The sequence below is a fragment of the Calypte anna genome, chromosome Z, assembly GCF_003957555.1.
Source record: "Calypte anna isolate BGI_N300 chromosome Z, bCalAnn1_v1.p, whole genome shotgun sequence".
NCBI lineage: Eukaryota > Metazoa > Chordata > Aves > Apodiformes > Trochilidae > Calypte > Calypte anna.
This window is the reverse complement of record NC_044274.1, coordinates 4,490,740-4,634,918: the sequence shown is the minus strand read 5'-3', so window position 1 is coordinate 4,634,918 and position 144,179 is coordinate 4,490,740. Positions and strand designations below refer to the sequence as shown.

The 144,179-nt window shown below is 43.4% G+C and overlaps 4 protein-coding genes across 5 annotated transcripts; 3 read left to right on the top strand and 1 right to left on the bottom strand.

Moving 5' to 3' along the window:
- Positions 1-10,541: 10,541 nt before the first annotated feature.
- LOC103525189 (urea transporter 2) lies at positions 10,542-21,356 on the top strand. Its single transcript, XM_030467148.1, has 8 exons — positions 10,542-10,707; positions 12,952-13,141; positions 13,865-13,993; positions 15,291-15,483; positions 16,252-16,399; positions 18,235-18,369; positions 19,578-19,627; positions 21,087-21,356. Exons 1-8 carry the CDS (start codon positions 10,542-10,544, stop codon positions 21,354-21,356), a joined length of 1,281 nt encoding a protein of 426 aa, XP_030323008.1.
- A 20,282-nt stretch (positions 21,357-41,638) lies between these two features.
- LOC115599887 (urea transporter 2-like) lies at positions 41,639-48,746 on the top strand. Its single transcript, XM_030467149.1, has 8 exons — positions 41,639-41,786; positions 42,526-42,715; positions 43,037-43,165; positions 44,486-44,678; positions 46,045-46,192; positions 46,811-46,945; positions 47,812-47,861; positions 48,570-48,746. The coding sequence occupies exons 1-8, from the start codon at positions 41,639-41,641 to the stop codon at positions 48,744-48,746; spliced, it is 1,170 nt and encodes a 389-aa protein (XP_030323009.1).
- Positions 48,747-66,196: 17,450 nt separating this feature from the next.
- SIGLEC15 (sialic acid binding Ig like lectin 15) lies at positions 66,197-75,493 on the top strand. The gene is made up of 5 exons (XM_030466838.1): positions 66,197-66,248; positions 68,897-69,280; positions 72,520-72,879; positions 74,105-74,135; positions 75,397-75,493. Exons 1-5 carry the CDS (start codon positions 66,197-66,199, stop codon positions 75,491-75,493), a joined length of 924 nt encoding a protein of 307 aa, XP_030322698.1.
- A 3,440-nt stretch (positions 75,494-78,933) lies between these two features.
- On the bottom strand, positions 78,934-143,530 carry EPG5 (ectopic P-granules autophagy protein 5 homolog). Of its 2 annotated transcripts, none has more exons than XM_030467337.1 (44): positions 143,440-143,530; positions 137,316-138,248; positions 135,369-135,612; positions 133,625-133,761; positions 133,025-133,132; positions 131,856-131,929; positions 130,056-130,164; positions 129,455-129,569; positions 128,673-128,823; positions 127,612-127,767; positions 127,089-127,246; positions 122,957-123,111; positions 122,283-122,423; positions 121,910-122,074; positions 120,636-120,758; positions 118,928-119,187; positions 117,306-117,446; positions 115,639-115,783; positions 114,579-114,776; positions 113,270-113,380; positions 112,345-112,464; positions 110,522-110,688; positions 110,107-110,331; positions 105,946-106,069; positions 104,920-105,061; positions 103,576-103,747; positions 102,514-102,676; positions 101,785-101,927; positions 100,013-100,169; positions 98,475-98,669; positions 97,176-97,389; positions 96,249-96,409; positions 95,923-96,130; positions 95,207-95,282; positions 94,240-94,343; positions 93,188-93,363; positions 92,325-92,510; positions 88,952-89,161; positions 88,624-88,768; positions 85,841-86,083; positions 84,809-85,028; positions 83,142-83,357; positions 82,059-82,173; positions 78,934-80,842 (listed from the first exon to the last, which is right to left on the bottom strand). In XM_030467337.1, the coding sequence occupies exons 1-44, from the start codon at positions 143,491-143,493 to the stop codon at positions 80,660-80,662; spliced, it is 7,743 nt and encodes a 2,580-aa protein (XP_030323197.1). In that variant the 5' UTR covers positions 143,494-143,530; the 3' UTR covers positions 78,934-80,659. The 2 variants fall into 2 exon arrangements, with proteins under 2 accessions (XP_030323197.1, XP_030323198.1); XM_030467338.1 differs by having other exon boundaries at positions 120,636-120,755.
- Positions 143,531-144,179: the final 649 nt, after the last annotated feature.

Here is a 144,179-nt window from a genome sequence, read left to right as displayed (position 1 = left end):
GATCTTCTAATACCAACCCCCCTGCCTTGGGCAGGGACACCTCCCACTAGCCCAGGTTGCTCCAAGCCCCATCCAACCTGACCTGAGACACTGCCAGGGATGGGGCAGCCACAGCTTCTCTGGGAAACCTGGCACAGGGGCTCAGCACCCTCAAAGTGAAGAGTTTATTCCTAATGTCTCATCTAAATCTCCATTTTTTTGTGTAAAGACATCACTCCTTGTCCCATCACTCCATGCCCTTGTCCAATGCCTCTCCCCAGCTTTCAGAACCCTAGAAGGTGTTCTAAGGTCTCCCTGCAGACTTCTCTTCTCCAGACTGAAAAACCCCAGCTCTCTCAGCCTGGCTCCAGAGCTTCTCCAGCCTTCCCAGCATCTCCAGGGCATCCTCTGGGCTTGCTCCAGCAGCTCCATCTCCTTCTGGTGTTGGGGACCCCAGAACTGGACCCAGCACTGCAGAGTGAGTCTCACAAGGCCAGGGTAGAGGTGGACAATCACTTCCATTGACTTCCTGGCCACACTTCTCATGATGCAGCCCAGGATATTGTCTGCATTTATATCCTAAGTTCACTATCAGAACTCCATTTGACACCTACAGATAATACAATCTGCATCCATGGAAAAGGTGAACCTCAGACAACACCTGACACAACCCAAAGTGACCTTGGCATTAGCCAACAATATCTTCATTGGCCACAGAGCACAAGGCAGGTGTACATCATGGTGTCCAGGATGGATCACTTGGTTTTCCATTTCGAAACCACTTTTTTTTTTTTCTTGATATTGCAGATATATGATATGGCATTCTTTTTAAATATTAAAATGAAATTGAATGTTTCAAAACAGATACATTTTAAAAATAAAGTTTTTTTCTTCTTAGAGATATTTTTGAAGGAGAGGGGGTTCTTAAGCAGATCCTTTCGAAACCCATCACAAAACAGGACTCCAGTCTTCCATCAGTCTCTCAGGCTATAAATAGATATGCTTTGTAAAACAGATATAAGGTGGAGTTGCAGCCACCAGAGGAAGGTGGTGCAGACCTGCACTCACAAACCTTGCTTGCTCCTGCAGCAAACAACCCCTCACTTGCATGCAGCACCAGAAAATGCTTTCACAGACAGCAGCACACACCCAGGGCAGCCCCTCTGAGGCTGGCAGATATGACAGTCCTCTCCCTCATATTAATGCTATTCTATTGACTACAGAGGGATAAAATCTGGGATGATAACCAGACCCCACCAAGTAAACTCTGGGATTGAGCTGCTGCAAGAAAACAAACTCCAGGGCCATGGAGAGGTGCCAGGGTCTGCCAGGAACCTCAGAAGCCACAAAGTTATCTGCAGGTCTCACTCCTCTCCACTTTTTTCACTACAGGGCATGATGAAAAGTTCATTAACATTAAGGGAGATCCCTCCATTGCCTTCCTGAAATGCCTAAGGCCATTTCTGCAGTGCATAAATGCCACATGAGCAGTGAGACTGGGACCTGGGTGTGGATGCAACACCCTTCATCCTACAGTGTGCCCTATTTTTTTCACTTTATTCCAGTCCCTGCCAAGTCCCAGGGCTGTCAGCAGCTTGGGAAATTTGGTCTGTCATCTGTAATCTTTGAAGTGCAAACTTCAGACTCGAGCAGAACAGAGAGCAGAAGTGATGTCTGTGTTTTCAGGTGAGCAAAGCTGCAGACTTCAAAGATTTGGTATTAGTCTGTGAAGCTTCTTAAAGATTGTCACCTGAGCTTCTCAAATGTTGGCTGAAAATGCACTCGTATATCCAGATAAATTTGCTCTTTGATCTGGGTGATAAAAACAACTGTTTTTCTACATGTAAACTCCTTTTTTGTAAATGTTTATGAACTGTGGGAAATTATGTCTCTGCCAGAATTTAAAATAAAATGATTCAATGGGTTTGCTTCACATTTACCATTCATTATGCTCACTAACATTGCAGGAATCCCAACAGAGTTTTCAAGGAAGGTTCATGGTGTTATAGTTACCAGGGAAACACACTATAAATTGTTGCTATCTAAAAAAGAAAATCCCCATTAACTTCCTATTAAAGAGCATGTGATGTGAACTATATGGAGAAATGCCTTTACTGTTACCCTATTAAAATGTTGTATGTTTTGTTTCAAGATTTAACCAAATATTGGCCAACCTCTGACATTTATTCATTGTGAACAGCACCTAGCACTTTACAGTCTGTGGCTTACCACGCATTGTTAAAGACAGCCCAGTATTCAGCTAGGCCAGCTCAGGAATAGCAAACACTGTGTGAGTGTTGCTGCACTTTTAAAGCATTTAAAGCCAAAGCTTTGCTGGGGAGAGGTTTGATTCGTTCGCACAAAGCTAGCAAAATTGGCAGCATATTTCACACCAAAATGAAGGCTTTTTGCCAAACCCCCATGGCTTGTACAGGGTATTTAGTCCCAGAAGAAGATCTTACAGGCTGAGCAGCCAAATAAATCTGCATAGCATGAGACACAGCTTCTTGGTGTATGTCTGCACCTGTTTTTGGACTTGGAACACACAAGTTGCAGGTCACAGATCAGCTTGGCCCTACAGATCAGTGATGGAGACACTGATGGAGACTGGATGCTCCAGTCCTATCTTGCCCTTGGTCCTTCAGGGAGAGAACCTAAGCAGCCGTACAGATAAAAAAGTTAAAAATCTCCCTTATTCAAAGCCCTCTTTCACTTCTTGGAGACCAGATGGGAAGTTTTTCCTCTCAAAGTCCCCATTCTCTTTTGGTCATCTTCTGGGACTAACCACAAGAAATGTTCCAACCTTACTGTAACACAAACAGGTTTCCTGAAAACACCTTCAGGAGAAGCTAAATTAAATCTGGCTTCTTCCACACTAAAATGTACTAAAAGGACATTTACTTCCCCATCCTCCATTTCACACCCATCAGTTGTGGTATCTCAGCCAGACAGAAGGTACCTTCCAATAAAGAACAGCAATTTCTCTAGCTGCTTCAACCTGATTCACATTTGGCTGCCCACGTTTGTCATGCTCAAGCCAGCCAGAGTAAGTCCCCAAATCACCATAGTAATAAAAAGGATTATTTTCATTTAAGACACCACCTCTGAATTGAGGAGAGACACTCAGTAGCTGACTTCCCCAAGTTACCACTGTGAATTAACAAGGAAGCACAGATACCTTCCAGTTTCCTGGTGTATTATTCCTACCTTGCAACTCTGTGGATTAAAGAAGGAATGAATGTCCTATCAGGACACCTGAGCTTTGTACCACAGGAGAAGATCTTGAGAAACCTTTGTGTCCAATGGAGGCAGTCTTATGGGTCAGGTGAATGTAGAAATTAATTCTTCCCTGCTATGAGACAGAACCATGACTGGCTCTGAACAGACAGCACGCAGATCATGGTCAGTGTGAAGGGGAAAGACAGGGTCAAAGTGGGGCAGATGGAAAGCATGGGTGTCAAGATCAGGAAGACAGATGTTGTGCTGTGCTGTAGAAGAAGTGACATGACAAGAGCTTAGATGATAGTTTAACTTCTTGGATGAATAAGTAAATTAGGTTTCAAAATACATCATGCAGAAAGAATCTCTGAGACATAGGCACAGCCTGGCCTTGAGGCTCTGGACCAACCTGAAAGAGCAGCAAGAGCTGCAGGAAGGGTGGTGGTGATGACAGAGTAACAGGATAGAAGGTGGGAAAGGGAACACACAGTGAGCCCAGAACCCCTGCTGGTAGTCTTCAGGTCCCACCTCCATTCTCAGCTCTCAGGTCAACCTTGGTGGTTTTTCTGAACACCCAACACCCAGGTCATTGAAATGGAGATGAGGCACCACTTCAGCTAAGACTTCAGTTAAGATGTTCCACATCATGCAGCTTCACACTGTGGATTTATCCTGAGCTTTAAATTAGTATCACCAAGGTGTGTAATAATGGAACAGAAGTCTCATTTTAGTCAGCTGGACTAAGAAGCTGACCTGTTTTCTTTTTCTTCTCCTTATTTTTGACATTACTCCTCTATTTCTTAAATCCATTCCTAAAAGAAGTAAACCTTTTTTGTTTCCATCTGAAAAGGATTTTAAAGAAAAAAATGTGTGTGAGAGAGACACAGACACCCAAAGCCAAAAAGAAATAGAGAATCCAAGTAGAGAGGTATGTGTTATTGGACAAGTGTTTAATTTATGGAACTTGGCCGGCAGAACAAGGGTTTGAATTGTACTTCAATAAGTGGAGCTCTTAGAATAAATGTGGCTTGTAAAGTTGTTTTACATCTGCTTTGCTGAGCAGCCAACACCTCATGGAAACCTTTGAAAAACATTCTGTTTAGAAGCTACGGTTTTTATATTTCATATTTTCTCTATTTGTTTTCCCCTCTGGTTTTATAACTGAAACCATATGCAGGCAAACAAGATTTTTGTGTCTTAAAATATCTACCTGGTCTGAGTACTTTTATTATTTAGAAAACAGCTAGCATTTTGAAAAATTTTCAAGTAGTAGGCACTTGGTTCAAACATCAGCATGTCCTTGTCTGATACCCTATTCAGCTACAGCTTTCTCAAATGACCTTGGGACAGTCACTTATCTGAGATTCATCATCCCTATCCCCATGTATATGTGGTGCAGCTGTGTGCTTCTGAGCTGTCTTTCCTTCCCTTTATAGACAGCAAAAGCAGCAGAGTTTAAAGCATGATTCATCTGTGTGGGATGGAGGGGGTGAATCATACTCTAGATCCACATATTGACCAGCTCTTCACTGGAGATCAGGGTGAGCTGCTCAGATACAGACAGACACAATGGAGATACCCATGGTTAGCTTCATAAACCCCATATTAACATCTCTGTGCCACTAAAGGAATGAGAAAGAATTCTCGGGAAGGAATTTTATCCCATCCCAAGGATGAGGTATCTTGTTTCCTAAGGATGATGTTCCTTCCAGTATCTGAAGGAGGCCTACAAGAAGGATGGAGAGGGACTTTTTACAAGGGTCTGGACTGATAATATGAAGGGAAATGGTTTTAAATTAGAGAAGAACAGATTTAGGTTGGATGTTGGGAACAAGTTCTGTACCATGAAGGCAATGGAAAAATGGCACAAGTTGCTCAGGGAGGTGGTTGAGGCCTCATCCCTGGAGATATTCAACCTCATCCCTGGGGATGTTCAAGATGAGGCTTGGGGAGGCTCTGAGCACCCTGATCTAGGTGAGGGTGTCCCTGCTGACTGCAGGAGGTTGGACTGGGTGACCTTTGGGGGTTCCTTCCAACCAAAACATTCTATGATGTCTGACAGATCTGTGTGAACTGCCCAGGGGTGATATCAGTCACTCTATGTTGACCACAGGGAGAGGCAAAACTAAAAGCCTTTATATGGCTACAGGGAGTCAAGAGGACAAACTACAAAGATCTACAAACTCTACAAACATCATTCAGGGGATCCATGGTAAGGAAGAAGTCAAACCCTTTTTCTGCACAGTTACACATGTACACATATGTATGTGTGTATGTACAACCCATACATAAATGCTATCAGCACAACTTCAATTCAAGACACTAGGACAACTTTTTTAATTAACTGCATGCCTCCCTTTGACAGATTGGGAGATGTTGCAATAGAGGGAGAAGAAGAAGGAGAAAAGAAACTCATCACCTTGGAGCAAAGCAGCATATTGCATTACAAAGTACACAGGCTTGGGAAGCAAGACACAGAAAGACTCCAAGTGTACATTGAAAAAGCCAAGTGTCTAAATAAGGATGTAAGAGTCATATTCAGCCCCATATGCTAAACTATCCTCATTGCTAACTATTGCATGATAGTTGTGTTTGTACAAATAGTACAGAGATGCTCTGGACTGTGGCTTCATTTAATGCCTGTGGTAGGGAACAAGTGTACTTGAGTTTGTTTTTTTCCCTTTGTGGTGGATTTTGTTCTTTTAGAATTATTATTACTTTTTGATATAAAGGTCTGTGGCTAAGGGTTTCATACTGATTCTGTGCACTTGTGTTGCATTCAACCTCAACAACTGTTCTGAAGTGCCCTGCTGTGTTTGTTTTCTGTGTCATGGGTTGATCCCTGATAGATCCTTGCTTGGTAAAGTCATTATGAACCAGCCAAGCATTCTGTCATCATACAGAATTTTTGCCCTCTAGCTGTACACAACATTTCTTTTGTATTTCTTTAAAATTTCTTATGAGAGCAATGTGCTTTTACTATCTGCTTCTTTTCAAGTGTTTATTCCAGGAGGTTTAAAAAACATGGAATCATGGAATGCTCTTGGCTGGGAGGGACAATCTGGTTCTAACCATCCCTATCATGGCTGGGGACAATTCCCACTGAACCAGGTTACTCCAAACCCAATCCCATCTCTTCTTGAAAACTCCCAGAGAGGAAACCATAAAAGTCTCTGTGCTACAAGCATCCTACACCTGAAAAGCATGTTACAACAGCTGTCTTTTTGGGAATGGGCTGGTACTGGTAGGTCTAGAGATAAGCCCTAACCACCAGGCATTTCCCTGCTGTCTGATAAATGTTCACAAGCAGCATGACAGCTCAATACCCCCCACTGATGAATCAGTGTTTGCTGACAAAAAGCCCTTTTCTCAAGGAATTCCCCATCAGCCCTAGGTGTGCCACAAGTGATTCAGCCTCTCATTAGCCCTAATTAGCAAATTGCTCAGATGATTTCTCTATTATTCATGGAGCCTGTATCACTGAGTACAATTCTATTCACTTAGAAGTGCTTGATGTAAAAAATGCTGTGTTTTTTCCAGGGTGATGCTCCTGCAGGGATCAGTGTATCCATAACAGCCGTCCAGGATCTTCCTTGTGCAGACACTCAGGCTCCTCTGCTGCAAAGCCCCATGGTTCACTGCTGTGGCAGTACAGAGTATTTCAGTATCCCCATGCCCCATACTTGCACTATTGCCCCCAAAACTGGTAATTTTTCAGCTAGTCATGTCCCAGGTTGCCTTCTCATCTGAGGTGGGTGAGTGCCTTCCCTTCCAAGCAGAGGTCTAGTTTCCTTGTGATCCACAGGGAGACAGCAAACAGGAGCCATAAGAAGGGACTGTAATTTTTTTCCTTTGCACCAGAGCTTTGATGCCCTTCTTAATGCAGACTGCAGCCCTCTGTGATTTAAATCACTAGCCTGGGACTCCAGGTCACACTTCCACTAACTTTGGGGCTGACCTTGGCAAAATCTCTTAGGCTGGAATTTCTCTTGCCTGAAAATACCCCTCTAAAAAGCTCAGCAGCCAGGCTCCCTCTGCAGCTGGTGGAAAGAGACAGATACTCTCTTTTTTCACATCTCATATAGGTATGTAAGAAAAGGAACATGAATCACTCTCTGGAGATACCAGCTTCTCTCTGCATTGGCTGCAAAGGGCTCTCACATGATTGCTTTGCACTTGACCCCTAGCAGTTATATTATGTGAACAAGGACAAGAATTTGAAAAATATACAGGTCCCACATCTCAATTTCAGGGAAAACAGAGAACTGCAGCCTTGTAAATACAGGCTTTAGGAGCTCTGCAGTGATGCTTCTGCTTTGTAAAACCCAGCAGTAATTTTTTCCTGGTGAGCTTTAAAATGAGAGTGGGATTTTCAAATGTTATGAAGATGGAGACACAGCCACTCATATTTATTGTCCCTGCTGGTAACAGCTGCACTACATTTCTGGTTGTGGACATAGCAAAGGGGCCACTAATCTTTCTTCACTGATGCATCCCTGGAACTTCAAGGTTATAAGAGATGTCTCAGTCTCCTTTGTGTGGATAATCACAGCTGCCTGAACCCACTTCAACTCTTGATACTCTTTGGAGAAGTCTTCTAGAAGGAATATGGGCAAATAGACAAATAGGCAACACTGAATAACTCTATTACCAACCACACCTGCTAAATATGATTATCAGGCTCTGCAGGGAAACAACCATTGTTACATCCAGATTCTAGCCTAGCATTGCTCTGGAGTCTCATCTCCTCTTGTACTGCTTGTCCATAAAAGAAAAAAAAACCAAACAATATTTGCCTGAAGCACCTAGATTGAGCTGTCAAAGAGAAGAACAGGAATTTTTGAAGGGCTATTCATGCTGAAATTGAATAATCTGAAGGTGCCCTGGGCTACACTGACCAGCACAGAGCCCAGGTCAAGGACACATCTTGCAGAGTGAAGTGTTTGTGTGATCAATTCAGGCACAAATACCTTGTTTTCCAGTAGAACCTCAACCTCTTCCTAACTGAGAGGGATGTAAGTTCACAGTATCTGACCATAGAAAGTTCCCTCAACCTGGAGAACACATAGGAAGAGAGAGGGTACTCCTCTTCTCCCATCCCATCTTCCTTGGGAGCAGAGCCCGACCCCCCCTGGCTCCAACCTCCTCTCAGGGGGTTGCAGAGAGCCAGAAGGTCTCCCCTCAGCCTCCTTTGCTCCAGGATCAACACCCCCAGCTCCCTCAGCTGCTCCTGGGCAGACTTCTGCTCCAGACCCTTCCCCAGCTCCATTCCCTTCTCTGGACACACTACAACCCCTCAATCTCCTTCTTGTCCTCAGGAGCCCAGAACTGACCCCAGGATTCCAGGTGCAGCCTCACAGAGGGACAATCCCTGCCCTGCTCCTGCTGCCCACACAGTGCTGACACAAGCCAGGATGCTGGTGCCCTTCTTGGCCACCTGGGCACACCCTGGCTCCTGTTCAGCTGAATCAACCAACACCCCCAGGTCCTTTCCCTCTGGGCACTACCCAGCCCCAAGCCTGGAGCATTGCCTGGGGTTGGGGTCACCCAAGTGCAGGAGCTGATACTTGGTCTTGTTGAACCTCATACAATTGGCCTCAGCCAATCAATCCAGCCTGTCCATGTTCCTCTGCAGAGCCTCAGGCAGATCATCACTCCCACCCAGCCTGGTGGTTCTGTCATTTAGACCTCACTCATTCCTGTACTTGGTCCAGCTGGGCAGAACCTGGGAACCTTGTTCATGACTCCGTGAGGCACTCAAAAGCAAACTTTTTTGGGAGTGTCTCCCCCTTGCACAGCCCCACTTGTTGCTTTGCACCACTCAGTACCTTTTACAATCCTTCTCCCCCTTAGCATCAAGCAACCTGAGAACTGGTCAGGTTTACTTCTTACACTCAAGGCATAAGAACATCTCTTGCCCGTACATCCAGCCCCAGGCTGCTGCTCATGGAGCTCCAAGGGCATCACCAAAGCTCTGTCTGCTGCGGGACGAGCTGCCGGCAGGGAGAGTCCCTGCACCAGGCATCCAGCACTGCAAGGAGCATCTCCAGGGATGCGCTGCCAGGGGCGGGGAAAAAGCATCTTTTGATGCTCAGGAACCCTCTTCTTAGGGCATGAAGAGGCACAGGGATTTTTACCATCCTCCTGTTAGTGTTTCCCCTGCAAGACAGCCTTCCTTTCAGCCAGGCAGCCCTTCCCACCCTGTCTTTTTGTTGCTGCTGCTGCTGCTGCTACTTACAGGATTTATTTTTGCGCTACCGAAAAAACAAGCTCCCACCAGAAGGTGGTGCCCATATCCCACCGAACGCGCTCCGGAACGCAGCCCGGTCCAAGGCAGCACCTCGGAAACCAGACACAGTTTTCCTAAACCACTGGAGCAGAACCACTGGAGCAGAACCACCGAGCAGCCGATGCCAGGCTCGCTCAGAAATCGGGGTGGCCTTTTTGCAGGTGTGAGCCTGCGTGTAGCTCACTGCGGTGCAGTGTGTTTTCTGTCAAGGGTTTATCTCTTAAGGGACTTTTTGTTTTTTAATGAATGGAGCCCTGCAGCTCTTATCAGGAGTTTGTTAAATACATGAGCCTGTCTGGACATCCACCTATTAACTGAAGAGCACACAGCCCGAACCAAGGTGCTTGTCGTTGGCTGAAGCCACATGAGGCTCAAAGAAATAATTTCTTTGAGACATTTTGATGCTTACCCTTCTTTGCTCTTCACTAACAAGTAGCATGACAAGCACTGATAGACTGTAAGATTCCCTGTGCTATATATGAATGCAGAAGATCAAAACACCAAAATGGACACAAGCTTCAGCCTCTCCTCCAGTTTGGTTTTTTCCCCTGCTACCTGCTAATCTATTAGCAATCTTCATCTCTTTCCCTCCAGCTGGCTGCTAGCCCACCATCAGCAAATTCCCTCCTTGATAGCTGCAACAGCACACAGGTACCACTCAATCACTTGGCAAATCTTGTGTCCCTCATCCAGCCAGCAGTTTGTCACATTCTGCATCAGGATGGGATGAAGTGAGTGAGGGTGGGATGATGCAGGGCACGAATGTCACATCCCTCTTTACCCCTGCAGCTCTGTGCCACAGCTCCATCACAGCAGTGGGTCATTCCCTGGTCCTCATCGCCAAGAGAGTACGTGCCCATCTCAGGCAGCAGTACACATCACTCTCAGGAGTGGGTCAGGCAGGTGTTTTCTGCATTAAACATCCCACAACTGAAAATTAATATCACCATGGGACTCTAAAGTAGAGCAGAACATTGCCAGGGCACAACCCAGAAAGTTTTCTAACACCTGAGCTTTGTGACTTACAGTTACCTCTTCTCGCCACCCAAAAGAGATGGAACGTGGAGAGATCATTGTGGTTGAACATCCTGGTGAGAGACAACTGCACACAAAGCAGAAGCCAAGAGCCCAGGACCTGCTGTGGAGAAGCAGAAATTGGATCCACCAAGTTTTTGGGTATCTCACAGGAGAAATGAAAGAATACGGAGAGTGGATGAAAAGTAAGCAGCAAGGGTGTGCTTGGGGCTCTCTGCCTAACATCTTTATTGCCAACAGAACTTCCAGTGCTGGGACACAACACAAGGGCCCATTCCAAGTTCTGAGACTAAGCAGAGGCAGTGTGGTCCGACCTCACTGCAAACTCCTGACCTTTTAACCCAAAACATTTTACTCTCAGGAGTGGGGTCTTACTGCATCCTCTTGCCATTGTGACGGCTGCAGGCATAACTCTGCACAGGCACTTAATCAGTTATGTGTCTCCAGCATCACGTTCCTTATAGCTGTGCCCAGAATCACACGTCAGGGCTGGGGATTTGGTCTGGCTTGTAAGTGCTTTGGATCAGCAACCATCTCCTCATCTGTGTGTGGGCTGACAGAAGGGGCTTGACTCCTGATTGTGTGGGCAAAGGCTCTTGTATTACCACCCTTGGGGGAACAACTGTGGCTGTTATGTTGCTATAAAATACAAAGCAAGTACTGATCTCAAGGGTTTACTGCCCAGACAGGAACAATACATGAGCAGATGGTCTGTGTTACCCAGAATTACCAGAGATTAGGAGCTTTGAGAAGCTATGTGAGACTGTGAGTCTTCTGTCAAGGCAAGGTTCATTAGCAGTACAGCTCCAGCAGTGGGAGGGAAATAAGAGACAGAGAGGTACAGCCAGGCTCAGCAGCAGCTATAAGTAGTGGAGGACATGGGCTGAGATGCCTCCAGGCAGGGAAGCCATCAGGAACCCTTCTGCTTTCTCTTCATTCTAGTGGTCAATGTTCCACAGACATCTTGCCTTACTCCATGTCCTAAAAAGCTCTGGGCTATGGCCTACTGTTAATTTTAATACTTACAGGTAATACTTGAATTCAAAACCCAGAGCACTGCTGATATATTTCATAGCTCAACAGCAAATATGAGTAGTAATTATTCCAGACAAGCTTGATTATCTTTCTATAAGGAGCTCTTTTCTCCCAGGTGTAGCTGCCTGGATCCCAAACAATGCATAGCCTAAGGTATGCTTGTGAAGACATCTCTCAGATTTCACTCCATCCTCTCAATAGAGCTCCCCCAGGGATGCTGAGGACATGCAGAGTGATAAACAACCTTTCAAAGATCCTCTACTTAAGCTAACCTCATCAGAAGGCAAAACTTGAGTGCTGACCATAAATACAACACAAAGAAGTGGAAGAGAGTAGTTTTTAGGAATAAGTCTTTGCCCAGGTTCAAAAAATAGCCTGGCACTTCATGATGTGTCTAATTAACAGCCTAAGCTGATTGACTTATTTAAAATATTTAAGAAAATGAGAGGTATGTATACATATTGAATGAACATATTTTACACGTAAGCAGGCCCTTTTTCTCATTTTTTCTCCTTGCATTATGTTTAACCATGTACAGCAGTACAGAAATGGTCATACCTCTTCCAGAAGTGTGGCAGAAAAAGACTTGAAGTCAAATTGTAGTGGAAGAACCACCAGCTAAATGTTACTGTGGTGCTACAGGACCCTCCTCTGCCCTTGGAGAACCTCTGTCCATGGGGCTCATTAGGAGGACTGCACATGGTTGCCCTCAGACAAGCTGCTCTCAGCCTCACATGCATTCTACTCCCCTGCATTCACCTTTAGGTACTCGAGTTTTGTGCCCATTTGCTTTGCCTGGGTTTAGTAGTCTTCTCTGAAGAGCAATGGCTCTCTGTCCTTTGGAGATGCCTCTTTCCCCTGAATACAGAACCAGCTGTAAAAATCGTTATCTCAGTTTGAGTTCCTTAGTTCCCAAAGTACTTTTTTTTAGACACATTTGACAGTTTGACCCCATTCCCTATAAAAAGTGTACCTCTGTGTTCTAGGTCCCTAAAACAAGAAAAGTCTTTCCTTTTCATCTTTTCCTATTCAGGTACAAAGTAGTTTCAATCTTTTCCTAAGTCTCTCTGCATCTGAATTACACAGACAAAAAATGGGACTCTTTCCTCATTAAATTTATAGCAGAACCTTCAGCAATCTGCCAGGCAAAAGGACAGTTCTTTGACCATCATAAATAAACCACTTTTTAATGAGACCCTCCATGAACTTTACAGCAATGCCCAGCCCATCCCTATCAGCTTTGCAGATGCAAAATATGCTCAGGCAGCAATAAGCCAGTGATGGGATTTACATTCCTGGTGATGCACCTGCTCTGGTCTGTGACCAGAAAGTGACTGTAGAGATGAATGTGCTTTGAGGAAGCCTCATCACCAGCTTTTTTGTACCTCCTCCAGATAAGCCCCTAATGGTTCAGCTGGTGGACTGGATCTTGCGAGGGACCTCCCAGGTGATGTTTGTCAACAACCCTTTTAGTGGGCTGATCATTTTAGTGGGGATCTTCATCCAGAGTCCTTGGTGGATGCTGACAGGCTGTACTGGGACAACTGTGTCTACATTGACTGCTCTGGTCCTCAGTCAGGACAGGTAGGTGGTACCTCACATCCATTCACTTAATTAAAAATTGACCCTTATGGTATCAGGAACCCACTGGAGGGTTATAGCCCCACTTTTAAGTATGTTGGAGGCAGCAGACCAGCTTTCCTTACTTATGGCTTGGAAAGAGTTAGGTCAGGTCTGAACCATAGAACAGGAAGAGCTGTCCTGTCCTCGTAGCTGAGGGAGCTGGGGGTGTTGATCCTGGAGCAAAGGAGGCTGAGGGGAGACCTTCTGGCTCTCTGCAACCCCCTGAGAGGAGGTTGGAGCCAGGGGGGGTTGGGCTCTGCTCCCAAGGAAGAAGGGATGGGAGAAGAGGAATTGAGCTGGAGGTTTAGATTGGAGCTTGGGAAGAATTTCTCCCTGGCAAGGGTTGTCAGGGCCTGGCCCAGGCTGCCCAGGGCAGGGCTGGAGTCCCCATCATTCCTGGAGGGATTTCCAAGACCTGGAGATGTGGTGCTGAGGGCCATGGGGCAGTGGTGACCTTGGCAGTGATGGGTTACTGTTTGGCCTCAATGTTTTAAAAGATCTTTCCAAAAAGAAAACATTTCTGTGATTCTTTGAATATGGCAGCAACCTCATGGCTTTTTGATCTCCCCTCCTACACGTCCTTCAGAAGATTAGGACACTTATAAATTGCATTTCACTGTGTCTCTGTGACAGCTCACTTTCAGCCCAGCTTGCTACCTTTAAAAAGAGTTTTTTCCATCACAGGTCTGTCATTGCAGCTGGGCTGCATGGCTGTAATGGGATCTTGGTGGGACTGCTCACGGCTGTTTTCTCTGACAAAGGGGATTACTACTGGTGGCTTCTTCTTCCTGTGGCAGTTATATCAATGGCCTGGTAAGTGTCACTCCTCCTCCTAAGGTTAGATCTCATAGGATGGAGAGTCCTGATTTATACAACTTAAATGCATTGGAAGGGTCCTCTTCCCATCTCCATGCACCAGGAGCTCCAGGAACGGTGGAACTGGGAAGAGTCACCCAGTGATGCACAGAGATGGTGAGGAATATTGGTAGGAGGTTGAGTGCACAGACAACACTGATTACAGCACATGGACAAAGCAGAGGACCTCTCATCACCAGGACAGAGTCAGGGTGGATGTCATCATATCCAAGACCACAAACAGCTCTTCCTCATCCAGTCACTGAACTGACCCAGCACTCACCTTTGGGATGAATTCAGTCTCCCTCCTCTCAGATGTGTAGCCAGTCATGAGCAAAATTAATTCCTCCATGTAACTCCAAATGCCAGAAAATGTCCCTTCAGGGTTAAATTTACTATTTCTTTGTATGGGCCCTAGTAGCACTGCAGAAACTACTTAGCAGCCTTAACTGAAATTAATTCAGGAGCCACCTCAATCACTGTTAGGGTTAACATACAAGTCACTATTACATTTCACTGCCTTTAAAATCATTGCTTTTTTTGTATTTTGCTTCTCTAGTCACTCTCAGCAAAGGTCATTTTATAACAACCTTTGAAAGACCAGAACATGTAGTAAGGATGTTTAGTTTGCCATGTCTGCCAGAATTCCTTGAGGCCTTTTGTTCAAACATTTTTTCATGCTTTTAGTTCACAAGACTCGATGCTAGAGCCAAAAGATTTTTCAATTAGTCATGTTGGTGATTTTTTTCAACTGATACTTTGAATTTCATTTTCAGAAGCAAGCATTTCTCTAATTGTTTCTTTTTGTCTTTCCCTGAGAAGATGTATGAAGTTCTCTACAGTCATTCATGTGGCATTCCCAAAATTCACTCTCCTGTTTCTTGTTAGATTTTTCTACTGAATAAGAAGCCAGATTTCTCCAACTGTGCCCCAGTGCTGCACTGGATGCATCTATTCACAGGGTCCCTCAGCTTAGCATGGCTAGCAGAGGCCTTGCACCCTACCCAGCTGTCCTGGGAGAAGGATGTAGAGTTCATATCATTAATGAATGAATAAGATAATTATTGCAAAAAGACAAATGGCTTTCTGTAACTATTTTTCTGATGCAGAATAAAGTATAAGAGGTGTTCATTTTATGATGTTTCCAGAAGGAATGGCATCAGCTTGCATTTACCAGAGCTTACAGCTGAAGTGGAAAGGTGTTTTACCATTGTAATGGCTATGAACAAGGTGTTTTTCTTCTTTTTTCTCTCAGTCCAATCCTGTCAAGTGCTTTGGGATCCATCTTCAGTAAATGGGACCTTCCTGTTTTCACTCTGCCCTTCAATATTGCAGTGACTCTGTATTTGGCAGCCACAGGTCACTACAATCCCTTCTTCCCTACAACCCTCATCCAGCCTGTGGCATCAGTGCCCAATATCACCTGGTCTGCAATCAGTGTGCCACTGGTAAGCTCCACTTTAACAAGTCCATGCTCTTTCATCAGCATGGTGAGCATGAGAGCATTCACCTGGGGGTAACTGTTCCACATGGGTCAGAAAAAGTGATGGAATATGAGGGAACAGCAAAGCTGGACCTTTTACTCCATCTAGAATAGCACTGCCTCAAAGAGAGGTTTTGAGTGCTACTAAAGCAGAAACACATCTGGATACATTCTCCCACTGTCTAGATGTGGTTAAAAGAACATCACCAAGATAGTCGTGACAATACAGAAAGGCAAAAGAAACATCAGGATTCTGAAGGGACAGAAACTCACACCCAGTTCTCTCATTTCTAGACCTGACTCTGGAAGACAAACTTATCAAGGCAGCATAAAGATATCTGATATCTGATGCCTGATATATATTCACAAAACATATAATGAACTCCAGCCAGCCAGGCCCACCAGAGTATTATGACCTAGGAAGGCTTTTTCCCTCTCATGAAAGTAAACTAAAAAAACCAAAATAAGTCCACTACCACTCCCTTATCCACCATATCACCATCCCAGAAGAACTGATGAAGTAGGACTGATGAAGTCCAAATCCAACATTGAACTAACTCTAGTTAAAAAAGGCACAAGTGCCCACGTTTACACATCAGCCCCACTAAGAGCCAGGGCTGCTTCCTTCCTTTCTAACCAATAGCTTGAAAAAAATACCTGCTGAGTCTTTTCTGAGGACAGAGATACAATAACATAACCTTTTCTACATGCCTTTTTCTACTGGCTGCTGCAGCTCTTGCAATCCATCCCAGCTGGTGTTGGTCAAGTGTATGGTTGCGAAAACCCCTGGACTGGAGGCATCTTCCTTGTTGCTTTACTTATCTCCTCCCCACTCATTTGTTTACATGCTGCTATAGGATCAACAGTGGGGATGTTTGCAGGTAAGAAATGTTCACCAAAGGTATTTTTTACCTAGTGAGCCTTGATCCTACACATTATATGACTTTCTCCAGACTTTAGAGTTGCCTTGGACTTGGACACTCATTTCTGAACTTGACCCTACATTTGGAAAGTCTCACTGAAGGTTACACAATTTGGTGAAGGGAAAAACAGAAGCCAATTTTCTTTAATCTTTGTGCTATTAGATTTGTAACTCAAGCAGGTGGTTTGTTCTACCTTGCTTAATCCTCCTGCCATTGGATGTGATGAACCCCACAGAGAAGATGATAAAGAAACACAGGGAAACAATTTCAGAACTGATATCTTGCCACCACAAGTGTTTTAAATTACTGCCACATGCAGAGGTCTACCTCAGAGCTGATATGTCATTGAAAAGAAACAGACTTGTCTGGGACACAGTTGGTTCTATCCTGTTGCAGATATGCAAAATTAGCTAAAGGAATGCCACTCAAAACGGCCTGTCTCTTCACTAATGGGAGAAACAATCTTAAGATTAAAGTTAGACCCTTAAAGTTAGACAAGATTCATGCCACTTATGTGTCTAATAGTAATTTTAAAAATGTTGTAATTAAGTATAGTCTGAGACAACAACCTTGGAAAAGTCACAGTCATCCAACAGTAAGTACTCTTCTGTGAAGCATTTTTCACAAGCCATGAGATGCCTTATATCTGCGTTTTTAAACAAAAATATCCACAATTTGTATGGTTAGGAGCATTTTGCAAGTTTTGAACAGGTCTGACATTTAATCTAGAAAGAGAAGGTTTGGGGGAAGTATCTGGGGATAAGCATGATGATGAAACAGAAGATAAATGAGAACACTGTAGCAGGAAATGTATTCATCTGAAAAGTGACATGAAGGTGGCCTGTGCACTGCATATCGTGCTCTTCTTTTTATTGGTACACTTCAAACTTTTGAGAAACCCTATGAGGTCAGGTTTGGAGCAGATCCTCAGCTCCAAACCCAGTGGGGAATTTTGACAGCAGTGATGGAGTTACCACACCTAGTATCAAGACCACTTCTAGCAAAGGTCAGTGGGAGGAGATGGAAAACCCTTCTTACTCCCACAGAAGACACTCAGTGATGTCTCTGGTATTCAAGATCAGGATACATATGAAATGTAAGCAGTACATATGAGCACAGCTCTCTTCAAGGACACCCAGGTGAGTAGGTACTCCTGCACTCTGGCTGGATCCTTCACCTGGTCATCTGGAGGACCCACTACAACACACTCAGTGCATACACAGGAAGTTTTGCCAGAAATAAAGCTTTGAGACTGGACCAAATTCCAACCCTGGGGACAGTATCAGAGCTCCCAAATAATGAACCTCATTTGAATCATAGAATCAACTGGGTTGGAAGGGACCTCAGAGATCATCAAGTCCAACCCTTGATCCACTACCGTTGCAGTTAGTAGACCATGGCACAGAGTGCAACATCCAGGCTCTTTTGAAATATCTCCAGGGATGGAGAATCCACCCCTTCCCTGGGCAACCCATTCCAATGCCTGACCACCTTTTCGGTAAAGAAATTCTTTCTAATATCCAACCGAAACCTCCCCTGGCACAACTTGAGACCATGTCCTCTTGTCTTGCTGGGAGTTGCCAGACCAACACCCCCTGGCTCCAACCTCCTTTCAGGGAGTTGTAGAGAGTTGCTTTCATTCTTTTTCTGCATGTGGATGTTATGCAAGTGGGAGCTCGGATAAATTCATCTAGATGTCAAGAGGGAAAAGAGAATGGATTTCCAGCAAGTGACAGATCCTCCTGCAGATCCATCTCATACCTGACCTCACAGCCTTGCCTTTTGTCTTGCAGCACTGAGCCTTGCATCACCCTTTGACAGCATCTACCTTGGCTTGCACAACTACAACTGTGTGTTGGCATGCATTGCCATCGGGGGCATGTTCTATGCTCTGACCTGGCAGACTCACCTGCTGGCACTTGCTTGTGGTATGTACCTTTTAGATTAAAAATTTCTTCATGCAGCCAGGCAGGCTACGAGTAGTGCAGGTTTAGAGTCAACTGTGTGCCACCACTCTGCTGCAAAACTCAGTGCTGCACCAGAGCTACTTCTGGGATGTGCAGACTGCAAGGGCAGAGAGAAGGCCCTGTAAGACCCTAATAACCTGAAAACATCCAGAAAGGGTGACAGTATTGCTTGAAAAAGGAGCACAAGCTATTGCACCAGCAGAAGTTTAACAAATTAGCAACTCAACAATTTCACAGAATCAGCTTTTTCCTGACTCTAAATATCATTAGAGGAAATGTGTCATAAGAAGGCACCTGTGGCACAAGGGCAGCTTAAAATCCATCTGCCCAAAATCTCCACCTCCAAACAGACAGAATATAGGCTCTTGGGGAAGAGGATAACATATATAAATTCCCATGCAGATTCACCCAGGCTCCAACCATTTCATCAACCTTGACACTACACATTACATGGCTCTCTCCAGAATTCAGAGGTGCCTTGGGCTTGGACATACTTGGAACAATACTTACATTTTTTAAACTGTTTCTACATTGGGAAGGTCTCACTGAAGGTCACACAACATGGTGAAGGCAAGACTAGAGGCAGGTTTTTTTGCTTTGAATTTATTATTAGATTTTTAACTCAGGCAGGTGGGCTTTTTCACCTTGCTGCCAATGTCTGTGATGAATCCCATGGAGATGATGATAAAGAAACTTAGTGAAAAAGTATCAGAACTGATCTCTTGCCACCACTAGTGTTTTAAATTACTGCATTTCATATTTTCTCTCTTGAGCACAGTTTTTCATTGCTCAGCATCTTTCCCTTCCTTGACTTTGTCCTCAAGTGCCCTACTACCTTTTTGGCCACCTCTGACATCCTGGGCCAAGGAGGGCCACTGCCACCTGCTTGTGACTTAAAGACACAAGACAGACACTGTTGGAGAATTTCTGCAGTCTCCCACTGCACACAGGTAAAGCTGTGCCAATTGATAAAATAAACACCAATATCACACGCTCTTGACAAAGCCACAATCTCATTCAGCAGCCATCTCTACACAGCAGATGGAACAAAATGTTGTTCAAGTGGACAGATGATTTTAACTACTTGTTGAATTCCAACATTTTTCCACATTTCTTTGGAGAGATGAGCATGACTTTCCTCACCTTGAGCTTTGGCCTTCTTTTTCCAGCATTATTTTGTGCCTACTCTGGAGCAGCTCTTGCCAATGCCCTATCTGTGGTAAGTCTGGAGGTGGTTTTTTTGGTGGGATTGTTTGTTTCTTTTAATTGCATTTTTATTGATTATGTTACAATGCTAAAGAAGTGTCCCCAAATGGCCCGTGTCAGTTTTGTCAGCACTAAAAGTAGAACCTGCAGATGGGGGCAGTTCTTGTACAAATTCTGTGCCAGCTGAACCATGCACTTCCAGACTCTACAGCAGAAAATAAGGTTTCAAAGACCTGTGAAGCCTGCTAACCACAGTGGGTTTGTGTATGTCTATGTGAAGTCCAGAAACAGTGCATGGTCAGAGATGCAAAATTCAGTTTTGCTGGCAATACTTTTGAAGTCCCAATTACATGCTTCTTCCAAGGTCTTTCTACCACCCTGCCCAAAGATCTTATTTAACCTTGATGTGGATATGAGAAGGAAAATGAGAGGAAAATTGTTCTCTTAGGTACAAAATTGTCATACCTGGACAGCCCAGGAAAGAGATGAAGCTTTCCAAGCTGTGGGGTTTTGTGGGTTTGTTTCATTTTTTAAGATCTGAGAGATTAAAGTAAAACCATATTTTAATAAAATTGATTTATTAACTTAAAAGGAAAAAAAATAGAACTAGAAGCTTTATACATTAAATATATTCATCTGGCATCCACTCAGTACCATGTACATCTTTGCAGATGGTTGCTTTAAGCACACCTGTTTTGGGGATGTATCAGAAAAAAAGAAAACATCTACTTTTTCTTCCTTGTGATTTTCTTTCTTTGCAGACCTCAAGTCAGGTCAAGAGGTGGGTTCACAGAGCAGTACTGAGGGCCAGGGACATGATGCCAGTAACACATGGTGGGCACTGCAGATGGTGAAATACAGAGACAATGCTCTCAGTGCATGGCATTTTGCTGGACACTTAGGGTAGGATTTGGCCCTTTTAGTAAAGACTTTAAATGTCTGTGTGTGAGTTGGGTATCCTGGTTTTCATTAATCAGCAGAGGTCAGGAGCCTGATTCAGTTGCATCAGTATTGGTACCTGGACTGGGGTCTCCGGTGCAGGATGTCTTAAGTAGTTCCCTACATTCCAGATAAACCAGATACCCCTGTGCCAACAGCTGAATTGGCATTTGGTTGCAGAGGAGCCTCCCAGACCTCCAGACACCAGCAGAAACCTCGTTCACATGCAGGCCCTGCCATGTAGCCACCTGCATGTGGGCAAACTCCTCTGGATCCCAGTGGAGGATCCTGCATGGGGATTTCAGAAAAGCATGTCCTATGTCACACTGTCCAGAGAGCTTTCCTGGCTCTCCCAGCTTCTCAAATGCAAGAATTCAACCACAGGCAGAAGTAAACATGGAAGCACAGAATTGTGTTGGCTGTAAAATCCCATTAAGATCATCAATTCCAACCATTAAGCCAGCACTAAGCAAAGGGAACGTGCAAAAAAAGGTACCAAAATGTACTTATCTCTCTGTCTCTTTCCTTCCCAGCTCGGGCTGCCACTCTGCACCTGGCCTTTCTGCTTGTCTGCACTTCTCTTTTTGCTGGTAAATTCAGACAACCCAGCCATCTACAAAATCCCCCTCTGCAAAGTCACCTACCCAGAAGCCAACAGGGTCTGCTACCTGAGAATGAAGAGAAGAGCATCGGAGAGTCGGAGAGAAGAGCAGAAAAGAAAGGAGCAGAAACTCCCTGGCGACTCACAAATAAGCACAGGAGGTACCCCACTGTGCAGCCCCAAAATCTGCCACCCTTACTGATCTCTAAATAGCCCCCACTGCACATTTTGGAGGCTCTTTTTCAGAGGCTAGCCAAGGTCTACAGGCTGGGGATTCAGCAGCCCACACTAGAGAGGAAACGTGATTTGCCCTTGAGCCAAGCTTCCTCAAAAGCCTCCAGAAAATATAATAGCTGTTTTATCAGTCCATGTGCTCCTAACTTGAAAGTCACCTCTTATCTGTCATAATCATAAGAATAGGCAGAAGAATACTGACAAGAGGCCGTGCTTAATTCCAGATGTGTAATTTAACAAAATAAATATGCCAAGGAGGGCTTGGTATCTAATAATAATAAATAATGTAAGAAGTACGTAAAGAACAGCACTTCAAACTAAGTACATATGTATCTGAAAGTGGAATAAACAGACTGATCTCTTCCTTTCATGTGTCCCATCAATGTCTAACCCTTTTAATCCCTTTTGACAGCCCTAACATACCCAGGTAAATATTGTTACAGAGCACATATTACTTCTGGTGCCATCTCCTGTCTCCTCATTAAGTAAGGACAATGAAGGTATAAATATATGTGCTTTAATCAGACTAGAAAAGTGACTAGCTAGCAATGATCAAACATTTTTCTTTTCCTCGCATAATTTTCTGTCTTACAAATTGAGTATCTCTCTCCTGCTAAATGCAGGATAGCAGGTCTGAGTCTCTTTATCCATCCAGTGGGAAATAGGACCTCATGAGAAAAATGTGATAAAAATTTACTGCTGGTGCCAGTTCTTTCCTCCTCCTCAGGGAACAGTTCCTTTGCATTAAGCCACAAGCAATGAACAAGTCAAAGGCTCCCCTTGATGTTTGTTGGGTGTCAGATTGGGATCCCTGCATGGGTCTTTAGTGTCCTGCCTGAAGAAACTTCATGAGACACCATCAGAATTAATCATGGGACACTTGATGCCCTTCTCCACAGGGGGCTGTTTTTTAACAGACATAAGTTGCAAGAATGTCACAGCCACTTTATGTTTTCTCCAAGTCCTTTCAGGAGGAAAGGGCCAATTGCCCTAAAGAGGATTTCCTTGGGAACCTTTTCTAAAACCTCTGCAAAAGAGGCTTGACAGAAAGGTGTCTTCATTCTAAAGCCATCTAGCATGGTCAGTTTAAAATTACAGACCTAAAGGACTCAGAGATTTAAAATGCAAAGGAACTGTGCAACCATAGATGTTCAGATTAGATACTACCCTTTCTTCCTCCTGATGCAAAGCTGTTTTGCAGATTCATCTGAGGTTTTTTGAGAAGGTAGAAGCCCAGGTCCTACCTGGAACAAGGACCTTTTTTTTAAAAAAATAAGCCTGGGCACTGCTCATGGAGCCATCTGTGCCTTTATAAGCAAAAGGCCAGCAGCATCACCCACTGCCAGCTCCTAAACAGCTCCTCTAAACATCCTAAATTGAAGTCAGGCTAAGAGACAAAAATCTGGTGCCATGTAAGTACATTGAGATGCTCTTTAAACATGTTTGGCAATTCCAGGGACTCTGGAAAATTTAGATCCTATTTCCCTCCTTATCTGGATGACCACAGATTCGAAATTCCAGTTGGCAGGACAGCCTCACACATGCAGCAAAGTCCCCATTTCAGTAGCCAAGATAACACTGTCATTGAAAATTTAGGAATCCAGTGTAGCCATTATCACCCAGCCCACCCTCAGACTTGAGCACCTGTGTTACATCTCTCTTCCACCTTTGTCCATCAGGCCAACCTCTGAACCTGGCCTTACAAATGCCCTTCAGCAAAGAACTGAGAGAATGAGCTTGCATTCCCACATGCCACAAATCTTCTTGGAGACTGGTAAAAGGCTCATGCTAGCCATGAGGCTTTTGTTAGCCCAGGTCAGACTATGAGGTCTGGGACTGACCACAGCTCAGTACCTGACCTGCCCAGTTCAAGGGAGGAACATCTGAGAGATGCACAACTGCAGCAAGCAGGAAAACAAACACACTGTGGTAGCCAAAACCTTGGAGAAGCTGAGCTGTAGTAAGCAGCAGGAGCCCAGAAACGCAGGTGGATTTCTGTAAAATGAGAGCAAGGGATGAAAAATTTATTTATGCAATTTATGAGAAACAGATTGTTTCTAAAAAAGCAAACCAATACCACGAGATCAGGGGCATCCCAGTGTTACTGCTGCTGCTGCAGGCAAACACAGAAAGGCAGAACAACACATGAGGTGATACAAAGCTGTCTGAACACCTTCCATCTATAGCAGTTGATGAAATATTAAGCACATGCCAACTATCAGGACCTGCTCGTCTGCTCTGCACATTTTAATTTAGCTCATACACTATCCATCATTAGAAAAAAAATAAATAGTAGCAACACACAGTTTCGCTAAAAAATACTAAAGTAGGGTCAGCTAAAATATTGCTAGAGCCAAATTTTTGATGAAAAAAACCCTCAGCTGTGGTTAGTTATGCCAAGCATATTATTTGTTTTCTTAAGAGTGAAGCACAAGCACAATGCAGCTATTGGAAAGAATTTGTCATGTAAAAGCCATTGCAGAAATTAATTCCTCAGCCACAAGTAAATCCATCCTGAAATCAATTAGCAAACCAATTTCTAGAGTTGAAGCCATCCATAAAATATAGCGTATAAACAGGTTTATTAAGTCTCTAGCTAATCAAAAGATTTGAGTAACTATAGCCAGTACCAATAATTCTTGAAAGCAGCCAAGGCAAATCGAGTGTCTCTTGGAAGGCAGCAGTAGACAACAAAAGCAGTAGAAGGAGCTATCAGAAGTAGCCCCTGTTTTTTCCTGTTTGTTGAGTTCTACAGCAAATTTTCCTTAAGAGAAATAAAATGTACAATTTTCAATGAGACTAATACTTCCTAGGCAGTTCCCAGAGGTCTAATATAAAATAAATATGCCTCCCTCAAAAAAAAAAAAAAAAAAAAAAAAAAGCCTAAGGCCTAAAGCCTCTCATATAGCTGGAGAGGTCACTCCACCCAGCTCATATCCACAGAAAATAAAGAAAATATTCCTGTAAAAAACACAGTCTGGCCCAACAGTTGCATATATAAAAATGAACTCCTAAAAAAATTTTTACAGTATCTGAATAACAGTATTAATAGGAGCAGAGTAAGCAACAAAAAGGAATTGCAGGAGGCTTCCCCAGTGAACAGAGAAGACCATCAAGTCTCTTATAGCTGTAGTCTGACATAAAAGCACTACATTCACTATATACACAGATACTACACGTTACTAAGAACTATGCTCACTTAACTGCTCCAAATATATTTATTTTTTTTTATTTGCTCCCTATGCCCTTCCCCAGAAAAAAATAAAGAACCATCTTTGCACTTTGAGAATTTGTTCTCAGCTCTCCTCACATAGATATAGGTACTCCTGTTACCAAAACTGGTGAAGGAGTCTCTTCCAGAAAACTCGTGGGACAAGTGCTTTAGGTGTCATGGCTTGGGTATTGATGACTCCAGAATGACTTATTTGTTAATTACACTTCACTACCAATGAGAAAATCTGTGCTGAGGGAATGTGGAGTAGAGGAATTTGATTTGTCAGTAACCATTACAATAGAAATCTGGAAAATAAACAGTAGTTTTGATTGGAAAAGACCTTTAAGATCACCCAGTACAACCAATAACCCAACACAGCCAAGGCCACCACTGCCCCATGGCCCTCAGCACCACATCTCCAGGTCTTGGAAATCCCTCCAGGAATGATGGGGACTCCAGCCCTGCCCTGGGCAGCCTGGGCCAGGCCCTGACAACCCTTGCCAGGGAGAAATTCTTCCCAAGCTCCAATCTAAACCTCCAGCTCAATTCCTCTTCTCCCATCCCTTCTTCCTTGGGAGCAGAGCCCGACCCCCCCTGGCTCCAACCTCCTCTCAGGGGCTTGCAGAGAGCCAGAAGGTCTCCCCTCAGCCTCCTTTGCTCCAGGATCAACACCCCCAGCTCCCTCAGCTGCTCCTGGGCAGACTTCTGCTCCAGACCCTTCCCCAGCTCCCTTGCTCTTCTCTGGACACACTCCAACCCCTCAATGTCCTTCTTGTCCTCAGGGGCCCAGAACTGACCCCAGGATTCCAGGTTAGGGACTTTTTTCCCTGCTCCATTGAATACTGCTGTGCACTTAGAATAAATATTGGTGGGTTTTTTCAGCCCTTACAATGTTAAAACCTCTTCTTCCCACATCTGCACCTACAGACTGGTGTCCCTGTGCAAATAGGGGTGCAAAGCTTTCAGATAGAGAGGGCAACAACACTGGGCCTCACCACAAGCTGAAAAACACAAAGATTTACAGCATGTCAAAATAAGGGCTGTAAAAATGATCAGGAAAGGCTGAGACACTTGGGGTTATCCAGTCTGGAGAAGAGAAGGCTCTGGGAAGACCTTATAGTTGTCTTTCAGTGCTCAAATGGGGGCTTATAAGAAAGATAGGGACAAACATTTTATCAGGGCCTGATGTGACAGGACAGGTTGCCCAGAGAGGTGGGAGATACCCCATCCCTGGAACCATTCCAGGTCAGGTTGGATGGGACTCTGAGCAACCTGATCCAGTCTGATGTCCCTGCTAACTGCAGAGGCTGGACCCAATGGCCTTGAAAGGTCCCTTCCCACCCAAACTACTTGATGATTCTTTGTTAAACCCTTAAAATTTCCATCTGCTGGGAAGCTGCTGTGCTTGCCCATGCCAGATATCTGTAATGACAGATGTATTCCCCAGCATTGTTGGCTGATTGGTGATTTTGTAGATGACAATCAACAGGGCTACAGAAATACCACCACTCTGAGGGTGAGATCTGTTTGCCAAACACTGGCAAACACTCCCCTTCAACAGAAGGTTTTTGGGTTTTTTATTTGGAAGACAGAAGGAGTTCAAACTGGAAACAAACCCTTGAGGGCAGTTGATTTTACAGTTCTCAGGGGGTCTTTTACAGACTACTGCAGCTGTTGCCACAGCTGGAATTCACACATCCCATGGCTCTTTGGGAAGCAAATGTTTCCTCCAACACATTTTCCCTGTGAATGAGTAGAGAGTTTGGGGACCTCCAGCTATACCTCAGCTGCTCCTGAGGATGCTGAATTACCTTGGTGCTTTTAGTATCTTGATTTGTCATAGAGCTGCATCCTCACATCCTTCTCCATGGATGCATCCCCTTCATCCATCTCCAGGGACAGCCTTTTACATACAGAACTGAGGCAGACCCAAATCCATGCTCCCAAAATGAGCATCCTCACTCAGCACAGCAGGGGTGAAGCACCAAGTACATGCAGACCCCTTCCAAAAACACCCATTACAAAAACATCCAACTTCCAAAAACATCCATCCTCACCCTCACCTACCCAGAATGTGCCCCCAGAGGTGCAGGCTGCAGAGCACATCCTAGGGGCTGCAAACCAAATTGTGCTGTGCATAGAATTACAAAAGAAAATGGCAGACAGAGAGACACAACCCTGACCTGTGCAACTTAGGATGATCTGAAGGCTTTTTTCCCCTCCTGTAGCAAGATGTGTAGCAAGACGAATCTTTCTTCAGGGATCGTTGCCTCAAGGCCTTCTCGCTGTCGTGATATAGACTCGTGAGCTGTGCTCTAAGTCTATTGCCCACAAAGTGGAACTAGCAAGATTGGTCTGCCGCTCAGTGAGCTACCAGCACACTCTCTTGACTAGCTCAGAAGTGAGCTAGTCTGTGGCTGTGAGTTTCACCTTTTATTGGCCCCCTGGTCTTGCACATGCTCAATAGGGGGCCTGCCCTAATTGGGCACAGGTGGATTTGATACCGGCTCACACCCACTTCTCGGTAATCAGAGGCGTCTGATTGTTTTGTTCCACTACACCCTCCCTTCAGGGCATCCCAGCCTGTACCTGGCTCCACTTCCCCACACTTCCGTCAGTTCAGATGAGTGCTGACAGCTCCCTCACTCTGTTATCCACAGACCTCCATCCAGAAACCAGGCAGCAATTTCCTGGATATGGAGAAAAATCAGGCAAAAATGATGACAAACTATAAGTCAGTGATAGTTTCTTTCTGTGGCTGAGTGAGTTAAATTCACTTGTGCAAATTAAATCCTGTTTAGGGCATTTTCCAGTCATATAAATTCATCAGACTAGCAGACAGGGCTGCTTTTTTTTGGTTTGGTTTGGTTTGGTTTGGTTTGGTTTTTTTGTCTGTGACAAAATGCACATTTTTGCTGCAAAGAGATATAGGTCTGTTTTCATGTGTGTGCACAAAAATCGTGCTCCATAGTACATCTCAGAAAGCCCCATGGGCATCTACAGCCAGTGCAACTCTACCTCTATCCATAGCATTGATTTTTAATTTTCTGTTGTTCTTGCTGCCTGCTGTCTCACTGCTGGATGCCACCAGTCCTCTGTCTCTTGTAGAAGAGATCTGCAACTCACACTATTTACAGCACTATTTCTGTTGAGAAAATATCATCAAGGAAATGGTAATCACTGAAGTTCTGGTGCTGAGTCTTTTGCTGGAACTACTATACTGTGCCGCTCTTTGCTGAGTCCCAGCACATTCATCTCCCACAACACAGAGGCTTGTGAGAATGGATTATTTCCTTGAAAGCAAAGCATGCCCCAGCTGAGATTCACACTCCTACCATCAGGGCAAAAGGAAAGGAAAGGGAATGAAACTCTACTGACCTGCGATTAGATGCAGGGAAGTTAAGAAAACTCTGAAATTGCAAAAGTAATTGCAAAAAGAAGCAGCAGAAAAACACTTTGCCTTGTATCATAAAAAAATGTGTGAGTCTGGCCAGATTTGCCATTCTCATGGGGATCCTGCTGTCTTGTGGTAGGCCTGGAAATTGAGCCTCTTTGAACCTGGACTTTTCCCTGGAGTGAGAAGAATAAGAGAGGGGTGTAAATCTGAAATTTAGAATTGCTTGAGCTGCAGTTTCCTCTCTGGTCCTAACACACAGCAATACAGTAAACCTAAAAAGGCTTCAAAAATCCTCTGATATTTCAGGATTTTCAGTATAGCTGATCCACACTGCTGCAGATGAGCAGGAAAAAACCCCACAAGCATACTTGAGATTCAGGCTCATGGTTGAAGAGGAGAGCTTTGCTCACATCCAGCTCCTGGGAAAGAGATGATCACAGCAAGAGCCAGGCAGAGCTGAATACTCTCTCCTCCGGGACAGATGCACACCACAAGTAAAGAGGAGAGGATATGAAGTTGTCTGAAGCAGAAATCCATGGGAGAAACCAGTGTCTTCCAGCTAAAGTGCACATTATCTTGGGAAACACCTGGCCATAGAAAGTAATTGGAGCTAGGATAATGCCAGTGATAAGAATTATTTCCTTTGGAGGTCCCATAAGTGCTTGCAACTCAATCTCCCTTCCACAGGCATCCAGGCCAGCCTAGAAAAATGCCCATAGCTGATAAGAAAAGTAGTAGTGCAGCCTGAACAAAAAGGGCACGAAACACAAATCCAAAGCAGGAAACCCACTTAGATGAATGTACTTGGCTTTTCTTTGATGTATATTTCATCAGGGTTCATGAGAGATATGACTGTCACCTAGTATTTCTTGGGGCTCAGAGATATTTTCTGTGCTGGACATCATGTCCATCCTTAATTTGAATGGAATCCCTAATGAATAGAATAGTGCCAGGTGGCAACTCATTGTCATCCTGACTAACAGCACAATCCTTGGAATGTGTGGTTTTGGCCAACTAGCTCAGTTCCCAGCAATTCTTCACTGGTCACAACACTTTAAACAACTGTCCTGAAAAATCTGCAACTAGAAGTGCTGCAGATTTTTTTTGCTACCCATCAATCCTGTATTCAGAGCATCAGTCTAAAGGAAGAGAGTCTGAACCTTTACCTAAACTCAGCACCCAATTTCCAAAACAGAGTAGGTAGTTTTTGCACCTTTATTCTAGCCAGAAAACATTTAAAACCTGCTCTTTAGAAAGTCCTGCTCCTCTCCTGTCCCAGTGAGCTTCTTTGCAGCAGTTTTGGACTCTTGCAGCTGCATGGCCTGAGAAGATGAGTCCTGGGAGCAGATCAGGCTGGGTGGAAAGGACAGTGGCTCTACAGAGTATGTGGACAAAGATTATTTATGTGCTTGCGTTAGGATAACCATTGATTTTGGCTGCATACAGCAGCAGAAGTACCCAAATTCTTACACAGGTTCGGAGCATGGGGAGTCTTGCCTGTGACAGGGCCAGGGAACTGGTATTTAGGGTCTAAAAAGGGCCATATGGAATTTTGTTGTGTTTTCCATAATGTGCTGGACAGACACCACAAGAGGGAGCTGGACACTAGAGCCAGACAGCTCTCCTCTCCAGTCATGCCCAAAGCCACCAGATGGAGAAAATGCCATACAGTTGTCACACAGAGGAATGTCAAATAGCACCTTTCTCTGGAGAACTATTAGAGGCCAAAATGAAGGGCCCACATCAGTCTGGCTTCTGTTCAGCCTCAAATAAACCCAAAACCACTCCCGTCAGCAAACAACTCCAAGATTGTGACAGACCCCTTGGTGCTCTGTGCTGAAACAGATCTTTCCACCCTGAGTGTGATCATGAAAACAAGATGATGAAAAGCAACATGGACCCAGTCTCCAACAGCCACAGATCTGCAGATGTTGCACCCTGGAGGATGCTCAGCCCAGGATGCTCCTCCAGGATGGCTCAGCCCTTACCTGATCAGAGGAGCTGCCTCCCCAGTCTGCACATGGGCTGAGCATTCCAGGAAAGGCTGAGGGACTTGGACCCCTTTAGCTTGGAGAAGAGAAGACTTAGAGGAGGATCTCATCAATGCTTATAAATACTTACAGGGTGGGTGTCAGGAGAATGGGGTCAGTTTTTTTCAGTGGTGCCCAGCGATGGAACAAACTTGAACACAGAAATTTCCATCTAAGCATGAGGAGGAAATTCTTTGAGGGTGGCAGAGCACTGGCACCAGCTGCCCACATTTCCCTTCCTTTGCCACCATCCCAGAAAACCAAAAACTGGGAAAAATTCTAGAAATGAAATTACGGGCTTAGTCAGAGCCAGTCTTACAGCAGGAGGCTACTCCAGGTAACTGCAGAGGTCTCTTATCCTACAGTTTGAAGTCACTGGAGCAGTTTCAGAGCATCATATGCATATGTGTCCCATAACATCCTTATAGACAAGTTAATGATGGACTAGATAAGTGGACAGTGAGGTGGACTGAAAACTGGCTGAATAAAAGGTCCCAGAAAGTTGTAATCAGTGGCACAAACTCCTAATGCATCCTGGAACCAAAACTGTTTGGTATCTTCATTTAATGACCTGGGTGATGGGGTGGAGTGCACCCTCAGCAAATTTGGAGAAGATACAAAACTGGGAAGAGTGGTTGGTGTGCCAGAGGGTCATGTCATAGGGTATTCAACAGGCTGGAAAAAATGGACTGACAAGAACCTCATGAAGTTCAGCAAGCAGAAATGCAAAGTCCTGCATCTCTGCAGTCATTGTCTCTGTGAATTCTGGGGGCAATGGAGCTGGAAAGCAACTTGGCAGAAAAGGCAACGAAGGTTCTGGTGGACAACAAGTGGACCACGATCCAGCTATGTGCTCTTGCAGCAAGGAAGATCAACAGCCCCCTGGGCTGTTTCCCCTCCTGGCTGAAGGTCTGTAGAGCTGATTCTGCCCCTGTACTCAGCAGGGGTGAGACACAAACTGTTATCAGTTTTGGGCTCCCCAGCACAGGAGACACAGGGACATTTTGAACAAGTCCAGCAAAAGACTACTAAGGGATTGCAGCACCTGTTATACAGGCAAAGGTCAAGAGATCTGGGATTGGTCAGGATGGAGAAGGGAAGGCTCAGGGGCATCTTACCCATGTGCACAAATATCTAATGAGAAGAGTAAAGGAGGCAGAGACACACTCTTTTGAGTGGAGCACAGCAACAGGACCAAGGAGACAAGGAGACCACAAACACAGGCTGTGTTTCACACATCCACATCCCCACCTAGGCAAAACAGCACTTGAGTTTTAGCAACCTACAGAACTTCACAGATGTGTTTGTAGCATTTTAAAGCACCTGTTTGCAGACCTGACCCCCGCAGTGCAACCTGAGGCGAGGAGCACAGCCAAAACCAGCAGCATAAATAGCAATCAAAATGCTACCAAGTGATTTTTTCAGTGCACCTCTTGAAGGCCACTGAGCCTTGAGAGAGGCATGGAGGCAAAGCATGTGAAGCTCGGTCTGGGCCAGAAGAATCTTTGCTGGCAGAGCTGTCATGTTCAAGCACCATGTCCAGCTACACACATCCAGACAGCTCCTGCCTGGCAAGCTAGCAGAGTCAGGGATCATCCAGGTTTTTCTCTGGGACAGCTCAGGTGTTAGTCCTGGGTGAGTTCCAACCACCCTCTTCTGACCATGTCAGCCACTGAGCTTGGTCCAAGGGGCATCATCTAACCCACCTTCCCATGGAGCACAATAGGCACAAGAAACACTTCAGCCAGCTTCACTTCACTTCATGGCTGATGAGTTAAGCCATGGATTCATGTCTCCTAAACAATCCAAGGCTTAGGTGTCAGACAAAACCCCAGATGCCTTGTCCTCAACACCGAGTGGCCTTCACATGTGCCTGCAATAAAGAGGCAACTTGCTAATCACCTCTAAGTGTCACCTCCCTCCTCAGTTTGCACGTCATTATATGGTTACCAGAGCTGGAGGCCCACTCCCAGGCAGATGGTATCCAACATCTGACTAGCAGGCACATGGCACATCTCAGCCCTTTTGACAAGGACTGTTCTCTGCTGTTTCAGTCTCCCCACCTTGAATCACAAAGCCCAGAAGACAGGAGTAGATACCTGCACCCTTGAGTGATCAGTACAGGAGGCTCAGAGGGGATCCTGGGAGCTTTTCAACCATTCCCCACCCTTCTGTACCAATATTAAAGGGAATCTCAAACCTCAGGACACCACTACTCAGACCAGGCTGGTGTTCCTGTGCTTGACTCCAACACTTAAATCTGGGATCTGGCCTAGACCTTTTGGAAGGCCACTGCTGGAAATCCAAGGATTCCCTAGGGCAACTTCTGCAGCAGTGCAACCCTCTCCATAGCTGGCTGCACCTGTGGTCCAGTGAAACTGTCACATGGCAGTGAAGAACATCACTCCTCCTCCTCTCATTCACCGAGCAGGCTGCTGCCAGGGACCTCATTCCCACGTAGGCATCAGCAGACTAGGATCCTGTTACTGATTAACCAGCCCTTCTGTAAGCTAAACAAAGCATTGCCAAGAGACATCCATCACGGGCATGAAACACAGGTGGCTTTTTTGTGAATCTCCTCCAGCAGCTCCTTTAAAGCACCAGAATCAGGTAGAGTCATCCCGAACCTGGCTCCCTGGAGGAAAGAGCCACCCCACTGCTCTGCAGATGGAGGCAGCACAGCCTGACAGCAAATACTGCCCACCCCCTGTGCTGCATCCCTTTCACAGAGAGCAGGAAAAGATGTTGGTTTAAATGATTTCAGGTCAGGCCTGAACATCCCTGAAACACGAGGGGTATGAAGTCTAAAACTCAACCCAATCAGATGCCCTGTGAGCATCTCCCACCCAAATTACCCGAAGCATTTCCCTTCTGTTGAGGGGCAAGGATTCATTTTGCTGGTAAGAAAGCAAAGGCAGTCCAAGGAGAAATCAACAGTAGAGGGGAAAAATTTTGCTGTACTGGAGGGAAGCAGATTCCCCTGGAAAAAAAAAAAAACATGTAACATGTACTGCTGGGTGAAAAGTCAGTGGACAGAAGGGTCTGGATCATTCACAACAGCTGACCCCTGCTTGGTTTGAGGAAGACATGCTGATAGCAGCTGACTACTATTAGATACCCTCCTCAGTTCCATCATCCCTGGAGGTGTTTAAAAGCCATGCAGATGTGGTGCTGAGGGCCATGGTTCCTCTGTGACTTGCTATAGGTGACCCTGCTTTGCCAGGGGGTTGGACTGGATGATCTTTCAAGATCCCTTCCAACCCATAACTTTCTATGATTCTCTGATTCTATAGTTAAGAGTTGGACTTGATGATCTTAAAGGTCTTTTCCAGCCCAAATATTTTCATGAATCTTACTTGGGGGTGGGGAAGAAAATTCAGTCTGCTGATAAAAATATGCCCACTAAAAGAGAGGCACCCTGGGAAGGAACTCAGTAAGAGCAGCATCACTCCAGCTCATGTAGATGCTGAAACAGTTTCCACAGGGCTGGAGGATGCAAAGCCACAAAGCTATGTGGACTCTGGTTCAAAAACAAAGCATTCACTTCAGCAGGGGAAGTTGCAGGGCTGTTTCTCTAAACCATCACTCTAATAAAGTCCTAAAGTCAGTGAAGTTGGCTCTTTTAATTAGCCTAGTAGGTCACATGGAATCACGAGGTTTGTTTGGATTGGAAGGGACCTTAAAGATCATCTAGTTCCAACCCCTGCCATAGGTAATTTTGCCAGCTTTCCCTCTGCCCTTTCTCCTATAATTCACTCTCTCAAGACTTCCCTCCCCAGCCTCTTCTGTCTCTTTCACAGCCATTTCACAACCTTATAAAACTCTCAAATATGCCACATTTCTGATATTCCAGATTCCTACAGTGAGCCACACAGGGCAGGTTAAAAAGAAAAAAAAAAACAAAAAAATTTTGACAAGCGATTGAACTACCAGAAAGGGGAAAACTTGGAAGGCTGCTTAACACAATGTTCTGTGGAACATATGCCCAGCTTACTGTTGTGAGAAGGAAGGGTACTGAGATGTCCTGGATAAGGGGGGTAACACTGGGGACATCAGGTTCAGGGGTACCAAGAGTTCACTTTGAATCCTTGAGTCTCTTTAAGTGGCTGTGCTGGTTTGGACTGGGAGGAAGATAGTACCTAGCACAGAGATATGTTTTGGATTTGTGAAGAGAAGTGTGGATAACACAGGGATGTTTTTAGTTATCACTAACATTGCTTCTACAGAGTCAAGGCATTTTCTGATCATCACACCACCCCTACCACCAGGGAGGCTGGGGATGTGCAGGAAGCTGGGAGAGGACACAGCTGGGACAGATAACTCCAACTGAATGAAGGAAAAGAGAGTGGATTTACATTAGATACTAGGATGAAATTCTTTGTTGTGAGGGTGCTGAGCCCCTGTGCCAGGTTTCCCAGAGCAGCTGTGGCTGCCCCATCCCTGGCAGTGTCTCAGGTCAGGCTGGATGGGGCTTGGAGCAACCTGGGCTGGTGGGAGGTGTCCCTGCCCATGGAAAGGAAGTGGGAATGGATGAGCTTTAAGGTCACTTCCAACCCAAACCATTCTGTGATTCTTTGGCTCTGTGATAGTCCATACCATGCAAGGTCACTCTTAGTTGCCCCAACAGCCCTCTTTTGGCACAAAGGGTTTGACAGGACAACAGGTTTGATTGGAATGTGCTAGATCAAATTTATAGCTGTTATCACTCTTTAGCTACTCCCTGACAGGCTCCTGTGCTTGCCATGGGGCCTGCTCACCCCACTGTCCATCAGACATCCCAGGCATCACTGCTGTACTGAAGAGGCTGGAACTCCAGTGTGAACTCCAGCTGAAGGGACTGTGACCTGTGGATGAGTCCACATGGGAACAGGACACCACGAGTGACAGCTAGTTAAAAGGAAAAAAAAAATCAAATAAAAAACAAGCAAACAAACAAAGAAACAAAGAAACAAAAAAACAACAAGGAAAAAACACAAAAAAAACCCCACAGAAAAAAAAAAGCCAGCAGGGAAGAGGACATTTGGAGAGGCTGTTGAAGGCTGTTGGCAAGAGAACAAGGACAAAGCCAAGAGGAAAGGTGGAGAATTCAAGAGGGAACCTTCTTGACATTTGCTTGGAGCTCAACAAGTGGGAGGAGAAACAAACTAATTAGTAATATCACGACAGGAGCCACACTAGCCTATATAAGCTAGAGAGGCATTTTCTTCTTCTCAGTCTCTTAGCCATCCTTTCCTTCTGTCCTAGCCAGAAAGAAACAGGTGCTCCTGAACTCATTGGAAAGGTAAGAGTACTTTTTTTGTTCCTTCTCATGCAATAAACATGCACCCTGTTGCTGACTTTCTGGCTTTCTTCTTTCTTCTCCCCCAAAACACCTCAAAAAACAGCATTTCAGCTGTTCTCCTGAGTGAGAGAGCAGCAAAGGCTCAAGAGAAACACAAAAGTTAAGGAATATCACAAGAATTTCAAATACCGAGGATTTTCTGGCAGGGTGAGAATTTATTATTATTGCTTAGCCCAGCTGGCTCAAACTTTGAGGAAAAAAAAAAAGATTTTAAAAAAAAACAAAACCAAAACTCCTTAACATCTCCCTTTACTACCTTTCTATTCTGCAAAATGAGAAATGCACAGATAGTAATAATATTCAGCTAATGTGGGAGCATCTCTGGATTTCTCTGTCCCCAAGAGACAGATTTCTGAAAACTGAATTGCAAATGGGCTTAATGAATATTTGAATCTAAGGGATGAGCTTTCTGTGGAGTTAATGCTTTGAAATGTGTCTCCTATGGGAAAACTTGAATTCTTTTTTTTTTTTTTTCCAGTGAGGGTCAAGTGTATTAAAATCTTCCTGTTTTGAGGAGTGTTCTTGTGCCTGCATGTGTTGCCATACATAACACTGTACTTATCCAGCTTTACTGAACCCCTGGTAATGTAACACAGGCTATGCTGAAATTAGAGTTGCTGAGAATCTGGCTCTTTCCTCCTATTGTACTTGGAGCAGGAATTCCTCTAAAAACATGCTGCACACAGCCCTGGCTGCTCACAGCTTCACATCAACAATTCAGAAAATGCAAGGTACAATGACAGCAATTGTGCCTTAGCAGTCCCTTGGACAAACAAATACCACACAGCAATTTAAATCCCCTCCATTTACAGACTAACTTGAATTTTGTCAGGCAGAGAGGAAAAAAAAATCCAGGAAGAAGAAAGCACTAGATAGCCTTTGCTGCATTTTCAGGCATAAAGAGCCCAACACGTAGCAACACAGGTGCTGGGTTGGAAATACCTGGGAGTATTAAAACAATCAGCCAAGTAAAAAACTTGGTTCCTCTCCCAGCTGCAAGCACAGCATCACTCTTACCATGCGTAACACGTAATGAATGGGTGGCTGGGCTTGCCTCAGATTGCTGCACGTGAATTAAAAAAAAAAAAATAAAATGAAATAAAAGACCTTATTTGCAGGCCAGCTGCTGCAGGATTGCAGCACCAGCACGGGGTATCTGCTCTGCTGCAGCTTTAATGAGGCATTTCTGAGATGCCACGGGTATGGCGTGACAGGGAAGAAGTGTACACAAGTGGAAGAGGAATTGATTAAGGGAGACATGAAGTTGCATAACATCAGTGCTTTGCTGCAGGACATTTATTAACTCTGAGAGGATTATTTGAGAGAAACAATAGATTAGCTTCTTGTTCCTGCGATGACTTCATCTTCGTGCAAGAAAAACTTTTTTTTGTTCTCTCTTTTTTATTCTCAGAGGTTCCATTTCACAGATGATACAGAAAAATTTAGCAACTTGCAGCAGCAAAACTTTCCTCCTTGCTTATGTGAGCGCTCTCGGAAGGATGGCAGACAGTGACAGGGCAATGGGTAATGGTTTTAAATTGAAAGAGGGGATATTTAGGTTAGATATTAGGAAAAAACTACTCACCATGAGGGTAGCAAGATAGTGGAATGGGTGACCCAGGGAGGCTGTGGCTGCCCCATCCCTGGCAGTGTCTCAGGTCAGGTTGGATGGGGCTTGGGGCAACCTGGGCTGGTGGGAGGTGTCCCTGCCCATGGAAAAGGGTTGGATCTTGATCCTTAAGGTCCCTTCCAACCCAAACCATTCTATGATTCCATGTTATTCAACAGCGCAGAGACACATGGGCAAGGGAAGGCAGCAAACATCAGGAATCACTGGGGAAAAGCAGCAGTGTCCCAAATCTAGCTCTCACTTTCCATGGTACACCATGGGAAAATAGTTTGAAATAGTTCCTCTGCACCTTCACCAGGCCAGAAATCAGGTTTTTTTGCGCCTGAGAGATGAAAGCCACATTCAGACTTCCTCTGCCTGGTTCCTGCTGCTGCTCCTAAATCCCACCAGTCACACACCAGTGCTAGGACCCCACAACAGTGCATTTCCTACCAAATGCTTTCCACTTGAGCCTCTGCAGAACATGCATGAAATTAAGGCACTTTGAGCCACGTGCCTGACACCAGGGCTTGCAGAGTCTTTAAGCAAGAATACGAGATCAAAAAAAAAAAAAAAAAAAAAACCACTTTCCCAGACTAAAAGAAATAAGTACTGCTAATAATAGCAATTAAAAAAAAAATGTAAAATCCTACCCCCTGCAGAAGCCAAGCAGCCTGTTCCAACAGAACAGTCCTTCTGCAATTATATCCATTTTTCCTTCCTTCGTCCAATAAGAAGAAAAGCCAGCTCTAAATGAAACCTGACCCAGCTTCAATAGCAAAGCCAAAGACCTGCTGCAGACTGGTCTTTGTGCAATCCCCATCAGAACACGCACAGTGCTGCTTGAATTAAAACCCAGACATCACTGTCATTTTTTGAGCATCTTCATTATTCTGGGATGAGACCATTTTTCTGCTGTGCCTTCTTAAATAGCTGCTGTTTCCTACTCCCTAAACCAAGATGTGTGTTAACAGATCATTAATCTGAGAATATATGGCAGCTACTGCTTCTTACTGTGGTAAAAATTATTAAAAATGCCCCCCAAAAATTCTATGCTGGTGCTGGTTCCAAACTGTGTAACTCCTTTTTATATTCTTTGGACAACTAAGTAGAAGTAGTGCAAGTCCTCCATGTTCTGCATTGCTGGAGAGGTGGGATAAGATTCCAGGTTTTGGTGACAGCTTCCAGCAGTGCCTGGGATATGATTTGGGGTGGCAGGGAAGTCCATGGGGCTGGATCATTGTCTTTATGTGTCTTTCCCACCTGAAACCAAGGGTGGTTTCTTCTTAGCCCACTCCTTACATCCCAGGCTGCTCTGCAGGCGATGAAGCTGCTTTGTAATGATTTCCTTCTCCTTTAGCATATATCAGCTGATAGGAAAGGTGAAGCAAAGTTCATGTGACCCCTCTCTCAAGACATTTATCACTTGATGAACATAATGAACATGAGTCTGACAAGTGATGTGGCCAGGAGGTACCCCTGATCACCTCCTCAGTCACTGGGATTTTGAATATTGTGGAAGAACAGGTCTGCAGGACACCAGTGCAGCCTTCACCAGGGGTGAAGTTGAGGCCAGGTTAGTGGAAGACACTCAACTGGTGACCTGGTCCTTCTGATGTGCCAGGTGCCTTGAGCTGACTTCATTTCTGCCCAGGAAATCCCAGAACACCAGGGTTCTCCAGTTTCAGACTTGCATGGAGCTGCCATACCAGCAGCACACATGCCAAGGACCCTCAAGAGCAGGTAAAGAGCTTCACATCTCACAGTGAGTTGCAGTGTACAATTATTATATGTCATAGAATCATAGAAAAGTTTGGACTGGAAGGGACCTTACAGATCATCAAGGTCCAATCCTCCTGCATGGGAGGATGCATCCATCCCACCAGGCCAGGTTGCTCCAAGCCCCATCCAACCTGACCTGAGACACTGCCAAGGATGGGGCATCAACAACCTCCCTGGATGACCTATTCCAGTATCTTGCTACCCTCATGGTGAATATTTTTTTCCTCATATCTAACTTAAATCTCTCCTCTTTCAGTTTAAATACATCCCTTAAAATTACCTAAAAATTACCTTGCACAGGATAGAAACAAAGTTCCACTCAGGTACTCACCACTGAAGAAGTCCTTTCCCCTTCATTCTGATACCGCAAAGCACTCAATTCCCATTGATTCACTGTGAAGTTAAGTGACTTCCTATGGAAAGAAAATTTCTGGGGTTTTTTTGGTTGGGCTTTGGTTTGTTGGGGTTTTTTTTGTTTGTTTGGTATCTTTTTTTTTTTTTAATGAATCAGAGCTCCCAAACTGATCCATTTTCTTCACCACGTTAGTGAGCCAGAAAAATATTCTGGCATTGCACATGCATGTTACATCCTAGAATATCTCCATACTCTGTGGTGCAAACAGGTTCACACTCAGGACACAGGGAAACAACAGAGGGTCACAGCATCACCCTGCACATGCAGATGTAACAGCCCTTGACTTTATGGATTAGCAACAGAGGAAGCCTAAGTTATATAAATAGGACAATTCTTTAAATTGAAAATGTAAATCCACTTTCAGCAAATGAAGAACATTTATCTTGGCTGGAAATTTTGATTTAGCTGAAAGTGCATCCAATTCACTTATTCCATTATTTCAGACTTAAAATTGAGAAAAGCAGAGGCTAATGAATCAAGGTAATGAACGAGCCAGGCAAAAGCCCCCCAGTACTGAGACACCATCCCTAGCAACACTCTCATCCTTCTCTTTTCTTCTTCCTCCAGCTCAGCTCGTTGTCTTTTTGTTTTACACAAAGTCAGATTCAACACTCTCCTGTGTATTGATCTTGTTTTCAGCCTCTTTCATCTGCATTAGCCCCCACCCTGCATTAGCTGGGCCCTGCCAAAAGGCAGAAAAGGTCTATTTATTATTTGTCCAAACATTTTCTACTTCCTGAGATGTTACCAACAATCTTCCAATAACACAGAGTAAGAAACTGGCCAGGGTGCACACTGGGCATCTGTGCCCCTACACAGCCCCAGAGCTGCTTAGCCCCATGTCTGGTACTGCAGATGTGATGCCCAGGGGCGAGGATGCTTTAGCTTAAGTATCTGGAGTTCTGGAGTATGGATTCTTCTCCCCAGCTGCTGAGCAGGCTTTCACGGAAGCTGCAAGTGAGTCAAGGACTAACTCCAGTGCTGATGTGTTTGTATTATCCTAATCAAGAAATTAACTCACAAACTAAATTCTTTATCTCTTGCACAAGCTGCTACTCATCAGTGAGAGGTTCTGCATGCACTCAACAATGCACCTTGTCTTGTGTTTTCTTTGTCTTGACAACTACCAAGAACTAGTCCTACTCTTCAGGAAACTAAGCACACTCCAGGGAAAGGTTTGGCTGTTTTTAATTTGCTGGCTCCATAATAAGATTTGGCCTTTAGACAAATAGCAAATTGTCTATAGGACATGGTTCTTGAAACCCAGTGTTTACAATTAAAAGTCTCTGATTCATGTGCCTGAATTAATCTGTCCAGAGCTCTATGAGGTGCCAATGGTTATTCCAACAGCTCCTAATCCAAAGGACATTTCTCCCACTGGGACCCTGTCTCTTGTCTCTGCCAGTCCTGCATGAACTCCCCAAACAACCCATTTAGGTCTAAATAGCTTTGTTTGGCCTACAATGTCCCCCCTACCTTGCTTAAGCCTTTATATGGTACTTACTAAATTTAATAAGTCCCTGAGGGTTTCTTGCTACAGATTCCAGCATGTGGTCACCTATCTTGTCTTATGCTGAAGAATAATGGCCAGTTTAGACCACCTAGCACCTTACTGGCAGAGAGAAGAAGGCACCATGACTGAGGCAGAGTGAGCAAATACTCTGAATCTGGCCTTTAGTCTCTTGAATCAGTGCTGGGTATTTTAGGTGGTACTGCTGGAGCATCTGGAATGATTCAATAGGAAAAAAAAATAAAATAATGTACATATGCATGTGAGTGATGGAGAAAGGTACCATGAAAACTTTCAAGCTAAGGCCATGCTCATGAGAAAGGCTGAGCTGATCCTCATGGGTGACAGTATAAACCTAGGTTTATGCGTGTATTAATGATGACTGATGGAGAAATTCAGACTGGAAATGAGGGCTAAGCAGCAGAGGAGACTTAATCATTAAAGCATCTTCATGGATGTGATGGATCTCTACCAAGATGAATCTTGGTGTAAGCTTCAACTTCTGTAGAGCTGGTGTCCTCTTACACTTCTTGAAGTCACCCTTTCAATCAGAGCTTCTTGATTTCTAGAAAACATGGTATAGCTGAGCAGGAAGTTGGGTAAAATACTCTGACACAAGGCTCATTGGTTTCTTATTCTAAAATCTGTGACTTGGACATGACAATCATAAAGGTCTTTTCCAACCAAAACTATTCTGACTCCATGGAAGTCTGTAAAGTCAGAGTCCCAAGAACACATGAAGAGGGAATGTGCTCATGGACACATGTGAATCAGGTGTTCAGAGTAGGGATTTTCCTCTTTCTGGCTCCAAAATAACATGTGTTGAGCAGTTATATGTGGTAGAGACAATAAGCAGGGATCAGTAAGAGGCACTGTAATGAAATGTCTCTTTTTTTTTTGCTTTTTTCTTCTTTTTTTCCTTTGAATTTTACCGAAGACTCAGAACATTAACATGGAAAACATTGCTGATGCCAAGATAGAAACCAAGGGGGAAAGAAAGGCAATAAAGCAGAATCCACTGAGCAAAGCTGGAAAGAGAATCTGCAGAGCTGTTGGCTACATCACTGGAGACATGAAGGAATTTGGAGCCTGGCTAAAAGGTAAAGCTACTTCATCATGACTAATTAGGGGATTCAAAAGAAGAATTACATCAAAGGAATAATAACTAACTTCTTAGTAATGTGATTGAAGTTGAAGTACTGCAGAAACTACCTCAGCCTTGAATTATTTCTGGGTTTGGGAGGAAAAAAAATCAGTGTTGTGCAGAGACCCACATGCTGCTTAAATCTTAAGGATGACTGAGATGACATTTACCTCCCAACATGCCACGTTCAAAGTGAATTTAGTCCCATAGAACATGGCCCAGGATGGTTATTCCGTGCTCTGCCATTCTTCATAATACTCCCTGTCCTTTCAGCTGAGCAGTTAATGTCAAGCCTAATGCCACTGTGAAGTTAAATTACATATTGGAAGGTGTGGTTTGTCCCCATAATAAATCAGTGGCAGGATACACATACGATTTGCCATCTGAGGCACAGACATCATAAATTAGCCAGTTCATATGAAAACAGTCCAGGGTACTTTATAACAGGGGACTCTGGCATCCACACTGTTCATCTCAGCTTTCCAGCTGCAAGAATACTTCAGTACAGACCATAATAAATCCCAGCCAGGTTCTGCAGTCTTGGTGATTCATTGCTTCAGTCATGCTGCCAAGTTCCACTGCCAAACAATTCCTGAATTTAAAAAAAAATAAATAAATAAAAAATCATATCATCTGTGTAATTTGGTGTGGGTTTCATTTTATTTGTCTTTATTATTTAATTCAATCTCTTGTAGATAAACCTCTCATAATCCAGTTCACTGACTGGGTGCTGCGTGGGATATCCCAGGTGATGTTTGTCAACAACCCTCTCAGTGGGCTGATAGTAGTTGCTGGCTTCCTGGTGCAGAACCCATGGTTGACACTAACAGGCTGCTTAGGAACAGTTGTCTCAACTTTGACAGCACTTATTCTGGGTCAGGACAGGTGAGTCCCTCTTCTATCTCTTCAAAATCAGACTGTCACTTCAATGTTTATGTGTTAAAGAAGAAATATGGATGAAAAGTGTCACTGTCTGTGCTCCTAGTCTGGTAGGACCAGACAGATCTTCCCATCCCCTGCATCTGGTGCCAAGGGATGCACTGGATGTGGCTGTAGAAAGGGTGGTTGCTGACATGGAGATGGGACTCAGGCATGTGAAATTGAAGGTTTCATGACCCTTGGCAGAGGGGTTGGGGAGGGGAGGAGGTGATGCAAGGAATTCATCCATGGGGAGAAGATACCAAGATGTTTCTTTCCTTCACACAGATCAGCCATAGCATCAGGCCTGCATGGCTACAATGGGGTCCTGGTGGGATTGCTCATGGCTGTCTTCTCTGCTAAGGGAGACTACTACTGGTGGCTTCTACTGCCAGTAGCACTGGCATCCATGGTGTGGTAAGTCAGATGGGTCCTCTGGTTCTTAGTTCAGCCCGGGTTTCCCAACACTGAGACTGAGCCTTGGCATTTTTATGCATTATACAGACTAGAATGGAAAAGAAACCACCACTGCCATGTCTGAGCTACTAAATCTGTACCATTATTTGCAATTGCAAACTCAAATGTAAACCCAAGACAAACGAAATGGCCACATAGTGACGAATAAACCCAAGAGGGAAAAGGAAAGCTGACAGCTGATCGCAGTCTTAAGTTGTGCCAGGGGAGGTTTAGGTTGGATATTAGAAAAAATTTCTTTACGGAGAGGGTGATCAGACCTTGGAATGGGCTGCCCAGGAAAGTAGTGGATTCTCTGTCCCTGGAGATATTTAAAAAGAAACTTGATGTGGCACTCAGTGCCATAGTCTAGTAACTGCAGCAGTAGTGGATCAAGGGTTGGACTTGATGATCTCTCAGGTCCCTTCCAACCCAGCCAATTCTATGGTTCTATGGTTCTGTGTTAGCCATGTTCATTTCTGTTTCAAGAGGAACATTATTTTCACCATCCCCTACCACCATTGACCACAAGTGATTAATTTATTTAAGCCAGCACATTCAAATGTTAAGAAAAATTTACCTCTCCAGGCACAGGATCTGTTCAGTGGTCCTAAGATATGGTGGTTGATGCTAATGAAAAGAAAAAACTAGTACTTTAGTCATACATATGACACCATAATCTGCCAAGTATTTGGACAGAAACATGATTTTGAAACCTGAGCTTTGTCCCCAGAATTTCTAGTAGGAGATTGTTAAAACCATGCATATTTTCCGTCATCCTGAAGCTCCTGTAGTGTTATACTCACTCTTGATGATAACTTTGATGTCAGTCTACTTCTGAACAAGGACACACAGATACTTGTTTCAGTTCACTCAGGCCTGCCACAGGTGTCATAAACACAATCCAATGAAGTACTTACAATAAAATAAACCCTGAGACTGAGATGGGAAATAATTCCATTAGATACCTGGATCCTCCACAAGGGTGGAGAATTTTTCCTCCTTCATGGTCACTAAACTCACCACAAATCTTATTGCATAACATGACAGGAACCTGTACCTTGCTAACTGCCCTGAGAAAGGTAGAAAACCCACTGAGCAACCCTAGCATATCTGTGATTTTATCAGAAAGATTGAGGAACTCAAACAGCTTTAAAAAAAAAAAAAAAAAAAAAAAAAAAAAAAAAAAAAAAAGCAGAAAAAGGTTGCGTTTTGCTTGTTTTTGTTTGTTTTCCTTTGCCTAGCTGACAGGCTCTTAGTGAGACCGTATTGTTCTTCTCTCAGCCCTGTTCTCAGCAGTGCTCTAGGCTCAGTCTTCTCTAAGTGGGATCTGCCTGTTTTCACCTTGCCTTTCAACATGGCCTTGACCCTCTACCTGGCTGCATCAGGACCACATAACCTCTTCTTCCCAACCACTGCCGTTCAGCCAGCAACAGCAACACCAAACATCACCTGGGCAGATGCTGAAATGCCAATGGTAGGATGCACTGAAGATAACAATCTTCTCAATTTAAGAAGAAAACCATTGCAGAATTGCATTATCTTCTTGGTTTTTTACTGTATTATGGCCTGGCAGCACAAAATTGCATTTATAAGAAAGCTATTATCCAAAACATAAAGGTTTAATCTATGAATTGAGATTTTTGATAGCTTGCAAATGAGAACCTTTTTGGTATCTTTCACTTGCAGCTAGACTGAAATATATATATATGTATATATACATATATAAACACCAGTGAGCCTCTGAAATCTAATTACCCACTACCATGCATATACTGATCAGCACTCCATGGCTGAGGTTGTGCTGAGACTACCAGTTAACTCCCAGGTTTATTTTACTTTTCCATGTACTGAGAGCTGTTTTCTTAAAAATTGCACCTTTCTGGTTAGAAATGATTGTGTGGGCATTACTAAAGAGGAATGGTTACAAACTTGGGTGCAGGCACATGATCACATATTTTTAGGTAATAATGAAGTGGGACCTTTCCAAAGGCACATTTTAATTTCCTGCATATCACCATAAACAACAGATGCTAAACTAGTAGCCTTCCCCTAAGGTACAGCTGACTGTTTTGAGGGGTTCCCAGGGAGTGATTAAGAAAAGGAAGTTAATTGACTCTAAACACCGATCCACAGGAGTAACGTATCTTGGAGGATGCTTACCATGGTGGATTATTTTATGGTGACCACAAATGGATTGTTCCATATTGAGGAACAACATTTTTAGGAAGATCTCAAAGCCATTTCTAAGCTGTGACCAAGTTGGGCTCTCAGCTAAATTCCTGGTAAATCTCGAGGGAGTTTCAGGTATATAAGCAGATCCAGGGTATAGCCTTCCCTGAGTAAAATCTTGTCATTCTGGACAGACATTTTTGGCCATTTCACCCTTGGATCACCCCACTCAGAGGTAAATGTCTTCTCAAAGGCATTATCTACCCAAGCACTTCCATTTTCCTATCCATAATAGGATGCAAAAAATGGCCAAGTCAGCTGCACGTGCAAAGATGATGAGCAAACCCTGTGACAAAGGACATTTACCCTTGATATGAAAGCAAAAACCTGGCAGAGAAGCTCATGGCTGGGGAACAAATATGATTCATTTTCACTGAAGGGGAAAACCTGTGGAAATGCCCTGCTGTCTCCTGAGAGGTGCCCAAACTTTCCACTCACAGTCCAGAAAGAGAGACTTTAGCTCCAGCAAATGCCAAAACTGAAAGAAAAGTTGGGTTGGTTTGGTTTGGTTTGGTTTGGTTTTAAAAAGAGAAAATAAATTACAAAGCAAATATCACACTGTCTTCTTTTCTTCTTCTTTTTTTTTTTTTTTTTTTTATATATTTCTCTAGCTCTTGCAATCCATCCCAGCTGGAGTGGGTCAAATTTATGGATGTGATGACCCCTGGGCTGGGGGAATCTTCCTGATTGCTTTATTTATCTCTTCTCCACTCATTTGTCTGCATGCAGCAATTGGATCAGCAGTGGGGATGCTGGCAGGTAAGGATTTGACTTGAGCCACAGACTTATATCAAAGCATGGAAAGTAGAAGAGGAACCACAATGAGCAAAGCACTTAAGAGTCACAAATGTTTCTTCCATTGGAGAATGACTCTGAAAAAAAAATACATACACTTCTGTTTAAAGAATTCTGTTGACTGACTTCCCCATTCTCTTACCTCGTTTTACAATGGTGGAAATCTTCAGAGGAAAGAAGTGTGGTTTTGGCTGCAGTCACTTTTGTCATTAAATACTTCATTTGTGGACATATTCTGATGGGTTTAGGAGCAGCTTGATAGAAGCCATAGCCACCAGTCTGAACCTGCAGGCCTCAGAGATGCAATTGAGGTTCACATCCAGGCCTGAGCACCCATCTGTCTTCTGCTGAAAGTGCTTGGCCAAATTCTGCCACAGTTCACACCAGGGAAATTCTGCCACAATAACCTTGGATTAAAGTGTCTTTGGCCTTAGACTGTTAACAGCACAACCACAAAATCAGAGCTCCACATAGATATGCAGCCCAGATAAATAAACAAAATAAATAAATCTGGATTTATGCCATCTTGCTTTTTATTCTGATGGCCAAGTAACAAGGACACATCTTTGACTTCTCTTCCAGCACTGAGCTTAGCAGCACCTTTTAGCAAGATCTACTCTGGTTTGTGGGGATACAACAGCTCTCTCTGCTGTGCAGCCATCGGGGGCATCTTCTACGCCTTCACCTGGCAGACACATCTGCTGGCAGTCGCCTGTGGTACGTACCTGGAGGGTCTTTTTTGAAGCCCCTCAGGATATGCTCACCCTGGAGAGGTGGACTGAAGCCAGATGGCCCCCTCCAGAGAGGCAGATGGGCTTAGGTGAGGCAGGTGGATGGATGGATGGATGGATGGATGGATGGATGATGGAGAGGGATGTTGGAGCCAGGCGTGGCTCTGCCATGCCCTGGTGAAATAAAAGCAGTGGTTTTGTTGCTTTCAGCCAAAAGTTGTGTTCAAAGCTAGAGATGAGACCAGTGGATGCTGATGTGCTCAGTTTTGAGGCATTAATTGTGCTTACTCAATATTTCTGTATGAATCATAGTGGGGTTTTTTTCAGTCACAGATGACAGCTCAGATTCATTCTTTGGAGAAGGGCATATCCAAACTTTTACAAAACTGGAGCTCAGGATCAGTCCACACCTGTAGTTAGACAATTCACAGCCTACTGAAATGGATACCAAAGGCACGAACTAGGCAAGACAGAATGATTGAAGAATTATTTATAAGGCAATTCTGTATGAAATTTCAATATCACAGTGAGCTGGGAGTGAAACTATTGCTCATTCAATGCTCATATAAAAAACATTTAGCTTTTTATCTCATTGACTCACCTTCTAGCCCTAGAGGCAGGAGAGATGAGGATGGAAGGGTTATTTTCCTATTTAACCCCATCCATCAAGCTACATACTTTCCATGTCAGTGCATTTTGTCCTTTTTCTGACCCCTTTAGGAAGGGGCTGTCCAGAAATGGTCATAAACCTTGGCTGAGCTACCCAAGGCAATGGGAGAGATATTGGGCAGACCTTGCTAGTCTACTCCATGAACAACTGAACTCACCAAGAAGTACCTTTGTTTTTCACAGCTCTCTTCAGTGCCTACCTAGGAGCAGCATTGACTTACATGTTCTCTGTGGTAAGTAGTGTATTACCTAAGGTCTTTTTCTTCTTGAGTTGTTTTTTTTTTTTTCTTTTCCAAGGACAGGTGTGAACACTGTGTATTTTCCTGGCTTGTAAGGTGAAACAACAAGACTCAGAATACTTCAGCCAAAGGCAAACCTGATCTGGGGAAGGGGACACAGTCCACCCAGGGGGATGGGGAGGTTTCCTCAGCAGGCCACTTACAATCATCACCACTTTTCATCCTCAGAGCTTGCAGAGCTCACAGCTCAGCCCTCTGGGATAAAGATATGTCTATGCTTTGTGCTTCAAGCAATTGAGGAAAGGGCCCTCCACACATGTAAAGAAATCTCAAATTTTTATAGTTGCTTTGCCCAAGGGCCCAAAGACAGTCAGCACAAGAGTTCAGGGAAAAACTGAGTGCTTCTGGTGCCCATTCCTCTTTCACTTCTATCCAATCCTTTGTGCAGAAGCACAAAGAGAAGGCAGCCTTCTCACCAGAGCTGGTAGATATCACAGGTTAATGCAAAACATCAAGATTCAATAAAGAAATCCTGCCTCCCCAGGGAGTGATTCCAGGCAAAATCAAATCAAAGTTTCCTTGAGAAAGCTTGTTCCAAGTTGCCTGGCTCTGAGCTGTGGTTTTTTTTTTTTTTCCAAGGGCTGGAGGATTAAATAGAAGAAAGACACAGAGTAAATAGGTTCTTTGCATTTTTCTTTGCAGTTCGGGGTGCCATCAGGAACTTGGTCTTTTTGTTTGTCTGCATTGACCTTCCTGCTAATAACCACTAACAACTCTGCCATCTACAAGCTGCCCCTCTCCAAAGTCACCTATCCAGAAGCCAACCGAGCTTATTATCTGAGGATGAAGAAAAATCAGAGGTCTTTCTGTGAGGTATAAAGACCCAGGAAGAGAGACATTTTGCAGATTTTAGGGCAAGGGCACAAAGAGTTTCCCCCCAATAAAACGTTATTTTTGTGCTACAAAGTCAAAGGCAAAACAAAACAAAAAAAAAAAACAAAAAAACAAAAAAAACAAAACAAAACAAAAAAACAAAAAAAAAAAAAAAAAACAAAAAAAAAAAAAAAAAAAAAAAAAGAAAAGAAAATAAAATAAATTCTCGCCTTCTGAGTGGAGAGACTTTTTCCACCACATTTGCTTGTTCTAATCTGATTAGACAGGACTGTGCTGTGCTGGAAGGACCTTTCCCAAGACCAGTATCTAATAATGCAAAAGCACATATGTCTTGAAAGACACTCAAATTTTAAGCAGTGGGGAAATGACTTAGAAGTCAAAGAGAAAAATCTGTTTGCAAAATCCGAGTCACAACAGTTGGACACAAAGCAATAAAGAGCAGACCCTCCCTCATCATCTGGTGGGACTCCTGATTAATGGCTAAAACCAGCTTAAGACAGCAATAGGATACATCTTAGAGAGCTTCACAGTAGCAGAGAAGTGGAATAAAGAGTACCTTTTGCTAAGTAGAAAATAGGTGGTGAAGAATTCTACCTGGAGGATCTCTCGAGGCCAGTGGAGAGAGACGTGCATCAGCAATCATCACACACGAGGTGGACACAGATAAATTGCAGACAGCATTGTTAATGCTTGCCAGGCTTGTGGTAAAAATCACAATAGCAGCAGTGAGGGAATGTCTATCAGCCCCAGATTTTGGATGGTTTAGTTTGCGCTTCATCCTTTTTTTCTTTGATGAAAAAATTGTTTCAGGCAGGCCTATCTGTTTGCACCAAAAAACAAAATCTGTAAAGGCAAGGCCAAGAAAGAAAATGCTAGTGAAAAGAATTTTTTTTATAATAAAAAAATTAAATAAATAATTTTTAAAAAGAAAAGTAATAAGTTTCTTGGTTTTATGTTAATCTCATGGGTCTTTTTTCTTAATTCTTGAACTTTGGTCGTATGTTTGCAATGGAGGGGAGAGCAGCAAAGTCATCGGCACCCTTTTCCTGGGCAATAAAATTATTTTTCTCAGCCTGTGCACAAGTAGAACCCATTTGAGATGACCTTCTTGACCTCCTTCCCCACCCTCTCCCCCTCAGCCAACAATTATTAAGCAGCAGAAGGCAGCTGAAGGTGCTGCTCTGCCATTTCTCTCCACCCTACAGTGGGAAGGGAATGGTTGGGGGACTGATGGACATAGTGGAGCCACAGACCAGCTTTTTGTTACCTCTGCTCGGGCTGCCAGGCTCCCCAGGTAGGGAAGGAGAAAGGTGACCTTGCACCCAACAGGCTGGTCACCTTAGTGGGTGTAATCTTAGCCACCTTTCTACCTGGCCCATCAAGGTATTTTACTGTCATCACAAAACCTCCACATTCTCAGGTCCTTTAATTAGCATCAGCCTATGTGCAGTAATCTCATGGAATCACTGAAAGGTTTGGGTTGAAAGAGACCTTGAAAGGTCACCTGGTCCAATCTCCCCTCAGTGAGCATGGGACATCTGCAATTGGATCAGGTTGTTGTTCCTGGGAAAGGAGATCAAAACCTGTTCCTCTTGTTGCAGAGGAAATTAAAAGTAGTCTGTGAACAGTGTTGGGTTTTGAGGACTGGGAAAAAAACCTTTTTGTTATCACCCAAGTATCTGTGTGGAAAATATTTGGAATGAACTGCTGAGAGTCTTTTCTGGCAAGGTGTTTGGTTTTCAGGTGTTTGGCAGTATTTCTGTATGACTGACACACCAGAGATCACTTGTAAAATATACCATTTGCTGTGGTTTACTTGGTAAATATCTTCATAATATTTCATGGAGCTTATTTTTAAAGCAAATCACATCACAGGATCATAGAATGGTAAATACTCATGCATTTTTGCATTTGCATTTTTCCTCTACTTACCATCATTAGGCTTTGCCAGAGACAGGTTATCTCTTATCTAAATAGCCTAGAAGACACTAGAAAATATTATTAGGAACTCAGTGTGTGGCAGACATCTGGGAAACTTTTAGCTTCTGGTCTTTGTACATATGGTGTTTTGCTGCATCAGTAACTTATTAAATATGAAGAGTAAAGTCTGCTTCTGCACCAGAGGCAAGATGAGTTGAAGGTTACAGCTGGGGCTGAAAAACTCCTCCAGACCAGACAAGGATTTGTTCCTAGGGGAGACGATGGACTAGAAGTGGTCATGTTCTGTCCAGAGAGTTATGTTCTGTCCAGAGGATGGACCTCTCCATCTGCCAAACTGTGATAGAAAAGTATATTTTTTGGTGTCTGAACTGACATCTCCCCACTTAGGACTATGTGTACCCCAGAGGAGCAAAACCATCAAAGCCCAGCTTTTACTCTGACATCAAAACCTACACTCAGGGAAAAGTACACCCTTTATAGACAGGGTAAATCAGCAGATTTCCTCCAACTGGTGCTGTTTCAGCTTGCTGTTGCTGAGCAACAGGGACATCTTGGCAGTACCGTAAGGATACCCTATCCACAGAACAGGAGAACAACAAAAGATGAAGCCCGTGTCTCAGCCATTAGAAAGGCTTTGCACATCTTCTAGAATTAATTCTTCATTTTACACTATGCAGAAAATTCTTTCTTCGCATCACTCCGTGCAAAACAGCATTTACTTGGTAATTTGGCATGTGTATCAGGCAGAATACTTATAACAAGCTTTTTCCCTCTATCACTCATAATGCACGCTTTGCTAACAGGGCTGATTTATCTTATTATTGAAACTGTTTTTTTTTCTTGTTTTTTTTTCTTTTTTCTTTTAAAACATTCACAAAAGGCCACAGCCACACTACTTGAAAACAATGAGAAAATAACAACTGCTTAGAAAATAGATTTCATTCAAAAGTCCAACTCAAATTTAACAGTGTTTTTATTTGAGGGGGGGGGGAAGCATGAATGACAGCTTTGGAAATCATGGGATGCTGAGCAAAAAACCAGCAGATTGCTGTCAGCACTACACAGTCCCCTCTTTCCCAAAGCCATTTTTGCTTCCTCACACAGCCCTGGAAGTGTGGGCAACATCAGTTTTGGTACCAAGATGTGGACCACTGCCACCATTTCCCTTTTCCCCAGCAAACCAGTGCCTGGGCAAATGCAGAAGAGGCCAACATTTGGTCATGCAGCAAAAAAAAAAAAAAAAAAACACAAACCAAAACAAACAAACAACCATGCTGCATCCTTGGTGATGCCAAAAAGGGGGGAGGAAACATTCATCCCAGATCACCTGAAGACCAGGCCCAAGAGTCAGTTGCAGAAACAGGAGGTATGGGTGCAGTACAGCAGCACTTTAGATGCTCAAATGCAAGGACATGAAATAATTCAACCTCCTTTATTTTGTCATCCAGGACTTTAGAGGGTTTTGCTTGGTTTTACCATGTTGTACATGAACTATAAGTAGAAATAATGCTTGTGCTGCTAATTATCAAATCTTTTTAATCTTGACATTTAGTATAAAAAGGAGAATTTGGTCATAGCTAGGAATAGTTCACCCCCTAAGAAAGATGCTAGCCAGGAGGATGCAGGGCTGTGCATTTAAGAGAAATACTTGATTATTTCCCCCTCACTCAGAGCCCAGGGGTTGCAATGAGCACTATGTCAAGTGATTTGTTAGGCACAAATTAACACTTTTCTGATGCTTCTCTTTGTCCTGCCATGGAAACCTGCCCTCAGGTGCTAAGGCCTTTACTGTCCCCAGAAGTTCAGCTTGCTCAAGAGTTTGAAAGAGATGAGGAAACAGCAGAACTCTGAAACCAAAACCAGCCCAATGACCTAAAACTGCTCCTCTGCTTATACTCAAAGGCAAAGATAGACCAAGGTAATTAATCTCCCACACATAGAACTGAAAAATGTTTAAGCAGGAGTTGGAAGCCTTAATTTTTCATAGAACTGTGACAGAAGGCTTAGGTTTCAGTCCCCAGAAGCCAGATCTATACACATGAGGAGCAGCCCACAAGAGGCAAATAGGTTGAAGTCCTGCCCTTTGCCTGACACAGAAGCACTCAGCTGGGGCAGAAAGAAGAGCAGGAATAAAGAGGGAGAGGAAAAACAAGTAATTTTTTAACCTGGGTTAAATTCTGGGTAACTGGGTATATGATTCTGGGTATCACCCAAGAGTAGCACTGAAAAATCATGGCACCAAGAACCAGCAAAAGGCAGGCTGAAAAGGAAAACACAGAATCCCAGAATGGTTTTGATTGGAAGAAGCCTTCAAGATAATCCAGTTCCAACGCCTTTCCATGGTCAGGGACACCTCCCACCAGCCCAGGTTGCTCCAAGCCCCATCCAACCTGACCTGAGACACTGCCAGGGATGGGGCAGCCACAGCTTCTCTGGGAAACCTGGCACAGGGGCTCAGCACCCACATAGTAAAGAATTTCTTCCAAGTATATAATCTGACTCACCCATCTTTCAATTTAAACCCTTCCCCCTCCCCTTATCCCATCCCTCCCTGCCCTTGTCCCAAGTCCCTCCCCAGCTTTCTTGGAGCCCCCTTCAGGAACTGGAAGATTCTCTAAGTCTTCCCAGAGCTTTTTTCCTCCAGGCTGAACAACCCCAACTCTCTCAGCCTGGCTTCACAGGAGCAGACAGGCTGATGGATGTGACATTTGACAGAGGAGCTCGTGTTACTTCATGTGCCACATCAAATGCCTCAGAGACCGGCCTGTGACCAGCTGAGATCCTGCTCACAATGCCAGCATTCCCAACTACCCTGGGGACTGATGCAGCTTTGGGAAAAGGGTGTATAGCAATAGGACCAGGGGGAACAGTTTCAAACTGAAAGAGAGGAGATCTAGACTGGATATTAGGGGGAAATTCTTTGTTGTGAAGGTGCTGAGCCCCTGTGCCAGGTTTCCCAGAGAAGCTGTGGCTGCCCCATCCCTGGCAGTGTCTCAGGTCAGGTTGGATGGGGCTTGGAGCAACCTGGGCTGCTGGGAGGTGTCCCTGCCCATGGCAGGAAGGTTGGAACCTGGTAATCTTTAGGTTCCTTCCAGCCCAAACCATTTTATGATTCTATGGTTCCACTGTAAGTTAGTGTCTTTTACAGCTTGCCTTGCCAGTCCTTACCTTTTAGATTTCTCTGTGGTCTGGTGTGGATTAGGTGATAACACCATCTGGTGCTCACCAGGTACTGCCCAGATACCTCATTGGAACTGAGAAACTCTCAGTGAAATGCCAGACTTCAGAGTCTGGTAGCCACAGAAACCTCACATGGTTCATGTGGAGAGATACGATCAAGGCATAGAGAGAAGCACTTCAGTAAAATAATGCAAAGCTTTCTGAAACTCCTAAATAAGTAGGAGCATCTTATCTTTCTCTGTTGAACACAGAGGAGGCTGAGGGCAGCTGGACTCCCATTTTCATGACAACCAAGTTAGGTGGGAGAAATCTCAGCTGTAAGTACAGGTCCCCAGATGGTCTGGGCCCACAATGAAAGAGCCAAGAGTTACCATGGGACCCTGCATTGGCAGCTTAAACCTAAATTCCAGATTAGATCCCCTAAACCCCTGCCTACCTGTGTTTTACACGTGAAACACCCAGAAGAACACATATTAAGGAAACTAAACTTAGGTGTCTACATGTTGGCATATCCCTGTGTATTGAGTGTCAGAGTTCTACTCTGGTCAATGGAGTACAAATCAGTGCAATCCCTGGAGCCCAGACAGCAATTCATCTGGGCAAACATCGAGATCAATAACCCCCTTGAATGATGAAGTGTTCCTTCCACTTCATTTATCTGAAGGGTCTAATCCAGCAGGAACCATCAGAATCTCTGAGCATGCACACAGACCCACACTGACAAGAGGAGGGAGAAGTGATGTTCCTTCCTCTGTCCTGAACTGGTACCTGTGTTCAGCATTGAACCACACAGGTGTGTGGCACCCCCACCTACTCTGCTCTATGTTCTAATTATCTCATGTTAAATATTCTTTTGAACAGAGACAGGAATCTCTATTTTACCCTGTCACAAGTGCTGGAAGGCTTCTGAAAAAATACGGAACAGCTTAGTGGTCTGAATCTAGATGGTAGATCAAGGAATGGGCCATGGATCTGAGGGACTTATGTGAAATTATGCCACATCTACCTCAAAGCTTCCCTCATGGGCAGTCTGGGTGGTTGTTTGCCCATCATGCTGCTCTCTTGGGTCCCTGGTCATCCCATTGAATCACCAGCAAAACACTCTAGAGAATAACAGGTGGCCAAGTGAGGATCCCAGAATTTCTGGCCTTCTGGAAACTGAGCCTTTATATAAAAAATAGCACTGCAACCTAGGGAGATAGATTCTGAGGAGAGCAGAAATTATCTGATTTTGTTTCTGGCTGTGATTCTGAACCCTGGTGTATCAGACAAGAAAAGAGAGAGGGAGGTGGAAGCCATGTTATTTCAGAAAAAAATCAAGACCCACATTTGCAGATGGAAAATGCCTGTTCTTTAAATAAAACTGGGTGTGAAAAGGAGTGGACCTTATTACTCTTCAAAAATCACACTCAAAATACATTTTCTTGGGTTTCATGGGAGAAGAAAATACAGCACTGATTTTTTTTTTTTTTGTTCAGATGCTAAAACACCAATAGGACTCTCAGCAAGCAGTCAGGGGTCATCAGCCTCTTCACTGCTGATGGATGGAAATGCTGTCACCTCATCTGCCAGCCCTCATGAGCCAGCCACTCATCTCATCAGCCATCCTGATGCTGGTCACCATTTGTGTGGGTAAAAAAAGTAGATGAGGTTTTGATAGTGATGATGGCCAGGAAAGCAGTAGCTTGCATTACGTTACCTGAGCCTTCTCTCACCTGCAGATGGGAAGGAAATAAGAAAAACTCCTATATCTGGAGTTGCTAGGTAGTTTTCATTGCACATTCCCAGCTGACCCTCATCTCCCCTTGGCTCTCTGTTGCTTTCCTCTACTCACACGACAGAGAACACCCACATCAAGTGGCAGCATCTGACAGCAGATGAAGGATCCTCAGACACCTCCTGCTGCCTGGCACATCCTGGCTTCCCTCTCAGCAAGGGGGATGCAATCCTTCCCTACTTCCATGCACTCCCTGCATACAAAGCAGCACTTTTCAGCTGAATAGGAAGATCTAGAATGATCAGACCCTCGACACATCTCTCAAATTCACTTCAGCATAACCCCACAGATCACTTATCTTCAGCTTGCCCTTATCTGAACTGCCCGGGTGACTCAGCCATACCTACGCACAGAATATCTTCAAAATACAAATTCTCTCCCTTTGGAGAGAAAAATTCCACTTAACAGCAAGCCATGTGTGGTAGTGGGTAAGCAATGAGATTCACCCCTGTGTGTAACTTGCCTGACAGGCACTGTGAGCAGATTGCAAGCCTGATACATGTAATGAACCCAGGTTTAATACAAGAGACAAGGGACACAGCGATAATTTGGAAGAACTGCCAGCTCAAAAGAATTCCCCTAAGGAGACATTGGACTTCTGTCCACCCCTTCTCATTTTGGCCATCCCACCATGAAGAGCTCTTTGAACTTTCACTCTTTTTTCCATTTCCCCTGTCCTGGTTTGCTCACAGAGGATTGTTGATGATGGACATCATCACCAGCCCCTCTTGGGGAAGAGTTTTATATTCACCAGCACCACCAATCACTTTAACTTCAGAAACCCTTGAGTATCCTTAGCCACAAGTCCCTCTCCTTGCTATCAGAGGTCTCTCTAAGGCTCACCCTGAACCCACCTTCATGCCACAACAGTGTCCATCCACGGACATCCCTGAGCAAGACCCTGTCTGGAGTTCACTCACCCACGGCTGGAGTTCACTCAGAAAGTACATACCATTCATTTATCTCCTGAAGCATCCCTAAAAGCATGAGATTTCATCTCTGTGGGGTGGAGAATGATGAAAGATGTGTGAGCTGGCAAGAGAGTCTACAGCACAGGAGACTTCTTCCATCCAGGTACAGGAGAAGTGGTCCCAGAGGGCTAGGATACCAACAAAATGATTACAGACGCATTCAGCTAAGATTTCTTGCAGGCAAGTCACATATCATTTGGTGCAGATGATGTGAACTGGAAGTTGTGCTGGGGATTAAGAGCAGAATAGCAGGAACAGAGCTAAAGATGAGACCTATCCTTATCTCCAGGATGTTTGCAGATGTGCTGAAAAAGAAGTAGAGGTTTGTCACAGAGTTAAGTTACACTGACTGTGCTTGAGAATTGAGCTCAGCTGGACTGAGACATCCAGAATTTCTCCACTGAGTATGTAAAGCTTCCTTTTTAATTGTTTTTTTTTTCAGTGCAGAGGTTTTATTGTTTTGTATTCTGCCTGACATGAAAATATCAGACAAAAACCTTTTCCTTATCTGATACCCCCTGGAAGCTGAAGTTGTCTCTCATCTACAGAATGAGGAAGGCCCAGGAGCAGCAGATGCAAGTGAAGGGATTATGGAGGATGCAGCACCCACAGCTCCATCCTGAACTCTTCTGGGACTTAGTGGAACAGCCCTTCTCAGAAAGTCAAAACATCTATCAACCCCTCTACAGTAAAGCTGGAAGTAACAGCTGGAAGCAGTCTGCTGCTTTCCTGGGTGTCAGTTCTGCAAACAAGAAGGAATCAACAAAACTACAGGCAAAACCAGTGTCACCCATTCCATGAGCACATGGCAGGCCAGGGAGCTTTGGAGCCCATAACAACAGAGGAGAAATGTCAACACAAATGCCACGCAGGAAAGACACACTGTCCTTACAACTATCCTTCTCTGCATGTTGCAGATTTATGCAAAAAAACTGAGGAAAGAGCAGAAGTCCCATTTGCAGTGTGACTGATAACCATGCTGGTGAGTCGTGCACAGTCATTTGTTCCATTGTTTCTCTCAAAGAATGATGGCTATTTGTAAGACTTGCAGAAACCTGTGCTTTCTGATGAAGCTGTGAGCTAAATGCACCCAAACCCCACTGGCTTCAAACATGTGGGGCTGTTCATGTGCTCCTCAAATGCATAGAGCCAGATTGTTCCTGATCACGGGAGAGGTAACCACATACCAGTGCTGGAGAAGACAGATGCTTTCAGACATGTCAAAGAGCCATCCAGGTTGTAAGTTCTTCTGGGAATCCATCCAAAAGCATTCAAAGGATAACAGAGAATAATTTATACACTTAGTGAACAAGGTCCAAACACCTGATTATTCAAAATACAATCAAGCCTGACAAGTAAACAAATGGTTGCACTTCAGAACAGGCACATGCCTGTTCTTCCTTCCCCAGCAAAATTATGGCCTAATCCTTCAACAGTATGATTACATTATCTGTAGAAAAGTAATGCCTTTGCCTACAAGAATGTGGCTCTGTTTCACCAACATGTGCTAGATCAAAACTCACCCATGTGACAACACTGGCCCGGGTTGCCCAGAGAGGTGGGAAATGCCCCATCCCTGGAACCATTCCAGGTCACGTTTGACAGGGCTCTGAGCAACCTGATCCAGTTGCAGATGTTCCTGCTCACTGCAGGAAGGTTGGACTGGATGTCCTTTAGATGTTCTTTCCACCTACAATATTTTGATTCTATGAAAAAGCCACCTGCAAACTACTCCTTGAGAGCCTACCTGCAGACATCCTTAGTCACCCAGCTCCCTAACAGAATGAGAAACCTCCTTTTCCCTCTTACTGCTGGAAACCACAATGTTGAGTCGCGTATTTTTAACTCTTTAGGTGGCTAAGGGCATGATTCAACATAAGGCACAGTGATTTTGGTACACACCAAGCTCACATCCAACCCAACAGATTGTGGAAAGCCCAGCAGAATTTGCCTTCAGAGTTTGCCTTTGACTGCAGAGCCTCTCTGGTTAATTTAGCTAAGGTCTCTGAGGACGTCAGGTGAGAAGCAGGAATTTGTGAGAAACCTGCCTGCCCTGCCTGCCAAAGAGGTGCCATTAACAGCTTGTTCCATTCATCATGTCCACTCCTAACCAGCACGTTCACCTCTCCACCTGCTTTACCTGATTCCCAGCTTCAGGCTACCAGTATTTTATTCACCCTGCAGCATGGCCAGATTTCATTTTGCTGATGCCCTGGCTCCATACTACTGTGTTTCAAAGCTCTATCTTTAGATTTTATCTCTAGAGACAGATTTTAGCTCTATCTTTATCTTTAGTTAGGGAGCATAACAAGAGGTCAGAGTCCATAAATGGGGTACAGAATTAGAGAGGAGACAAATGACTGTATGGAAATGTCCATCTCACAGAAAGGCCACCTAACCAACCCCTCATCTCCCAGGCTCTGCTATCCTTTGACGTTGCAGCATCCTCTTTGCCCAACTCCCAGGGGGATCTCTTCACCACCTCTGTGTCCAACATCTAGCTTCCCTCCTGTGGTGCAACATCACCTTCTAATCTTGCCTGGACAGGAACACTGAGCTTTCAGCAGGGTCCTGCTGGTGAGTCAACAGCCACTTGCACACCTGGCTGTGAGCAGGGTGTATTAAGTGATGTAAATTGATCTATTGTTTGCCTCAACCCCGTGAGTGATGAGAACTGATAAGAACAATGCAGTCCCCATAACACTTCTCCTCCACCTTATCAGCCCTTGATCTTAATCCCAGGAGTCAATGTCATAATCCATCACTCTTAATGAGTGTGAGCTCCCCTAGGCAGGGGCCTTATCTCACTTGGTATCTAAAGGGCCACACCAGGTAATTAACTAAAGGTTACACTGGCCTGAAACACTACTGTGTTAGACCAGAGGAAGCAAAAGTAAATGCCTTTATATGGTAGAACTCACATGTCTCTTCCTGGCACTTCCACTGCTGGACCTTCCAAACCAGCAGATCCCAGCACCAACAACAGAGAAACTGCCAGCTTTGGGCACCTACAAACACAGGCACAGTCCAAGTGTTGTGGTTTGGAGGCAGGATCTGGAGATGTGCTGATAAAAAACACTTTGTCATTCATTGCCACTGAATGTTCCAGGAATGAGATGAAGGTAAAGAATAAACACACAGGCACTTTGTCAGTATGTCCTCTTTAGTCTTGTTGCAGGCATCAATCAAATATCCACCTCCTGAGCAAACTGAGCTCTAGCAGTACACCCTCATGTAAGATGAAACAACAGAACAATCCCATTTGCAACTTGCCTTCTGGAGAACATCTGCCACAGACAGCAAAACCAAATCCTTCTCCCCTGGCTTTTGCAGGAGCAGGTCATTCCACTGGAGCAAGGAAAGATGCTGACTTCGTCTCACTTTATTCCTGTCCCAGCTGAAAGGAGCTGATCTTGCACTGATAGTTTATGCCAAGTAATCAAGTGAAGGTCTTCTCTTTCATAGTCCCTACACTGCCTTGCTTTCCTCCAAGTCATGAGCTACTTACAAAAAAATTATTTGTAGTGGTCAAAAAGTAGCAAAAGTGTCCTTAAACCACACTTGCGTATGATTCAGCTGCAGTTTTAACTGCAGTGTAGACAATTCTGGGACAAGCAGGTCAAGGCTGTCAAAGAATATTGCCTCTGGACACAGTTCATTTGAAAGAGTGATGGCTCAGCCTTGCCTCATTTATTATCTCAAACAGCTTGGTTTCACATCTGCAGCTCATCTTCCCTCCCTCCCTTGCCTGGTGTAGCTGAGCAGGGGCTGCAGGCACTTGGTCCCCCCTCACTCCTTCCTTCCACACATGGTAATTCAATACCTAGGTCAAATCCAAGGTTTTATGCTTTTGTTTTTAAATTCAGCTCAGGAGCAAAAGGACAAAATGTTAAATCTGCATTATACTAGAAGTTATAAACAAGGTCAGGTTAGGTGGTGCAGTGGTGTCCTCTGGGCATCCCTTTCAAACAGAGGTTGGGTGATACTTAAGAGCAAGCATGGTGCTGAGATGCCCATGCAGGGTGGAGAACATACGGTGGCCACTTATGGGTGGGTGATCTGAGGAGCAGTCAAAGCCTTTCTGGAGCTGCATAGCAGCTGATAATATCATAAGGAGAAATGCAGGTTCTGAGGTTTGCCAGTAAGCAAGGGGAAGTGGCTGAACAGTCCAGGCCTTTAATCAGATTTCAGATGCATGACAGCCTGGAGCACCAAGGTTAAAATAAAAACCACAAACCAAAACCAAGCAGCAACCACAGCATTATGGTTACATTTTGCAGTTGGATCAGTGAAACACAGCAGAGTATCAGACATCAGGAAAGACAAAGGACAACAGAATGTTGTGGGGTTTTTTTTTTTGGAGAAGATGCCACACTAAACTTTAGTCTAGGGAGGCCGAATATAGGAGCTCAGGCAAGGCAGAGTGTGAGTGAAAACAAGCTGGGGAGAGGTGTCCTCCAGAGGCACATCCTGGAGAGGTGGGTTTATAGTCATGGCTGCAGAGTTAATTCTAAATACTCCTGAGTCTGCTTTGAGCCTGCAAGGTCAGACAGTACAGAGGATTTGGTGGTCAAAGCTCAGATCATCCATCAGCCCCATCACTTCACTGGTCAAGAGTGTTCACAGACTTACAGGATCACAGAAAGTCAGGTTGGAAGGGACCTCAAGAATCACCTGTTCCAACCCTTCTAATGTTTAATGTTCATCTGTGATGTCCCAGCACCCCATTAAGCTGAGACTTCAAACTTTCCAAAGTGGGGGAATCCACCACTTCTCCTCAGAGACCATTCCACTGTCTGACTGTCCTCATGGTGGACATGTCCTCATAGTGGACCTGCTCACTTTCCTCTTGTTTTCAATCAAAATCTCCCAGGGAGAAACTTGCGCCCATTCCCCCTTGTCTTGTCCATAGGACTCCCTGCAAACAGGGAGTCTCCATCTTCTTTTGTGTCAAGAGAAAGTTCAGGACCTGTTTCAGGCATTGTGTGGACTGATGGATTAAACCAGCCCACACTCCTTCCCAGGCTGCAGGGTGAGGGAGCGCAGCTCTCATCCCAGAGAAGAGCCATGAAATCTGCACCCAAAAAGAGCATAAATCTCTTGGCAAACCAGTGGTGTTCATTCAGCAAGGAAACACAGAGCAGATGAATCCTCACAGGCTCACTTGCAGCAGGAAGGGTGGGCATGGACTTTTTCTGGTGGCATTTCCAGCAAGTCTAATCAGACACATCCCTGCAATTAAGCCAAAGGACAGGTTTAGTGCCTGTGTCTTGACAACTGGACCACCCTCTTGCTCAGGTTGATCCAGCATCACACAGAGATAACTTTCAGTGCTTCTTGGATGAGAGGATGGCCAGGGTAGTGGAGGATAGTCATTGGTTGGTAAGTTTACGTGGGTCTGAGGAACACTGGGTTCAGTCCTAAAACCTTCCATTGCTCTCATTAACAGAGTCCATGCATACCCCTTGCAAGTCAAAGGTCTCCTGGGGTTGCCAATCTGTATGGCCACATCAGGCATTTCAAAGCAAAACAGGGATGAAACCAAGTGCACCTAAACTGCTGGTTAAGCTTGGGACCAAACCCAGTGCTGTGATGGGACTGCAAACTCTGCAAGCCTACAATAAACAGTGGCTCCATCCTCATCTCTAGTGCTGCTTGGAGAGGGCAGGCACCAGCATCATCATGGCCCCAGGCTCATCTTCTCAAAGGCTTTGACCTACCATTGTATGGACAAAGTTGACACACCACGTCCCTGCCTGTCCACAGTCCCAAACCTAATTCTTCCTGATCACAGCAGAGGCTTCATGGACAGCAGTAAGGACAGAATCACACTGGTCTGAGAGATCAGTCCTGTTCTTCACCTCAAAACAGAGATGTGACTGCAGAAGCCAACAGACCACAAGTTACTAAAGAGAGACTTCCTATTTCTTCTCCTATCCATGATGCTCTGCCCATAATCAAATGCAAGGTATGTTTTACATACCATAATTGTCCACTAGGAGAAAAGTACCCAAGTATGCGTTTAACTTTATTTACTGATTTAGAATCCCAGAATGGATAGGGTTGGAAGGGACCTTAAATACCATCCTATCCTTCTACCATGGGCAGGGACACCTCCCACTGGACAGGCTTGCTCCAAGCCCCATCCAACCTGGTCTTCAACACTTCCAGGGTTGGAGCAGCCTCTGGTCCTTGGGTATGCAGGTGTAGTATCATCACAAGTGCACACACAGAGAAAAGCCCACTGCTTAGGTGTCCAGGGAACCAGTGGGCATGAACTCTGCAGTGCTCAACTTCAGCTATGTGTTACAACCTGGATGCACATCACCACCCCCCAGAACCAGAAGGATGCTCAGGTCACCACAGCAGTCAGCATAGAGGCACTGGAGATGGCATGGTGCAGCTGACAAGTCCAAAGGACTCAGACAACAAATTTCCTCCTGTCAACCCATGTGGTGCAAGGGTTGCTGCTGAATGGAGGGCACATCTGCTCTGAGATCATCCTGGCATGGTTCTGGGACACCCTGTAAGCTTTGTCAACCATTCATCACAAGATGCTGCTGGAAACTCTCAGGATGCTAAGAGAGGTGTAGACTCCACAGGAGTCTTAACCTTGATGAGAAGCCAACCAACTAGGAAACACAAAAAGAAGGTGGAAAACACTGCAGGTCTTGTAAAACATTTGCATTAGTAAAATACAGCCATGGATCACCTTTATCAGTTTGTTTCAACATCATTCTCTCCTTCTTGTGCCCTCAAAATAACACATGGGCCTGGGATTTCAGGACATGGCTTGGTTGGCACGGTAGCATTGAGTTAATGGTTGGACTTGATCTCAGAGGTCTTTTCCCACCTTAATGATTTTAAGAATCTATGATTCTTCAGTTCTTCTTCCATCAGATCACAATTTTAAATTGCAACCCATAGCATGTAGTTCCTTACAGTGCCACTAACACGTATTTACTGAAGTGAGAGCAACACCCAGACACCATATACCTCTCACCCTCCTCAGTGCCTCTTGAGGTCATGGACAGAGAGGGAGGCAAAGTACAGGGAGCAAAGGCTGAGGTTGGCCCTCAAAGTCCTGGGACTGTGATTCACAGACACATCCATGAATGAAGGTGCCAGGGACATGAGATTCTCCCCTTCAGCTGCCAACGAGCACACCAAGAACTGGCCTCACCATTGGAAAGATGGGCACATGTCTCCCTATACTTGCCCATTTACCTACATTTTGATTGCTGCTTCCTTGTAATGAGGCTCCTCTCATTGTTATTCACAGATTATTTTTATATAAATTGGCTTATATATTTGCTGAGTGGGAAAACCCACAAAATTTCCATTCACTTTTCTTTCTCCAGATTCCATATATTTTATAGCAGAGAGAAGCAGCTGAATCTGGTGGGTCTCTGGGACTAGATCTGTGATTTTTGCTTCTCTGCAAGCAGTGAGGAAAGGTTCTAGTAAAGTATCAAACAAAGGCTGTCATGACCTAAAGCCCTTAAGATTTACCAGGAAAAAAATCAAAATATAGTGAATCTGGAAGGCATTCTGGCTTTGGTGTTGGACTAGGAGCAGCCCCCCTTACAGAAATCTTAGATACTATTCAAACACAGAACTGGGAAAAAAAAAAAAAAAGAATCACAGGTAAGTTAATGGATCATATACTCACAGATGTTTATGTTTACAATTTTTTTTTTTGGCTGATTCAGTCTGCAAACATTTTCATCTATACCTCTATACCTTTTCACCTCAGCATTTTAATCATTGAAATGTTTCCTTGCAAATAGCTGTCTTGTGGTCTGAAAATAAAACCAGTTTAGAGATAAAACCTGCAAAATTCATCCTTCTTCATTGACTTACCAGATTGATTTAGTCCTAGATATTTTTCTAGGAGATGTTAGAGTACAACATTAGAGAGGGAGAGGTTCATACTAATTGTAATTATTTACACTGATCAACTATGCTTCATTGTAACAACACATTTTAAGCACAGATTTCACTTTAATCTTTTAATTTAGTCCACTGAGACCTGCTGGGCCAAGAAGGACCAAATGCTTAGAGATAGTCACAACCCCAGAAAGTTTACACCACAAATAGGTAAAACCCAGTGGTGTATGAAGAAAACAAGGAAAGTGCACAGGAAAGACATGTAGCAAAAATGGGATAAGGCTCCAGGTCTCTGCTGTTTCCACCACCCATAGCCTTGAGTTTTCCTGCCAACAATCCATTACTGTGCTGTATTACATTATTTAACTGTGTTGTTTTTTACAGCTATTAAGGAGAGTTTGCAAAGTCATTAGAGCACTGCGTCCTGATCCTCTGGCTCCAGGAGGCCATGCACAGGGACTGAGAAGGGCTCTAAGTAATTAATTGAAAGGAAACCACACTCTGATGAGTACTGACAGGCCCCAGCCACCATCAGGAATAGCCAGGTACCCTCAGAGCCTCCTCCAAAAAACCTGGGAAAACAGAAAACCCTCCCTTCACAGAACAGAACAAAGAAAGGGGTCAGGAAGCAGCAAATCTGCTGAATGCCACCCGATCTCCAAATCCTTCTTCCAGGAGCTTTTTGCACAAGAAGAAAGGAGCATAGGCAGAGTTTAAGGAGCACAGGGCAGCCCTGGCCTCTCAGCAGCAGCATCTTCTGTTGGTTCTGGGAGCCCTCCAGTGGCTGCAGGAGAGGTGTGGGTGCTGCTGTCCCCCTCCTCAAAGAAGGGAGAGGCAGCAGAACCCTCCTGTAACACAGCTACTGAGGCCAGGTCATGGGATCACTGCATGGGGGACGATCTGGAGGGGAGGTGGGGTCAGTTCTCCACGTATCCCAAACTCTGCAGATTAGCAAACTGCACAGTGGGCTTGCTAAAGCTTAAACCCAGAGGAAAGAGCAAGCATTTGCATGAGGATTCTGGGCAAAAGCTGGGTCTCAGCTTAGGCTAAATGTGGGTTAATATCAGAGGAGAATGACTTGCAATCCACCAGGGCCATGGGAGTCTGAAGGCACCAGAGCACTCTTTCACCACTTAACCCTGGGCACATGCGTTCAGATGATTTCCAAAGAAGAGTGTTTGGGGGTTTTTTGCACCTAGGGATGATAGCAACCAGTGAGCACCATGGATAAAGCACAGCTGGCTTGCAAGGCTCTGTGGTCAGGAGGATGAACAACCTCAAAATAGGAGAGCAAGGATCTCCTCACTTGCCAGCTCCTTTAGGCAGACTGCAAGGATTTCCTCCAGACCAGTGAGGTGGTAACACCTGAAAGCTCTTCCCATCCCCCCCCCTTGAACATCACACATCATGTGTTTGCATCCCCAGTCTGCAGTCCCTTTCCTTCAGCTGGAAAACAGACACACACTCTGGTGTATTTTTCACATGACTGACCACAAAACTATTAATATCTGAATCCAGAGCTGGTTCAGCTAGACAACTCATTCCCTCCGAGGAGAAGGAAGCCACAATTTCTTCCATCCCTGAAAAAACCTTTTGTGTCTGGAAGACCAGCAGCTCAGATGTAGTAGACAACATTCTGGCTTGCTGATACACCTCCCTGGAGAACATCAACCAGCATGAGACAGTTTAGCATCTTGCTTCTGTGCCTCCTTTGCATCTCCAGGAAGGGTGAGTTTCTGAGCTTGCTACAAGCCCCCTGTCTGATCAGGGTTTTTCTTCTCGCTCTAGGCAAAGTGCCAGGGGAGTTGCCTGGTGTAATAAACTCTCCAAGAACTGCTCCATCCATCACATTGCTTAGGAGGACTGTGAAATTCCAGGTGCATGTGGGAATACTGGAAAAAAACTCAATGGATTGACTCTGCGATTGTCAGAAATCTTTGGTTTGTTTTTTTTTTGTTTTGTCTTGTTTCGTTTTTTGAAGTTTTGGTTTTGTTTTGTTTTTCTTTTTTAACTTTTTCTTCATCTAACTTTTCCCCTGCATTGTCAGCTGAATATAGCATGTCCACCACCAACCCAGAAGAACTCTTTTGTGTTCCTAGGACTTATTAACAAGACACAATTTGCTCCCATCCCACTGAGCACTTAAGCTCAGGTTTAATTTCAACTATCCATTCAAATTCCATTAAAAGTCAATGGGATTTGCCTAGATATGCTGTGAAATATTTGCTAGGGCAAGGCAAGTGTCTGTGGTGGTCTCCAGCTCTTGATGTAGTTACTGTCCTCATCACTTTTCCATTGGCAACCAACAGACCTGACAACTCCCTTCAGGAGTGACTCTGTGTTAAGGTACATAGGGGATTTTCCTATATGACCTTCTCTGCTTCTTGGAAGAACTCCAGTTCCAGGAACAGAGAGAAGCTGGATAGTAGCAAGAGGAAGCCATGGAAGACCCTACCACACTGAAGCTTTAAGGTTAAGGTGAAATCAGACACAGGATGCTGACAGCTCCCTCCACTCATAACCTAGGCAAGCTGTGTTTCCATAGAAATGGGTGGTGCTGGTAACAGCAGAATCACTTATTTTTAACATCATTTCTCATGTGGAAGCCAAGGGGATGTTTATTTGCTAAAAATAATGCTCTTCACTTATGATTAAAAAAACAAAACGAAACAAAAAAAACGCAAACCAAAAAGGTGGCAGGGAAAAACAAAATCATGCACTCAAAACCACATGATCTGCAGTTCTCCAAAACTAAGAGGGTTACAGTAACATCCTGTAAAATAAGCACAACAACATGAAATAAACTGGAAAGCCATAGCTTTTTCAGTTTTCACTGCCAGGCCTTTGTGCTCAAAGTCCACGAGCTTCCTGGAGCTCCTGTGGCCATGCAGCCCTGTTTGTATATTGGATTACCCAGGCTGCAAAAGGCACTCATCTGGTTACAGTGAATGACAAGGCAGCTTACCCCAGCCCTCAGTCATCAAAATACTGGCTTGGGCCTGATTCCAGATAAATAACTTCATGGCAGAAAACCAGCCCTGCACTGGCCTTTGTCCATTGTGCAGCACACAATAGATTGATAGGAGCTGCACTGCCACTGAGGCTTTTGTCAGGTATTATGGAGAACAGATACATGAACATGCAACAAATCTCATCTTAGAGTTTACACAAGTAACGAGACAGCTGAATGACCACAGACACAGAGCAGGGGTGGGTGATGGTTATTCACCTTCACGTATCTTGCAGTTATTGTCAGGTATTGAGGGGAAAGCTCCTGATTTAATGAAGACATAAAGTGATTTTTATAAGATAGGAACATAGCCACAGACATTACTGAAGCCACAATCTGCTGCTACAGCTGCTGCAATTAGCAAGAGAGTGGAGAGATACACATCTGTATGGAAAGAACTGGTCTTTGTTGGTGTTGCTGGTTCCTTGGGAAAGGGGTTAGATAAATGGTAGATTTACATTAGATATTAGGGGGAAATTATTTCCTATGAGGGTGCTGAGCCCCTGTGCCAGGTTTCCCAGAGAAGCTGTGGCTGCCCCATCCCTGGCAGTGTCTCAGGTCAGGTTGGATGGGGCTTGGAGCAACCTGGGCTCCTGGGACGTGTCCCTGTCCATGGAAAGGGGTTGGAATTGGATGATCTTTAAGTCCTTTTCAACCCAAACAGTCTATGAAACATTGTTTTGCACACTACATACTGCAGAGATGGGGGGCATTCAGGCATGTGAAGGTTGTTTTCATCACCAAACAGAAATGATCAGCCTGGGTCTGGGTGGCAAACCAGGTTCAGCTGCCCAGACTGCACTAGGATTTAAAGTGACCAAATTTGGCTGAGAGAGAAACTTCTTAATCATTTGTGACATCTCAGATGGAAAAGTCAGGATTTCCCTTGCCATGACAACAGGACAAGGCCTGTCTAGGAAGATGATGGCAGCTGGAGTCCTCACAGTGACAAATGGCTCTGCTACCAGGGTGATGCTTTATGTACAGTCAAGGGCAGCCTCCTTTCTGCCACAGGAGCTGATAGAGGGAACTTTCCTCTTCTCATCATTCCTTGTATCATAAACAGCTCCAAGATTTACTCAGATGTCAGAACTCGAGGTGCTATTGTTCCCCTGACAAACACAAGGCCTGCTTAAGAACTAAATCACCTGCAACATGAGCCAGTCAGTCCCCTGGGCAGTGCTGCAGACTGGTACTAAATCCATCCCCAGTCACTTTGCTGCACCACCAACTCCAAGTCCAACATCAACCAGCACAGGACTCACCACCAGTACAGACAATCCCAGCAACAACACAACGGGTGCAGGAAGGATGCTTTGAGACCCTCCAGGTCAGACAGCTTTAATCATCTCTTTTTTTCCTCTAGGTGTTCAGTCCAATAGTTGGTCCATCCACGTCCCATCTGATGTTACTGGTGAACTTGGGAAGATGGTCATCTTGCCCTGTACTTTCACACACCCCTATAAAACCTTTGACCGGACCCTCACTGCCATTTGGAGGATCAAGGAACCTTACAATGGCACGGTAGTTTTCAAGTGCATCAGTCAGAGCTCCAGCGAGCTCTGCAAGACTGCCATCAGCTACAGAAACAAATACAGACTGCTGGGAAACCCCCGGCACAAGGATCTTTCCATCAGGATTGACAACCTGACCTGGAGTGACAGTGAGAGATATTTCTGCCGGGTGGAGCTGTCTGGAGATGTCCACGACAAGTACGAAAGCAGGAATGGGATAAAGCTGCATTTGATTGGTAAGAGGGCATGAGAGGTGAAGCTATCCTGCAGGGAAGTGGGAGCAACAGGACATGGAAACTGGTGAGATGGTAACAATGCCCTGAGGTGGTCTTCCAGGGAGTTGGCTTTCCCAGCCCTGGGGATAACTCAGAATATGTGGGTAGGGCATGCTCACTGACTTCTGCAGGCTTCCAGTGTGAGGTGATGTGCACAAGACAGGGATGGGAATAGGAACAAAACTGGCAATGGAACAGCCAGGCTCTGGCTGCTGGGGTAAAAGACAGTCAAGTGTCCAGCATTCCTTCTCATTGCAAGGGGGTTGGACTAGATGACCTATAAAGGTCCTTTCCAACCCAAACCATTCTGATTCTATGCACCAAAGATCCTATGTCCCTGCAGCACAGGATCTGTGCAGGCAGCAGAATAGCAAGCTAGGACCAGCAGTCCATGCTTTGGGGTTAAGAATGCCTTTCTTAAACTGGAGAGCCTGGCTTAGGGGTGTGCTTTAGTGAATGTAAGGACAGGCAGGTCTGTAACAGGGGCTTGGGAAGTCAAGAGACCCAGACCTAAATGTGCCATAGGTCTAAAGTCCTCTGAAGCAACAAGTGCTTAGTACAAACAGCTCTCACCAGCAAATATCAGATATGGGAAGCTGGCAGTCTCTGTTAACCCCTAACACTCACCTGGCCATTGAGCTGCATCCAGTACAAAAGGAGGAGCTTCAAGTCCTAACTAGCTCCAGCTTGGGCTGAAACTGTTTTGAGTCCTGAACAGGAAAGAAAAAAAATACCCTGAGCTCCTAACACACACCAGTCTGGAAGCTGCACCTGCAGCTGCCATGGTCACACTTAAATAAGCACAAATGGTCCTGTCCTTCTGGAGAGCACACAGCTCCAGGCTCCTCCAGTCCTAGCCAAGGGATTATTTAGAAACCACAGGGGCAACAGGCACAAGGAAGAACATCTTTGAGGAAACACCAGACAGCAGTCACACAGGTGAGATGCCCATGCACAGGGTAGACATCTGCATGGAATGGACATTTGAATCCCCATATGAGCTAGGGACCCACTGGATGGGTGTTGAATGGACCCATACAGGGCATTGCTCCTTCACATGGGGCTTGTAAATAGACAGAGGGAAGGGGAGGAAGGCAGAGAGGTGACCCACACAGCAGCTGAAATCTGAGTCTCAAAGTCGACTGCTGCCCATCCACTCCCTCTGAAGCCCACTTGCTGCTCACAGAACAGGAACCCAGTGTTAGAGCTCCCCCCGCAGCAGAACTCCTTTGCTGTGTCAGATCAATAACATAGCTGAAAAATATCTTTTTTTTAGTGATTTCAGCACAGCAGAGACACTGCAGACCAAAAGCAGGGGTGACACAAAATGGTTTATAACTATCAGTCTTTACAATTCTCCTTGCCAGAAGCTCCAGCAGTGCCTGTGCCACAAGCACCCCTGGGCTGTGATGTGCTTTGGTCACAGCCAGCATTCAGGTGGGAGGAGACCAGTTTCAGAAAAGTGGTTATCCCATCTCCCCAGGTGTCCTCCTAGGTCCAGGGAACTTGAGGAGACCCAGGTGGCCTCCAGAACAGACTGAGACCTTCCCTGTATGTGCAGAGGTGCCATGCACTGGATGAGCTTGCTTCAGAAGTGAAACTGCCTCAAGGTCTTCTGTACACTGCAGGTTGTTCAGAAAGGACCCGAGGATGAGTTCATTTATTTCTTGGAAACTTCTGGGTAGTCAAGTCATTTGGAGAGCTCCTAAGCACTCATCCACACAGCCAAGGCTTTCACTTGGAGCACCTCCTGTGCACACACAACATGGTTAAGGGTCTCCTTCACTTGGAGCATCTCCTAAGCACTCATACACACCACAGTCAAGGATCTCCTTCACTTGGAGAACCTCCTAAGCACCCACACACATATGCTTTTCCTCTATGAGCACACTCATTTAGTTCCCTTAAAGTTTTCACAATGCCTTTAGAAAACAAATGCATGAAATGGGCCAAGAGGTCCAAGAAGAGAAGATGAACAGGTAAGACAAGCCTGGTCATATCACCTATGCTTCTTTAAAAGATTAGACCTAAGATGGGATGTCCAACAGCTCCTCTGCACAGTATGCATCCCCCAAAAGACCTTTCCCACTGCTCATTCATTCACACAATCCCATATGCTACAAATAGAGGACAGAAAATGAGTGGCACTGCCTTGGCATTGGCGTGCTACCTTAAAGCAACCAGGAACCTACGCCAGCTACACGGTATGGATATAAGAAAACATCAAAATTAGGTTGCAGCAGAGTGGAAATGTTCCATGTTAACAATTTGTTGAATCTGGCAAGCTTCAGGCACCAAACAAAGGGCCTGCACAAACAGATCCTTCCTCTGGAGGTCAGAGACCAAGGAGATGCTTGCAGGAGAGCACCACGGTTGCCTTGTCCAGGACAATGTGCACACATAGACATTCCAAAAATGTCACTGGCTACACTTGTACCTACATCGTGGGCAGCACTGGGCTGTGATTCACAGTGAACTGTGTGAATTCACAGTGAATTCATCTTCATGGATGGTGGTCATGCTGTAGTAGCACAGTGCCCCTGTCTTCTGCCACCATGGAAAGCTGCAGCAGCCAAGGTTGATGGAAGCTCAGAAAACTGTGTAAGGTGTTAGAGGGATAAAACACAACCCAAGTACATATCTTCTGTCCCAGGCATTGCTGGGAGAAGCCCTTTGCTCCTCTTTAAAAAACAGGCAGGGTGGGAAAATCTGAGGAAATGAAGAGGGAGGGAAGGAGAGGAAGGAGAGGAAGGAGAGGAAGGAGAGGAAGGAGAGGAAGGAGAGGAAGGAGAGGAAGGAGAGGAAGGAGAGGAAGGAGAGCAAGGAGAGGAAGGAGAGGAAGGAGAGCAAGGAGAGCAAGGAGAGGAAGGAGAGCAAGGAGAGGAAGGAGAGGAAGGAGAGCAAGGAGAGCAAGGAGAGCAAGGAGAGCAAGGAGAGCAAGGAGAGCAAGGAGAGCAAGGAGAGCAAGGAGAGCAAGGAGAGCAAGGAGAGCAAGGAGAGCAAGGGGAGCAAGGGGAGCAAGGGGAGCAAGGGGAGCAAGGGGAGCAAGGGGAGCAAGGGGAGCAAGGGGAGCAAAGGTGGGCTTAAATCCACCATCTCCCTGATACAACACACTAAGTGTCCACTCATTCCAGGTGTTTTATGTCAGACTTGCCTTGGAAGCCTGACACACTTTCCCTCCCATGACGCTCTTTCTACAGCTGCCCCCAGGATCATCAACATCACTGTCAGCTCTCATGGGGACCACACCTTCCAGGCACGTTGCACTGCTGAGGGGGAACCAGCACCCACTCTGACCTGGACTGGACCACCCTCCAGCAACCTCACCTCCACCACCAGCATGAACCACCGTGTCACCAAGGAGCTCCAGTACCTGACCCATGATGGGAAATACACTTGTACTGCTGTCAACAGCCATGGGAGAGCAGAGGGGGCTGTCTACTTCTACAAATTCAAAGCATCCAACAGCTCCTTCTTCCTGGTCCTGATCTTTGTGCCACTGGGAATTAAAGTGCTCATTTTGCTGGTGATCCTGGGCTTGACTGCTTTCCCCAGAGGAGGTAGGCATCACTGTTCCCTGTGTTCCTCCACCAAACCAGAGAGATTCACAGAATTATTATGGTTGTAAAAGGCCTTTAATATCATCCAACCCTTAAGCCAGCACTGCCAAGGCCACCACTAAACCACATTCCTCAGCACCACTATTTGTCCTTTAAATGCCTTCAGGAATGGTTACAATACCTCCATGGATGGTCACAGATGCTGCAGATAATGCCAGGCAGGAGGGGTCAGGCTTGGTTTGGGTTTTCAAAAAATATTTTATGATTTTCCACCCTAAGCCTAAGGATATTTCTAATGACAAACCTAATAACAAGTAAGAGGGACCTCCTAGCTGCTGGTTGCAGCCTGTAGACAGGAGATCTCCTTTGGGAATAGACCTTTGAAGATACAGAGGGAGCAAGAGTTCCCTAGAGTGGAAGAGAACAATTAATAAACTGACAGATGGGCAAATAGCAGAGAAGCCTCTGCTAACAACCAGTTTTTTCTTAATTTTTTTTCTTGAAACAGACTAATTACTCTCTCTTCCCCTGTTGCCCACTGGCAGGATTTACCTTTGCTGCATCCCACACATCTGTTTGAGCTCTTTGACTTTTGACAAGGGCATGGAGTGATAGAACAAGGGATAATGGCTTTAAACTGGAGGAGGGGAGATTTAAGTTGGACATTAGGAAGAAATACTTTACTGTGAGGGTGCTGAGCCCCTGTGCCAGGATTCACAGAGAAGCTGTGGCTGCCCCATCCCTGGCAGTGTCTCAGGTCAGGTTGGATGGGGCTTGGAGCAACCTGGGCTGCTGGGAGGTGTCCCTGACCATGGAAAGGGGGTTGGGAATGGATGAGCTTGAAGGTCCCTTCCAACCCAAATCAGTCTGTAAGTCTATGACTCTGTGACTATGGGCTCTGACTCAGGGTGGACAAGCTGTCACATCACCAGGAGTCATCTGTACAGACAGTCTGATGTCAACACCCTGTGAAAGCCACTGCTTCCTTCACACTGTAGAAGCTGTAAAAACAAATCAGATATGTTTTGCTCTTTATCTTTACATTCCAGTGTCAAATTCCCACCCTCGTGAAGGGTGGGAATACGCCTGACAAAAAAGTCTTCTGTCCATTCACCGTGGTGCCACAACCACACTCCAGTGCCACTTCCCAACACCTCTAGGTCCATCCTGGCTCCCCAGCTCACTTTGACCATGTTCTAACTACATCTTCCTTCCTACTTTGCAGGTCCTTCCTCAGTCCCATCCAGCCTGGCATGGTAAGGACATCCTCCCTGCCCTTCATGTTATCCAGCAGGCATCTGGAGATGGTGAAGGACAGAAATGCAACTTGTTCTTGGTCTTGTTAACAAACTTCCCTGCTAGGAGCCTCCTGGGACAAGGACAGGGTTGGGCTGGTGGCAATCTGGGATGGGGGAGCTTGGGCACTGCTGGGAGGAGTCCCTGACTTGGGTACAGACTAGAAGATGTGAGAACAAGAGACTGGGGCAGCAGATTAAAAAGACATGGATGCTGCAGCAGCAAGAGACTAGCAGAAGTTTGGGTGGCCCACAGGCCCAGGGTGTGGTAGGAAGCCACATGGAAATAGCCAAAGAAGCAGCCACCCAAGGGAATGGTGAGAGGAAGAGGCTGGATGGCATCTGTGTCAGGCTGATGAATGATGAACAAGAGGAAAATCCTGTACAACAGTAACCTTCCCCTTCCTCTGCACCCCAGTCTCTAGTAGGGCAGAAAAAGGGCTCATCTCAAAGCTGATGAGTGCTGCCAAGTGTGGAGATGGGCAAACAGCCCCCACCCCAGAGCTGCTCTGGCATTTCCCACTACCCAGCACAGTGGTGGCCAAGCTAGAAAGAGATGATGAAACAAAAAAACCCTAAAACTTACGAAAAACCCAAACCCAACCCTTTCTCTAAACTTAAACAAGCTGTATTTGATCTTGGCATGACATTTGCTTGGGGCTGCCCTCTTCCAACCTGAGCTATCCCTATTTGATGCCACCTTCCACCACCTGGCCGGCCATTTCAGCAAGACTGTCAAGTGTACAGCACCAGGACACAGCCAAAAAGGCAAAGGGGAATCTAATCCTACAGTTAAATTTGTACTAATTATTTGGAAAAACATAGTTTTGCTGATTTAACTATCTAAACCATACTGCATCCTGGACACAGGATTTGTTTGGACACAGAGAGATGAAGCTTAAAAACCAATATCCCCCATGCTCTACATGTGAGGATCCTTCTGAGAAGAGAAGCACAATCTCCTGAGGCTCTGAGCAGCAGGACAGGAGTAGTAGTTAACGTTAATGGTGCAGGAGATTGTTCTGGAAGCTTTAAGGTGCAAAACATTAGAGTTTAATTATCTGGGTTGCATTATTCTGCTGCAGAAGGGAGGATCTGTGCCAAACAGTGCCGCAGACACTTAGCTGTGATGGTCCCCAGCTATTAGCTGAAGCCGCTTAGGAAGTCCAGAGCAGAGAGAAAAATGTCTCTTCACCCTTTTTTCCTCTTCTTCCACTGCCAGGCCACAGCTGCAAGACTCCACCTACGAGAACTTCGACCGCAGATACGGCGGCAGCCAAACTCTGGCCGCAGACAGAGCCACGTCCAGGCACAGCTGAGGACGCCCTTGGGATCCCCACCCTGCTCTGCACAAGGTGCCCCTTCCCAGGGAGCACCAGGGTGCTCTTGTTGACTGATGCACAGAAGGTCAAACAGGCCCTGCAGGTGTGTGTGTGTTTTCCACCCCTGATGCTGCTTACAAAAGAAACCTCCCCAAAGGGAAAGCAGAAGCGATGAAAGAGAAAGCCAAGAGGGACAGAGCTGGAAGAGCAGAAGAGAATCTACACAGGACATCAGTTCTAGCCAGTCTGTGTATTTTTAGCCCCTCTCAGATAGTGTTTAGCAAGTAGGTAACAGTCTACCATTTTCTCACATCTTTTTGCTTTGGCATTTTTCAAATATTACTTCCAAAAAACAGTTTTAACCACTCATCAAACCACAGTGCAGCTTCCTAGGGCCAGTAAGTGAAGAATTTTCATGTTTCAAAACCCAGCTGTGAAAAAAAAATGAAATAAAAGGGGGATTTCGACAGGGCTTTTTTAATTATTGTTTAATTTCCAGAATTTAAGGGCTTAAAGAAATTGAAATTTCAAGAGGAGTCCAAGAAAAAAAAAAACTTTTTCCAAAAGCTGGTAGAGCTGAAAGCAAGACATGCCAAGGGTGGTCCACACGGTAACTCCAGTGCAGCTCCCAGTGCCCTCGTGCACACACAAGCAGAATCTCAGAGCTTTGTGATAAATACACTGTGGAAGTGCTCCAATAAACCAAATCAGTTTTGTTAGTAAAAAAAAAAAAAAAAGCTATTTCTAAACAAATTCCATCCCTGTGTTACATGGAAAAGTTTCTTCAAGGCCTGACTTGTCATCTCTTAAATTCCTCTGGGATTAAGTCACTCCTACCAAGCCACTGGCCATCCATAGGGAAGTTCCTAACCCAACTGTGAACATGCTCCAAGATCAGGTAAACAGACCCAGTTTATGGTACTAGATGACGTAAGTCAACCTGAAATTTTGGTCAGACAGACAAAGGTGCTGGGAAGGGCTGTGAGGAGTGATAGGATGGCATAGAAAAGGAGAAGAATGTAAAAAGAAGTCACAAAAACCTGCTTCCAGGGTTGTATCACTAGGTTTGATGCTCTGTGCAATCATTCCAGTGCAGCAGCTCCAAAACTCTTCCCAAAAGAATCCCAGTTCTGATGGCAACCACAGCTGACCAGGAAGGAGTCCAAGCTGCTACTGAATCAGCAGCAGTCCCGGGGTCCTGCTTGCAAAGTTCACCCTCAGCCTGCAAGTTATTATTTTAAAGTTCAGCTCTTCATATCATCTGTGCTGAAAGTGCAAGGATAACAAGGTTAAAAATAAATAAATAAACAAATAAATGAATGCAAGGAGATATTTTAACCTGGTCTCTCCAATCCCGATTTAAAATCCCAGCAGTGGTAAAGCCAGGTTTAACAAAAATAGGAAAAGATGCAAAGAGGAAAAGGAAGATACTTCTCCATGACTATACTGTCTACTGTAAGTTCAGTTTCACAGAAGTAAAGAGACCTCAGTCAGATTCACTGAACAGACTTAATTGAATTTCTGAGCCCTTATAACTTGTAGACCTATATTAAGGAGAACCCATTTCTAGCCACCTGTGGGACTGAGGCTTGGTATTACAGGGTCTTTCTCTTGAAAATTACTACGTTAGTAGTAGCTTAGTAGTTTGAGTAAAAATAGAAGCCCCAATACCACTTAATGCCCTGTTGCATGTTATCAGCATACTGTGCACTGCCAGCAAACACATCATGAAAAAAAAACCCCACACAGTACCTGAGGAGTGAGAAAACTCAGAGTAGCACCACCCAACTACCACTTGCTCAGCTTCCAGACCACAGCCCACATGAGTGGGACAAGTGGGAGGACAAGGATTCCTGAGTACAGGAACACATCACACCCCTGGACACCACAGAAATCAGTTTGCCTGAATTCTGCCCCTTCCTGCAGTGAGGGATCTCTTCAACCCATCCCTGCGAGGCTGCTCCTCAAGGGGAAGGGTCTGCATCCCACATTTCTCTTGCTACCTGCTGTTCCATCCTTTGGAAAGCAGAAGGTGTGGGGTGGTATGCAGAGGAGGCCTCATAATCAGAGTGGAGTTGGATGTCAAACTCCAGTGGACATGCACAATAAAGGAGTGCCCTGCAGGACAGCTTTGTGGGAAAAGCTCTCCTGCTTTTCCTCAGGAACTGGCACAGCCAGGTGAGGGGGAACAAGCAGGAGGAATTAAGAGGTCCACGTGCAGTTTGCAGGGCTGCAAGTCTTCCCGAGATCATGGAGAAGTGTGGATCACATGCCTGGAGTGTTGCTCTGCTTCTTCAGGAGAAGGTGAGCTGGGAACACAAGGACAAGGAGGATGCCACTCCTGTGAGAGCACAGGGGACACACACAGGGCAATGGCCAGGGGAGGAGGATGAGCCAGCACAAAGCATTGATGGGTACCAGCAGGCACCACAAAGAGGTGATGGGGCAGCTTGTGTCCTCTGCAGACCATCCACCCAGGAATAATTAAGGAAGAAGCTCCATGCCAGCAGGCCCTGGTCCACACAGGGCACTCCAGCTACTGGAAGGACAAAACACAGCAGAGCACACAGCACCAGGAGGTTTCTAGGACTAACTTCATGCAGCCAAGCAAGTGTTTTCCTACACTTTTCATGCTGCTCAGACTCCTGGTTTTCCACTCCAGTGACTGAACTTAATGCCACCTTCAGCTGTTTTGTCCACTTCCCCTGTTTGGTTTTATTTTCTTAACAAATACATGAGCTGCAATCCATAGGAAACAATTCACAGTAAGTGCTGTGGGAGGCAAGCACTGAAAAGCCACAGATGCTCATTCTCTGACTAAATTGCACAAATTATCCAAAAGGCACTCCTGTCTTTAAGTAGCTCACGTTCCAATTTCACCTCTTTCCACTGCAACCTACAGTGCCACAAATCACAAAACCTCAGTTTTCCTTCCAAAATTGCCTGTTTTCCACATCAGAAATGTAAAGAATATTGCATTTTTGAGAGGAGAGAGGCTGGGAACAATGGAAGTCTCTCCAGTAGAACCAGACACAATGAAAAGTCAAAAATCTGTTGAGCACCATTTGGAGAATGAAACTCCCCTCATTTATGACAAATATCAAATTACACAGTCTGGATCAGCAAGTACTGAAAGACCTGAAGCAATGCTTTATCCTACACCTTATCCCAGAGGTTTGAGGAATTTTGTTGGGACAGAGAAATATTATTTCTGCCATTACACAGATGAACTTTCTCCTGGGTTATGGACACAAAACCAGGCTGCTGTATCCCATAAAATGTCAAAACCAGGATGACAAAGACAAAAGCGTCCAAACCTCCAATAAATAAGCAACTGCATGGTACTGCCCCATCATTCTTTCCTCTCCAAGAACAAGTATGTATTATCTGCTGTGGATCCTCCCAGTAAGTTGAAAACACCACGTCGTTTGTCAGATTGATTTTTCATTTTTATTTTGCATGGTCTTTGCAGACACAGTGTGTTATAAATACAACATTCGTAAAAATTCATCAGCTGAGACAGTATCTCATTTTAAAAGTGCATGTCAAACATGTATTTCTGACTTCTTCACATTTTAATGCATCTGATCAATAACACCAAATCTAACAAAACCAGTGCTTTTAAGTCTTTCAGGGGGGAAAAAAGAAGGAGCAGAATGTATTCTTCCAGACTTCAGTTGTTCAAATGGGTCTCTTAAAAAACCATGCTGCATGGGTAACTGCTTAATATGCAGAGGGATATAAATGTATCTAAATATTTATAGGCTCGTAGACAGAGCAAAGAAGTCTGTGACCACATTAGGATGAAGGTGATCTAATGACCCAGCTGGCATATTTAGCACAATCTGCTGAGAAGAAAGAGGTGGGTTTTTTTCTCCAGCACCAGAACCACAGTTAAGAGCAGCACTACAAAGCCTTATTGACCCGACACTGGCTAGCACACTTCCTTCTTCTAGTGACCAGAACTGATGTTGTAATGTATAACCATGTTCTAAACATAAAGGCACAATTCATGGAGGAAGAGAAGCAGTGATCACTGTTCCTTCATTAAGGTGCAGGGATTAGGAGTGCAGGACCTTGGGCCACCTCAAATAGATCAGTGATAAAAAGGGACAAGGGCAGACAAGCAATGAGGGAACTCACTTTCTGCTTCCTCTAAACAAAGGTGTATTGCACAATCAGGCAAGGCAACAAAACCAGTGATGGTTCAGCTGAAACAACATATTTACAGGCTCATGGCAACAGAATTTCAACATATGATCCCCAAATTTAATACAAGAAAAGTATTTTTTCACAGTGTCATCTAAAATCCTGTTGTGTCGCATCCAGCTAAGCGGAAAAGAATAAATTTAAGTGATGGATGTTACATCAGCATTTCCTAAAACAACCAGACCTTTAGAACATGTCTAGCATGAACATAACTGTCTGTTCCCTTCCCAAACACTGAGGATCCAGAAAATCCATCTCTAGATTTAAGTCATCTGATTTAAGAACTTGGCTAGAAGTACCTTGCATGAAGTCAATCAATATGAATGCAGATTCACTGATGGTTATAACAGGAAAAAAGGAAGTTCTTTAGTTCAAATTTTAGTTTGTGTTTATGGAAGTGGGAGAAGATTGTAGGCATGCTTTTCAACTACAGATTTTTATGGGACAGCAAAAATTAAATAAAATTTAAAATCCTGTCTTTCCAAACACAGGCATTTCACACATATCCAGACACACTCACACAAGATTCAGAGGTTTCCAAGTTAAGAAAGTCAGAACCTCTCTCACTCACAATCCCCCACTCACTTTGAACTGGCCTGAGCAACAACACATTGGAAAATAAACAAGGCACAAAGCAATAACTTCAGATGCTACAGGGTGAGCTTTGCTGTCAATGCTTTGTACATCTATCCCCAGATATCCTCCTCTCATATGTGCACCACACAGAGGAAGATTTCAAAAGTGTTTGCAACCAACAAAAACTGAGCAATCTCACAAGCCTGCAAATCAAAATAAAAGAAACAAAATCTGACAGAAGAGAAAACTTGCCAGTGTCCAGTTCCCATTCACACTTTTAACTTAAAAGTGAAACTCTGAAGGTAAAAATTACTTGTGCAATAACATTATATGTAAACCAGAGTAATCAACATTGTATGATGATTCTGATTAGTGCTGCTATCGTATGCTGTCCAAGTAATGCACTTCTGGGTACAGAGTGTTAATAAGGATAGACAAGAGAGTATTTCCATCTTGAAGACAATGTTCTGGATGTCTGATGAACTCAGAAGCCTGGGAGAGCTGCTCTTGATAATCCATATATTGTTTGTTTGATGCCATAGATTCAAGAGCATTCAGTGCCTATAGATAAAAAGGAAAATTTTGTTAGCCCATATCTACAGTTCTACTAAGATATCTTTATTTAATAGGGGGTCCTGGAGTACTGTGGAAGAAAAAAAAAATACAATAACCCAGTATCATCACATTTTTTAAGCTCCCAGAGATCAACACAACAGCTGCTCTCCAAAGGTTTGTTAGGATTCTGAAACCCAGATATTACCAAACACTTACTTCATGAGCTCAAGACATGCTTTGAAGGAAATTACTAAATTTACCTAACTAAAAACTGCAACATACTTAACTATTTGCTTCACGTTTTTCTTGTGAGCATCTGTGACTTCTATGAAAGTACAATTTTGCTCCCATTAGTGACATTAGAGAGACAAATGTCAAGTGAGAAATTATTTGTTAAGGAAGCTACACTGGAAGTAGTAGCCAGGGAGAACGTGGGAAATATGTCTGAATGTTTCATTAATTTCTTAAGAGAAAAGAAAGAAATTGCACCAGGTAATTTACTCTGCTTTGGTTTCTAACTAGCTGCTCCTTCCTCTTCTCATGCCCTTACTGAAGCAATATGGTCAGTGCACATGCTGAAGAAAAAAAAAATTTACTTGTCAAAGGACTTTAATGTTCTGACCTCACATAAACACGTTTCATGAACACAGTCCTGCAAGTGATACACACAGCAGCACTGTTGCTTCCAGTTTGTTTCAAAGTCCTCCTACCTGCTATGTTCCAAAGTTTCTGAACTCAGGGTTTACAGACATAAGTTTATCTGCACCTTTAGAGTGTGTAGGATTAGAGACTAACACCTTTATATGAGCAGGGAACACTGTATAAACAGTTTTACCTAGGATCACTTTGGATTAAGGCTCACACACACAGAGGTCAGCAAACTTGCATCACCACCTGGAGTATGCAGCACCTGACCTTGTCACTGGCAATTTTTCCAGATGGTGTTTTGATGCATAGCAAAACAATACACAAGTCAGTGACACACCCCTTTTCTGAGAAGGCAGATGAGAGCAACGAGCGACTTCTGAAATTCAGAATTTAGATCTAGATGTAAAGCAGTAGCAGAAAAAGACTGAGAGAGCCCAGCACTGAGTAAAATCAAGTTGAGAGTAGGATTTAGCTTGAATCAATGCCTGCAGCAGCTCTTAGTAAGCTTCAGCCCACAAATGGAGCAAGAATGCAAAGAGGGCACATCAAGAAGCCAGAAATTGGCACACACTACCTGCTGGGCCTTCAGGGACAGCCTGGGGTCCGACCCTGCATTCAGGCGAACTTGACTGTCTGCAGGAATTTGGACCAAGAGGAAGGCAGACAAACTTCGGGCAACCACCCGAAACCTTGTAACAGGAAAAAAGAACAGAGGGAAGAGGTGGTATCAGTTTTAGAAGTCCTTGACAGCAGGTTGTCCTAACTGGAAGTTCTAAGCCATCTTCTTGCAGAAGAAACACAGTAACGACTTTATGGGAACTCCTCCAATGCATTACCTAAAAAACCCCATAATATATTTTTAATATAAATATATTATTTAATTAATATATGCTTCACAGTGTATCACAAATATGAAAGGACAATGAACTACACATGACCTGTTACATCTGTTCCAATCTTAGCTGAAGCTTTGAGGTCACATCTGAAACATTCACTTCACAACCTTCGAAACCTCCTTATTAAAGGATGAGTTGAACAAAGCTAAAATTTTACATTAATTCCACCAGGAATGCATCCCAAGTCTTTACAAACAGTTATGTTTAGGAATTGCATTGAACTTATTGAATTGCATTGCATTGAACTTATATGAATACTTATATGAAACTTATACTTATATGAATTTTTGTCATTCTTTCCACAGTGAACATTATATTAATGCCTACCAACCAAACTTAAAGTGTTTCTCTTTAGAAGGTGAAGCATGTATTTGAGCTCCTCTTACCATTTCCAATACTCCAAGCTTAAGATGGAAAAGGCAATAAGCATGTGATCATGTATATTTTCCATCATGTCAAAAGGAAGAGTCTTCTACAGCCCAGGTGAAAGTATTTTCCTCTCATGAACAGACTCCCAGAATCACAAATGCATTTTCTTCCCTTTTCCACCACACACTTTGCATAAGTTCACACTCACTACTTAACCAGACCGAAACACTTGCTACGATTTTTCTGTGATGGGCCCAAATAACTTCATAACTCTGGGGACAACTTGGATTCAGAACATCTTCTGACATTACACTGTGCAGTCTGGATCCAAGCTGCAGCTTTTTGAACATGATCACTCAAATAAATTAATTTACCCCACCTTCAACCCTTACCTGGGTGACAAAGGAGACCTCCTGCCCAGCCCAATAGCACCAAGTATTCCAGAATTAATTCTCTCCTCAGCCAGCTGACTCTGCCTGCTCTGTATTGACAACAGTGTCCGAATGACAGATTCCATCAGAATGGTGTCATCTTGCTCCACCTGAATCAAGGATAACTGCATAGCTTTATGCCACCAAAGAAACAGCTTTGCCTCTTCCTTTGCTGAACTGTAGGGAAGATTTGAGTAATAAAAGAAAAAAAAAAATAGTGAGATGCAAAGGTTAAGTTTGTATCTCTTCCTATTAGGTCCAGGAAGATTTCAGATGGTTATTTAACAGCAAATCTTACTATAAGAGGACAGACTAACTACACTACCCCACCAACTATTATACTGCTGTAAGTGCTGTGATTATGGATTTAATGCATACAACAGTTAGTAGGTTATAAGGGCCTGTAGCAGGACAAAAAGCAATACTTCCTTTTAAGATTTACAACGGAGAATAAGCACTAATTGCAGACATAAGTGGATTTAAAGTCTAAGACCTGCTATAAAAGAAACTAGTGGTATTTCTACTCTTTAAAAAAATTATTTTAGACACTTTGGGAAGCACTAGCTGTTGTTTCCATAATAATTTATACTTTTAATATGAACTTGCAGAAAAGGAAACACTGAAGTTTTTTATGTTGAGTAAAGCACAAAGTCCCCTCTGTGATATTTTTAGTCTTTTCCCCAAACAGCTTGCAGTTTGAGTTAACAAGCTCAGATTTTCCACATAAAGCATCAGCACGAGTTTCCTGTATCAGCCTATCTTCATGTAACTCCACCCAGTCATTTCCCACCCCAGGCACCCTCCTCAGCTTTGATGTTTAGAGCCTCTTCTAATCTACTGTGTGTGGTGGTTTTGCTGCCTCCTTCCATACTTTGGCAATCAAACTACTATGGTTCCTAAGTAAGTGAGAGTCTTCAAAAAACTTCAAGAAACAGTGGGAATGTGCATTTCCCCAAAATGTCCCTTCACAGACAAAACCAACAGTATCAACATCAGTATGGAAAAACATCCATCAGATTTGCTAAATTATGGCAATTCCCACAGCAACTGTAAATGCAGCTGTTACATACTTTAACCTCAAAGTATTATTTGTTTTCACCCCCAAGCTACCCATCCTTTCCCACCAGAACCCTGCTACCCAGACTGTTGTTTTACAGCAGTAACAGGCCACTAACTCTGGTGACCACACCAGACTGGCTGGATTCAGATTTGGTTCAGATCTGCCCTTTGAGCAGGTTTAAATACCAGTCCTCTCAATGTCAGACTGAATATTTAGCACCTACTCATCCCACCTAGTGGACGTCCTGGAAATTTTAGGGTTTGCCTGAAATAATTTTAAACAAGTACAAATCCAGGCTGCTGCTGAAATTGAGCTTCTGTAACTGAGCTCTGACCAAAACTGCACTAGAAGTGTTCAAGTAAATAAAATTCCCTCTTTCCTTTAACAAGAGCAACTACCAGTGTTGGCACTGGGGTTGGGCAGACTCCATAACAGTGGATATATAAGGAGTGGCCATTTCACCCAGCAGCTTGGTGAAATAACTTAATTAGCCTGGCCAGACAATTATTCCATTTATACAACTGCATCCTGATTTAAAAGGCAGATTCAGAAGCCTTGAGTTTGGTACCTGGGATACACTTGCTCCAGCCATTTGTTAATGGTCAGCAGGATTTTCCTTTCATTTGTAAGGGTTTGGTCAGTGTTCAGGCACTGCAGCAGGTAGACATATAAGGTCAGGTAGCTTCCTAGGGACAGACACTCTTGCAGGAAATCTTCCATGGTTAGCTCAGGAACTTGAAGGGAGGCAAGTATAGGGCCCCAGCCTAAATCCTGGTGGTGAGGAAAATCTGTAAAGAAAACAAAAGGACAAAACAAGGAGCAGCATTTAGTCAAACCTCAGAACCAGAACTACTTTACTGCATTCCTTTAAGTTATGGAATTTGGGATGGTTAAGCTGTTTTCCAGGTAATTAGTTTATTATGCACTTCTGATGGAGAGAAAAGGAAAACTACTATTATATGGCATCTCAGACAGTCAAGGTGAAACATTTTCCCAGGATTAAATTTGAAAATTTAAGCAATGAAATTTTAAGTATCTCCTTCATGTGTACCAAAATATGATGGTACAGAATGGGGAAGAAATCAAAACCTGGTGCCACAAGAATTAAGTTAACAGAAAGTAACCACATACCCATACTACAGGATTACAGGATTCTGCTTGGGGTAGTTTCTTTAATTAGCCTACAGGAGGCTACAGAGAGGAGGGAACAAATAACTGTTTTATTCTCTTGGGATGATTTTTTTTTTAAATAATAAAAAAAAGTCCTTCTCTTCAGCTGGAAAAATGTCAATCATAACATAGAACAAGCCAATTTTCAGAGACAGATATAATTCTTGGAAAAATACACAATTAGAGCAGCTGAAAATCCCTAACCACAACAGCTTATCTTTCCTACATCTAGTTACTCTGGGGTATGTGCATGTGACAGCTGGGAACCACCAGACAAAGGAGCTCTGATTCCAGAAACCAGATGAAAATCAAGCTCCAGCACTGAGCAGCAGGAAGGTAGAAGGATTCCAGACAGTTTGTATTTGATGGGCATCCAAGACTGACGGATGTTTCTGAGGCAAGCAGCGGGGGAAGAGAGAGAGGCTCCTACCTGCATTGAAGTAAGCTGTGATACAGGCTTCTGTTGCCTCTGCCATGTGCCTCACAGAGGCCAGGCTCTGACAGGCTGCTGTGAGAAGGGGCATTGCCAGCAACCCCTGCACTTTGCTGTCGATCCATTTCCGCAGGCTGCCCCGTAGGGACTCGGCTGTTGTGACGCTGGAGTTGTTCATCATCATCAGGGTTTCTGTAAAGAGACTGCTGAGGGCCATGTGACGTGTCTGCAGGTCCATATCTGGAAGAAGACAGAAATAAGGGAGCTGTTTCAGCAAGTACAACACTGGAATGCAAATTCCACTGCAACCCTGAGCCCCTCCTGCAGACAGTGGGACAAACCTCTTGCTCATTATGCACCTCAGTTCCTTGTCTGTAGGTATGAAATGCAGCAAGATACCTGGTTCCTCTCAGTCTCTTCCCTGGATGAAAAAAGGGGGCTCCCAGGTGACCTTAGAGCAACCTTCCAATATCTGAAGGGGCTACAAGAAAGCTGGGATAGAGCTTTTGATACAGGTGTGTAGTGAGAGGACAAGGGGAGATGATTTAAAACTTGAGGAAGGGAGATTTAGGTTGGACATTAGGAGGAAATTCTTTAATTTGAGAGTGGCAAGACACTGGAATAGGTTGTCCAAGGAAGCTGTGGCTGCCCCATCTCTGGCAGTGTTGAAGGCCAGGTTGGATGGGGCCTTGAGCAACCTGGTCTAGTGGAATGTGTCCCTGCCCATGCAGGGGGGTTGGAACTTGATTATCTAAAGGTCCATTCCAACCCAAACCATTCTATGATTCTGTAAATTCATAATTCACTGAACTAACAGCTGGTAGGACTGCACAGCAGAGTACACTGAAGCCCATCTTTCACCTGGGGTCTTTTACCACGATTACAGTGCAAATAAACTGAATGATAAAGCATATGTACAGTCTCCAAGAGAACTTGGATATTAAAACAATTTGAAGCATAGCTTAAACAATCATGATTTTAAATAATGTGGTTTGGAATATGACCAAGATAAGTACTGAAATCCTGCAATATCCTCATGTCTTTACAGGATTCTAGGTTGTCTGCTAATCCCAGTGTCCAGCCCCAGAATATTTTATTTAAACCATCTCTTGGTATTGGCAGTACCTGTTGTCATTGGTCACCTGTAATAGCACCTTTGAAGCACAAACATTTCCCATTCTTGGTTCTTAGAAATCTTAACTACATAACAGAACTTTGCACATAATACTGAAAAAAAAAAAAAAAGCCAGTATTGTTTTAAAAGAAAGTTTTCAAGGAACATTAGGAAACTAGAAGGAAAGGTTTGACTGTTTTATGAAGTCAAGCACAAAGAGAGATTAACCACTAGAAAAAACATCAGCCAGGGAAGTTAGAGCTCCACACTTGCAGGGATTTGAAAGCTCAGAACACCCTGATTTACCTTTGAAGCTAGCCCTGGTTTGAGGAGGACTACAGACCTCCAGAGGTCCCTTCCAGACAAAGCTATTTTGTTTGTATCATCTACCTACTAAGAATAAAAAAATTTTAAAAAAAGCACAATGTCATCTGTCATGGCACAGCTCTCCAGTCAGGTAAACATCTTCACACAGACCAAAGGAGACAGATGATGCCAGAAGGTTAAGTGTCTAACCTAAGATAACAACTAATTCTACAATCAAGTCCTTCACAGGCTGCAGACCACTGAGCAGGACCAACACCAGACCCCCTGGGACAAGGCCCAGTGGAGTGAAGATGCAAGAAATCAGCCTTCCTCCTCTCCACCTGCTGCCAACAGAAGGTGCTGCCTCAGAGCTGTCCCAAACACTTCCACCAGCTCCCTCCAAGCCTCAGAGACTCTAAACCTGATACACACCACTCTTTTCCTGCCACTCTGCGTCAGTGATCCTCCAGCACTACACAGCACATGAAGCATTCTCTCTTCAGCTATTTTTACACATACTGGTGTGCACAGAGCTGCTCCTCTTTTACTGGAGCTTCTGTCTCATCCAAGATTTCTCAGCTACAACAAGTACCAGCAGCAACAGGTAAACCTGCTCTTTGAGTCAGAGTTTTGTTGACTATGGGACTGTCCTACAGAGCTTTCTCACACAGCAATATAGGTACTGAGAAACAGTTATCAATCACTCTGACAGATTTTCAGGCACTTTCTGTTCACTCTGGCTAGCACACCTGTGCAGGTCACAGACAGGAAGAGACAACTCCTGACAAGTGTATCTGTGTCAGTACAGTGAGATGACTGATTTCACCTGAGAATGTAGTTTTCAGTGTGGTTCAGGATGCTGTAGGTGTGGACATGCCACACTAAGTGTACAACCACTATAATTCACCTACTGCAATGTAGTCAGTCTTGCCAACTGCACAACAGTTCAGAGTCCTTTCTTGGAACCAAATCCCTCAGGACCAAGAGAGTGTATTTGTGTCACTTGTCCTTTTAAAAAAGCTGGAAATGCCAAATAAAATGAAAAGAGATTAAAAACTAGACCACAAAGAAATTAATCCCTCTAGCTCCTGTATATCAGCCAGTTTTACTTTCAAGGTAACTCCTGTTTTTCTTGCTGGTCCTGCTGCTCTTGACAGCTCTTCAGAGTAATGTTCATATTTGTGCTGTGCTAATATATACCACCTATATATACATCAGCAAAGCAACATGCCTTGCTGCCCATAAGGGAGACATTAAAATAATACAAATAATTACATAGTCACAGATATCCAACAATGTATGTAGTAGAATGAAGGATCTTGACAGCTTTAAAGTAATTTGCTAGTTCTTTAGCACAAACCTGGAGGATTAAAGACGACAACATCATCTAGCAGCTTGCACATCTCTTGTTCCAGAACTCCAAGAGTAATCTTTCCACTTTGTTCTAAGGTGCTGAGAAACTGAACCACCTGGCGAATGTAAGCTTGGCATTTCAGTGTTGCATCCTGGTAACCAAAATCAGAGCCAATTAGAAAAAAAAAAAAAAAGACAAACCAACAACAACAAAAAAACCCCACATAAACAACCAAGTCATGCCTAGAACTTATTCCACACTCCATACTACACAAAAGCAGAACACATTGCAAACAGTAACAGCTCAGACACACTGCAAAATCAGTTCAACTTACAAGGTGGATGTGACTATCCGAAGATGCACCAAAGCCTGCTGAGATTTTCAGGAGCTTCATTATCAGTTCAGATGCCACATTCTTATCAAGAATAACAGAGGGAGGGTAGTGACTGTTGCAGTAGCTGATGATGCTCTGGTAAGATGAAATGCCCACAAGCTGCCAAGGAAGGGAACTGGTCTGTCCAAGAAGATTTATAAGTGGTGATTCCTGAAGATTTAAAGACATGAGTCTAAGCTCCACCTTCTTTGCTGTTTTAAATTAATATTCACAGTACTTAATATGGGAAGGAAGCCCAGACTCCAAAATACGAAGGAAACAGAGCAGAAACCCCACTGAAAGAGATGATCACTGGGAGTCTGAAAAGCAACTACTTATTTAAGCACTAAGCCAATAAAACTAAGTCATCACTAGCACCCACATAACAATACTCAAACTGCTGCAGCAGCTCCAACCAATCACGCAGGTCAGTAAAAGACATTAAAATTTGACATACAAACATGTAAAACCAGATAGAATGAAACAGAGATCCTACAAAGCAAAGTCAGTTCAGCAGGGTTTTAAAAAAGGCTTTCAAATGTTTTAAAAATTAAAATAATCTATGTTTACAGTAGTATCATAGAAGCCAAGTCACTCACATCTCCACTCACTCAATCGTCTACTAACCCAGGAGACTCTTCAAGGGGTTATTCTCATAAATTCTACTCTGAACAACAGAGCAGCCTAGAGTATCCACAACCCAGGCAGTGGAAGGATGCAGGTGGAAAAGCCTCTCTGCCAGCAAGCAGCAGAAAGTCAGTCCACCCACAGCTACTGCCATCCTCCCCTGACAGGCTGGCAGACATCTCCTATAGACAGCCTTTCCCTGGATGCTGAGGAGGACCAAATTTCTCCATATTACAGGATGAATAAATACTGGAATTGTGCTGACAGCAAACACAACCTAAAAACTTCAAGGATCCAGAACTAGACCAAATCAGAATGCATCAACAAGAACATGACAGTGGTACAATCAATTATTTCTCAAGTTGCTCTTGCACTGGAACACAGGGCTGAGAAAGTTTGAGATTCAGGTGAAGGTATCACAGGAGCCTTGTGGTAGGTAAAAAAAGGGTGACAGCACATTGCTGGAGGCTAGGAGGGAATTCCTGAGGCTGACTCACACAGTGAACAGACAGGTATCTTTTGAAGAAAGCTGCTGATAAGCAAAGAGATTCAGATCAAAGCACATGAATTCTGGTAATTTTCCTGAACTGGAATACCATGTTGGTCAAAAGCCACCAGTGATATCTTGACATAGCATCATGTTAGTTCCACAGAGGAAATTAAAAAATAGAAGATGTAGCAAGTGGGAGGAAGATGGGAGATGTGAAGCAGGACTTCTGGAAGATGTCTCTAGAAGCTGCTCTAGAAGTCTCTCAGCTGCTCTAGAAGACTCCTCCAGATGCTTCTGGAGTCATCATGGGCTGATTCAGGTCATGCTAGATTTCCCCACACAGAGATCCTAGCTAAAGCAAGGTTTGCAAAGTTCATCCTAACACCCAGTGTTTATCTTTCCTATTCCAACAATTCAGAGATACTGGGATGCAACTATAAACAGGAAAAGTGCTGAAAAAATCAGAGATCATTAAATTCCCTTTCAGAGTAAGACAGCAAGGAAACTCAACCTTAGATTCAACAGATGAAGTGAACTTTCCCCAGGTAACTCATCAGAAGCAGACAGTGACAGCTTCTTAAAGATGTACCTGGTCTTCAAGACATTACATGATTGTAACTTGTCACCACAACATAGGGAGTTAGGAGGGGGGCATTTTATGGTAAGGAAGTGTTTGCCAAGGCAGTGCAGAGTGTGAAAAAGTTACTTAAAAAGGTAGCATCAGCCTAAGCTGCACTTAACAATATAAAGGCAGACAAATAAGATTTTCCATGTTCTTGGAGAGAGCAGAGGGCTCCTGCAGAACCTGGAAAAGCACACCTTACTAACAGACAAAAGACTCATTTGTGGAGCCTGGTGAACTAGAGAGACACAAATCCCTCAGGATTCAGACTCAGCACAACTTTAAGCCTGACCAGTGCTGAAAAGCAGGTTGGGACACACCACTAATTCACACAACAGGAGAGAGAGCAAGGGACAGGCTTTTCACAAATGAACACTTCCTTACCATCCATTCTCACATTCATGTTTGCCACTCAGCAGAAGGCAAAAGGCACAGCAGATTTACATTACTGCCCATTACAGAGTAAACATAGAATCATAGAATCACAGAATTGGCTGGGTTGGAAGGGACCTCAGAGATCATCGAGTCCAACCCTTGATCCACTCCCCCCGTGGTTCCCAGCCCATGGCACTGAGTGCCACATCCAGGCTCTTTTGAAAGATCTCCAGACATGGAGAATCCACTACTTCCCTGGGCAGCCCATTCCAAGGCCTGATCACCCTCTCCAGAAAGAAATTCTTTCTCAGCTCCAACCTAAACCTCCCCTGGCACAACTTGAGACCCTTTGTGCCCTCTTGTCTTGCTGAGAGTTGCCTGGGAAAAGAGCCCAACCCCCCCCTGGCTCCAACCTCCTTTCAGGGAGTTGGAGAGAGTGATGAGGTCTCCCCTGAGCCTCCTCTTCTCCAGCCTCAACACCCCCAGCTCCCTCAGCCCTTCCTCACAGGAATTCTGCTGGATCCCTTCACCAGCCTGGTTGCCCTCCTTTGGACCTGCTCCATGACTCGTTCTGCCTCACAATTCTTCTCACAGTAGAGGTGCAATGCACAGGCACCTATGTATTGGTGCACCTAACATATACATATAGGTGCCTATGCAAATCCGTGATTATGTTGCCTCTGCTTTGCATAACTAAGGCTCTCCCAGAAAGATAAAATAGACATTTTAGTTAAGGGATGGCCTAAGAGACAAGCAAGCTGCATCACCTCCTATGAAACTGCAAGAATGCAGCTTCTCATACTTAACAATGAAAGGCACAACAACTGCAAAAAACCTTTATATGTCAACAATACTTTTTCAAAGCTGAAAAACTAACATCTGTATCTGTTCTTTCCGAAATCCAGAGTGTCACTTTGTAACTGCAGGAAGCTGTATTTATTTTCTTGGCCTTTACAACAGCACTGGATCACAGCAGCTACAGAAGGTTCTTAAAATGAACAGCAGCTCTTCTTTTTTCACGTAATTTGTACAAAATGCCTCACATAAGGAATTCGTATTTGCCAAATCCACAATACTCTTTGGGGGTATTCTACCTATACAAAAACACTGCTGACATAATCACTGTGCAAGTGAAAAAGGGAAGTTGCATCCTGTGCTCTTGACAGCAACAAACTGTTCTTTTTCTAAGACAGACAGGTATGAACCTTTTCAAAAATTACCTCTTCACCTATAAGTTGTTCCTCCTTGGCCAACAGGACCATCATATACAGCAAGCAGACAATCATGTTGTGAGTCTGAGGATGAGGGCTGGGATTCCAGGCATCCGAGAGGACACTGACCCAGTTTATTTCACATAAAACACAACCCAAGAATAGGAAACAACTCTTAGGGCTGCCTCTTTCAACCTAGGGAGGACAAAGGAAAAAATACAGGCACATAAAACAATGTAGGATATAAATACTTTCATACTTATCAGTTCCTTAGACAACTACAAAGCCAAAGAATCATTGTAGGTCAGCAGAGGAGCAGACAGATGTCACTTCTCCATTCTATCTCCCATCCAAAGAGTTTCACACACAACTTTCTAAGCCTCTCAAACAACCAGTACAGAATACCAAGCTACTGCAAATCAGGAAGGAAGAATACACTGCAAACTCTCTGCTGCATGACTTCATCTATTTCTCTCCACTCTTGAGAAGTTCTGAGCCTGTTCAGAACTGCATGAAGAACTCAGCCCAAACATACAAGCAGTAAATCCCAGAGTATTTCCACACCTACCTGCAGGTGCCCATTGACTTAGGACAATTTGGAATTGAGGACATGGCAGCAGTAAATACAGGTGAAACGTGTGTGTAAATAAATGAGACATTCAGATAAGAACAATGACAGACTGCAAATTCTGCCAGCTTTACAGCTTCCCACAACTTTAAGCCTCAAAAGCACTCCCTTCACAAAAAGCAGTCACAAAATGAGTAGCTGTGAATGCTACAAACAAACTTTAAAAGCCTAGCTGCTGAAGAATCTCTCCAGGTATTTTCAAGGGCAATACTGATTGTGAACTTAATAGGTGACAAGTACTCACTTTGAAGAACTCTTCCATAAGCATCTGGTCTGGGTGCATTTCCTTCCAGGGAAGCCTCCTAAACGCAGTATGGAAAGTGTAGAGAATAAATTCTGGCATTTTGGGGGCTGTGCAATATTCACAGTAATGGATGAGATGTAACCAGAGAGCACCATGGTGGCTTGGCAACAGTTTATCTAGATTCAAAGAAAACAGCTGAATTAGCAACAGAAAAAAAATTCAGGGAAATCTTTGTTACCAAAGGACATGCCATTTTGAAGATGAAAAAGCAGTAAAATGTATTTGTCAAAGGAAAAAAAAAATGCACGCTAACCTTTTAGATATTTTTTCCTCCAATTTAACTAGTGAGAAAGCTTATGAGTTCATGCCTTTCCTTTATCTTTTGCAGAGCTGCTGGACAATAATTTGAAGATTTAAAATCATCCTTCCATATAGAAATTAATTGCTTTTATGTTGAATTGGTTTGAGTTTTTTTAGAAACACAACTCACATATCTAAAATTTTATGGAACACACCATAGTACGTTATTTTTAATTATTTTTACAATAAAAGTTTGAATTAATTTCATTCCTAAAAGTTAAGAAGTATTGCAAAACTATTTTTTTCCATTCTTATGTAACTGCAGATTAGGCAAAATAAGCAATGCTAAACAGGATTTCAAAGTGATCACACCTGCAGATTAAATTACTCTCAAGGTTAACTGTTGAGATGCATGGGTTGGTCACTGTGACATCCTGCTGCAAGTGTTGTAAGGGAATAGCATACAGACCTGTCATGAAGCCATTTGGTTGTCATGTCATCTCATTTGGGTTTGCTTTCCTTCCCTTCACACTGCTATCTGATTGATAGGCAGTTATGAAGCACATTATCTACCCATGCCAAGGAAAAAGTCTGTCTTTTAAGAATGGAATAAAGAAATGCTCCTGGTATGCCACTGCAGTGATCATCTCGTTTAAAAATTCCATTAACAAACAAAATCCCCTCACATTCCACATCTCAAAGACCTTTGGTATGATGGAACTGAGAGCATGGACAGCATGGACTTCACTCACCTTTAAACCTCTCATGCAGAAGCTTGATGCAGTCTGTAAACAGAGAGACCATGCTGGATGCTACAGGAGAGTCACACTCTAACCAGGGATAGCAGGGTTGGTTACTTAAAAGAAGAGAAGCAACAAAAATTTCAGTGCTGAGTTACCATACTGTAAACAGACCACAAAAACTTAATAAAACATTCTTCAGCAAAGCAAATGAGTATAGTAGGTAGCACACTGTTTATCAATATACTTGGTATCTGCAGCCCTTTCATTCAAACTCAGCTCTTAGGAGTGCCTGCTGCTTCTTTAGATGAGGTACATATATTTTAAGATCATACTGAAGATCCATAACATTACTGACTAAGCAGAGAACACCTGCTTGATATTTAGTAACTGAATTAAATACCAAAACACAGGAATTGCTGAATGGAAGTATGTAGCACCCGCAGATAACCCTCTGAATGTTGGAGATGCTCTAACACCTCAAATAACTTTTGGCTTTGGGAGGAAGTCAAAATTAAGATTAATTATTACATGTAAGGCTCCATGTGAAGACAGAGGCTCATGAGAGAGCAGATCATCACAGGACTCATTTGACCCAAGGTTTCTTTATGTGACACTGATATTTGGGGTTGTATTTATTTGAGGTTTGTGTTTTGTGAAAACAAAGTAAAGAGTTAAGTTTTACAGAAGCTAAAAAGTTGATCTAAAATTTAAATGAGTGTTTCCCAAACTAAATCCAGTGCATATATCTCTCATTTCTGCTTCCTGACCAGAGCTGGTTTAGATACTTCTTGTATCTAAAACAATTACTCTGTTTAACTGAAAGAACTCATTAATTAGTTCCACAATCGTGAAGGATATGAACAGAAGGTCACAATACAATAATCAATTAGAAAATACATAACAATAACAGCCATTCTTACAGGGTCAAATTACTTGCTTATCAAAAATTAATTTAATTTTGAAACACAATACCTACCTTGAATCATCTTTATACAAAACCAGTATCCATGGTTTAAAGAGTCCAGCAATGACTGAATACAAGGACTGTAATGCTGGAAGAAAATAAAACAAAGTTGCTTTTTTTCCCCCCCCTCATATTAGCAACAATGAACATATTACAGTTTTCCAAATTTCTATAAAATGTCTTTTGCTTATTCCAATATTAAATCAGTTCTTCCTGGTGAAATAAAAATTTAAATGCAACATAACTTATCAGTTAACTGGTTAACAGTATGACTGTTTTAGCCAGTCATAAGCATTTTGCATTGCTTAGAGGTTCTATTCATATCACTTTAACACAACTGAGACTGGGGGGGGTCAATGATTCATACTTTAAAATAAAAAGGTGTTCTGGAATTTTTCTCCAAATCAAAATCACATGATCAAATTTAGGCAGTCCCTTGTTCCCAAACCTCAGCTCACTACAAAACATTATTTTTTTATTTAAGGATAGTATGATTTCTTTATAAAGTAATTTTTAAGCAAGCTAAAATGTAAAAAGCTTCCTCCAACCATTGTGAAGTTCCACAGGGTCAAGTAACATCAGCACATCCTGTCTCTATTTTCATGTTCTCATGACTGTACAAATGCATAGAAGGAAGATTTCATTGTATATTGAAATGGTCTTCCACAGAGGTAACCAGAGAAACCCTGTGCCTGTTCTTAAAGTTAATCACATTTAAGACACAATACCTGCTAGAATTCTGTCACTGCCAACAGGCTCTTGGGCTGCATTGGCAACTTCAGTGTCAATAAGTTGTTTAATAAGATACTCTAAGAATTTATTCACTTCAGCCACATAAGGACTCCATTTCGAAAAAAGGCCAAAAGTCCTGAAGTCCGCTGAGGTCAAACGGAGTTTGCAGAAACATGTGGAAAGCCACTCTATTGTCTCTTTAACCTGTGAAAAGAAGAAACCTAATAATCAGGTACAGAAAGGCTGCACAGCAGCCAGTCACTGGTGGTTATCTGTTTTAGCTGCAAAACACACAGAGTAAATCAACCAAATAAGCACCCACCTGTTCAGCAGAGAGGAGAGTTTTCACAGCATCCCCCAGCATGGGACTTTCAGTGGAATCACTTTTCTTGAAGCTTCCTTGTTCAGCTACTGATGAATCACATCCCAGAGCTTTAAGTGATGCCTTCCAACAGTCAGGGCTGATAAGCTGGTCTGAAGAGCCTTAGGAGAAACAGAAGGAGAATGATCTGTGAAAATCAGAAGGCTGTTCATCTCTTTCTTGGTAAGAAAAAAAAGGTTATTACTAGAGCTCCCTAACAGAGTTTGAAAGCCCCAAGTTTAAAGGTGAGAGATCTCTAATTTCCAAACATAAGCAATTCAACATTCCCTTCTGGCATCTATATGCTCTCTTCTTAGAGAGTTCTCCAGGCACTAAGTAAACCCATTGCTACACAGACATATTGAGACAGCTGCTGACTCATCACATGTGATCTGACTGAAAGGAAGTACTTTTGTTCTCATTTTAGAGAAACAGCAGATTATATGTAGCATCTGATGTCAACCAGAACATTTTCAGTAGATTTCGGTATCAGTCCCAGTTCTCCTTAATCCCAGCCCTCAGTTTCACACTGGGGGGGGGGGGGGTGTTCAAGAAAAAGGATGCTGCCTTGCAAACAGTGGCATAATGATCAATTATTAAGTGCTTCCACTAATAGAAACCTGTCCTCCATCTTTCTCCTACAACATGGGCTGAAAACCTGCTGTCACTAACACATGCACTTTAGTCTACATAGCAATGTTTCACTCTAGTAGAGCTAAAATATGTCTGATAAAAACATAAATAGAACTTACATAAAAGCCCATATAGGAACCCCTTTTTAGATTTTAAATAATTGTGTCTAGCTGATTTCAGTGCATGCAGCTTGTATCTTTTAAGACAAAAGATATCCACATGAAAAGCTTAGTATGCACCAACTCAGATACTCACTTGCCACAAACAGTCTCAGAAAATCACTATAGTGATCAGGGAACTGATACTGGAGAAGGTTAGTCCAATGCTTGCAGAAGATATTAAATGGCATCAGAATATCTTCTTCAGGTTCAAGGCCACATGCAGTGAGAGCCAAGTGAATAGACTCCAGAAGCTTGGTGCGTTCAGCTAGAGGTGGCTTAGCAGTACTTAACCATTGTGTAAAGTCAAACTAGAACAGAGGACAGGAAGCATTTGTAAGTAGAAGCTTTGACAGCCAAAAAAAAACAAAACCAAAACCTCCAGGCAAAGGGAGGAAATGTCAGGGGGGAAATAAAGTGCAATTTTTTAAATACTGAAGAAAAAAATTTATTAATTTGCACCACATTAGTCCTAGCTCAAAACCAAGGTAATGTTATCTCAAGGTTTCGATTCAGCATATTACAGAAGTCTCTGAATTTATGAAACAGCCCTCAGCAGGGGCTCTCCAACTTAAAAACACCCATGAATTTTCACACTTCAGTACCACTGCCAAACAACCCCTTAATCTCAGCAAGTTAACCTCAGCAGTTTAAATTTTCAAGTGGAGTTGCAAAGCTTTTATAACCTCTGTGCCACCTCTTCAGACCAAGATCAGTAGGGACAATGCTGATCATTGCCACTAAGGATAGCACAGCTCAAACCACACTGCTTGCTATTGACAGCTGCCTGTCCCTGTCTCTGTGCAACAAATAAAGTGATTAAGAGCAGTATCAAAGCCTAAGTGTAACACTAACTTCTCCACTGACAATACAAGCAGACAATATCATGCAGCCCTGAAACAAGGGATGTGGAAATCACTCTCTTACCTAGCTCTCCTCTGTTTCAAATTAGTCAGGAAGGTCATGACTGCCAGACATGGAAGATTCAGACACTGTTCTAAGGTTTTTTTGTTTTTTTTAAGATACCTGGGATTCACTGGCTATTGTGATGAATATCTCACTACAGCTAGCAGCCATAAGAAGGCATAGAGAAAGCCTGCTTTAATTTCAAGAGTAAGAGTGCACTGAAAAGTAAGCCCTAGGAAGCACATACTGATGCTCTCTGGGCTAGGAAACAGCAATTTAAACTTCCTATAGCTTTTGCCTCCAGCCCCTCTTGAGCTTAAATACAACACATACCATTCAGGAGGAGCAACACAAGTCTATAGAACCTGTAAGTTTAAGTGTTCAAGATTTACACCTCCTCCTTCCTTGGGCTGAAGTCAGTCAGTCTTTAGGGAAAGAACACCCACAAAAGCAACCCACAAACCAGGCACAGTATTCTCAAGTACTTTACCTTTGTTAGCAGCATGAAGACAACTTCATTGCTATCCTCATTCAGACAGCCTATAACCTTCTCATATAAAGCCACAAATTCACTGGTAGAGGCACCAGGAGTGAAGTAAGGAGAAAGGAGAGTACAGAGCCTGCGATTCTTCAGGATTGTCTGAAGGAGACGCTTACACTCCGACTTAGACCCGGCGATGAACACCTGGGGAAATTGAGAATGGTGTGAAAAACAGCCCAGGATGAATCTACTGGAAAATACCTCTGAATGTCTTGAGAAGACAAGCAAAATTTTGGTCCTTTTTAAAAAGGATTTCTAAGAACAGACTGTGTGAGATCAGTATCAATTAAATACTGCTGTTCCGCAAGATAAAATGCAAAATACTTAACACTTAAGTAACTTAAGTTAAAATTTAACACTTAAGGACTGTGTATGTTGTCTAGAGCCACCTAGAAATATCATTTTTCTGATGGGATAGCAAAACTAATCCAGATTTCAGCAACCCTGCCTGACATTAAGGAAAAATTAAAACAGAAGTAAGGCTATGTACAGCTTTTCAGCACTCCAACTGCTAGGAGGCACCTCAGGACAGCTGTACATGGAAACAAATTTCGTCTAGAAGATAAAAAAAAATACAGGGACCCAAAGCAGAGGCTAATGCTTTCTCTCAGAGCACACATGTGATGTGAGAGGAATCTAAATACATCATTTGACAAGATCCACACCAGCTAGAAAGGAATCAATAACAGCAAAATACTTGTCAATAAAACCTTTTACATACTAGAAGTACCCAAACTTCAGTTAACTGTCAAAAAATCCAGCTTAAAATGGTAAGCATTTATCAAAACTAAACAGGAATCTCAGAGAAACAGCTACTTTACTTACATTCTAACCTAAACTCCCCTAAAGGCTGCGTAGAATTTAGATTAACATCATCAACTCCAGCCCTTAACCCAGCACTGCCAAGGCCACCACTGTCCCATGGCCCTCAGCACCACATCTCCAGGCCTTGGAAATCCCTCCAGGAATGATGGGGACTCCAGCCCTGCCCTGGGCAGCCTGGGCCAGGCCCTGACAACCCTTGCCAGGGAGAAATTCTTCCCAAGCTCCAATCTAAACCTCCAGCTCAATTCCTCTTCTCCCATCCCTTCTTCCTTGGGAGCAGAGCCCGACCCCCCCTGGCTCCAACCTCCTCTCAGGGGCTTGCAGAGAGCCACAAGGTCTCCCCTCAGCCTCCTTTGCTCCAGGATCAACACCCCCAGCTCCCTCAGCTGCTCCTGGGCAGACTTCTGCTCCAGACCCTTCCCCAGCTCCCTTGCCCTTCTCTGGACACACTCCAACCCCTCAATGTCCTCCTTGTCCTCAGGAGCCCAGAACTGACCCCAGGATTCCAAGTACAGCCATAATTGTATATTATACAATTACTTGAAAATAGGATAGATGCTAAAAGTTAATTTTCAGGCTTCTGAATGTTTCAGATCCCCAAGATCAGCATGCTGTTGGAATAAGCACATGATTAGGTACCCAAAAGCAGAGAATGCACTCACTTGGCCTAGAATCTCAATGCAGGATGTGAAGAACAGCCTTGTTGGAGGATTGCGTTGAGTTTCATCACACACATATTCCACTAATGTGAAAAACAAACTAGTCCCAACTTGCTTAATGGCAGGCATAGGCTGCACCTTGTACATATTTACTAATGCCCTAGGAAAAAAAAAGGAAAAAAAAAGAGGCAGATTAAATTTACAGATGGAAAATAGTCTGTGTCAATGAAGAATGTATTATTGGAAATACACAAATATATATGAGATGGATATTTCTGGGTTGCAGGACAACCAAAGCATGGGTACATCAAATCACAGTATGGTTGAGAGGAACCTCTGAAGAACATCTGGACCAACCACACTGCTCAAGCAGAACCACCTACAGCTACAGCTAGGTGCACAGGACTATGTCCAGATGGCATCTGAATATCCCCAAGGAGGGAGACTGCATAACTTCTCTGGGCAGCCTGTGTCATGTCTCTTATTAAAAGAAAAAAGTTTCCTGATGCTCAGAGGGAATCTCCTGTGTCTCAGTCTGTGTCCACTGCCTGCTGTCCTGTGACTGGGCACCCTTGTAAAGAGCCTGGCTGCACCTTTGCACTCTCCCTTCAAGTATTTCTCCACAATAATGAGATCCTTCTGAGCCTTCTCATATCCAGGTTGAAGAGTTCCAGCAGTAATTCTGCTGCCTGAAATGGGTACCTCCAGACCTTAGAAAGTCTCCGTAATCAGAGTCCAAACATGATCACCAGAAGACTTTTTCACAGCATAGTTACAACAGATTATTTGCCCCTCAAATCATGTGTTCATTGTGTTCTTAAGCTATCCCAACTACATCTGCACTGCAATAAAATTTCTTATTTTACTTAACAGGCTCAGCAACAAAAGAACTTAAACAGGAACACTTTTCTTGTGTATTGCCAAATGAATCTTTTTTTGAGCTCAAAATCCCACCTTCACTGAGTCTGAATTAAACACCTGAACTGCACATGCAATTCCACGGCTGTAAACCCCAAGAACTAGCTGCTCCCCAGAATTTTTCAGATTAACGATAAAAAATGAACATGTAGAAATACAAAACAAATATTTTTACTTGTTCAGTGAGTACGCTAACCTAACTAGGAACCTAAATACACTAAAAGAATCTCAGATCTAAAAGATTAACAAAGGTATTGCAAAAGTGGACCTCTGGGATGAACTCTAAAAGTCTTCAAGAGGAAGAGGCCCTTGAACAAACCCATTTACTCACTTTCCAAAAAAAAGAAAAAAACAGACCCACACCACTCTCACTCTACCACTCTTCCCATTGTATTTCTCATATTGAAAAGTTACTCCAACTCATACATGTCTTATTAAAAGACTATGTCATGCACTGTAACAGGAAAAAAACTAGAGAGATGTATTAAAAACATGCATGTAATTTAGCCTATGGCTGAGACAGCTGTGACACAAGTTTGCTACTTTTGATATCTTAAAAGAGAATCCCTGTCATTACTTGAGGTGCCTTTGTTGGGTTAGAAGGGATAATCTAATATATGGTACAATAAACTGAAGCAGGAGACAATACTGTGTGCCCTTTGTGGCTGAATAACCTTTTGAAAACAGTAATTTCTTTAGGATTTTGTATGACAAACATACAGGTCTCAGGACCCCAGCTCTGTTGTTTACCCAAGCTGATAAGCATTAGAGAAAAAAAAAAAATCACAAACAGGTTTCACATTTTAAAAAGGAATACATAACACATCACTATCTAAACCAATGTCTGAACAACCTACGTTATAAAATTCTCCACATGGACTGCTGCTTCCACAACACACGAGGAAGGTGGCTTCAGAGCTTCTGCCTGCAGTTGTCTCACTTCTTTACGCAAAGCACGAAGCTGCTGGCTCACTGATTCATTCCTATGTTTCCCTTCAAACTAAATGACAAAGACAATCATTTCAGGACAGTATTTTCTGCTAAAACTCTTAGATGTTGCAACTATTTTAAAAAATGGAGCAGAGCCCAGTAAGAGAACTCTAAATACAGATGGTTTTAGTCCAAGAGCTTTGATCAGATTTAGTACATGATGCCCAAGCACACATCCTTGGTTGTGCTCCTATTTAATATATACACAATAATATAATTCATGTCTTTTATGCAAGACCTTTTAATCTACAGGGACTGTAACTTAAGAGGGGATCAATAAATTCATACACCAAGCAACACAGAAGTATTTCTGTGAACACTCATGCTTCATATCACAGGCATGTTTCCACATTCAGACTTTGGGAAGCAGTTTAGCTTGGATGGTATAAGCAAAATGAACTTTATGCAGCATTTATTATTCAGCTGTTGATCAGCATCACCTGTTTTGACCATTGCATACCAGATATTTCAGTTAACTATGAAGTGTGTAAGGATTTATTTGGTCAACTGCTACCTATTCTTTTGCCACTGAGTTATTTCACTTTCATTATCCACATCCAACATCCCCAGGACAGAAGCAATGCCATGTCTCTAACCTGGATTGTTAGAAGAGCTGCTCCCTGGCAGCATTTATTTGAAGTTCCCCGGCACTCCACACGAAGGGTGATCTGCTCTTCCCTATTGACAAAGAGCTTTGGTATTTTGTCAAGTATTTCACTATGAAGAGCAACATGCTGACATTCCCAGAGAGCTGCAGTTCTGAAAAGCATTTAAGAAAATTACTGAGATCTTTATTGAAAATAGTAACAAAGAATTCACAAGCAAGAGATGAGACTCAATTTAATGTGCTGTACAAAAAGACACTTTCCTAGAAAACACAAAATGATATTAAATGAAACTGCATTACTTTCATGAAAACAAAACAACTAAAGTCTACATGAGTTCTTTTTAATTATTCTATATGACAACCTGGAAGGAAATAAAATAGATCACTCTCTGCAGGAAATGGCAGTTTTCTTCCAGACAAAAAAACCTCAACTGTGAGTTTCAGTCAAGACAAAAAGCTGACCTAAAACTGCTGCTGGAATTGTTTAGACACATCCTCTCTTGGGTTTATCAAGTTCTGCTTTGGTTTATAATACTATTATATTATTACACTAGGTGAGAACAGCAATAGATTCAACAATTGTGTTTGAAAATAATTCATCTGGTTTCTCTTAAGAAGGAACACTTTAAAAAAAAAAAAAGAAGTTTTTCACTCACAAAGCTAACACTCCCACAAATCATATTTCTCTCATGGGGATTCTACTGCTCACCTTACAGCTACTACATTAGTGCAAAAGGGTTAACTTACTGTCAACAAATCTAGGCTAAAGGAAGGCTGTGTTTTAAAAAGTATGCCAAATGAGAATTTAGATGTCAGCTGATGTAATCTCAGTGATTAGGTAAGACTTGGGTAGTCTTATCTTGGTTAAAGGAGTGGAACATTATAGCCAAGAAGCAAAAAAAAAAAAATTAACAAGAAGCAAAAGGAACAAGCAGCAGAAGTGAAGTACAGGCAGTCTTGTGCAAACACCACCAATGAGGCTGCTGTAAAGGCCACCTGAAGACACTGCTAGACATGCTGGGGAGGCAGAGGGGAAACAGCAATGTCTTACTTGGCATGTTGCTGCAAGATGTTAAGGTCCACACGCATGAGCCGAATCGCTTCCCCGTGACTTACGAGACTGTCAGAGGAAATAACTGGCACAGGAGCTTTCATCGTCTGGATGGGAAGAGGGGACTTGGGAGTATCAAACTTCTTCAAATTATTCATTATCCTCTCTTTGGCTAGAAAAGAAAGCAGAAGCCAATTCCATCGATATCAAAAGTTTAGGAGGAATGGAACAAACACACTGTATGCTTGAATGAAACAACAGCAGACAAGTATTTCTCAGGACTCCTTCCCTTTTTGAAAAAAACCAGTGAAGAAACCTTCCTATATATATATATATATATATATATATTTACAAACTGTATTTCACACAGCTGATTTTCATTACCTGCTCTACCACATAACATTAAGATCTAAGGCCTCGTTCTTTTCCTTTTTTTCCTCCTGCTATCTCCACCTTCTACCTTTCTAATTCCTACCCCATTTATTCTCCTCACCTGACAGAGGCTCCCAGACCCAGTCTGCCGAGACAAATTCATCTCTTTTTCCTACAATTCATCTTTTCTCTTGTCTGCTTCAAGTTCTCCACAAAGCACAGCCTGTCTTCAGGTCAGCTCTATCCTCCTGCTGATTCCCATTAAGTTCTTTTGCTCAAAAAGTACCAACTCACCTATGAAACTATTCCAGTTTCCTTCTGTTCCCTGACTTTTTTTTAATCCAATCAAATCCACCAGAAAAGAAATCCAATTTCACCATAACCTTAATATACCCACCATGACTATCCCCTTCTGTGCAAGAACAACCCTTTCACTGTTCCAGAATTCCAGGAAAAGGCATAAGGAACAATGACAAAAAACATGAGACAATCTTTCTTTTCAGTTACAACAGCTTCTGCCTTTACTTGCAGCTGTGTCTATCTAAACTTTGGAAAAAAAGGAAAAAAAAAAGGAAGAAAGAAAAGAAAAAGGAAAAACAAAAATCAGGATCTTCTGTGCAGAAGCATTTTTAAGAAGTTCACCCCTGAAGCCCTATATACAACCTGACCTGCTATGGATGGATGGTAGCCTCTCACATGAGCATTTTACTCCCCTTGAAAATTTAATTAAAATTTAATCTTCTGGAGACCACTAATAATTACAGTTTTTACCTTTACTCCTCTGGGAGCCAACCTATGGAGGAGACAACTTCCCCTTCTCCACCAAGTCAACTAAAACAGCATTTGATAATGGGTTTCTATGCACCCATAGAAAACAACCTGTATGAACATTATGTTCCTAAAGTAAGCAGGGCTTCAACATGCTAGTGATTATTTTTGGCCCAGTCTGACTATCAGCTTTTTATCTCTTACCTGATAAAGGGTTGGTGAAATCTGTTTGCCCTGCAGAACCACAGGTTGCATGGGATTCAACCTCAGCCTGCAGCCAAATGTTTAAAGCTTCCCGAAACTCATGGTGTATGAGTTCAATATTGACATATTCCATCCACAGCTCCTAAAACAGAAAAGAATTAAATAATCATTCCTGTACTGGTCAGCACCATATTCTGCATCAACCTGAACAACAGGGGAACTAAATTACTATGTAAAAGAAGCCCCTGCAATTTAAACTATAGGAAAATTATTACTAGGTTAAAAAAAAAACCTATATTGAAAAAAAAAGTTGCAGAATTTTTACCACATATACAGTCCACTGAAAAATATTCATGACACTTAAGAGAACGACAAGAACACACTATATAATTTATAAAAAATAAGGGTAGAGATTATCAAAACACCGTTCCTTAGAAAGTAACACAAGAAACCAAGAGAGCATGAAGCATCATGGCATGTAATCAGGTTACAGCAGACTGCACTTCCAAATAGTCACATACACTGAGGAATAAAAACAAAGCAGGCATGAGGAAATGGCCTTCCAAAATCTCCTTTCTCAGTTTTTTTTTATTATACTCACCATCTAGGCTTACTGGACAGAATAATATACACTTCCTACTCACTAACTTGCATTTGAACCTGATATTATTTCAGACTACCAAGAGCAGATTTCAGCATCCAATCTTGTCATTTAAAATTCCAATTTCAATAATCCTCTAAAATTATCTTAGAGCATAAAAAGAATTACAGAACAGTACAGAGTTCACACGTTATCATTAAGATATGCAAGAAATCTACTCACAAGCTCTCACTCAAATATAAAGGAAAGCAGCCTGGGATAGCACATTATGAAAAAAGTCTGAGCTGTGAAGGTACCATATATGCCATACACCTCTACTAAAGGCCAGCAACACCATGTCTCTCACTGCTTTAGAGGACCCACTTAAACAAGTGAAGTGAATTTGGGATCTTGGATTGGGATTGCTGGTGTCATTAGCACTTCACCTGTTGATTCTGCATGACTTTAGCAAGTCTATGTGTATCATACTGCTTTGGTAAAGAAGGGATGTATGTGTCTCCTTTCTGGAAACTCTCTTCTTCCAACCACAGAATATAAACGTTACAAAGCCTGAGAAGAAAAAAACAAGAAAAAAAAAAAAAAAAAAAAGGAAAAAATAAATCAGTGTGAACTTTAATTGCCTGTACAGGAGGTATTACACAGCAGTCTCATTCTGAGGTTTAGTGCTGAGGCAACAAATAACACTAAAATAACAAATAACTACAATAACTCTACTGATAGACCTCAACATGTAGATGCTTTTGTTAGTAGTTTATTAAGTGCCAGTTCAAAGACCAGCAGTGTAAAGAAGTAATTCAGAAAAACATGAAGGGCAATAACAAAGCATAACAGAACAAATTTTGAAAAGGAAAATGTATAGAAATTAGCAGACATGACCCTGGAGTAGAAGCATTTCTTATGTCAAGGAATCCTGTTGACAATCCCACTTAAAAGACCAATGAAGGAAAAAGAGTACAGCAAGTTCAGCTTCTCATACCATGACCTCTCTAGACTGCCTGCTCTAAAAGCTCACACCTGAGTGACATCTTGTAGTTTCTTGCCAGACTCAAGTTCTTGACTAGTTTATTCCCCATTCCTCCTCTTCTAACGCTGTGTTTTAACATAAACAGACTTTTCTTCAGCTGGCATGACTGTGCTGAGGGGTATGCTTTTTATAATCAGATCATCCAAACTTTCCTGATTAAATACAAGGAACTAGAACACCATTACATTTTTTGGCTGTGACACTAAGTATCTCCAGCAAACTGCTGTTTTCTGTACCAGTGTCAGTGAGAGAAGCAGTCAAGTCCTAAGAGACAGCTCTGATGAACTCTGCCCACGTTTTCCCTCCTGTTTAGGTGGCCTTAAATTTCCTGAGCATAAGATTTAATTGGTTTTATGTTGGAGTGGGGAACTCCATTGAAATGAAGGACTGAAAATATCAACCAAATTATAACCACTGAGCATCTCTGGCTTATTTTTCGAAGGAGATATTTCAGTTGTGCCTAAGCAATTTCTATCTAAATTATACCCTGAAAAGTCCTTACTTCCCATCATCTGCCAATGAGGAGTGGCACAAGAAGCTGGGGGGAGACAGAGCCAGGACAGCTGACCCAAACTGACCAAAAGGATATTCCATGTCATATGACATCACATTGATAAACCAGGGGTATTTGCCTGGGGTATGGGAACACTGCTTGGGAAGGCCTGGGAATTGGTCAGAGGATGGAAGTAAATTGTGCTGTGCATCACTTGTTTTGTAGGTTCTATTATTAATATTCACTTCCTGTTTGTCCTATTAAACTGCCTATCTCAACCTGTAAGTTTTTACCTTTTTATTTTTCCTTCCACTTCTTTCCCCCATCCCACAGGTGGGCAGTGAGTCAGCTGAGGTTAAACCACCAGGGTTTTTTTTATTTTTTTTTTTTAGGCACCCAACATGGGGTTCAAAGGGTTCAGATAACAGATGTGATCAGTGTATTAAAAAAAAAATGTTCTGAGTATTCACTGCCTCAGTTAATTAGTCACTGGTCACAATCCTGGTTTACCTGCTCTCAGAGTTGCAACATGTCACACTTTGCTTGGTCCTTGCTGTGCTGGCTACCAGCTCTGGAGTCTGGACCAAGGCTACCTGAGAGGCTATTTCATTATCTACACTCAGCATTGCCATCATCTCCGCACTTGGAGTGCCATCTTCTGGAGACTACTAATAATTACAGTTTTTACCTTTACTCCTCTGGGAGCCAACCTACGGAGGAGACAACTTCCCCTTCTCCACCAGGCCAACTAAAACAGCATTTGATAATTTTTTATATCCTTGGGATGTTCCAACCAGCATGTCCCTATTCCTGTGATTCCTGACACTGGTTCAGGTTTTGTCTAGGGCTGAAAACCCACTTTTAAAATACCACTAAATCAAACCCCACTGAGTGAACTGTGGCAACTCAGATCCCAGCATTATGCCCCGTGGATACCCTGACCCTCATAATGAGTGGTGCAGCTGAACAAGAGGTAACCACTCACCTCCTATCCCTGAGTGAGATGTGGGATATGCAAAAAGACTTCAGTTATTGTCCAGATGAGCATATCATCATCTGGCTGCTCTGAATCTGGGATAACAGGGGTAGTTGTCAGGAATGAAAGGGAACAGAAGCCAAGCAGTGGTATCCCTGCCTAGGTAAAGGCATATTGATAGTGACTGGAAAAATCATGGAATGGTTTGGGTTGGAAGGGACCTCAAAGATCATCTAGTTCCAACACCCTCATGTCAGGGACACCTTCAACTAGAACAGGTTGCTCCAAGCCTCATCCAACCTGGCCATGAATATATCCACAAATTATCTGGGGAACCTCTTCCAATGCCCCATAACCAGAATTTGAAAAGGAGAACAAGCCCTCAGCCTCTGGAGGTGACTTCTGTCAAGCATGCAGGGCAGGTATCCCTTCAAGAAGATGCTTTATGTCACCCAGGCAAGTGGGACAACATGGAGAGAGGTATCCAGTACCTGCAGGAATGAGCAGTGCTGAAGGTCATTAATTATGACCTGAACAACCTAATCCCACAGATCCAGATGAAGTCCACACACAATTCATGTGGCAAAAATTTGTATGGCACACACCACTGCCAAATGCCCAATGCTCATTGGCAGTACTGGCCTGTACAAAGACAAATGATCTTTCCTGATGGTGGACAAAGTGTATGGCCAACCCTGGCAACAGGAAGAAAAATCTCTCTTCCTCCCTACATGCCTGTTATCTTGGGACTATGCCCATAAATTCCAAGAAATTGACCAGAAGTTCAAAAAGGTATTTAAAAACTGTTCCAGAAATCCCACCAGCTCAAAGAGGATAGGCAGTACTGCCCACCTGAATGGACCTCAGTCTCAGCTATTAGAAGTGTTCTGCTCAACAGAGAGGATACACAGGGGCACACAACATGGGCTACCCTGTGGTGTTACCTATGGGAACATAAAGTCACAGCCTGGGAACTAGCTGGCCAGCAGGTGATGATCTGTACTACTTTCTTTTTATTTATTGCATTATTACCATCATCATCTTCTTTTATGTTCTACTAAACTGTCCTTAACTCAACCCATGAGTTTTACTTCCCCCCCAACACACAATACGATTCTCCTCCCCATCCCACCAGGGGACAGGGGCAAAGTGTGTGAGCAGTTGTGTGGTGATCACTCATTGTTGGATGGAGCTGAACCATCACAGTGACCATAAGGGATTTATGATTCCCTTTGTTTGCTTGTACAGTACCTATTGATTGCTGGAGGAAAGCTCTGTTGAAGATCCCTGAACAAGAGATTCTTTCCAAATAATCCTTTTTAACTAGTTTCTGGGAGTATTCTAATAGCCTAATACTACAAATGTTTCTTAAGGGGGGCTTCTCAGACAAAAAGTCTGTGTAACAGAACCATGGGCTTCTGAACAGCTCAGCTACAGCTTCAGTGTGAAAGAGATAAACAGCTCTTAAAAGTTACAACTACACACAGAAGGAAGAATCCACAAGCTGTGATCATCAGCCAAGCCCCAGTGACTGGTCGTGCCCATCTCCTCAGCCTACTCCAGCACAAGATGATCTTATGCTAAGGTTTTGGTTTTGAAGAGGTGTCATTTTCCAGCTGACACAGCATACACTTGTCACAAGCCCAACTTCAGTACACTTACTGGGCAAACTACACTAACTAAACCACATGCTGAAGTCCCCAGTAAATTCCCCAATGAAGTGATCTTCCTCAAACATTAATTTAGGCCTTGGTATATGTATACACAAAGTACATATTGTACATTTGTAGCTCGTGATATACATACCAGTAACAGATACCTCTAAACAATTGCTTCACCACCATAGGGATAACAACAACTCTATCAACATTTTATTTTTAGTAGTAAAAATCCCCTTCAAACAACACAAGCTCTATCAACAGAGGAACAAATCTGACCCCAGAGATGTATATAACTAGTGCCCAGGATACACCTAGGTCAGCCAAGAGTCCCTCAGTCATGTCTTTCAGGGTTAAGACTATTCTATAGGAGTAGCTCAGGTGGTTATATTGAATAGGATTGACCTGGGAAGGTTTGAGTTGCTTTTTTTTTACCTGACAAGTTCCTTATGCAGGTCTGGTGAAGTCAGGTAATGGGACTGGCTCGAGGTCTCTGGAGATCTGTCACTGCCCTCTGCAGGACTGTCCATCCTCAGTGCTTTACTGGCAGCATGGTGGAAGTCTGCTACCTCTGTTAAACGCTGCTTCATTTCACTCAGCAAGTTAACATGAGCTGCACTCTGGAAAAAACGTCTTCCAATGCAGCCATCCACAGGCAATCTAAAAATGAACAATAAAAAGAAAAAAAATCACAACAAAGTCTGGTTGCAAGTGTCAAATCAGCACCTCTGCAAATAAATTGACTGTTTAGAGCAGTTCCCACTGCTTCCAGGTGCAGTCTTAGTGAGAGACACTTAATTTCCTTTGACTTAACCAGCTCATCTGCTAGAGCCCTTCTGATCAGACTCACCCATACTGTGGCCCTGGACGTTGAAGGTAAAGGAGGAAGAATTTCTGCCAGATGAGTGGCATGAGAGGGTGATCAGCAGGGGTGACAAGGGCCTGGTGAGCCCAGCGGTAAATCATGAGCCTCTGAAGGGAAGGAACGATGGGCAGCTTCAGCTGGGTCTGTGCTTTCTGCAAAAAGAATGATTTTTCAGAAGGTGCTTTATTGCCATCTCCTGTAACAGGCTGTCACAGCTTAACCCCACAGATTGACAGTGTGAGAAGGCAGCAATTACCATGCAGAAAAATGGAAATATTTACACATCTACTACAAGTGTTGGTGGAAGAGTGACCCAGCTCCTAGCTGGGTTGTGCTACCTCTGACACTTTAAAAAACAAACACAAAAAAACTACCAGGAATGAAGGGGATAGTGTGACAGAAAGCCAAGATATGAGTGATTAGGGTTAATTACAGTAAATTACTGGATTTTCCTCACAAAGTGTTCCTGGTTTAGGCTTCCATAAGATCTCCATAAGATCCTGTGAAGCACACAGGATGTCCCAACAATTACAAATAAGTCTTAAGCCACTTGAGGACACAATTCTACAGTGTGCTACCACTTCTACGATTTTCTCACTCGCCTCCATACAGCCCTACTGAAAAAAAATCTTTAAGTTTTCAAGACTTAACTTTTACTTAAAGTAAAACTAATGTGAAGAAGGAATAATGGAAGGGAAAAAAACCATAATATTTTTGCAAAAAGCAGCACAAAGGCAATGCAACATATGAGTTAGCATCTCTCCATATTAGCAGTATGGAATATGGCTCCACAGAGCCACTGAATCACTAAAAAGTCACACACCAAGCTTCCAGGGACAGCCTGAAGCAGGAGGCTTTTCTGAGTTTCCACATCTCAGTGCAGAACCTGGCATCACCTCATCCCCTACACCAGACATCAGGAACCCTCAGCACCTTTTTCACCTTCTCCCCACATTTCACCTCACCATTTTCCAGGTAAATCAAGAGATGCAGGCCAAGGAAAAAACATCTCCCAGACTGGTCTCCAAAGATGCTTCCATGGACCAGCAAGGTCAAAGCCAGACCTACTTTCACAGAGCTTCATAAAGCACAGAGAAAATAATCTATTTTCATAGAGCTTCTAGACTGCTTTGCTCATTAGAACACCCTGGAAGTGCTGAGATGAAAGATGTGTAAACACTTCTGGACAGCTTCAGTTTCCACCTGACTCATTCCAGAGTCAGTAACTCAATTTGGGCAAAGAATCTGGAAAATACTGCAACATGGCTTGAAGCACATCTAAGTGGCTTGTTAACGGAGAGACCTAAGGAGTTCTGCAAATCTTGGAAACTAAGTCAAATAATACAGAGAAAAGTAAAGCCCTGATTTCCACAAAATTCTAATAATCTGAGAAATGGTCTTTGAAATAGACCCATTTTCTCAGCTGTAAAGTAAGATTCCCCATCTGCATTCCCCATCTCAGTGGTACAGAATAAATCCACTGAAGATAAAGCCTTGAGACTTCATAATCATGCAAAACAACTCAAGTTTCCTATAAATAACAGTATACTAAAAAAAAAAAAAGGTATCTGCAAGGTACTTTTTAAAAATTCAACTCAAAATGTTGAGGAAAAATTCCCTGAAGTACATTTATCCTCTGGAAAGCCAGATAAAGCCTAGTTATGCCTTTATCCTGCTAAGAAGAAACACTTCGGATAAAAATCACGAGGTAAAATAATAAATAGCAATAAAACAATAATAAAAAGGTACAAGAGAACACTCTTCTCCAGTAGCTCTGTCTAATCAAAGTGGGTGAGCAGTGCTCTCACCTTCAAAGCTTGGTCAGGAGTTACAGCATTAATAACCAACTCTGCCTCCACAACTCTGCGAAGCTGTGAATCTTCTTCAAATATTGACTCCATATTTAACACCATCCACGAAAACCAAACCTGTAAAAACAGTAATAACAGTAAAAAACATTGTTAACAAAATGACAGGAGCAGGATCAGGAGGCTTCCTGCTTTTTTAAGAGAGTAAGTCTGTGCCAGGTGCCCATTATAAAGTTGCAAAGACAGGATCACATCCCAGCCAGAGAACTGAGACACAGTTTCCTTCTCAGCTACACTCAAACACTGTCTTTTATTTCTGTATAGCCTTGAGAAAGAAGGGAAAAATGAGGGAAAACTGACAAAATTATCCAAAGTTCTGGAGGAAACACCTTACTCAAGCCTGTAAAATAACATCTCTTCCACCTGCACTACACATCTCCAGCAGGGATACTGGAGGGTTTTTACTACAGGGATACAGGGTTGGGTTTTTTCCTTTTTTTTTTTTCCTTGTTTAAATAAGAATTGCTTCAGCAGAGGAAAAGCAACTGATATTCAAAGTATTTATCAAACTGATCTAAGGGAATATTCAGGCTTTACGTATTTTCTTTCATTAAATATACTGAGAACAACTGAAGATTAAAAACAAATCTTTATTAATAAATCCAATTACAAGTTGGATGCACAGACAACCTTCCCCTGTGCAAAATGTCCACATTCCCTTTAGCAAAATTAAGTCCACAGCATTCTCACAGGCTAAATTATGATTTTGTCACAAGAAAACTCAAACACAGGGATAAAAAGAAAGAGGAAACAATATTAAAATCTGCAAAAAAAAAACTGCAAAAAAAAAAACCCAAAAAAACCCAAACCCTCAACACTTATGTATTGCTTATCCCAGGGTTATTCATGCAAAAATACCACTCACCTGAGAGGAATTGGCATTGCCCTCAACAAAGGAAGGTGTCACATTGCCTGCCATGATCCAGCTAAGAAGTGAAGACAGCAGACCTTTGTCACAATGATAGCCCAGAGCATTCTGCATGGAAACAGAAAACATTTGAAGTTTTTCTGTAAGCAGCATAACAAGATGATTCACAAGCTACAGGTATGTTACTCTGCCCTTCACCCAGGTCCCTTTCTGCTTCATGACAGGAAGCTGAACATGAGCCAGCAGTGTGGCCAGGTGGCCAAGAAGGCCAATGGCATCCTGGGCTGGCTCAGGAAGAGCGTGGCCAGCAGGTCCAGGGAAGGGATTCTGCCCCTGTGCTCAGCCCTGGGGAGGCCACAGCTTGAGTCCTGTGTCCAGTTCTGGGCCCCTCAGCCCCTCAGGAAGGAGCTTGAGGTGCTGGAGCAGGTCCAAAGGAGGGCAACCATGCTGGTGAAGGGACTCGAGCACAGACCCTATGAGGAGAGGCTGAGGGAGCTGGGGGTGTTGAGGCTGGAGAAGAGGAGGCTCAGGGGAGACCTCATCACTCTCTACAACTCCCTGAAAGGAGGTTGGAGCTGGGGGGGGTTGGGCTCTTTTCCCAGGCAACTCTCAGCAAGACAAGAGGGCACAAAGGGTCTCAAGTTGTGCCAGGGGAGGTTTAGGTTGGAGATGAGAAAGAATTTCTTTCTGGAGAGGGTGATCAGACCTTGGAATGGGCTGCCCAGGGAAGTAGTGGATTCTCCATGTCTGGAGATCTTTCAAAAGAGCCTGGATGTGGCACTGAGTGCCATGGGCTGGGAACCGGAACGGGGGGAGTGGATCAAGGGTTGGACTTGATGATCTCTGAGGTCCCTTCCAACCCAGCCCATTCTATGATTCTATGATTCCCTAAATTAGCTGAACCCAGACACCACTGTCTGCTTGTACTTTATTTCTTTTCCAGTGGAAATATTAAGAGTGACAGCACCTGTTTTTTTCAGGAGAGGATGATCTACTTTTGTTCTAACCTCACTATCAAGCATTTGACATGCAAAGAGCACTGACTAGAACACTGAGAGCTCCTGAATGAGACCTGTGTTCCAAAGAGTTTAACTCTTATTACTATTAAAGTATAAGATATTTCACTCATCTTGACCTACTTTACAAATCAGATCTAAAACAAATCAGATAACATAACCCCATTATCATTAACCATCACGACTGCTGTAACATTTCAGGAAAACACGTGTGCACTGAAATTAGAAGGAGCCACATACAGAACAAGCCATTTACACCACAGCCACACCATTACACCATACCCATTTACCTTGTGCTGCTGGTAAAGCAGCTTTTGGACACAGTCCTCTTGACTGTACTGGAAAGCAGCTTTACACAAGTCATCCAGCAAGGTGAGTGTTGCCTGGTCCCTGTGCCACAGCTGCTGGCTGGTGAGGACCTGAACCCAGAACTCCAGTACTCCAGCTGGTCCCACTCCATTTGGCTGGTCACTAAGAAAAATGTGAGTCTGCCAAATTAAAGTGTAAAATTATTCAAGAGATTGAAGCTCCAATGGAAGGAGAAGAATCTGATGAACTGTTTAACTTGCATGAGGCTCAGGACCTACCCTTAAAACAAATAATTTACAATGATTCCCCATGCTAAGCTAAAAATATCTTTGTCAATGCCCACTTCCAAGAGATTGTGGGGCCTGGAGAGCTGAGTATCCTGTGCAAGCAGCAAAAACAGATGCAAAAGCTTTAAGTAGGACCCCTATGACCTGCAGCAGAAATGGCACTCATTTCAGAAGTGCAGCCTGCTCCTCCTGCAAAGGATTTCCCGGAGCTTTTATGTTTCCCTTTACCCCTCTCTGGTATTGGTGGGCCTTGATTCTTGGCTTCTCTTCAGAAAAAAGTACTAGTTTTCTAACACAGGCACATTTTTTTCATAACAGAGCCATAAATCAATGGTCAAAAGTTTTCCAACATGTATCTGCTGCATTCCTCAACTAACATAAGCAAGAAAGTAGCTCTGCATCTTACATTCCCTTTTTAGGCAGTTTTGACCTAGTATTAGAAAACACTGTTTTCCAAGGTGTCTGGAATGCATATATTGCTGTTATAACCAGTACCACATCTACTGCCAGATTTAAGATTTAGGAAAGTGAATTTATTTCAGGAAATCAAAACAAATACCTGATACCTCATGGCTACATAGCTACCAGATTCAGTATCTTTTTTAACTTTAAACAATAAAAGTCAGTCAAAAAAAGCCTACCTATTTTTTGTTGTAGTTTTGGGGTTCTTGGTTTTGTTTTTAAAAGAACAAGCTCTCTAAACCCTCTTTTAGAAAAAAAAAAAAAAAGAAAAAGAAAAAGAAAAAAATCTTACCTGTATCATACTACTGAGAAGCTTAACATTTTCTCCATAGTTAACTCCTGTCAAGTGCTGTGTTACTTTTTGGGTAACCTGCTGGGTCATGCCTTGAGGAACTCCACTATCCAGTTGAAGGAACAGTTGGACATATGACAGAAACCTAGGGATGTTAAATTAAATTAATTCCAAAATTTATCCTACAGCACAATACATAGAAAAGCTACTTCTAGAAAATTAAAAAACAGCTCAACAGCATTACCGACACCTATATACAAGGATTTTGATTCACAACCATGCTTGAAGGTTTTATTGTTCCATTTTAACCTTATCATAGACACAGCACAAGCAATTCAGAGCAGATTAACTCAAGACAGCTCATCAGGACTGAATACAGCTCTTGATCCACACTAGAGAGAGAACCAGGTGGCCCAAGCCAAAAGCACCCAAGGACTGTTTCACCAGGAAATACATAGAACCATAGAATGGGCTGGGTTGGAAGGGAGCTCAGAGCTCATCAAGTCCAACCCTTGATCCACTCCCCCCGTTCCGGTTCCCAGCCCATGGCACTCAGTGCCACATCCAGGCTCTTTGGAAAGATCTCCAGACATGGAGAATCCACTACTTCCCTGGGCAGCCCATTCCAAGGGCTGATCACCCTCTCCAGAAAGAAATTCTTTCTCACCTCCAACCTAAACCTCCCCTGGCACAACTTGAGACCCTTTGTGCCCTCTTGTCTTGCTGAGAGTTGCCTGGGAAAAGAGCCCAACCCCCCCCTGGCTCCAACCTCCTTTCAGGGAGTTGCAGAGAGTGATGAGGTCTCCCCTGAGCCTCCTTTTCTCCAGCCTCAACACCCCCGGCTCCCTCAGCCTCTCTTCATAGGGTCTGTGCTCGAGTCCCTTCACCAGCCTAGTTGCCTCCTTCGGACCTGCTCCAGCACCTCAATCTCCTTCCTGAACTTCCTGAGGGGCCCAGAACTGGACACAGGACTCAAGCTGTGGCCTCACCAGGGCTGAGCACAGGGGCAGAATCCCTTCCCTGGACCTGCTGGCCACGCTCTTCCTGAGCCAGCCCAGGATGCCATTGGCCTTCTTGGCCACCTGGCCACACTGCTGGCTCATGTTCAGCTTCCTGGCAATCCAGACTCCCAGGTCCCTTTCTGCCACTCTGTCCCCAGCCTGGAGCTCCCCATGGGGTTGTTGTGGCCAAAGTGCAGGACCCGGCACTTGGCCGTGTTGAACCTCATCCCATTAGAATCAGCCCAACTCTCCAGTCTGTCCAGGTCCCTCTGCAGTGCCCTCCTGCCTTCCAGATGATCCACACTTCCCCCCAGCTTACACTCCCAGTATTCACCACAGTTAAATAACATTGCCTACTTATCCTTCTCGCTCATCTCAACACAACAGCTACTTGTCAACACAGCTCTCTGAAGACTATTTCAGTGCTAGAGTACCAGTTATTAGTGCTGACTGTACCTGTGAGGTCAGTAGGAGACTGCTAGAACTACTTCAACCACAGGCAATGTCAAAAAGTAAGTCAGCAAATGAACCAGATCTACTTCCTCATCATCTATGTCACATTCTCACCAGATGCAAAACCCAGAACCAATCCAGGCAAACTTATCAGTTAAGATTAACTTTCATTGCTTATTATCTACAAACATATTAAGAACATGTAATGCTTACTGTTCGTTCTTCAGGAGATAGTACTGGCAAGAGTAAAATAAGGGTAAAATTTTATTCAGCACGTGGACTACTGTTCTCAGGTATCTTGACTGGACAAGCACACCCAAAAGAGGGATCCCTTCAGCACAGAACTTCACAATGCTGTCAAAAATAAAAAAAAACAAACAAACACACATTTGACTATCAGCAGAAAGGGAGATAGGGGGTGAAAAGAGATGAAAAGACACTCGTATCTTTACACTTCACCTTTGAAATCCTAAACAGCTAAATCTACAGAGCTTTTTCTTCAGCTGGAGAAGTCATTCAACTGCTGACAGATTTAGTATTTCCTGCACTTCGAGGGAGACTTGTGTCCTGGCTTCCAAATATAACTGGAGATGGGGATCTTTATTGAGTTTCAAACATCTTAAAGCTCAGGATCCTTATCTAACCTCACTACCTACCTCCCTCTTGTGGCAAATGAAGAGCCTACAGAGGAAGTTTCATAATGCCTGACATCTCCTCAGGATGGATGATGCTCTGGACATCTTTCTTCCCTACATACTGATGGAATGCAGAGAATTTCCTTACAGTAGGTACTTAAACAGTGTCAGCTAAGATGAATGCTCCTCTTACTGTCCAAAAAACTTACCAGTGGAAACTTATTTGGTACCTCATTCAACATGGTGCTGCTAAATGAGGAAGGTCACACTTAGGAAAAGATAGAATGTTTAATTTTCATGATCCCAGATGTTTTGTATTAAGTCACCAGCAGTGCTTTTTGTTTATATAGAAGACATATCAAATGGTTCTCTGAAAGGGCAGAGTGTCTGGGAGAAAACCAGCACCACTCAAAAGTAAAGAGTTCCTTGTTTTTCATTCCATGCTTGAAGTCACATAAAAACTTTCAAGAAGCAAGTATGTATCTACAACAGAACCTTAGAAGAAAGCCAAGACAATTTCTCTTTAAAGAGTAAAGCAGTATTATATGCATAAAACTAGTTACTTAAAAATTTTAATATGAGAAAGATTAAAACTAAAGAAATACCAGATTCAGGGAAAACACATCTGCAAGAGACTGATTAATCTGTCTCTGGCTCTATACTTCAATCAAATAGTGCACTTGATTATGTGCAAAAAACCTTACCTACAAGCCAGATGAAAGCATTGAAAAAGACTGCTGGAACACAGCCAAGACTAGAAGGATCAGTATCAAGATTAAAAAGCTCTTTATCATTACTTCTATAAGTAGTTTGGTTTTTTTTTCGCTCTGCTATTTTCTGAATGAACTGCTGCAGCCCTGCTAAAAAAAATAACCTGCAGAACAACCTTTCACAGTGTGGTTAAAAACTGTTGCTGCCCATAGCAATCATGCTAATCCCTCAGTGTGAATACTACTTATAATGACTATTTTGACTCTTAACATGAAGAAGGCAAAAAACACTCTTCAGAAAACACACAAAATAGCACACTGTGAGGAAACTACAGTCCCTGAAGAACTGTTCAGACCCTTGCACAAGAATTCCTTTGTTATTCCAAAAATGGTTAAAGAGGGTAACAGCCCTCAGTTCATCACCAGGTAGAATGCTCAGCCAGCAAAGCCATCCCACTCAACCAAAGTAAACACAAAAAAACTCTCTTACTTGTGACCCAATGTGGTCATTGCCAGAGCCAGGTAACAGCCCAGAGGGATTCCTGCCTTCACAGCCTTCAGGAGGGGGTGAAGTGTCACAGACTCAGTCACGTCCAGGATGCTGTCAGGCACAGGGACTGCAAGCCAGCCATGCTGCATGCCACAGTCATTCCTGTGCAGCTTCAACCTCAAAATCAGACCCCAAGCCCACTGATTAAAGGAGGTTTCTGGTGTTTCTCCATACCTAACAATGCTGGCTAAGTAGGAGACCTGGAATAAAGCAACAGAAACAAAAATGAGAGCATGGCCACAGCACCCATGGCATTAGGCTTGGACTTGGGTCAGCTTGGGTGAGTTTCCTCTTCTATCACAAACCCATAATAAGACCAGAGCAACAGTAGTTATGTCAGACATACCACATAGCACCACCAGTTCAGTGTATCTGAATCAAATAACTTATTTCCACTCCCCGCATCTCCATTTTGGCCAAGGCCACCAACTTAAATTGTTTGCCTGAAGTCTTCTAAACTAGACTTGGATTTAATTTTATTTTTATTACTTACAAAAAACACGTACCACACACAAGCATGAGTAATGTCTAAGACTACTAGCAGAGGGAAAACAAAAATTTATATACAGAAATATATGCCAAGAAAGTACCCAAAACATGTCAGCCTAGAAAGAGTTCTATAACATGGACAAGCAGAGTCTGTCATGTTCCTTCTCATGTAGTACAGATCAGAAGGAATTAAAACTCTCTGGGCAAAGATACTGTACATGCTTTGACAGACCAGTGTCAACTGCAGAGGTGGGAGTCAATGCAGATATTTCACCCCATCCAAGAGGGGGTAAAAAAACCTAAGTGTTATTTTCACTCAAGTTCCAGTTACAAGCTCAAGGAAGTGGCAACCAAGCAGAAATAGGCTTACAAAGTGAACTCATCTAACTGACACAAGACAACAGCTTACATGGAACTACTGCAAAGAAGCAAGTCAGAAAAGAGCAGACACAAAAAGGAACTTTCAAAGTGTGGGAAGAACAGACTGGAGGAAGAAGCACAGGGGAGAAAAGAAAGCACTGTACACAAAACACTAAGTTAAAGCATAGCTCAGTGCCAAGAGCTCTGAATAAATAAATAAAAGCATCTTGGACTGATTAGCAGTTTTTAACCTTGATCTTCCTATCCTTCCATTCCCCTTCTGTAACTTGGAGCCATACCTTTCTTGGTCACCAGTGTGCTGTAAAATCAACATAATAAATATTTGTGGGGTGTTCAGCTAGACAGCATTGGCCACTACTGAAAAGTTCCTAAAGAGATTAAAACCTGAGTCTTCAAGTAAGACTAAGAGCTGGAGACACAGGAAGGTTGTCTCTTTTCTTCACCAATAATTGTAAGCAGTCTTTCATTAAGCAAGGACTGTCCAACTCTGCATGAGTAAAGGCTGCTTAGGAGGAACAGTTGGTGAGTATCCAACTACGGGCTGGATATTAACAAAACTACAAGGGGCTCAAATTTAAAATGCATATTTTTCATATAGATGCTTAGCATAAGTCTAATGCTATTTTCAAATAGTTCTTTGACTTCAAAAAACCTGAGGGCTCATGTATTATCATGTTCTAGAAGTATCAAAGAGAGCACGGATTTGAAAAGAAGAAAATAAGGTCTTGGTCTGTAGTTTTTCCTATCACCATCAAGAAGCTATTCCCTTTAATTATACCTGTTTTATGCTTTCAGAAAGCAGACCAGCATATGGTTTCTGGGAGAGATATTTCTGATAAGCTTCCAGGACCATCAGTGCAACTTCAGAGTGGACAGCAGGATCCAGATGAAGAGCACCCTGCTAAAAAAAGAATGGAATCACAAAATTTTGCCTCATTCAAAAGATCTCTACAACTGCAGCACTCAGTTGCACTACATGAAAATAAATCTTAATTAGAACAGCCAGGAAGAGACTGCAAGTAATACCTAGGCAAATATCTGGGGCAGTAAGAAAAACTTCAGCACAGCATTGAAGAATCATGAGCTCACAAACGCAACATAAAGCTCAGCAAGTAGAGTATTTCCAGAAAAAAGTTACCATAATCACGTCCATTTTGTGAACTTACAACAATCAATCTAAAGAGCCAAAGCTGGCATTTTAAATTACATATACAGACACTGGAAATGTTGCCTTTAAAAATGGGGGCGGTTTGTATCAAAATAGTAATTCCTCAGATCAGTTGGCCACATTAAGGAACTGTTTTTCACCATGTCAAAGCACAGAGTTATGACACTGTTGCTGTATAGCAAAGACCTCACAGTTAACTTCCCCACCACTGCTTTCTGTTCATGTGTCATCAAGGAACAGGGAGAACAGGTACAGCAATCTTCAGGTACAAACATGAGCACAGCAAAGGGAAGAGTTCAGTATGACCAAACACACTCATTACAACGCTGAAATGGACCCCTGAACACTAGCAACAAGACTTTGCCCCCAAATTATTTTTGTTTCTCTCTGAAAAAGCACTCACCCTTGATTGGACCCTGAACTGGTAAAGCTCCTGGAGTAACTCATTCTATGGAGTATTTTTCAGTTGTTTAAGCAATGCTCAATGCTTTGAAATCTCTTAATTTCAATCATTAGTTTTCTTGCATTGTGAAAAAACACACCTGGACACCATCCTGAAAACTTGTCACACTAGCTTCACGCACACTTCTTGGAGGATTGTTCTATTTCTGCACCCACAGATACCTTAATCAATTGACTCACAGAAATTGTCCTGCCAGCTGTTTCCTCTTCTTTAGCGAGAGGAAACTCCTGCTTAAATATCTCTTTTAATCTCAGTTGAAGCACTACAAGAAAGCAACACAAGCAAATCCTCAGGCAGAATACTACAAAAGGAAAGTGATGTTCCCATCCTATGCCATTAAACGTACAGACATCACATAAAAGCTTGCAATTAGCTGACAAAAAAACTGATCAAGTTCAGGCATCCTCTTTTTAATACATACATGCTCACCGACTCCCCAGTTCAGACCTTCCAAGATAACACAGGCTAGTTTATTTTCCACTGTTGTTAGACTGTAATTTAATAACCAGTCACGAATCACTGCTATCTCAGATGAAGAAGGCTTCCACAGGTACATTGGCAGCTCTTTAAACAGATATAAGGAAACCTTTGGGGACAAAAAACCAAAAAGACCCATCAGTATTTGGTATGGAACAATCATAGGCATTGTGCCCCATTATTTAATGAGTGATACGATAAAAACACATGGACATGTCTTTAATATGAACTATTCATACCATTATCTTACAGCACAGTCTGGTATGACCTCTAGTTTTAGCTGGCTGCCTCCTGAAATGAGGGATGTCAGCACTTACCATACCAACTTTCTCGATGGTCTCTCTAATTCGATCCAGAAGAACAGAAATGATCTGTGTATGGATGCTGGCAATGGATCCCAAAAGCTCTCGACCTACTTTTGAAAATGTCTCTCTTGTGGAAAGACTAACATAAGATACCTGAGAAGGTGAGCAGAGAGGAGAAGTTACTGGTTATGTCTGACATTAACTGACACTACAATGAAACACCTTTTGGAAAATACAGAACCAAACTGCTGTTGGTGACACTGGCCCAATAATGTCAATACTAAAACTAAAACTGATTGCCCTAAAAGATAAGGAAATGATAATTTCAGAGTGTCAAAAACGATCCAAAATCACACACAAGAACAACAGCAAACACACACACAAAAAAAAACCAATACAACAGAAAATTTCAGAGCTACAAGTTAGACATGCACAGGAAATATAAAGCAAAAAGCCATGTGGTTTTGATCATTTGTTTCATTCTGGCTTGGTGTACAGAAAAGCTTTTCTTTCAAAAAAAGACCAACCCATATGCTTTAGGATATTTTAATTCAGTATTAAGACTATAAACTTCATTAGTTCACTTTCTTAGTTCCACAGCAGAACAAACTACAGAAGCCAGGAATGTCTCAACCTTCCACTGGTAAAACAAAAAGCACATTCATCCTTTTCCTCAATATACTCACCTCATATATCTCCAGAACAATGATTTTGATAAAATCCTCATCAACATCAGCACGTTTGATCTGTGCCATCTGAGCAAATGTGGTGAGAAGACAAATTTCTTCTGAGCAGTTCATTGATTTGAGATACTTTTCAAAATTTTCAAGGTGCTCCGGGTCTAGGAAAAAAAAAAGGCACACAGAAGAAACATGTCATAGGATGTTAAACATCACCAATTATATATTTATCCACTCCCACTGAAGTAATTAGTGACAAAGGAATTACCTCACTGGAGGCTTAGTATCATCTCTTCAGAAACAGATGGTACCAGCTCCTTTAAAATAAGGTACCCACACGATTCAGCAAACATGCTAGTAACTCATAACAAAAGCTAACACTGCTTACAGTCAATTTTTACAAGTATTTTATCTATGCAATGATGATCATCCACAGGTAGCAACTGCTTGGATCCTTTGGGGTTTTTTTAAATTACCATTATTGTTTTGGCTTTCATTACATATTGGAGCAATTAATTCCAGAGAGTAAGTCCAAACCATACAAAAGCATTCTAGCCTAAATCAGCACACAGTCATGAGGTAAGAGAACAGCAGAGGTTTTGATCAAGCTGAGATTGCTCATTCTACACACCACAATCTCAAGCAGCAATTAAACTGGGGAGATCATCCTAGGCCAATTACAAACAGAAATATTTCATGCATCTAGCCCGGGGCCTAGGTTATGTCCAAGAGTTACAGCAAAAGTCTGAGGAAATTATTGAACCCAGTTGTTTGGAAAATATCTCTGAAGAGAACTGAAGTTGAACAGAAGGGCTAAGAGATGTTTTCACTTGAATTCAAGACAGGCTTCCTCTTCAAAACCCAGTAGCAAAATGTTGTTGAATGCAAATAAACATTTTATTCTTCAAGTTGGAAGTATAAGTACAAAGAAACCTGTGTGTGACTTTAAAATATTTTTTATTCCTCCAAATATATTATGATTGTGAAGCAAAACAATCATTGAAAGTTTAATTTGAGCTATAAAATGGTCTGGAGAGTGGTCAGTTTTCTCAGTTTACAGCAATCATATCACAGCATTTGATATACTAAAAAAGCACTAACTGTGGCTCTCAGCTGTTCCATCTGCACAGGCACGTGCTCAGCAGGCTTGTGATTAAACACTTCCACTTAGGTTATGTTCTATTTTAAGGGCTTTCAAGAATTTTGCAACTGTACTTCAATCTGAGAAGGTCCAACATGTACAGCCAAAACATAAACAGCAAGCTAGAGGACTGTGCCATTTAGGTAAGGAGTTTTCTCTGCTCTGTTGAATACAATCTGATGGTTCTGGTGGATGCAGCAGGCAGACAGCAGGTGGCTCATCCATTCACCCCCCTTTCCTAAAGCTTTCATCCCTGCAGCAGCAGCAGCTGCAGAGCACTGTAGTTTTTGTTGTTGCAATATGGGGTTAAGGTAGTGAATTAGGACAAAAAAAAAAATAAAAAAAATTTAAAATTTAAAAAAAAAGACAGCATAACATTGCTAGATATAAAGGCACAGCAAAGTGAGCTGCAGCAGGGGGTAGGAGACACAAGTAACAAATTCTATTTCATCAATTATCATATTATCACCATGAGGTGTGTATCCATGTTTCATTATGTCCTGGTTTGGGCCAGGATAAAGGTGATTTTCTGTCTTGTACTTTTGCTCTTAGCTAAGTCTCTTGTAAGTAGTTGCACTTGATGAAATTAACAGCAAGTTTCTCAGTCAGCGGGTGCTTCTAGGACTGATAACAACAGACTTAGCTAAAAGCAAAAGTACAAGACAGAAAATCACCTTTATCCTGGCCCAAACCAGGACACATTAGGGATAGAACAGCTGAGGGACAGATGAGTCTGAAGAGAGATAGGAGACTAAAAGATGATTTGGTAAAGAGTAAAGACCATAAAAGAAAGTACAAGGGCTGATGCCAGCTGCTGAGTACCTGTGCACCAGACCTTCTCTGCTGCCAGTCACAGTGCTGCAAAGCTCTCAGCCCCCTGCTTCAGCTGCACCATCCTCTTCTCCATACCTGGGGCAGCCTGTGGGCAAACCCCACACCAGCCTCAAACCCACACCAAGACATATCCTGGGAGTTGGGACAATGAAAGAGGGAAAGAGGCTCCACCTGAATCCTTTTGTCTCCCAGTGGGGCAGTGACATTTACACCACACGTTGCTAGTTCAGCCAGTACTCTCCCTCCTTCACACATCTGACCACATCACAGCCCAAGTTAAGAGAGACCCTGAAGCTCAGTGGCTCCTCAAATCTTGGTAGTGGCAGTAAAGGAACTAAAAATGTTGCTCAGCAGGTTCTCATTGCCAACTGCAATAGAAGCAAAGGCAAAACTGCCAATCCTGTATTTACATTAGTTACAGAGAACACATTTGTACTCACATTGGTATCCAATATCAAGAAGAAAATGTGTTCCATAGTAAATTTATTAACACTTGGTCCAAATGAAGAACACCTCAATCAACTGGACTTCCCATATCTCTATGTGGTGACAGTATCTGGTAGCTCCAGCTGGTCCAGAAGCCATCCTAGGAAGTGTAGCTCTATCACTGCACTCCACTTTATCATGCTATTGTTACCTACACCTTAAAAGCAATTACACTCCCATCTCTGCACGTGGAAATCTAAATCTTCCACCAATTATCAAGGCTTGCTACCACATGTAGGTTAGATTTGCTACTATTACCATTTCTCAATATTAATTTGGGAAGGGAAATCAATATAAAAGGTTCTCTCCCAAGAGTATGTTAGTGCCACACTCTTCAATGGTATGAATTACTGGAAATTAAGCCAGCAGTATATTTGTGTCAGTCAAAATAAGATTAGATGGATTTCACCAAAAGAACTGTTGATATTCCCTGTCTAGACATTTGTGAAAAACAGCATTGTGCTGAGATTACACACCGAGGAGAATGAAGAGAATAAAAGTATCCTGCATCAGCATACCAGGGACTTTAAAATATAAAAGTTATCTAGAAGCAAAACAAAGCCTCAACAAAACAAAAGAACCAGTGCTTGCTATGGGCAGAGCTGCAACCCACCACATCTTATTGCACTCTTTCTTGGAGATGCAACAAGAATTTCTTGCAAAAACAAAAATCACAAAAGTCCTCCTAAAAAAGAGTGACTGTTACTGTAGCTGGCAAGTGCTAATCAGATCAGCACTTCACAAAAGCATACACAGCTACAATCTGCATAAATTGCCTTGAAGAGCTGAGCTTGCACAGTCAAGACCCCAAGTAACCTCTCATTCTCAGTTTTCCTCTTTTTCCATCAGAAGGCTTGCTCGATGTGGTGACAGCTAGCTGAGCTTTCAGATAGCTGAAAACTAAAACCACCAGAGGGAGATATGCTCTCCTTAAAGACAGCAGACCAGTTACTGCTTTGTTTACCTGGCTCCCTGCCATTCAAATCCTGAAATATTTTCCACGAAGGCAGCAGCAGAAAGAAGTAAGCATTCCAGCTGGCCTCGAAGCAACTCTGCTATAGCTGAAGCTACCATAATGACTGTGGAAATCAACATAACGCAGAGTCATGGGGAAATAGGAATAGTATCTAGCATAGAGGATGAGAAAAGCATCAAAAAAAGGCTTGAGGTAAGGGAAACATCTCTAGTTGGGGAAGATAAGCGTATCTCCCATTCAGTAATGTAATGCAGCCAAAGCTGACACGTTTATGGAGGCATGGAGGGAATACAGGACAGGGGTACTTATACAAATACCAACATCTTAGCAGTCAACAACAGCAACAGCTCAGAAGAAGAACTTAAATGATACAGAATTCTTTATTTCAGTATTTAAACCTTGCTCTCTAAATACTATCATAGCTCAAGTTGGGACTTGATATCAGAGTACCCAAAAAGTACCTAACTGCATGGCACTTCTGCAGCTCTCCAAAGCAGCCAGTAGCAGCAGAAAAAAAAAAAACCCTGAAAGGACTACAGCTACAACAATTCCTTTTAAATGTAATAGTTTGGTTAAACAAGTACTAAAAGCCTATGAACTGCCCAAAACATTTCTGAGGCCTCTGGGCATTTAACAATGAAACCTGCAAGGCATGAAACTTCTTGTTGATGCAGCAGTACCTGAGCAGATCAGAATCCTACCTTTGAGTCTCTGCTTGAAGTCAGCAGGTTGCAGATTAGAGCAGAGCTTTTCCAGATGCTCATTCTCTGCACAATGCATGACAAAGAAGAGCCTCCAAAGCATGTTGCTGGATAAGGTTCCATAAGGCATCTCAGACATGAACAACCAGACTCCCAACCTGTTGAAATTGAGAAGGCAGACAGAAACAGTTTCCACCCTGATAAATTCCAGCATTTGAAATGGAGACATCCAAAACTCTGCCATACCACAAAATTAAGAATAGGAGAATATGTCATAGCATCTCAGATTCCAACTTAACTGAGGAAGCTACCAGAGGAAGTTCCTCTGGAACTGAGGAAGTTCTGAACTGAGGAAGTTCCCAGAGCTTGTCAGATGCTCAAACTCAAGGCATAACTCCATAACCCATCCTAATACTACTAATACGTTGAAAAATCCTGCATATTGCAGCCTTGCATAAATATATTTAAAACTATTGCAACTCCCCCCTCCAAGATGAAGCCAGTATCACACTGGACAGCCTACCTTTTGGCCTTCAAAACATGTAGAACAGTTCTAAAGAATAGCTCATCAAACTCCAGTTGCAATTTTTCCACGGAGTAGGGATGTGCTACTGATCCATATTGTTTATTGCTGCTAACGTACTGAGCCCAGTGGTCACTCACATGACAAAGTGTCATCCTACACAGCATAACAAACAAGTTGAAGAGGGATCATTAAGTATGTCATCACCATGAAAAAAAAACCACAAACCAGTCACTAGAGACATGCTCAACCCTTTGTCCTCTGGTTTCCAGGGATTTCCATATAAATAGCATTTCCCTCCCATCATCAGACAGGGTTTGTCTAAAATTCCTGTGTTATCCTTCCTCAGCTTTGCAATCAACCAGTGCATGACGTTCTGTGACACGAAATTAAGTTTGTGTATGAACCTTGGAGCCCTTGGGTAGTGCTATGTTATGAAGGGACAATACATACAAAGGGGTCATAGAGAAATAATTAGACTGAGAAAGTTTCTGCTCTAAAAACACGAAGACATTTGAGGGTTTTTTCTCATGTAACTATCCCCTCAAACACACACAGAAGCCATTTAAAGTGAGTGCTAGAGATTTAAAAATAAAGAGCAACTTTGTAGTTTTGATTACATTTGCTTACTGAAAAAATGTGACAATTTTCAAGGAGCAAATTAAAAACCACTAGAACAATTCCTGATAACAGAAAGAAAACTGTTCCACTAGTTATAAATAGGAGCAGTTCAAGAAACTATTGGATTTCAGTGGATTTCCAAGACATCCCTGATGAAGCCAGGCTGGCATTCCACAGGTCACTCAGCTCCTTTGTACCCACAGCATTTAGATTCTGCAACTCTCCACAGACTGAATAATCTGAAACTGACCACCTCTCAGAGCAAAACCTACCCAAGAACCAACCTTGGAACTAACAATTGGAATTTTTTGTTTGGTTGCTGGTGTTGGGGTTTTTTGTTTGCTTGGTAGTGAGTTTGGGTTTTCTTTTACAGCTCTGAGCTTTTAGACTAGACTGTCAGGGGAAGATTTAATCCCATCACACAGAAGAGACTCTCTTACTTGATGAGCTGACCAATTCTCTTCACAAACTGCCTGTACCGTGCTCTGTTGAAGGTTTCTAACCCCACAGACAGAAGTTCCACCAGGGAGTTTGCAAAAGCAAAAATCTTCATCATTTCCTGGGGAGTCGTTTTTTCAGGAAAATAAGCACCTAAAACCAGAGAGACCAAAAAGGTGTCAAAAATAAGTGTGAATTCTGGATTTTAAGTAACTTAACAGGCACTTTAAGCAGCAGTTCACCATATAAAGGACAAAGAGCTCATTGTTTGCCAGCTATATAGTGGGCTGAAATGTATGCTTTTTAAATGAAACTAACAATAAATGTGTTAAATATGAAAGCATAAATCATTTATGCGTGCTGTAAGACCTCTTGCAAGCAGGTATCTTTGCTTATTAATCCAGAGATTTAATGTAATGAAGAATTCACAGTAAATACACAAAATAATAAAAATACACAAAAAATAAAAGACACAGCAAAATTATGGCTCTTGCCTCTTGCAAGGGGGAAAAATTAAGTCCTGAAATCACATCTCTGGGTATAGCTACTGAGTAAATCAAAACTAAGCGGAAGAACTCCAACATTCTGCATGCCAGTATAGCAGTTTTTAAATTTCCCATACCCATGGCACACACCTCCACCTCATCTATTCAGTCAGTGAGCTCTTGCAGAGCTTCATTACTCCACTCAGACTCTCACACTGCAGTAGCATTCATGACAGTGTTAGTCAATAAGGCAATAAGCACAAGAAAAATTAAGAACAACACTTTAGCAGCTGATTTACCTCCAGGCTTAAACCCAAGGAACTGCTGAAAGAGTTCATGAAATGGAAACTGTGACAGCAGAGCAATCAAGTCGTCTTCCAAAAGCAGAACCCAGCTTGTTTCAGGATCCTCATCCTATAGATGAATATAAAAAGTCCCTTTTAGTAGCTCTCCAACAAAGCACACAGTGAAAGGGTTTAACTCTTGTACTAATTAGTTTGATTTTTAAGAGGAAAACACAGTACAAATGAATTACTCTTCACACAGCTCATACACATGAATTTTCTGGCTGTATATGTTTCTATAAAAGCCCTCATCAACGAGGAAACTGGAGTAGATGGAACACCATGCAAGTCCAGACCTCCTGAAGGGAAGATGTGTTCAAACACATCTATATCCACGTGACTTTTGCATGCAATAGCTCCAGTAGGTTTCACTTCTATCTGTTAATACTTATTCCTGCAAACTCCATTACTGCCCTCATCTCAGAGAAAAATACAAAGTTTTAAATTGTTTTTCTAGATGAAAATGTCAGCTTTACTTAACTCCATTTCAGAAAAATTAATACAGTTAAGGTTAAGCAAAAGCTTAAGAGGAAAAAAGGAATTCATTTGGCTGTACCTCTTCTCCTCCTTCATCTACCAGGGTCCAGTTTCCAGATTCTTTGCCAGATGAAGAGGAACTTTTCCTTTCACTTGGTTTCATGTGGCACATGAAGTCCATTCGATTCCTGATTTTGAGTGAAAAATCAAGTTTATAAAAAAAAAAAGATTCTGAATGTAGCCATCTTGCAGATACTTAAGAACAGATACCAGAAAACAGATACAACAACAAGGAACTAACAGTAATGCCAGATAACCTGATTTCTTAGAAGACTTACACCAATCTCCCATACTCAAACTGTCTTCCAAGAAGTGTTTTTAACAGTGTAAACTACGATCATCTCCTGTATAGTTATAATATACATTATATAATATACATTGTATTATATTCAACTATGCATGAAACAACTCGATTCTTCTCCATGTGTAAGAAATATCCCCTCTTAAAAACACAAAAAAAGTCATATTTCAGAAGAGGTACTCTATAGCAACAAGATAAGGCTATCACCTGGCAAGACAACCAAGAGGGTGGGTGCAGGGCAGCTCATGTATAATATTCATAGCTGCATTAGAACCCAGATCAGGGTTAGTAAAAGGTAAGGACTTCAGCATAATGAGCTACCAAAACTGAAGACCTTCCAGGAAAGAGCTGCCTGAAATGGAGCCAACTCCAGTTCCATGTATGAGCCTACTTTAATTCTGAGGTACTAGTTTTTAGACCCTGCATCATATAAAACCAGCAACTTAGGCCAATGTGGTTTTACAGAACTACAGAGAGGTTGCACAAAAAGCTGAAGTTGTAACATCCAACTTCCTTCTAACTAGAAGTGTGCCAGAGTTTTGCACACAGTGCCACAGAACTCCAGCACAATACCACCCTTCTGATCTCCTCACACCTGCCCTCTGAAAACATGATTGTATCACAGATTAAAGTTTTAAAGATGCTGATTTCAAAAACCAAATCCAGAATTCAAACTTGTTCCTGACCTGCAGCAGCTCTAACAGATGAGCTTCAGCTCTTTTAACAGAAAGAGCAACCATTAAGGAGCCTGCCTTCCTGTTTCAGCTATTGAGAGCACCACTCCAGACACCCTGAATTAGTCCTTGTTCAAAACACAAGCGTGGGGATGTACTGACAATATGCATGGATGGCCTCAGGGTAACCTTGTTTACCTTAGCAGCTCCAGACAGGAAATGTAAAAAAAAAAAAGCCTTTAAAATAAGTCTCCAATAAACAGGACTCCCATCAGATTATCAAGATCACAATGACAACCCTAAATACCAGCAGTTTGGTTTTCCCTCAAAACTTGGGCATGGGGGAAGCAAGTTCTGCATTTTCTCTGAAGCACCTAGAATTCTTCAGTAGTGATTGACTTCTGCAAGCATTATGTGCTCCTTCCAGAGAAAAAAGGAAGAAAAAAAACCAAAACAGTTCGACCAGCAAACCCACCAACTTCATAAACCCTTCACCCAAGAGTTCTGTTGCAGGGGCAGCATCGTGAACAGGCCCTCATGCAAAGCAAGAGCTTTATTTCAGAAGTCACACTAACAAAACACATGGGTATGTCAGCCAGCACAAGCCACTTGACAGCTGAAAGCAAGCTGCACCACACTCTGCACAGCACAAGAATGTACTGCCAAGGCAGTAGTTAAAATTGAATGAATAAAACAAGTTTCATCTAAACCATTCATCTCTTCTTTGTCAGCTTTTATGATTCTGCCTGTAATGAGCTTTCAGGGTTTTGAAAGCACATCTTTTGTCATGGTTTTCACTCTTAAAACAATTAGAATGCATTAATATAATCATATTCATACTTACTTGACAGGAGACATAAGCAAGGCGAGAGATTGCATGAAATGAAAGACACCTGATGGGTGATCCAAGACTTTGATCTGAAATTAAATACAAAAAAAAAAAATCTAAGTAAAGCTAGATGTGTAAAATAAAAGGTAAATTAGTTCTATCAGAGAAATTAAAATTCAAGGTTTGATATTTTTCAATAGCTTTCTGTTCAGACTAAAAATTATCCATAAAGACAGTACCCACACCTTGGGGAAAGTATTGCTGCAGCAAATACTGGGATTTGTCCAAAACAAGTAATTACAGAAAGTAAAGGAGGAAAAGAAAAAAGAACATCAAAAGCTCCCCAAAAAGACAACTCTCTTTGTTTCACATGTATTCCTGGAGTATCAAGGGGAACCGGGATGCTGAGTACAGGGGAACTTAGGATCCTACCACGTTAGGTTAATAGTTGGACTCAGTGACCAAATGTGGTTTTTTTTCCTAAACTAAATTATTCCACGATTCTGTTCTACCCTTTATTTCATTGTCTTTCCCTGACAGTGTAATTGCAGCCCTTTTCCTATGCCTAGATTTCCAATGTCACCTCCTCTTAGAGAAACAAAAATGTGCTTTGCAAGGCCTTGATGCTTTTTGATATTTGCATTGTCTCTGACCTATACAAAATGAATCCTTTCCATTGCCCTGGAAATTACCCAACTAAAAAACTTTCCCAGGAAAACCATTTTCTCTGAAGCAAGTAGAATTCTTCAGTAGTGACTGATGTCACTAAAAAAGTTCCCTTTTAACGTGAACTACATAAAAAATTTGTTCTTCCTTAAACCTTATACATCACAGAGCTGCCTCCAATCTCTCAGCTTGTGTACCGCTGCTACTTTAAGCATAAGGATTCCTTCCTTTTCTTGGAGAGAATTTCCAAAAACTGCTGCTGCACGAGGTCTTTTGAGGTGCACTGCAAGCCCTGGACTCCCTTTCACAGAGTTTGTTTATCAAAGAATGATCTGTGTTTCCCTGCTTATACCTGGGCTAACATGGGTACACCACCCCTTGACAAACACCCCAGTGATTCCACACACCTGGATACACAGAACCATCACAAGGGACTAACCAGGCACGAGAACCTCTCTTCTCCAACCCATTGCACTCCCCATCCAAGCTTCTGACTGTAAGGAATTAAACATTCCCACCTGGATGAATGGAACAGCCCATTCACTGATCCCAGCTGGACACCGAAGGATGTGGTTGAAGAGGAAGAGATGGTCACCTGGACAGCCAATTCTTTGCAACACAGACACCTAAAGGTAAATTACAGTTTTGTAACACATTTCAAGTTGATTATTTTACAGTCCTGCTAACCAAAATTATTTTTTAATTTTAATTTCTCTTCCCATGCTTTCTAACAAACCCAAGTTCTCAAATCATATTATACAAAAAATGTTTTAAAGCCTGCTTGCTTGGCTTAGAAGCCACAAACCATTTCCTTTGGTGCACAAAAACAGAAGTTTCCCAAAAATGACAAGTCTGACTAGTTTTACTTTTAAGGTAAGTAAAAGCATAATGAAAACTGAGCAAGAGCCCCCTCTGAGTAGTGGTGGCTGCTCAGGGGCCAGTCCTCATTAATGCTGCTGACCTCCACTGACTTCAACAAGGCAAGGGAACTCATGCTAAAGATTCACGACCAAATCCCCAGAAAAGATCACTGCACGTGGGACAGTGAGAGAATCAGCACCACCTTCAGGATTTATTCCCATGTGTTGGACCAGTTACATCCATGTTTACTCCCTCACCAGTCTCTGCAGCCACTTGTGAAGGTCACTCTGAAACTGAGGATCTTCAATAATTCTGCGAGTGAAACTGAAAAGGACACTGATACATTCCTTCAAGTGGCCCAAGTCTGAAGAAAGATTTTCTGACTGCTTTGAAGCTGTGAATTAAAAACAGAAATAAGAAGCTTTGACAAACAGCTCTCAGACCAGTAGCATAATTAGTAGTTTCAGGGCTATACAGAAAACTTGCACGCTGTATCTACAGGTATCAGGAAATTTCAACACAGCTGCTTTTTAAAGTTGACAGAAAAAAATACTTTAGGCTATTTTATCTTATAATTAGGCACCAGACACTAATTACAAGAATATAGTACATCTCCTTTTATAAAAGGCATTCCATCAAACTGTAAGAACCACTATTTACTACACATATAAACTATTTGGGAGATGGGAGACAAATGGAGGAGGATGAAAAAGGATAAATATCCAGGGCAGGAGCAAGAATACTTTAGAGAAAATAGTCTTGGCAGAAACCAAAAGAAGCAATACACCTGGGATGAAAACCAGAAAGATTTCTAAGTGTTACAGCTGTGAGGTATCAAATGGCCTTTCAAAAACAAGTAAAGCTGGAAAAATACCTAGCTGGTTTTAGAATTGTAGTTTAGATAAGTAGTTTGGAAAAGGGACTATATGTTGTCTTTGACAACCAAACACTGGAGTCTGTGTGTCCCATCCCACCTACTGCTCCTCTAATGTCACCAGTGGTGCTATACAGCCTAGACAGAAGGCAGCACTCCTGCATTCACCTTACACTCCACGTGTGGTAAGGCAAGAGAACTGAGTTTCTCCTGTGAGAAAAAAAGTTCCGTGGATACCTGCATAAGATCAGGAGGTTTTAGCATCAGAGGAGAAACACTCCAGTATACACATTCCACCAAAAGGCTCTCCTGTGCAGACAGATTGTTCAACCTGGAGAAAAGGCTCCAGGGAGAGCTTAGAGCACCTTCCAGTGCCTGAAGGGGCTACAGGAAAGCTGGGAAGAAACTTTAGACAAGGGTCTAGAGCAATAGGACAAGAAGGAACAATTTGGATGAGACATGAGGAGGAAATTCTTCACTATATGGGTGCTGAGCCCTTGTGCCACGTTCCATGGTTGCCTTATAAAGGGTATGCAGGAAAAGCAATAGCTTCTTGTATAACTGAAATATGAAACTTGAAATATCAATGTTTTAACCATACTTTATGAATAGCCATACCTTCAATTAAAACAAAGGAAGAAAAAACCCAAAACCAGAGATGGAGAAGCTATCTTGAAGCAGTGGCTAAACTCATGAGAGGAAATGAAGAATTTCTAGCAACCTTCCAGTATGTGAAGGGACCTCAGGTAAGCTAAAGAGTGACTTTTTGTGAGGGCATGGAATGATAGAGTGAGAAGGAACAGTTTCAGACTGAAAGAGCAAAGAGTTAGGTTACATATTAGGAAGAAATTCTTTGCTGTGAGGGTGCTGAGCCCCTGTGCCAGGTTTCCCAGAGAAGCTGTGGCTGCCCCATCCCTGGCAGTGTCTCAGGTCAGGCTGGATGGGGCTTGGAGCAACCTGGGCTGGTGGGAGGTGTCCCTGACCATGGAAAGGGGTTGGGAATTGAATTATTTTTAAGGTTCTTTTCAACCCAAAACAGTCTATGACATGATTCTATGAAAACTTCAGGTGGACACGTTGCTGGGCACCCTGACCAGCATGAGGAGTTGTCTAGACCAGCCACACACCTTGTTCTTTTTGCTGAAGAGCCACTGATCTCAACAGGGTGGAGCTGCTGAGCAACTTGTAGATGTATGACTCCACTTGCAACTGGGCCAAGACTGAAGTGTACAAGTGCAGTGCCAGTGCCTGGTGCACATGCTCTGCTTTGGCTTCAAAGAGCTTCTTCAGTTCCCCCAGCACATTTTCATTCAGTTCCACTCTTTGGTAACGATGGTGACCTGTCACTTTGCACTGATCTGCACAGACACCCTGGAAAGAAAGGAATTGTTTTATGTAAGTGGCTGTGCCATTATCTTGGAAAAAGAGTGATTGCAGAAGCTAACCTTGTGATATCCCTCCCCTCAACAGATTTCAAAGCTTACATAAAAGGGGCCACTCCACAGGTGGAAGAGGCAAACGTTTCAAAACACTGCATACTTTGTCAGGTTGCTGACTATTGAAGATTCATATCCCTGACTTGTGAAATAATTACTCTACAAAACCTCAATAACTCAGATTTGGAAATGGACATCAAGTGACTTGTCTGTATGACCAACAGATGTGAACAAGGTCAGGTCTCCCTATTCTAAGTGAGCACAACTGCTTCTCATTTTATAGATTTCTATAAATACTTGTTTCTGCTACTTTAAAATATGTACTGAGGTGATTAATATTTTTCTAAGCATAAGACAGCTTTGCATTGTACATTTAAAACTTTCAGAATTAACTGTACTTCAACTTTTTCCCAAACTGGATTGAAAAGCTGAGGACAGTCTTTCTCTGTCATATCTCTACTTCTTCAGCACAGGAAAAAGCACAATACGTAATACCCCTGTTCTTATTTTTATACTACCAGGAAACAAGCTTCAGAGCAAGCACTATGGAAGCTCAGCTCTAAAGTATCCCTTTGTTTCCTAAGTTTGTAGAATAATCTTAAATTGATACATAAAAACACAATTATTCTGGACATAAAATAAATATGAATGGATTAAAGCAAGAAGCAAGCTTAAACAGCTGTGTGATACCCAGTGAGGATGCATGAGTGAAGCCAAAATTACTTTTAGTGTAGGAAGTGATCAACAAAAAAGAAGAGCCCAAGGAGGTTCAGTGTTATTCCCTAAGAAAAACAGAAAAGATTCAGATCTGTTCAGTGGATGTCTTTCAACATCTCAGTTCAGGAACCATGTAGGAGAGGTGCTGTGCTCACAGAAACAACACTAAAGGCCAACACATTCACAGGTACTGAACACTCTTGCACAATTTTGATGATGTGTTGCTAATAAATAGCATCAAAGCACCAGAAAAATTTCCTTCACTCTCACTGCCATGTCAAGCTCCAGAAACAGTTACACAGAATGAGCATGGTGGAAAATTTATCTGATGGGTGCACCAAAGAGTTCCCCAGATCCCTCTGATTTGCAAAGAGGAATAACACAGAGAACCACGACCACCTTGGAAGCTGCTAAAACCATTGCACCGCTTACGGAGCAACAGTTACTGCAAGGGGATGTGTTTTGTGCTTTGATCCACACCAGCATGACTCAAGTTTCTCTGCAGCTGCCACCTCTGGCAGCAGGAGAGTTGGGAATGACATCAGTGAAAACTCACTACAGGCAGCAGGCCAGAAGGGACATCACTGACTGCCAAGCTGAGGTTCCACCATGTATCCCCTGAACCTACTCAGAGTACCGTGGTACTGACTACACCCAACAGTAAAGGCAGAACTGGCTGTACACAGCTCGTTCTGATGGACTGCAACAGAGGCCACTAACAAAGAACCCACTCACCTACACTGAGTTGCAAAATCAAACAATAAAGTGTCTTAAACCCCAACATGATACTTGCAAGTCCTGGACATCAGTGGAGAGACTCAAAGCAAAGGCAACAATCTCTTTGAGAACAAAATAGCTCAAATACAATAAACTTGACAGCAATTAATCACACCCCAGTGAGTTTAGGTTCAAAACCAGCACCTGCACAGTCTTCTGTTCTTCTTTTATGATCCATAACCTTCCCTTCACATTCTGGCAGTCTGTTGTCATCACCTGCAGCTCTGCCTCAGCCAGCAGCAGCTGCTTTCTACAGCGCATGTAGTTGAGGAGCAGTTCATAAAATTCATGCCTGTCCTGATGAGCCATACTTTCAAATTCCTCTGCATAGGAGTCAACATTCTCTAACCACGAACACGGCTCAAAGATTTTCAGCTGCTCTCTAGTAAAAGGCACCAGTTCTGGCTCAGTTGGGAGCTCTGGGTACAGCCTTTCACTGTGCAGCAGGGGTTCCACTGCTATGACAGTCGTTCTCTCGTAGGACAGATCAGCTGCCAAGTCTGGGTAAATTGGTTTCAACCCTGGATGCTGGAAACACGTTCTGGATGTTTTAGAGAGCTGTGAAAGATGGGAAGGAAGCTTCTCTGAAGAACAGACAAGACGATTATGAGCATCATCCAGGTTTTCAGTTCCTTTGTCCTCTACAAAGCCCAATGCTGCCCCAGAGCCAACAGCATGGGAATGGAAGGTACCACTCAGCACTGAGGTTCCTGATCCACCAGCAGCTGCCTCCACAGGGCTCTGAGGTTCATCCAACTTGCCTTCTCCACTCTTCTCAACATCCCCCTCACATTCCTCATGGGAAGGATCAGCTTTTAAGACTTCTGCAGCTGTGGGAGGCTCTAGAGTTGCTGAAGAACCTTCACCAGCTGAAGGTAAGTTACCCTGGGGGATGTCACACACATCATTTGTGGCTTTTTCACCCTCTGCTTCATCACAGAGACAAATTTCTGTAAATTCTCCAGGGTGTTCCACTTGCTTTTTACTGTCTGGAGAAGATACTTCTGGCACAGGGGGGAGAAAGACATCATCAGGCTCTTGCACCTGGGACTCCTGAGTGCTTTTTCTCTTTTTTTCCTAGGGAAAAAAGAAAAAAATTGTGCTTACCCAGTGTCACTACTGTGTAAATTTCTCCCCTTTGCATCCCAGATCCCACCATCAGCAAACTAGTATATGTCAACACCCCAACCCAGAAAGCCTCTCTTTAACACATTTTAATAAACCTTAAAGTAAAAACAAATCAACAAAACAGATCCTTGTTCTTTAGTTGTCCTTTGAAGTCTGTTCTCTTGGTCACTTCTTGAATGGTACTTCAACATTTCTACGTAAAAAGCTATAAACATCCCAGGACAGTGTTTTATTAACATACAAAATAAACAAAATAAGACCAAGAACAATAAAACAGTGCAATTAGACTTTACCAAATTACAGTAAGTTACGTTGAAACTCGTCTTAAGTTTTACAGAAATATTACTAACAACACAAAATAAACTGCATAAATAGTACAGAAAATTATTTTCAAAAAAGTACTTTCAGAACAAAGGAAGACTGGAATGCATGCCCTAATTACATTCCATAACAATCACAAAATCTATACAAATACTGAAATACCCATTTTAAATATGCATTATACACTAGAGATATAGAAAACCCTGGAAATTACCTTAAGCTTATCAACTTCTAACATTAGTCTGGAGGTAAACAGCTCCCATAAAACTAGTCTAAGGTGTAGATTAGCCTCCTTCCAAAAACAAGGCATGGGAAACAAATTTGTGCAGGAAATCAAAAGATTTTCTCAATCTGTAGAGCAAAAAATCTGGCAATTTGTAAATTATGTATGCCTACCAGTTTATTAGAAGAGAAACTGAGAAAACTTAGGTCAGGACCCTCCAGTTTTGAAGACCCAGACAATACAAGAATCCAGTATTGAAAACTCTATTATTTCATGGTCACTGTGCCCCAGATGGCCTCTGACCACTGCATCTCCCACCAGCCCCTCACTGTTTGTGAGCAGAGGGCCTAGAGAGGCCCCATCCCTGGTAGGCTCATTTACCAGCTGAAGCAGGAAATTATCGTCTATATGCTCTAGGAATCATAGAATCATAGAATCATAGAATTAGCCGGGTTGGAAGGGACCTCAGAGATCATCTAGTCCAACCCTTGACCCACCGGAGCAGTTGCTAGACCATGGCACTGAGTGCCACATATCTCCTAGACTGCCTCTTCTCTGCTGTGTGGAGTTCCCAGCAGACATCCAGCAGGTTAAAGTCACCCACAAGAGCAAGGGATGGGACTTTTGAGACATCTGCCAGGTGCTTGTAGAATAATTCATCACTCTCATACTCCTGGTTGGGTCTGTAACAGACCCCCACCAGTATTTCAGCCTTGTTGGCCTTCTGTGATGGTGACTCCTTCACAGCTTCCCTGCTGCACAATGGCTTCCATCTCCTCTTCTTTGCTTCCCACACTGTGTGCATTGGTGTACATGCACTTCAGGTAGGCTGCTGATTTCACTCTTAACTCAGGCTTTCTCATCTCTGGAGAGCCCCAGTTCAATTCCCTCCCCCTTCAAACTGAGTTTAAAGTCCTCCTGATCATCCCCACCAACTCAAGGGTCCTTTTGCCCCTGATGAACAGATGAAGCCCATGTGAACTGGAGAGAGTAGGTACCATGGGATTTGCCCCATGGTCAAAGAAACCAAATCTGCCAGTGGCACCAAACCTTTAGCCACCTATAGTTAAGATGGGTTTTCCTTGTCCTCTCCTCATTCATCTCAGTTCAGGAAGGAGATTGAGGTCCTGGAGCAGGTCCAAAGGAGGGCAACCAGGCTGGTGAAGGGACTGGAGCACAGATCCTATGAGGAGAGGCTGAGGGAGCTGGGACTGTTCAGCCTAAAGAAGAGGAGGCTCAGGGGAGACCTCATCACTCTCTACAACTCCCTGAAAGGAGGTTGGAGACGGGGGGGGTTGGGCTCTTTTGCCAGACGACTTTCAACAAGACAAGAGGGCACAAAGGGTCTCAAGTTGTGCCAGGGGAGGTTTAGGTTGGAGATTAGAAAGAATTTCTTTCTGGAGAGGGTGATCAGACATTGGAATGGGCTGCCCATTCCACTACCCAGGGAAGTAGTGGATTCTCCATGTCTGGAGCTATTTCAAAAGAGCCTGGATGTGGCACTCAGTTCCATGGTCTAGCAACCACAACAGTGGATCAAGTGTTGGACTTGATGATCTCTGAGGTCCCTTCCAAGCCAGCCAATCTATGATTCTATGATCTTTGATACTGCAGGAACTGAGGCAAACACCACCTGTGCTCCTGTCCCACTAACTATCAACCCAGCACCTTGAAATCCTTTTTAATCACCCTGGTACTACTTTGTTGCCAGCCTGGATTAACTGTGAAGGACCACCTTGATAATTTGAGAGACCCAAGAGCTGGCAAAGAGGCAGGATCTCACACTGTAGAGCAAGGCTGAAGACAGCAGCAAGGCATGGTCTGCTGCCAGAAAAGGTAGTTAGGAATTTGGAGGACACCTGCTCTGAACAAAGGGATTATGAATTCTATCAACCCTTGGCTTTTCCCATGATGTTCTACTGTGGGAAAGTGCTGTAAGCAATGTCTGTAGCTAGCAAGGCCATGGTCTTTGTTTCTTATGTCTTGCCTTTAAAACAATCCACCTTATCATGATGCCATGTTTACTCTGCACTATAAAGAATAAAGTCAAACATATTACCACATATGTGGTCTCACCTGACCTCAAACTTTTTTCTCCTCTCCAATTTTTTCCTTGCTCCATTTGCAAGAACAAACAGGGGATAATAACCTGAGGGCTGAATTAGCTCAGGGATTCTCTCACCCGGGTGTCACGAAGGCAGCATCCCTGTGGGACGGGTCCAGTCGGCATATAGGGCCCTCAGTTCCCCTCGGAAGGGAGTCACCCTTCTTTTTTTCTTTGTAGATGTAGTTGTAATCCATCTGGTAGATGGGGTGTGACCAGGAGACCCTCCAGACAGATCTTCCTCCTGACATCCCTCTACCTGATTCTCTGTGTCCAGGGACAGAAGTATCAGGGATGGGTCATGTCTAACCCTGCAGGATTGTTCATTCTCACACGTGACACCACCAGTGAATTGTTTCCCAGTGAATGATCCCTGGAAGGGTTGGCCAAAGACAGCAGGGTCACTGGACACATGTCATTAATGAAGGACAGGACTCAGCTGTGACTCACTTGCCTTCCTGCAGGGAACTGATTCTCTGAAGAAGCAGCAGCCCCAAGGTCTGACTGCCCTGGGCATGCTATGGGGCTGAGTCAAGACAAAAACAGTGACACACTTACTGCTCTGGGACTGCTTTTCCCTGCAGGCTTAACTTGCCTTGAGTTCAAGAAGCAGGGCTGCAGCTGATACTTGGATCTAACCCTTCCTTTGCAACACAGCAGCCAATTAATCTGCTCAGTTATTTTCAGTTTCAGCTGCTGACTCCTTAAGGGAAACATTTCCATTTCAAAACACTGGCACAGGCTGCACAGTGAGATTGTGGAGTCTCCTCCTCTGGAGACATTCAGAATCCACCTGGACACAGGACTGGACAGGAGGGGTGGCCCTGTTTGGGCAGGGGGGGGGTTGGATTCGATGATTTCTCGAGGTCCCTTCCCCCTCTCCCCCGACACCACGATTCTGCCATTTCCATTTTGGCTCAACCCTGAGGCAAGGTATTCCTGGGAATCATAGAATGGGCTGGGTTGGAAGGGACCTCAGAGCTCATCAAGTCCAACCCTTGATCCACTCCCCCCGTGGTTCCCAGCCCATGGCACTCAGTGCCACATCCAGGCTCATTTGAAATAGCTCCAGACACAGAGAATCCACTACTTCCCTGGGCAGCCCATTCCAAGGTCTGATCACCCTCTCCAGAAAGAAATTCTTTCTCACCTCCAACCTAAACCTCCCCTGGCACAACTTGAGACCCTTTGTGCCCTCTTGTCTTGCTGAGAGTTGCCTGGGAAAAGAGCCCAACCCCCCCCTGGCTCCAACCTCCTTTCAGGGAGTTGTAGAGAGTGATGAGGTCTCCCCTGAGCCTCCTCTTCTCCAGCCTCAACACCCCCAGCTCCCTCAGCCTCTCCTCATAGGGTCTGTGCTCGAGTCCCTTCACCAGCCTGGTTGCCCTCCTTTGGACCTGCTCCAGCACCTCAATCTCCTTCCTAAATTCCAGAATTCCAGAAACCATCGAAATCCCGCGCAGCACCTCTGCCAGGTAAGCAAAAATTCAGAAAGCTCTCGGTGCCACCCTGGGGAGCACGGAGGGCACGGACAACGGGATAAAACCTGGGGATCTCGATACTCCCTAACCTTGGCACCACGGAGGAGCCACAGGGCTCCGCGTTTACACCCTTCAAACAGGAGATTATGAAATGAACCCAGGCTGACACCCCCCACACCACGGCACCGAAACACTGCTGGGCTCCGGGTGCAGCTCCAGGGCTTCCCCTGAGAGCTGTCTGGGAACTGACACGGGGCGGGAGGCACCGCACCGCACCGCACTCCCCTGCCCTGCCCGCGGTCACCGCACCGCTGCAGCTTCCCTGGAGCCTCTCCTGAAGCAGCACCCGGGGCCGCCTCCCACACACCGGCTGCGCCCGGCAGGAGCAGGAGAGTAAACACGTACGGAACACCGCACCGGGCAGCGCTGGGGCTGCCTTAAGCTAAAAAAAAAAAAAAAAAAAAAAAAAAAAAAGCTGAAAAATAAGCTGAAAAATAAGCTGGAAAAAATGAAAAAACCTAAAAAAAGGGAAAAAGCTAGGAAAAAAGCTAGGAAAAAAGCTAGGAAAAAAGCTAGGAAAAAAGCTAGGAAAAAAGCTAGGAAAAAAGCTAGGAAAAAAGCTAGGAAAAAAGCTAGGAAAAAGTAAAACAAAAAGATTTTAAAAAAACGTTTAAAAATAAAAAAAAGTAACCCTAAATATGAGCCAAACCCCCTAATACCTTTGGCCAAAGTCCCACAGTGTGTAACAACACCACCACCACCACCACAACAACAACACCACCACAACAACAACAACAACAACAACAACAACAACAACAACACACTCTCACACTCTCACCCCCCCCCCCCCCCCTCTCTCTCTCTCTCTCTCTCTCCCCCTGTCCCAGCCCCGCACCAGGCAGCACTCAGCAGGTACCGAAACCTCCGCGGGGCCCAGGCCCCCCCGCCCCAAAGCCACCCACCCTGCCACCCCCCTGCCCCCTCCCCGGCACCCCCGGTCCCGTCTGTCCCCACCTTGGCTCTGTTCTTGGGGCGGCCCTGCCGGGGAACCCTCACTGCCTCGGCCATGGCCCCCTCGCTGCTCCCCCGCGGCTGAGGGGATGCAGAGGGGCGGCGGCGGAAGAGATGGCGGTGGCCCCGCCCCCAAAGGGGTTTCGTCCAATCAGCAGTCAGAGCCGGGTAACGCAGGCAGGGAGGGACAGACGGAAGCGCGGTGCGTCATTTCTGTCTGGGCTGCGGAGGAGGTTGGGGGGGGGGGGGGGGGGAGATGGTTCTGTGGGGAGCAATGGAGGGGTCTGGGTGCTCCACGGCGGCTGTGAGGAGGGCAGGATGCCCTCTGGGGAGGTCACGGTGATCTGTAGGAGCTTGGAAGGAGGCCAGGCCCTCCTGTCAGCACCGATGAAGTGGTCAGAGCCCTCCACAGGGGCCTGGGTGGAGGGGGGGCCCTGCCAGAGCTGCAGTTCCTGAAGGGAACCTCCAGGAAGGCTGCAGAGGGGCTTTTCCCAAGACTGTCCAGCCATAGGAGAAGGGGAAATGGTTTGAAAGTGCAGGAGAAGAGGTTGAGGCTGGATCTGAAGAAGAAGTTCTTCAGCAGAAGGGTGCTGAGACTCTGGAAGAGATTGCCCAGAGAAGCTGTGGCTGCCCCCTCCCTGGAGGTGTTGAAGGCCAGGTTGGATGAGGCTTGGAGCATCCTTGTCTGGATGAGAGGTGTCCCTGGGCATGGCAGGGAGCTTGGAGGAGATGAGCTCTGAGCT

Excerpts from the sequence above, each read along its gene's own strand:
- LOC103525189 (XM_030467148.1), top strand. The coding sequence starts at position 10,542 with ATGGAACGTGGAGAGATCATTGTGGTTGAACATCCTGGTGAGAGACAA. Across the intron at positions 10,708-12,951 it reads ATACGGAGAGTGGATGAAAA|ATAAGCCCCTAATGGTTCAG; the intron begins GTAAGCAGCAAG and ends TACCTCCTCCAG. Across the intron at positions 15,484-16,251 it reads CTGCAATCAGTGTGCCACTG|CTCTTGCAATCCATCCCAGC; the intron begins GTAAGCTCCACT and ends TGGCTGCTGCAG.
- LOC115599887 (XM_030467149.1), top strand. The coding sequence starts at position 41,639 with ATGGAAAACATTGCTGATGCCAAGATAGAAACCAAGGGGGAAAGAAAG. Across the intron at positions 41,787-42,525 it reads ATTTGGAGCCTGGCTAAAAG|ATAAACCTCTCATAATCCAG; the intron begins GTAAAGCTACTT and ends AATCTCTTGTAG. Across the intron at positions 47,862-48,569 it reads TGACTTACATGTTCTCTGTG|TTCGGGGTGCCATCAGGAAC; the intron begins GTAAGTAGTGTA and ends TTTTCTTTGCAG.
- SIGLEC15 (XM_030466838.1), top strand. The coding sequence starts at position 66,197 with ATGAGACAGTTTAGCATCTTGCTTCTGTGCCTCCTTTGCATCTCCAGG. Across the intron at positions 66,249-68,896 it reads CCTTTGCATCTCCAGGAAGG|GTGTTCAGTCCAATAGTTGG; the intron begins GTGAGTTTCTGA and ends TTTTTCCTCTAG. Across the intron at positions 69,281-72,519 it reads GATAAAGCTGCATTTGATTG|CTGCCCCCAGGATCATCAAC; the intron begins GTAAGAGGGCAT and ends CTCTTTCTACAG.
- EPG5 (XM_030467337.1), bottom strand. The coding sequence starts at position 143,493 with ATGGCCGAGGCAGTGAGGGTTCCCCGGCAGGGCCGCCCCAAGAACAGA. Across the intron at positions 135,613-137,315 it reads AAGAACAGAAGACTGTGCAG|GGTGTCTGTGCAGATCAGTG; the intron begins GTGCTGGTTTTG and ends CTTTCTTTCCAG. Across the intron at positions 92,511-93,187 it reads TTATGGAAGAGTTCTTCAAA|GTTGAAAGAGGCAGCCCTAA; the intron begins GTGAGTACTTGT and ends TGTCCTCCCTAG.